Here is a 144,179-nt window from a genome sequence, read left to right on the forward strand (position 1 = left end):
TACTGTGGGATACTGTCGTTGACAGCCTGATACGACGCCTCAATGATCTTGGCTACCACACAATTGGATACGCAGACGATCTAGTCATTCTGCTAACAGGAAAAAACGCGGATACATTATGGGAAATAATGCAAGCTGCAGTAAAAATAGTAGAGGAATGGTGCAGCAGGCATACCCTCTCCGTTAATGGAGAGAAGACGAAACTAATCCTGTTTACTAGGAAAAGGAAAATTGGCACACTATAGATGCCAAAAATATTTAACACAACGCTTCAACTTTCGGACGAAGTCAAATACCTGGGAGTTGTATTGGACTGGCGACTGAATTGGAAGAAGCATGTAGATGATAAAGTGGAAAAAGCACGCTCGGCTCTTTGGCAATGTCGTAGGGTGGTGGGAAGGTCGTGGGGTTTAAATCCCAAAATCGCCCTCTGGATCTACATGGCAATAGTCAGACCGAGCTTTAGTTTGGTGGCCCAGAGCCAGACAAAAAACAACAGCCCTGCAACTTGAACACGTTCAGAGAATGGCGTGTCTCAGTGTTACAGGAGCAATGAGGACCACTCCCACAGCGGCTCTGGAGACTCTTCTTTGCTTAGCACCTCTTAACCTTTACATAGAGGAAGCGGCAATGAGGAGGTCTCTAAGACTTCACTCTCTGGGAGTATGGAACAAGCAAGGCCGCACAACGAAGCACACTCGAATCTTAACGGAGGCGTTCAACAGAATACCCTTGTTAAGAATGGGTTGTGATCGTATGGGCACAAAACTAATATATGAGAAGACATATAGAATATCAATGAATGATAATTCAGAAGGAAGAGCTGACATTGATATCTATGTCGATGGTGCCAAAACAGATAGTGGTTCAGAAGCCGGCATCTACTCCGAACAACTGAACGCACAAATCAGTGTACCTCTCGGCACCCACACGTCTGTCTTACAAACAGAACTGATGGGAATAATGCTGGGAGCTAGAATCGTTGCTGAAATAGGCAACAAATCAATACGCATACTTACTGACAGCAAGTCTGCACTACTAGCCCTGGACAGCTGTATGGTTCGATCCGGGCTGGTTTCGGAGTGCAGACAAACGCTAAAATATGTAACGCAGAGGAATAGTGTGGAACTTGGTTGGATCAAAGGATACAGTGGCAACGAAGGAAACGAGAGGGCAGATGAGATGGCGAAGCGAGCCGCGCGCATGCCCTTCTGGGGACCCGAACCGGCAATCACGCCTTCGGTCGTCCTCTCGAACGAACTCGTACAGCAATATACCCAGAGACACCATGAGCAGATATGGGCGACGTTGAGCAGCTGCCGGCATAGTAGAGCTTGTATGGCGACACCAGACCGTAAGTTGACGAAATTTTCTCTCACTATCAAGGGACAAACTGCGTAAACTGGTAGGATTCCTTACGGGACATTACCAGTTTAACAAACATCTACATACGATAGGGGTGGTAACAGACCCAATCTGTCGTGAATGCAATGAAGAAGAGGAAACAGCTGAGCACATTCTACGTGAGTGTCCAGCCCTGGCCTCCTACAGGGAATCCATACTAGGGGACATCTGGCCTAGTATGGCAAATATCAGGGAGTTTCCACCCTCTGCATTACTCAAGTACATTCAAGCAGATGGGTGGCTTGAGTAGAGGAGCGGGAAAACCCCCTGATATGAACTTGGGGAAGGTACAATGGGCCCAAAGGCGAGGCCTAAGTGCCGGCTGGCTACCGTCAGCCCCATAAATTAAGAATCCAGAATCCAGAATCCAGAATCCAGTACTTAGGATATACATTAAAGAGCAATAACTCAGACAGAGCGCATATTCAAGAAATGGTGCGAAAAACGAACAAAGTGATAGTAATAGTATGGGGAATAGGAGAGAGATGGACATGATTATAAGAGAAGAATGATGATGTTTGATAATTTGATCAAAAGTGTATTTATGTACAGAGCTGAGATTTGGGGATGAAGGGAATATAAAGAAATAGAGAGAGTGCAAGAAAAATACTTAAAGTGGACATTGGGATTGGAAAAGTATACGCCGGGGTATATAGTGAGAGAGGAAACAAAAATGGAGAAAATGAGAGTGGAAGCGGGTAAAAGGGCGGTTGGATTTGAAGAGAAGTTTAGTGAGAGAGGTTATTGTAAAATACTGCAAGATTGTTGGAAAGAAATAAGAAAGAAAGGGGGAAAACATGTTTGGAGCGAAAGAGACAAGTATTATGAAGGAAAGGGATATGCATGTGAAGAAATAGAGAGAATGAGAGAAATAGGAAGGAGTAAGGAAGAAGAACTGAGTGTAAGAGATAAGGATATAGACAAGCAAGAACGCAGATCGAGAATATCGGAGTCTAGATATAATGCAGAATATAGAAAAATAGTAGAGAATGAAGTACCAAAGTACACACACAGAGAGAATATAAAGGAGAAAAGAATGATGGCAAGCTTTAGGTGTGGAAATGAAGAGAAAGAGAAACAATAAAGCATATGCTGGAAGAATGTAAAGTATTGAGAGAATAGGAGGAAAGTAGGGAAGAAGTGCTAAACGAGGATGGAAGGGAAGAGAACTGGACTGGATGAAAGGAGTACGGAAGATAAAGGAACTAAGGCAAGGGGTGAGCAAGCAGAAAGAATAGAACAATTACTATAATATAAAACTCGAATATTTATTTTATTGATTTATTTATATTATGTGGATTAAGTTAATTTGTACCCCTATTGGAATCTTATTAAGCCTGTAAGGCAAATAATAAATTAATAAACTGTCTCCATTTATTAATACAATAAATTCATACAATATTGTATGAAATTAATGGAGTACAATAAAAACGAGAAAGTTAATGTACAATTATTATTATTCACTTGTAAAATACAAAATCGCGTCATTATACTTATCAAATAATCATGAACCCCGATTTTAATCAATACAAGCCAAAACAGCCCCAAATACCACAAGAAGTTGACAATTTTTGCCAACACCCACATCCTCCAAAAATGCTTCTTCGCCTTGTTGACATCATCACTTTCTTTGAGGAGGTACTTTTTAGTACCTACAGCACAATCAAACATGTATGTATAAAGAAATTAATGGACACGACACGCTGATTTTTAAAAACTTAATAACCAAAAACCTGGATGAAGAACAAACATAGCTGACATTTTTAGTTTATCCAGTTGACACCAGTTTACCAAATCACGTCATTATAGTTATCAAATACTAAGGAAACAACCTCAATTTTAATAAATATAAACCAAAACAGCCCCAAATACCACAAGAAATTGAAAATTTGGGCCAATACCCACATTCTCAAAAAATGTTTCTTCGCTTTGTTGCTATCATTTTCCTTTAAAAGATACTTTTTAGTACCTGAAATACAGTCAAACATATATGTATAAATCACAGCGTTCTCGTATTTGTAGGAAAAACTGTCAACATCCGCAGGCAACAACTCGCCCTGTAAACTATAAAATTTGTCGTTAACAAACTTCCAGTTGTTGTGTGTGAAGTAAGCTAGAGATATATTCGCAGTGTGAATCTTCCTCTGAAGTTTAGTCAACCTGCAATTAAAAAAAAATCCGTTTTGAAGTATACCCATGTAAAATTTAATGTTGGTATAGAAGTAATTACTTACATCGGTTGTTCGCCCATTACTTTAAGCATGCCGTCGATGAGTAAAGCCGGTATAAGTTGATACATCAACATTTGAAAAACATAATTGTAGTAGCACTTGGTGATTTTTGGGTTGGGGTACCATAAAACATTATCGTAGGGGCGTTCTTTCCATATTTTGGTGCCTAAATCGACGACGGTTTTTATAGTTATGTTGTTCACATCGTTATTACTACCGTTGTAGAATGATGGGTTGAGTCTGTGGCTTGCGTCTCTGGAAACTGATTTATAACTTCTACGGAGGAAAAGAGAAAAAATATACTTGTATGTAGCTTGTTTCCACGATGATATGATGATAGCCTTCACTGTAACGTCAACTGCCATAAAGTCCGTAATGTTGTTAGGGTTAGAGTAAATGATGCGCACTATTCCTTTTCCGCAACCTACCGTGAGGCCTATGGGACCGTTGAAATTGTCGATCCAACCGGGGATGGGCTCGATATTTGTACCGATAACTGTTAACAAACAGTTGAGATAATTTAATCTGAGATATTTTTAATTTTCAAGCAAAACTAGGAATAATTTCATTTTAAAGTCGAATAGGGCAAAACCCCTATAGTTTTGCCCCATTCGACTTTAATTTGTTTTTTCTATATTTCCACCACTACGTTACGTGATGCCATGATTACAATTATTTCGAAATCAGCCTGTATGTCTATAGTGACAGTTTATTCTAAAATGTAAGTCACGTTAGTACTATATATGATATATTTTTCAATTTACGCACGTGCCTATATTTTGAGAGTGATTATTAGTTATTGCAAAACTGATTTATACTCACTAACAGAAGGTCGATAAACAACAATAGGTATTCTTCCATTACACATATCGTAGACCACGTGCTCGCTCAAGGACTTCGAAAATGTATAAGTATTTGGTTGCGGATGTATATACTTTTCGGTCAATACGTTCAAAGTATGTCTATCTATGTTTTCCGCTATTTCTATAGTCTTCTCCCATTCGGCAACAGCAGGATACAATCTTTCTTCGACCACCTTTCGATCGCTGTTGCAATAAGTCGTCGAAATGTGAACAAAAACATCCAAATTCTTCATCTCTAGTGCCAATTTAGCAACCTCCCTAGTCCCCCTAGTGTTCATGATGACAGCGTCAGTTAAGCTATCGTCGAAACGCACAGACGCCGCTACATGAAAAACGACATTCACTTCATCGATCAAGATTTGACGTTCCTGAAGATTTAGCCCTAAATCCAGCTCCCGCACATCGCCAACGACGATCTTAATTTTGTTCAGAGAATCGGGGTTTTTCGATTTGAGTACGTCGAAGAGCTACAAACGTATTAAAAAGGGAAAACTGATGAAAAAACGACTTACTGGTAAATCGGTGATAGTTTTGATTCTTTCTTCAGGAGATCGACCCTTTTTCTCTCTCAAGAGTAAGTAGATGGTTTTCAGATCTGGACACGATCGAAGGAGCTTCTCGACAAGGACTTTTCCGATGAAACCACTTCCACCGGTTATGAAGATCGTTTTATTCCGGTAGAATTCAGGAATTGTGGGTATTTCAGCCATCGTTTTGAACTTTTCAGGAAATTTATCAGTTCTTTTTCTGTGTATTCACAAATAAGGGTAATGATGGACCAATATGTTATCACCGTCGAAGTTTAACTGTGAACAAAGTAAAATCCGGTTTACCTACTAAATTTAAAAAGTTCTTACGACAAGGTTAAGGTCAAAACTTGACCTGCATGAAATCAAAATTACACACTAGTCATTGTGTACACCTGATTAACTCTCGTCTCTTTTACACACTCTGCGTACTACTTTTGGTGGTTCCTACCTGTAAACTCCCCTAAAATCTTTTTGCTTACCCGTAGCGTCAACCCCATCCTGCTGACTTATTACCCGGTACCGCGTCAATTGGTCGCAGCGACAACTGATCGCAACGACAACTGGTCGCAGTCACAATTCATCGCAACACAATTCGTCGCAAGTACAACTGGTCGCATGCGACAATTGATCGCAGACGAAAAATGATAGCGTTTAGAGAAATATAGTAATTGTTATGAATGAGGAAAATAAAATACAGTGCTATATTCTCAAAAATATCATTATTTCTAAAAAAGTGTCAAAATAAATACATACCAGTTCCATAAAAACAGTAACAATTAGGCTCATTTCTGACTAAACCAAAGTGCAAAAAAGTGAAAATATTGTAAAATAATTTTTTTAATGCTGACACATATTTCGTCGGTATGCTACTGTAATGTTCATTTGGATTATTCGTCTTATTAATTAGACACTCAAGTAAGTGATTCATGCTTTTTTTCTCACAAGTTTAAAGTTTGTCAATTAAACGAGTGAAAAAAATAGCTTTCAAAGCGTGTTACACACGTCATTTTTTTTAAATAAAAAATGGCTTTAAAATTATTACAACTGTCAAATTAAAAATTTATAGATTTATCATAATCAATGAAATCGTTACAGTTTTAAGTGAAAAAGTATTATTTTCATTACGTTTGATAGCTTAAAAAATTAAATATATATATTTTTTAATAAATTTGGTGCAAAGAAATTTGAATTTATATATAAACAATTAATCTTGGAGTTTACTGCATTCTTTGCAGAAAATTTTTTGATCACTACAAATTAGTTCTAGATTATCTTTAATCCATGATAAAACAAAAGATGTTTTTTCATTCAGAACTTTTTTGAACGCTCACACTGTTAATGGGGCGCTTGTAGATACGAAAGAATGAATAATTTATCTCATTCCCTTTGCGAAGTACCTACGTACCAATCTCCACTTTTACGCCATTTGTGTAAACAAGATCGTAAAAAGATTAGTTTGAACCATGGAGCAAAGAATATACTCATACTGGAGGAAGTGCCAGACTTAAAATGATGGTTTCCAGCCAAACCGATAAAGTGTGTCATAAACAGTAACCCTCATTACCCAGATAAGACTGCCGCTGACAGTGACGTACAGTTTTTTTTTTTTTTTGAAGATGCTCATGGAATAAAAATTGTTGAATAAAACAAAGCACATAACAGATTTATATTATCTATTATTTAAAATATTTAAATCAATCAATACATTACGAGTAACAAGTAATACAAACAGTAAATACCGTTAAAAACTAGAAACAACCAGAATGACGACGCCACTGAGTAGTGGTTATTCGCAATGGCGTGACTAATTTTTAGCTTGGGAAGATTGCAAAGTTTATTGAGGGGCATTTCACTCGGAAGGCCGACTATTCACTCAGAATTATTTGCCTAATCTGCCGGATGTAAGTGGGCAGATGTAAATTGTGGCTTTAATTTTTTCCAACCCTTGTTGTAAATTTTTGTAGGATGCAAAGTGCCGAGAATAATAAAATCAGGTAGCAGCAGGGTCATTCATGGAAAACTGCGAACCAATTATTTTTTCCTTTTTTTAGATCTAAGAGCTGTTTTACACGTCACAGAAATATTTATCGTAAAATGAATTTTTAGAAATAATTTTCTCGTGATTAATAGGTTGCAAAAGATCAAGAGGCACTCGAAGCAAGCCCTGACAAATTTATTAGCGGCGCCAGTGGAGATCTCCAACTGGTTGCGATACCACCATGGACACTCGCGTAACCTCCTTTACCAGAATTGTCAAAATGACATTGTCAAACTCAAAGCAATCATGGATTAACCATTTCATTTTAAATTCAGTTAGCATCAAGTGGCACACGGTATTCGTATTTTGGGTTGCGTAAAAATAATTTTCAGAAGTAATTTTCTCGTGACTAACCCTGTATATGTATTTTTTACACCCACATATGGCACAACTGAATTTTTCTTCAGTACAATACTAGTGACATAATAATAATTAAAAAGTAAGTTTTTAGTTGCATAAGTACCTACATTTCTTAGATTTCCCGGTAACACAAAATTATTCTTGACGCTCTAACAAAAGTTTTGGCAATATATATTTACAATACACGTAAACCTTTCTCAAACCCTGTAAAAGATCCGCTGCACTTTACAAGGGATTAAAATAAGTATTATATCCGTCCAGTGGAATTTACATTCGCTGCATATGGATACTCTAGATGTACTATTAGTTCATAAATTTTATTGTTTGGTGATATGTATAAAGGCAAGAATAGACAATAGAGGCAATTCTGTATCAAAATGTGTTAAAATTTAATGGTTGTTAAAAATATGATTTTTTATATAATTGTATAATAAATCTAGTAAAGAACAATAAACACTTTTTTTATGTTGAGTACTTATTATAATGAAGCTAGTTCCTATAATGTAATAGGTAAAATAAGCAACGACATAAATAGTAACAGTCTCTTAAAAAAATAACCGAAATGACAATTTATTAATAAAAAATCTTATGTAACAAGGCGTTTACGCTCGTATTTTTTAGTTTTTAAAGTGCAACTACAAACTTCGTCACTTATCTATATTCAAATTGTTTTTAATTCGATATTTACACCTTACCTGATTGCTAAATTTATTGCAACTTAAAATTCAGAATACAAAATATTTAGTTTTAATAAAAGAAAATACTTCCTGATGAATTTTACCTTGCGATCAATTGACGCTGCGATAAATTTACGTGCGACCAATTGTCCTGCGACGAGTTGTTTGCGACCAGTTGTCGTAGAATCGACTTACCCAGATCCTACCAGAAATATATCTGTCCAACCTTCAACTCCTTCTTTACTTTCCGAGGTTAAGCTATAAGGAAGTATTGTAACCGAGTCCATCAGGCGACTGGTTTACGTTAGATAAAAAGAATAATATAATAATCCCACTCTATTTTTTTTATTAAACTAACAAAGAAACAAAATAACAACCCAACAAATTCATGATAACCCATAACTATAATTTAAAAATATAATTTGTAACATTACAATAAATTAAATACAAAGTCAAATATTTGTTAATAACAACTAAAATTTAAGAAATTAATGGACACGACACGCTGATTTTTAAAAACTTAATAACCAAAAACCTGGATGAAGAACAAACATAGCTGGCATTTTTAGTTTATCCAGTTGACACCAGTTTGCCAAATCATGTCATTATAGTTATCAAATACTAAGGAAACAACCTCAATTTTAATAAATATAAGCCAAAACAGCCCCAAATACCACAAGAAATTGAAAATTTTAGCCAATACCCACATTCTCAAAAAATGTTTCTTCGCTTTGTTAATATCATTTTCCTTTAAAAGGTACTTTTTAGTACCTGAAATACAGTCAAATATATATGTATAAATCACAGTGTTCTCGTATTTGTAGGAAAAACTGTCAAAATCCGCAGGTAACAACTCTTCCACCAAATTAAAAAAATTGCTGTTAACAAACTTCCAGTTGTTGTGTGTGAAGTAAGCCAGGGCTACATTAGCAGTGTGAATTTTTCTCTGAAGTTTAGTAAGCCTGCGATGAATAGAAAATTCCCATTTTGAGATACACCCTTCTAAAATTTTATGTTGCTACAAGTAATTCTTGCGATACTTACATCGGTCGTTCGCCCATTAATTTAAGCATGCCGTCGATGAGTAAAGCCGGTATAAGTTGATACATCAACATTTGAAAAACATAATTGTAGTAGCACTTGGTGATTTTTGGGTTGGGGTACCATAAAACATTATCGTAGGGGCATTCTTTCCATATTTCGGTGCCCAAATCGACGACGGTTTGTATAGTTGTGTTGTTCACGTCGTTATTACTACCGTTGTAGAATGATGGGTTGAGTCTGTGGCTTGCGTCTCTGGAAACCGATTTATAACTTCTACGGAAGAAAAGAGAAAAAATATACTTGTATGTAGCTTGTTTCCACGAAGATATGATGAGAGCCTTCGCCGTAACGTCAACTGGCATATAGTCCGTAATGTTGTTAGGGTCAGAGTAAATGATGCGCACTAAGCCTTTTCCGGAACCTACCGTGAGACCTATGGGACCGTTAAAATTGTCGATCCAACCTGGGATGGGTTCGATGTTTGTACTGATAACTGTTAACAAACAGTTAAGATAATTTACGAATAATTTACTTATTCCTCTAGAAAATTGATAACGTTGATAAATGATCAACAATGGTGTTATAAATACTGTGTTTCTACTCTCGCGAAACTTCTTTTTTTTTTTTTGTTGCAGTACTATAATCTGAAAACTTTTCGAGTTCCACTAGGAAATGAAGGGTGAAAATTGTTGAAATTTCATTATGTAACGTACATAATAACGTTGTACACTTGTCAATTTAAGAAGCAGAAATGGCATAGGTACAACCATTTTGTTATCTATAGGGATGACTGTTATATGTATAACTAATTTATACTCACTAACAGAAGGTCGATAAACAACAAGAGGTATTCTTCCATTACACATATCGTAGACTACGTGCTCGCCCAAAGACTTCGCAAAAGTATAAGTATTTGGTTGCGGATGTATATACTTTTCGGTCAATACGTTCAAAGTATGTCTATCTATGTTTTCCGCTATTTCTATAGTCTTCTCCCATTCGGCAACAGCAGGATACAATCTTTCTTCGACCACCTTTCGATCGCTGTTGCAATAAGTCGTCGAAATGTGAACAAAAACATCCAAATTCTTCATCTCTAGTACCAATTTAGCAACCTCCCTAGTCCCCCTCGTGTTCAAGATGACAGCATCAGTTAAGCTATCGTCGAAACGCACTGACGCGGCTCCATGAAAAACGACATTCACTTCATCGATCAAGATTTGACGTTCCTGAAGATTTAACCCCAAATCCAGCTCCCGTACATCGCCAACAACGATCTTAATTTTGTTTAGGGAGTCGGGATTTTTCGATTTGAGAACGTCGAAGAGCTAAACATGGATTAAAAACGGGAAACGAATGAACAAAGCGACTTACTGGTAAATCGGTGATGGTTTTGATTCTTTCTTCAGGAGATAGGCCCTTTTTCTCTCTCAAGAGTAAATAGATGGTTTTCAGGTCTGGACACGATCGAAGGAGCTTCTCGACGAGGACTTTTCCGATGAAACCACTTCCACCGGTTATGAAGATGGTTTTGTTGCGGTAGAATTCAGGAATTGTAGGTATGTCAACCATCGTCCCGAAGTTTTCAGAAAATTTAATAGTGCTTGTTCTATGCGGTCACAAATAAGTATATTAAAGGTAGAATATGTTTTCACCGTTGAAATTCACTTGTCGAATAATTGCAAGGATGATTTGTCAATTTTAAAAAGTGCAAACGTGAAGGTTAATGCAAAAACTTGACCTGCATTAAATAAATCAAAGTTGTTGCAATTGAAATTAAAATGGATCTGGTGGAAATATTTTCGCTTTAGTTGTCTGCACACTGTGTGGTACGCAAGGTGTTTTCTTCCCATATGTTAATTTTTTGCCCATTCGGTTCCAACCCATCCTTAAGAAGGGTATTCTGTTGAACTCCTCCGTCAAGATAAGAGTGTGCTTAGTTATGCGACCTTCCTTGTTCCATATTCCCAGAGAGTGAAGTCTTGAAGACGTCCTTATTGCCCCTTCCTCTATGTAAAGGTGAAGAGGTGCTAAGCAAAGAAGTGTCTCCAGAGCCGCTGCGGGTATGGTTCTCATTGCTCCTGTAACACTGAGACACCCCATTCTCTGAACGTGTTCAAGTTGCAGATCTGTTGTTTTTTGTCTAGCTCTGGGCGACCAAACTAAAGCTCCCTAGCACAACATCGGTCTGACTATTGCCGTGTACATCCAGAGGGCGATCTTGGGGTTTAAACTTCAAGGCCTTCCCACCACCCTACGACATTGCCAAAGAGCCGAGCGTGCTTTTTCCCGCTTTATAAGCCACGCGCTTCTTCTAGTTCACTTGCCAGTTCAATACAACCCCCATTTACGGAGACGGTATGCCTGCTGCACCATTCCTCAACTGTTAATATTGCAGCTTGCATTATTTCACATAATGTACCTGCGTATTTTCCTGTCAGCAAAATGACTAGATCATCTGTGTATCCAATTCTGTGGTAGTCAAGATCGTTGAGGCGTCGTATCAGGCTGTCAACTACACTATCCCACAGTGCAGGTAGGAGAGAGTATTCCTCCCTAGGGACATACCCTGTCTGCAACAGCCTCGATCTCAGTGCCACCTACATTAATCAGTACTTCCCTATTCCTCAGCATACCGGTCACCCACCTACTCAGGGTGGGGTTCACGTCGTGCTCTTATAGGACTAGTCCTATGCTTTTGAAGGTCGTTTTATTGAACGCTCCTTCAATATCCAAGAACATTCCTAAGGTGAAGAGTTTGTTCTCCATCGCCCACTCTATACGGTTGACAACTATGTGGAAGACCGTATCCGTGGATCTTGTTTTCAACAAAAATGATGTTAAGCTAATTGGTCTATAGGATTTAGCCAAGGTGTAATCTTGTCGTCCTGGCTTAAGTATAAAGATAACCTGTGCTTTTCGCCATGCATTCGGTATGTAGCTGCAGGAGGGCGGGATACATGCCGTCCACTCCCGGAGATTTATATGGGGAAAATCTGTCAACTGCCCACTCCAGTCTTACCTCCGTGACTATCTTTGCCGCCAGCGCCCAGTCCTTCGGGGAAGATTGACTACCGGCCACATTGAGTTTGGAATGGGAGGTAGTCCTTGTGCCGCCTGGAAACATAGTCTGCAGCAAAAGTTCTGCAAACTCTTCTAAGGTGGCTGTCAATGTGCCATCTTCTTTCTTTAGGAAACCTAGTTGATGTGTGTGGTCCTTCGAGAGAACTCTCTTCAGCGTTGCGGCCGAAGCAGTCGACGTTATGTTACTGCAGAAGGATCTCCACGTTTCCCGTTTCCTCTTTCTTAATTCTTCCTTAAACTCTTTTCTGTGCTCTTTGTAGGCTTCCCTCAGCTTTCTTAGTGTTTTTTGCTCTATTGAAAAGTTTTCTTAGTCCAGATTGAAGCAGGCTGAGCCCTCGGTTCCACCATAGTGTACCTTTGCCTCGGCCTTCCTTCTTAATAGGCAATTCTTCTCATAAGCTGACATTAGAGAGTCGTTGATAATGGTAAAGGTTTTCTCTATGTCTTCTGCTTATTAGGGTCAGAGTAAACGATGCGCACTAAGCCTTTCCCGTATACTACCGTGAGACCTATGGGACCATTGAAATTGTCGATCCAACCTGGGATGGGTTCGATGTTTGTATTGATAACTGTTAACAAACAGTTAAAATAAATAATGCAGAGATTTATTTTTTCATCCCCTCTAGAAAATTGATAACACTGGTTTAGGAATCAACTTAGTGTGAAGTGTTAAAAGATATCTAGATTCTGCGTCAGAATGTTGTACATTTTTTAAGAAGCAGAAATGGCATAGGTGACAGCCATTTTGTTATCTATCGTGATGATTATTATATGTATAACTAATTTATACTCACTAATCGATATACGCAATGATACTAGATGAGAGGTTACGAAAGGAGATGGAAGCAAGGGGTATGTTGCCAGATGGTCAGGCAGGGTTTAGGAAAGGAAGAGGTACTATGGACAATGTGCACATCCTGCGACATTTAGTGGGAAGAAAAATAAGGAGAGAGGGTGGACGAATGTACGCATTGTTCATAGATCAAAGCAGCGTTTGATAGCGTGAATAGATAGAAAATGTCGAAGTATTTGAGGAGAAGGGGAGTAGATGCGTACCTGGTAACGAAAATGCAAGAAATACATATATGAAAAAACAGTAAGTGAGGTGAGAGTGAATATGGAATAGAAATCGAGAGTTTTTATACAACTAGAGGAGCGAGACAGGGATGCCCACTCAGTCCCGCATTGTTTGCAGCTTATTTAGGAGATATAGATGAAATGTTCAGAAATGCACAGACCGGAGGGGTGGTAGTGGGCCAAGGGAAAGTGTGGTCGTTGACGTACGCAGATGATTTGGTGATTGTGGCAAAAAAAAAAGAAGAAGAAAATGTGTGTAAAAAAAAAAATGGTGGTGTTTGGGAAGAAAGTACGAAAGGAGAGCGCATATTCAAGAAATGGTCGGAAAAGTGAACAAAGTGATAGGAATAGGAGTGAGAAAATTTGGACATGATTGTAAGAGAAGAATGATGATGTTTGATAGTTTGATCAAAGTGAATTTATGTACGGAGCTGAGATTTGGTGATGGAGGGAATATGAAGAAATAGAGAGAGTGCAAGAAAAATACGTAAAATGGACATTGGGATTGGAAAAGTATACACTGGGGTATATAGCGAGAGAAGAAACAAAGAGGGAGAAAATGAGAGTGGAAGCAGGTAAAAGGGCAGTTGGATTTGAAGAGAAGTTTAATGAGAGAGGTGATTGTAAAATATTGCAAGAATGTTGGAAAGTAATAAGAAAGGAAGGGGGAAAACATGTTTGGAGCGAAAGAGACAAGTCTTATGAAGGAAAAGGATATGCATGTGACGAAATAGAGAGAATGAGAGAAATGGGAAGGAGTGTAACTGAGTGTAAGAGATAAGGCTATAGACAAGCAAGAACGCAGATCGAGAATATCGGAGTCTAGATATAATGCAGAATATAGAAAAATAGTAAAGAATGAAGTACCAAAGTACACACAGAGAGAGAGAGTAAAAAGGAGAAAACATGATGGCGAGATTTAGGTGTTAAAATGAAGAGAAAGAGAATAATTTTTGGATGGATGAAACTGACAGAAGGTGTAGGATATGCTGGAGAGAGGGAGAAGCAATAGAGTATATGCTGGAAGGATGTGAAGAATTGAGAGAATCGGAGGAAAGTAGGGAAGAAGTGCTAAACTAGTATGCAAGAGGACTGGACTGGAAGGGAACTAAGGCAAGGGGTGAGCAAGCAGAAAGAGTAGAACAATTACAATTATATAAAACTGGGAATCTTATTAAGCCTATAAGGCAAAAAATAAATTAATAAACTGTCTTCATTTACTAATACAATAAATTCATATAATATAATTAAGAAGATAATAAATGATTAATGTGTACTTATGATATTTGTAGTTTATCCAATTTAAAAACGCTTTGCCAATTGCTTGAAATTAATGGAGTACAAGAAAAACAAGAAAGTTATTATACAATTATTATTCACTTAATACAAAATCGCGTCATTATACTTATCAAATACGCATGAAACAACCCCTATTTTAATAAATACAACCCAAAACAGCCCCAAATACCACAAGAAGTTAACAATTTTTGCCAACACCCACATCCTCCAAAAATGCTTTTTCGCCTTGTTGATATCATCACTTTCTTTGAGAAGGTACTTTTTAGTACCTACAGCACAGTCAAACATGTACATATAAATCACAGCGTTCTCGTATTTGTAGGAAAAACTGTCAACATCAGCAGGCAACAACTCTCCCTGTAAACTATAAAATTTGTAGTTAACAAACTTCCAGTTGTTGTGTGTGAAGTAAGCTAGAGATATATTCGCAGTGTGAATCTTCCTCTGAAGTTTAGTCAACCTGCGATTAAAAAAAATCCGTTTTGGAGTATTCCCATGTAAAATTTAATGTTGGTACAAGTAATTACTTACATCGGTCGTTCGCCCATTAATTTAAGCATGCCGTCGATGAGTAAAGCCGGTATAAGTTAATAAATAAATATTTGAAAAACATAATTGTAGTAGCACTTGGTGATTTTTGGGTTGGGGTACCATAAAACATTATCGTAGGGGCATTCTTTCCATATTTTGGTGCCTAAATCGACGACGGTTTTTATAGTTATGTTGTTCACATCGTTATTACTACCGTTGTAGAATGATGGGTTGAGTCTGTGGCTTGCGTCTCTGGAAACTGATTTATAACTTTTACGGAAGAAAAGAGAAAAAATATACTTGTATGTTGCTTGTTTCCACGATGATATGATGATAGCCTTCACTGTAACGTCAACTGCCATAAAGTCCGTAGTGTTGTTAGGGTCAGAGTAAATGATGCGCACTATGCCTTTTCCGCAACCTACCGTGAGACCTATGGGACCGTTGAAATTGTCGATCCAACCGGGGATGGGCTCGATGTTTGTACCGATAACTGTTAACAAACAGTTGAGATAATTTAGTCTGAGATTTCTAATTTTCGAGCAAAACCAGGAATAATTTCATAGCTTCTAGTTTTAACGGTGAATGAGTTTACATCGTTTGTATTCCAACGTTTTTCCACCTACTGTTTAAAAGGTTTATTCCAAAATGTAAGTCACGTTAGTACTACATACGATATATTTTTTTAATTTACGCACGTGTCGCTTATAAGTGCCTATATTTTGAGAATGATTATTAGTTATTGCAAAACTGATTTATACTCACTAACGGAAGGTCGATAAACAACAATAGGTATTCTTCCATTACACATATCATAGACCACGTGCTCGCTCAAGGACTTCGAAAATGTATAAGTATTTGGTTGCGGATATATATACTTTTCGGTCAATACGTTCAAAGTATGTCTATCTATGTTTTCCGCTATTTCTATAGTCTTCTCCCATTCGGCAACAGCAGGATACAATCTTTCTTCGACCACCTTTCTATCGCTGTTGCAATAAGTCGTCGAAATGTGAACAAAAACATCCAAATGCTTCATCTCTAGTACCAATTTAGCAACCTCCCTCGTCCCCCTAGTGTTCATGATGACAGCGTCAGTTAAGCTATCGTCGAAACGCACAGACGCCGCTACATGAAAAACGAAATTCACTTCATCGATCAAGATTTGACGTTCCTGAAGATTTAACCCCAAATCCAGCTCCCGTACATCGCCAACAACGATCTTAATTTTGTTTAGGGAGTCGGGATTTTTCGATTTGAGAACGTCGAAGAGCTAAACACGGATTAAAAACGGGAAACGAATGAACAAAGCGACTTACTGGTAAATCGGTGATGGTTTTGATTCTTTCTTCAGTAGATAGGCCCTTTTTCTGTCTCAAGAGTAAATAGATGGTCTTCAGGTCTGGACACGATCGAAGAAGCTTCTCGACCAAGACTTTTCCGATAAAACCACTTCCACCGGTTATGAAGATGGTTTTGTTGCGGTAGAATTCAGGAATTGTGGGTATTTCAGCCATCGTTTTGAACTTTTCGGGAAATTTATCAGTTTTTTTTCTGTGTATTCACAAATAAGGGTAATAACGGACGAATATTTTGTCACCGTCGAAGTTCAACTGTGATGAAAGTAAAATCCGGTTTACTAAATTTAAAAAGTTCTTACGACAAGGTTAAGGTCAAAACTTGACCTGCTGAAATCAAAATTCTATTTGACGAATTACACACTAGTCATTGTGTACACCTGATTAACTCTTGTCTCTTTTACACACTCTGTGAACTACTTTTGGTGGTTCCTACCTGTAAACTCCGCTAAAATCTCTTTGCTCATCCGTAGCGTCAACTCCACCCTGCTGACTTACCCAGATCCTACTTCCCTTTACTTCCCGAGGTTAAGCTAAGGATGAATTGTAACCGAGTCCATCAGGCGACTGATTTACGTTAGATAAAAAAAAATATATAATAATCACACTCTATTCTTTTATTAAACTAACAAAGAAACAAAACAACAACCCAACAAATTCATGATAACACATTACTAATTGAAAAATATAGTTTGTAACATTAGAATAAATTAAATACAAACTCAAATATTTGATAATAATAACTAAAATTTAAGAAATGAATGAACACGACACACTGATTTTTAAAAACTTAATAACCAAAAACCTGGAGGAAGAACAAACATAAGCTGACATTTTTAATTTATTCAGTTAACACCAGTTTGCCAAATCACGTCATTATAGTTATCAAATACTAAGGAAACAACCTCAATTTTAATAAATATAAGCCAAAACAGCCCCAAATACCACAAGAAATTGAAAATTTTGGCCAATACCCACAATCTAAAAAAATGTTTCTTCGCTTTGTTGCTATCATTTTCCTTTAAAAGGTACTTTTTAGTACCTGAAATACAGTCAATCATATATGTATAAATCACAGTGTTCTCGTATTTGTAGGAAAAACTGTCAACATCCGCAGGTAACAACTCTTCCACCAAATTAAAAAAATTGCTGTTAACAAACTTCCAGTTGTTGTGTGTGAAGTAAGCCAGGGCTACATTAGCAGTGTGAATTTTTCTCTGAAGTTTAGTAAGCCTGCCATGAATAGAAAATTCCCATTTTGAGATACGCCCTTCTAAAATTTTATGTTGCTACAAGTAATTCTTGCGATACTTACATCGGTCGTTCGCCCATTAATTTAAGCATGCCGTCGATGAGTAAAGCCGGTATAAGTTGATACATCAACATTTGAAAAACATAAATGTAGTAGCACTTGGTGATTTTTGGGTTGGGGTACCATAAAACATTATCGTAGGGGCTATCTTTCCATATTTTGGTGCCCAAATCGACGAGGGTTTGTATAGTTGTGTTGTTCACGTCGTTATTACTACCGTTGTAGAATGATGGGTTGAGTCTGTGGCTTGCGTCTCTGGAAACTGATTTATAACTTCTACGGAAGGAAAGAGAAAAAATATACTTGTATGTAGCTTGTTTCCACGATGATATGATGAGAGCCTTCACCGTAACGTCAACTGGCATAAAGTCCGTAATGTTGTTAGGGTCAGAGTAAATGATGCGCACTAAGCCTTTTCCGCAACCTACCGTGAGACCTATGGGGCCGTTGAAATTGTCGATCCAACCTGGGATGGGTTCGATGTTTGTATTGATAACTGTTAACAAACAGTTAAGATAATTTACGAATAATTTATTTATTCCTCTAGAAAATTGACAACGTCTGAAAACTTTTCGAGTTCCACTAGGAGATGACATACGTCCTGTGATTAGCAACACTGGTTTAATAATGAACCTAGTGTTAAGGGTGAAAATTGTTGAAATTTCATTATGTAACGTACATAATAACGTTGTACACTTGTCAATTTGAGAAGCAGAAATGGCATAGGTACAACCATTTTGTTATCTATAGGGATGACTGTTATATGTATAACTACTAATTTATACTCACTAACAGAAGGTCGATAAACAACAAGAGGTATTCTTCCATTACACATATCGTAGACTACGTGCTCCCCTAAAGACTTCGCAAAAGTATAAGTATTTGGTTGCGGATGTATATACTTTTCGGCCAATACGTTCAAAGTATGTCTATCTATGTTTTCCGCTATTTCTATAGTCTTCTCCCAATCGGCAACAGCAGGATACAATCTTTCTTCGACTACCTTTCGATCGCTGTTGCAATAAGTCGTCGAAATGTGAACAAAAACATCCAAATTCTTCATCTCTAGTACCAATTTAGCAACCTCCCTAGTCCCCCTAGTGTTCATGATAACAGCATCAGTTAAGCTATCGTCGAAACGCACTGACGCCGCTCCATGAAAAACGACATTCACTTCATCGATCAAGATTTGACGTTCCTGAAGATTTAACCCCAAATCCAGCTCCCGTACATCGCCAACAACGATCTTAATTTTGTTTAGGGAGTCGGGATTTTTCGATTTGAGAACGTCGAAGAGCTAAACACGGATTAAAAACGGGAAACGAATGAACAAAGCGACTTACTGGTAAATCGGTGATGGTTTTGATTCTTTCTTCAGGAGATAGGCCCTTTTTCTGTCTCAAGAGTAAATAGATGGTCTTCAGGTCTGGACACGATCGAAGGAGCTTCTCGACGAGGACTTTTCCGATGAAACCACTTCCACCGGTTATGAAGATGGTTTTGTTGCGGTAGAATTCAGGAATTGTAGGTAAGTCAACCATCGTCCCGAAGTTTTCAGAAAATTTAACAGTGCTTGTTCTATGTGGTCACAAATAAGTATATTAAAGGAAGAATATGTTTTCACCTTTGAAATTCACTTGTCGAATAGTTGCAAGGATGAGTTGTCAATTTTAAAAAGTGCAAAGGTAAAGGTTAAGACAAAAACTTGACCCGCATTAAATACATCAAAGTTGTTGCAATTTAAATTAAAATAGATTGGGTGGAAATATTTTCGCTTTAGTTGACTACACACTGTGTGGTACGCAAGGTGTTTTCTTCTCATTTGTTAATTTTGTGTCCATTCGGTCACTATCCATCCTTAACAAGGGTATTCTGTTGAACTCCTCCGTCATGATAAAAGTGTGCTTCGTTATGCGACCTTGCTTGTTCCATGCTCCCAGAGAGTGAAGTCTTGGAGACGTCCTTATTGCCGCTTCCTCTATGTAATGGCTAAGAGGTGCTAAGCAAAAGGTGTCGTCTTCACAGGTTATCCTTAGGATTTCCCTGAAAGTGGCTGCTTGTCTTCCCGATGCTAGGCACTGTTCAAGTTGTCTGTCCAGTGCTCCCATCAGGCCATTTTATACCATCTCCACCTGGCCAACAGTCAGCTTACCAATTGGATGCTGTACGTCAATCACGGCTACACGGAGGTGACTTGCAGCTACCTACCTGTAGCTATGTCCTTTAGAGCTTTTGTGCTACCGGAGGTGTGGAGGTTGAAGTCCACACTCTCTTTTTTGACCCTGAGGTCTTTTTTCCCCCGGGTTGTTTAGGGCTGGCTATTGTAGCCTGCATTTTGCCCTTGGGGTTTATCCCTGAGGAGGATGGGCCCGGTTTTGGCGGGTCGGCATTCGCTACCTCCGCCTTTTTACCTCAGCCCCAGAGATTCGCTTCCTCTTAGGAGGCTACAACCCCACAGTGGCTGGGTTTTCTGTTTGAGGTGCACCCGAAGGCACATCCTTAGTGGGTTAATTATATCATACATAATTATAATAAAATCAAATCTTATCATTTTTCGGAACAGCTGGATTTGATGTATTTATCTACTGTACTTTATGAGCGAGGGAACTTCAGTCGAAATAATCTTCGACCAATTTTTTGATAATAATAAACTGCCTTTATTTCATAACATACACACTAAAATTACATAATATAATTAACAATTAAGTAAATAATAAATGATTTATGGATATGGATGTATTATATTATTACGTTTGACGGGCGAATACTAACTATTGCTACGATTATGTACAGAACTTATTCCGGCGAATTTCACTGGACGCTCTTGACTGTCTCCACTGGCTGAATAATCCATTCCCGACGGTCGTCTCTATTTAAACCCATACTTCTCCGATCGAGATCTTTCACGAACATCCATCTCGACTCCGCTTCCAGACTTCCCTGGACGCCGCTTCGAGACTTCCGGTAACCGGCTCCAGACTTGTCTTTATGCGCCCGCCGCTCGGTCGTCGATGAGTCACTCATAGCCGTCGCACCGGGGGGGTTATGGGTTTATTTCGTAACAATATTGTGAGACGGATTAGTCTAACTGCAAGTTATTCACACTTAATCCTTCTAATAACAAAACAAACCAACAACCCAACAAATCCATGATAACACATAATTAATTTAAAAATAGATGTTGTAAATTATAAATTTGTAACAGTAGAATAAATTAAATACAAACTCAAGTATTTGATAACAATAACTAAAATTTAAGAAATTAATGAACACGAAACGTGATTTTCAAAAAATCACTGTACGAATATTATTCACTTGTAAACAACAAAATCACGTCATTGTACATCGTTTCGAACTTTTCAGGGAATTTAACAGTTCTTGTTCTATATAGTCACAAATACGTGTACTAAAGGAACGTCAATTTTAAAAAGTGCAAACGTAAAGGTGAAGACAAAAATTTGACTTGCATTAAGTAAATCAAAGTTGTTGCAATTGAAATTAGACTAGTTTTGGTGAAAATATTTTTGCTTTAGTTGACTACACACTGTATGGTACGTAAGTACGTTATCAGCTAAAGTAGTGGTGCCAGACTGGTCAAAGCCAGCTCTGAATCAAAATATTTTCGATCGCCACCAGTCCCGTTTCAACGGAATAAATTTTTGAACATTTGGAAATATTGTCAACATTTGAGTATTAAAGGCAACATTGACGAGATAATTTGATTACTAACTATAGCCTCAGCTGCCTTTCTTATTTTCTCCAGACCGATACTGGAAGCACGAGAGCGAAGATAAAATTTTAAGTAAACTGAGCAGAAACTCAGGTAGCGATTCAAGTTGGAAGATTTTGGCGATTTACTAATTTTGCAGTGAAACTATGCTATGTAGAATTTCTTAATGTTTGATTTTTTTACTGGAAAAATCACGAAGTAAAATATTAAAAAAAAAATTAATGACTGAATGAATTTGAAGGTCACATTATTTTGGACATCCTGTTAGATCCGATTGTTTCGCTATCTTTGCATATGTTAAATAATGGGCTCTTTCTATGCAAATATGTGTTTTGTGTTTTTGGGAACCAAAACTGATGAAACAGATTTACAATTAAAAAAAGTCAGTCGAATTTGCATCAAAAATATAAGTGGGAAAATAGCTGCAGTGATAAATTTTAGTAACTAGTTATATATCTATTTTTTTTACAAGAGTAGTGTTTATTGAATTACCTTGTGTATTAATTATAATTTAGTAGGGGCAAATATGGCAAAGTGTATATATTTAATACGTCTAAGCAAAACGCACAAGAAAAATTCTGTCAGGTGTGGGATTCTAATCCACGCTCTCTTTGGAGAGTCGGCGCTTGAGCGCCTTTGACCGCTCGACCAACCTGACTACACGTAGTTGTTTTATTTGGTATTTAATTTATAAATCGATGAAAAAGAAACCTGTCAGGTGTGGGATTCGAACCCACGCAATTAATTATTAATGTTTTTCTAACCTGAAATGCGAAGTTTCGCCCATGTCAACACCTGGTATCAATTTTGTTTATTGTTTGTAAAGTTCTAACACAATTTTTGTTCATGTAAACCACGTGTTAGTAAATTCACTTATTTAGGCTTCGCTCTTTTTTTTATCAAGTTATAACTAAAGCCTGGATATTTTTATTTAAGTAATACATTGTAACAGACCTTATAACTTAACCTACGTATGATTTAAGAGAACACGTGTCACTTAAACCAGTGGCGTATCATTTGCATACTAAAACGGGGGCATTGCAAAAAATATGTTTTTCTACAGCGAAATTTTGAAAAGAACACGTTACAATCAATATCAATTTTATGAATTTTCAATGTCAGTGAGAAAACAACTTAACAACATTTCAAAAATATATTTCAATATTTAGTAAAACTTATTTATTTATATTATAAACGTGAAAAAACCTAATATTATATACCAAACAAACCAAATATCGACAATACCAAAAATAACAGCTATAGTTCAATTAGTTCAATCCGTCGTAAAGTACAAAATCACATCGTTGTATTTGTTAACCAAAAAAGAAACAATATCTAATTTGAAAAATACAAGCCACACCAAGGCAGAATACCACAAGAAACTAGCAATATACGCCACAATCAACATCTTCCTCAAGTGTTGCCTGTCCTTCTCCAGATCTGAATTCTCCTTCAAAAGATACTTTTTAGCCCCTATAGCCCCGTTTCTAAAAAAATCATAAACGCCAATTTCGTCTTCTCTATAGGAAAAATCGGCAACGTCGCCCGGGACCAATTCGTTCTTCAGATTTAAACACTTGTCGTTAACGAACTTCCACTCGTGCAAAGAAAAGTACGAAATGGCCATATTGGCAAGGAAAATCCGCCTCTGGATTTTCGTCAGCCTAGAAACCATCGATCAAACAAATCCCCCACCGTGGAAATACCTACTCACATGGGTTTTTTTCCAGCCAGTTTGAGCAAGCCATCGATCAATACAGCCGGCAGGAAATGGAAGACTATTACTTTGAAGATAAAGTTGTAGTAGCACTTGGTCACTGAGGTGTTGGGGTACCATAAGGCTTGACTAACAGGGACTTCATCGCATATTTCCCTGCCTAGATCAACCACTTGGGCTAGAGTGACGTTCTGGACGTTGCAGTTGCTACCGTTGTAGAAAGATGGTGTGAGACGTTGGGTTGGGTCTCTGGAAAGAATCATGGTGAGTGAAATTTGGGTTTTGTGGTTTTATAAACTGAAGTTTGTGTGTAGTGCAGCGTTGTCACATTTACAAACGTCAGCGTATTGAATTAAATCAGGTATACTTATATGTTGCTTGTTTCCATGAGGATATGATCATGGCTTTGATTGTTAAATCGACAGGGACGTAGTCGGATGTGATGGAAGGGTCACTGTACACTGTTCGAACTATTCCTTTGCCGCAGGCTGCAAGGAGACCTATGGGGCCGTTGAAATTGTCGATCCAGCCTTGCATAGGTTCAAAGGCTGTAGAAACCACTGAAATAAAATTATAATTTTTAAAATTAAAATTGTTGTCGATTATTTCGAAGCTAGAATGAGCCGCTCTCTTAACATGTTAACTGTACTACAGTGTGAAGGTGACGTTAGAACTAACACACAGCGAAAGTTTTTGGTGTTGAAGTAGGTACTATAAATAAAAAATACTTACTTTAGGTCTTTTTGGTGGACATTTGATCGACGTGATCAAAAAAGACTGAGTTATTTTAATTTAAAATAAATGTCACTGTCAACCACAAAAAACTCATAGGGGTGATTATACAGGGTGTCTCAGAAATAAGTACATTAATTTTAATCAGTTATAGAGCTCATTGAACTCAACAACTTTTTTTAGTAGAATTTTGTCAAGAACTTTTTAATTATCAAGTTAAAAATTGTTAAAGTTATACCCCAATCAAGGTTACCCGCCCATGGATCCTCAGTCAGATCATTATAATTAATAATTTATGGTCAAAAACAGTTACTAGGATACGTATTTTCCTAATCTTGTCAATGTGACAAACATTTAGAGAGACATTGAAAATCCTGCTCCCTAATGGCGTACGGAATTTCATCGGCCCAAATGTGGGTGTTGAACACCTTCCCTCGTGTAACCGACCTCATCAGTTGATGGTATAAGAGATACAAAATTTGCTTGTTCGTTTATTTTTCTATTAACCCACTCACAAAAGTTTTGCCTACGTGGTAAGTCTGTTAGTTTCAATAACTGAACTTTCTGGTCCTGAACGGGGTACATTTGTTCTCTGAGTATCCTCCAAATACTACCCTCCGATACATCACACTAGGCGGTGATACGTGCTAGTGCCCGTCGAGCTTCGACACTCTTCAAAACAGCCTCTTCAATATTAGTAATTCTATTAGTACGTAACTTACCCCGATTCTGAGGTGTCGGTTTAAAAGATCCGTACTCTCGAAAATACTGCAACGTTCTTAAAACTGCGCACATTTGGCAGACGATTTGGGAGGTTTTCTGAAAAAATTCGTTGGGCGCGAGTGCCGTTTCCCGCAGCTTCACCGTACGTTAAAACGATATCGGTGCATTCCAGATTTGAAAACAAAGCCATTTCAACACATTTCGTCTATAAATTAGAAATCTGTGCCAAACAAACTTTAAAGAGACATAACGTTTAATAAAAACATTGACATAAAAATGATTGTCAGTGTCAAAACGGTTGCTACGGTACCTTCTTCATTGTTGTAGTGTTGCTTTTATTTAAGTTATTATTTAAGGTGAACATAGACGGCTCGTGAATATATGGGTGGGAAAATTCGAAATTCGACTTGAGTTTTCGAAAAAATGCTAGATAAAAAAGTTGTTCCGTTTCACGAGTTCTGTTACTGGTTAAAATTAATGTACTTATTTCTGAGACACCCTGTATAGTTTAATTATTCTAAGATTGGTACTACAAAGTTGTCACGGATTGTCAATTTGAAGTTTAAAAATGAAAAGAAACTGTCAAAGAAAATGAAATTACTTCACACTAGAATAAATGACTCTAACAACGTTGCCAATCGTGTTTTCGAAGATGAATTTTTTACTTTGGAATAACATATAATTTGATCATTGAATTTCAAGTATTTACTATTTAAGTCATTGATTTCAACTTAAAAGTGATTACAGATTGAACTTTTTTTTAATTATCTTTGCAATCCTTTTATGGAAATTTATGCCAAGTAACTATTAATGTTCGTGTTTTTTTGTCAGCTTGGCAACATATTTAAACTTTGATGATGGTATACCTAATGTCAAATTGAAATTTTGGGCACCAATTTAATAGTTGCCATCTCGTCATTCGTTTTTAGGTGCGCTCATGTCAAAATTGACAACTGACATGTTAACAGTGCTGCTAATAATTCAGAATTGCCAACCCAAAAATTTGCTTCAGTCATTAATAGTCACCCGGTACAATTCAGGTGTGTCTTCTTTTACCGTTTCTTTTTAAAAAAATTATACAAGGTGTACAATTGCAAGTAGTTTTTAGAATCTGTCACTATATTTTTATTTTAATAAGAAGGTGACGCTTCCTTGAGACTAATCTACCACGTGACCAAAAATTACAGAGTCTGTTGACACTACTTTTTAATTAAAAATTGGTCTAAAGAGTTTAGACAGTACTTCCCTCGCTGTCGGAAACTTGACGACTGCATGCCTATTGTGTTTTTTTTTCTCATTACATTTTTGTAGTGGGAATTTAAAAAAAAATTGCGATGACGTCATCAACATTTTTGCAAGGACACGTATATCAGTTGGGATAGATGTAGTGTAATACTAAGAATAAAATTATTGTGTTCACAAATTTTCGGGAAAATGAATTGGGTCGTTTTGAATATTGATTTGTTATAATCAATAAAATAACGAAACAATTTACTCAGGTATACGGCGCCGGTGTGTAATATGAGAGGCAACTGAAAATCGTTTATGTATAAACATTCTTAATTTAAGATGACAAGCGTAACAGCATACGTGAGAGTCAAAACAGAGAAACTGTAAACAAAACAGATGGTCATCTAGAAATTTTTATTGCTTCGACTTCCTCTTATTATATAAAACATTGCGTTTTATTTTAATTTTTGACGGTGGAATTCACAATTGGTTGATTATAAACATGTCTATTCCACATTCGCGGAACCTAATCAGCGCATAAAACAAATGCACGTCTGTAATGTTAAAGTCGATGTAAATAAAAGATTGTTTAGGGAAATATGAAAATTCATCACGATTGAGATCGAGACGGATGGGTGGGGCTTCCCTTTTGGTTTTCTTTTTTTAATTAGTACATTCGTTTTCTTTGTATAACACGATTACTTGAAAACATATTTGATAAGGTAATTTCTCGTAGAAAAATAAGGATTTTACAATTAAGCTCCACCCCGCGGTTTACGACGAATAAAAAAAAATCATCAGAATTGAGATAGGGTGGGTGGGCGGGGCTTATATTTTGCCTTTTTGTCTTAATTATGTGTAGTCATCATTTCACAACCGGAAACTTAAAACATTTAGGGCCGGTTTATAGAACAGCGAGTTAAATATTTAATCCTCGATTAGTTTAACAGAGAATTAAAATGTGGAATATGAGCCCATGATTGGTTAAAATATGCGCGTTGCCTCGCAACGGACCTCAATTAAAAGTTAATCGCGAATTAACTTTAACTTCGCTTTCTATAAATCGGGTCTTAAAATGGCAAATTTGTATAGAGAAATATCGATTTTACAATTAAGCTCCACCCTTCGGCTTACGATGAATAAAAAAAATTCATCAGAATTGAGATAGAGTGGGTGGGCGGGGCTTCTATTTTGGCTTTTTTCTTAATATCATAGCCATCTTTTCACAAGAAGAAACTTAAAACATGGTCCAAATAAGTAGTACATTTTTGCAAGGAAATATGGATTTCGCAATTATGAGGCGGAGCCTAATTGCAAAATCGATATTTCCTTATACAAATTTTCCATTTTAAACATGTTTTAAGTTTCACGTTGTGAAAAGAAGTCTACAAATATTAAAAGAAAAATGCATAATGTAGGCCCGCCCACCCGCCCTATCTCAATTGTGATGATTTTTTTTATTCGTCGTAAACCAAGGGGGCGGAGCTTATCTGCAAAATTCTTATTTCTTTACAAGAAATTAAAAACATGTTTTTGAGTATCGTGTTGTTCAAAGAATACTAAATATATTAAAAAAAGGCAAAATATAAACCCCGCCCACCCACCCACCCCGTCTCATCTGTGGCGATTTTTTTATTCTTACAAACTTAAAACATGTTTAAAATGGTAACTTTTTGTAGGGAAATATGGATTTTGCAATTAGGCTCCGCCTCTAGGTCTGCCAACGAATGAAAACTTCATCACTATTTAGATCGGGGCAGTTATGGGTGGGGCTTAATATTTGGCTTTAAGTTTTTCTTAATATACATAGTATTCTTTGAACAACACGACACTCAAAAACATGATCATCACAATTGAGATAGGGCGGGTGGGCGGGGCTACATTATGCCTTTTTTTCTTAATACGTGTAGACTTATTTCGACAACAAGAAACTTAAAACATGTCTAAAATGGTAAATTTGTATATGGAAATATCAATTTTGCCAATCGATCTAATAACGAATGAAAGATTCATCGCAACTGAGATCGGGATGGATGGGCGGGGCTTCTCTTTTGGTTTTCTTTTTTAATTAATACATGAAATTTTCTTTGTATAACACGATTATTTAAGAACATATTTCACATGGTAATTTCTAGTAAAAAAATAAGATTAATAAAAAAAATCATCAGAACTGAGATAGGGTGGGTGGGCGGGGCTTATATTTTGCCTTTTTTCCTTAATATCATAGCCATCTTTTCACAACAAGAAACAGAAAGCATAGAAAATATGGATTTTGCAATTATGAGGCGGAACCTTAAGTTAAACGAGGCGTAAACAAGTCATTTTAAAATATAGACACAGCTTCATTTAAGGTAATCTACTGGAAGTAATGTCGAAAGTGGAACATTCGCGATTTTAGTCTTGATAAAAAACCACTAAGTATCGATGCCTGACGTATTTTAAGCCCAAATTACTATCCACGATATTGGTAAAAATGTCATATCTGCTTATCCCTATAAAAATGATATTTGAAATCAGAAGTACTCAAATAAATTCTAAGACACCGATTTAAACTTATTAGTCAGTCCAAACTCTTTTCAATCCGTGAATTAAATTCATAAAAAATGAAATAAATTTTTTTAAGAAATGTCATAAAGAACTTTTACAATGAGTAAACTTAGAATTGCCTGTCGACATTAGCACTGAATATTAAAAGACGAAGACAATGCATAAAATATGATTTACATAAAACCCAGTACAACCTTTGAACTACACGTATTTATATCCTCATTAGTGACCCCATAACCGGTTCCCCCAATTTTATCAATACTCCACAATAAAGACCAAAAATGCAAACTCTACTCACCAATAGACGGTCTGTAGATAACAGTCGGAATTTTCCCACTGGACATATCATGCACAACGTGCTCAGCTAGAGACTTAGTAAAAGTATAGGTGTTTGGCAGAGGATCTATATACTTCTGAGTCAACACATTCATGACATGTTTATCCATACTCTCAGCTATCTCAATAGTCTTCTCCCAGTCAGCATGCGCCGGATACAACTTCTCCTCAACCACCTGATGATTAGTATTACAATACGTCGTCGACGTATGAAGCAAAACATCCAAGTTCTTCATTTCCAGCGCTAATTTTACAACCTCCCTAGTTCCCCTCGTGTTCATAATCACAGCATCCGTTAAACTGTCGTCGAAGCGCACAGACGCAGCAATATGGAAGATAACATTGACTTCATCAATCAATAGTTGCTGTTCTTGAAGACTCAACCCTAAACCCAACTCGCGAACATCCCCAACGACGCTCTTGATTTTGGCTATAGAGTCCGGGTTTTGCGACTTGAGCACGTCGAAAAGCTAGACAAACGTTAGACGAAGAAGTGCACAAGGCAAACACTTACCGGTAGATCGGTGAAGGTTTTGATTCTTTCTTCAGGAGATCGGCCCTTTTTTTCTCGCATGAGCAAGTAGATGGTCTTTAGGTCCGGACACGAGCGAAGCAGCTTTTCGATGAGGACTTTTCCAATGAAACCGCTTCCGCCGGTTATGAAGACGGTTTTGTTGCGGTAGAATTCGGGGATCGACGGCAGGTCGGTCATCGTGGAGTTGTTGGTGGTTCAGGTAGACGGTGTTTGAGTTGCTGTGTGTGACTGATGTGGTTTGAATATATTGGAGTGGTCATTTTCATACAATGAGGATATGGCAACGGACTTAAGAAAGGGCACTTATTAGGAGCGGATATGTTAATTATATTGTCATTATTGTTCGTCAAGTCGTACATAATGAGGCGTTAAGTTCAAGTGGCTTTGTACTTGTTGTATAACATGAAATACATTTTCGCTGTCGCGAACTTTAAATACGTTCATATTTTTTGCTTGAATTTATGTAAAAATTTTCCCGTTAGATATAATTTTTTGCTTGAATTTTTGTAAAATTTTTCCCGTTAGATTTAATGTCTACTGACACTTCATTTTTGTCTAACCCAACGGGAGTATTCTAAAATCGTAATGAAATTTGACTGTTTAATTTCATTCTTAACTTCCGGTGTTTGCCCAAACAATAAAAATCTTTGGTCTTTCTTCAGTTAAAATTTCGCGTTGAAGGTCTGGTTTTTCCCATTTCCAAATCCATTTCTTAGAACATTGTTGAATCCACGTGAGCATTTGCTTTCTTCAACCTTGATCCAGCAATCAAATCAAAATTTCTCTGTTTCCTCTCGTTCCCAAGTATAATCCTTGTTGAACTTCAGTTTTCCCAAGCAGTAAAAATCTTTTGGTTCTTCTTATTTAAGAGTATTGCTCTTCCAAAAGCTTCTGGAATACAAATCATCTAACTTCCTTTTTCAGTTCTAATTTCGCGTTAAGTTGAAATTTCTGTGTTCTTTCCTATTTCCGAATGTTTTTACAACATTTTTTAATTCACGTGAGCATTTACTTTCTTCAACTTTAATGATATCAAAATTCCTGTATTTCTTCGTCTTCCCAAGTTTGATCCTTCTAGAAACCCTTCTTCTGTTCATTCTTCTCCAGTATTTTAAACCCACGGTCATACGGATTTACTTCTTCTAAAATTGTGTCTTGTCTTATTCTTCCTTAAGCGTCGTCGCAAATCGTCTAGACTTAATCTTCAATAATTAAATCTTGGTTGAGGCAATACTGTTTTAATCTTATATGATTTTCTCGTTCAGGTAGTAAAGATCTTTTGGTTCTTCTTATTTAAGAGTGTTGCTCTTCCAAAAGCTTCTCGAATACAAATCATCTAACTTCTTTCTTCATTTCTAATTTCGTGTTAAGTTGAAATTTCTGTGTTCTTTCCCATTTCCGAATGTTTTTTGCAATATTTTTTAATTCACGTGAGCATTTACTTTCTTCACCCTTAATGATATCAAAATTCCTGTATTTCGTCGTCTTCTCAAGTTTGGTATTTCTAGAAACCCTTCTTCTGTTGATTCTTCTCCAGTATTTTAAACCCACGGTCATACGGATTTACTTCTTCGAAAATTGTGTCTTATCTTATTCTTCCTAAAGGTCGTTACAAATCGTCTAGACTTAATCTTCAATAGTTAAATCTTATATGAAGCACTTGTCTTATCTTATTCTTCCTAAAGCGTCGTTACAAATCGTCTAGACTTAATCTTCAATAATTAAATTTTATATGAAGCACTACTGTTTTAATCTCAGATGATTTTCTTGTTCAGATAGTAAAGATCTTTTGGTTCTTCTTATTTAAAAGTATTGCTCTTCCAAAAGCTTCTCGAAAACAAATCATCTAACTTCTTTCTTCATTTCTAATTTCGTGTTAAGTTGAAATTTCTGTGTTCTTTCCCATTTCCGAATGTTTTTTACAACATTTTTTAATTCACGTGAGCATTTACTTTCTTCAACCTTAGTGATATCAAAATTCTTGTATTTTTTCATTTTCCCAAGTTTGATCCTTCTAGAAACCCTTCTTCTGTTGATTCTTCTTCAGTATTTTAAACCCACGGTCATACGGATTTACTTCTTCTAAAATTGTGTCTTGTCTTATTCTTCCTTAAGCGTCGTCGCAAATCGTCTAGACTTAAAATCTTCAATAGTTAAATCTTGTATGAAGCGCTACTGTTTTAATCTTAGATGATTTTCTTGTTCAGGTAGTAAAGATCTTTTGGTTCTTCTTATTTAAAAGTATTGCTCTTCCAAAAGCTTCTCGAATACAAATCATCTAACTTCTTTCTTCATTTCTAATTTGGTGTTAAGTTAAAATTTCTGTGTTCTTTCCCATTTCCGAATGTTTTTTACAACATTTTTTAATTCACGTGAGCATTTACTTTCTTCGCCCTTAATGATATCAAAATTCCTGTATTTCGTCATCTTCTCAAGTTTGGTCCTTCTAGAAACCCTTGTTCTGTTGATTCTTCTCCAGTATTTTAAACCCACGGTCATACGGATTTACTTCTTCTAAAATTGTGTCTTGTCTTATTCTTCCTTAAGCGTCGTCGCAAATCGTCTAGACTTAATCTTCAATAGTTAAATCTTGTATGAGGCACTACTGTTTTAATCTTAGATGATTTTCTTGTTCAGGTAGTAAAGATCTTTTGGTTCTTCTTATTTAAGAGTCTTGCTCTTCCAAAAGCTTCTCGAATACAAATCATCTAACTTCCTTCTTCAGTTCTAATTTCGCGTTAAGTTGAAATTTCTGTGTTCTTTCCCATTTCCGAATGTTTTTTATAACATTTTTTAATTCACGTGAGCATTTACTTTCTGCACCCTTAATGACATCAAAATTCCTGTATTTCTTCGTCTTCCCAAGTTTGATCCTTCTAGAAACCCTTCTTCTGTTGATTCTTCTCCAGTATTTTAAACCCATTGTCATATGGATTTACTTCTTCTAGAATTGTATCGTGTCTTATTCTTCCTTAAGTATCGTCCCAAATCTTCTAGACTCAATCTTCAGTAGTTACATCTTGTAGGAAGCGCTACAGTTTTGGTCTTAGATGATTACCTAGCTTCTGCAGTAAAAATCTTTTTTAAAATTCACGTAACATTGGCTTTCTTCACCTTGAACTGGTAATGAAATCAAAATTCCTCCATTTTTTCTCATTCCTCGATATAGTCCTTCTAAAACCCCTTCTTTTGTTGTTTATTGTGTACTCTTTTAAATCTACGGTCTTCAACTTTCTTCTTTGAAACTACTCACCTGTTCTACATAACAACCATAGAAACACTACTTTCACGAAATGCTTTGACAGCTAAAATTTGACAGCAAAATTGTTGGTCATTTTGTTTCGTAAATTCTTGTACAAAAAACTTAAGCATGGTTGAGGAGGGTAATGAGTCGCCTGGGAAAGATGAAAATCCAGAATCTAAAGAAGAGCCGAACAAAGGAACCGAAGAACCAAAAGAACAGCCTCCAGAAGGACCAGCTACAGAAGAGGAGAAATCAGTCCGTAAGAAAAAAAAAGGATCTCGGTCTGGTTCTAGGTTAACGCTCGAAGCCAGTGAAACCCAAGTCAAAAAAGAAGAAGCAAAAGAGGAAAAAGACACAGAGGAAATCCAACCAGAAGCAGCCGAAACTGTGAAACCCGTTCCGGACGACGCACCCAAGCCAGACAAAAAGGGAAAAAAGAAGAAAGGGGATAAAAAAGAAGAAAAAGCAAGCAAGAAGAAAGATAAAGCAAGCGAGGAAATTCAACCAGAAGCGGGTGGAGCTGGTGAAGAGAATGCAAATGATGCAGAAGAAGCAGACAAAAAGGAAATGGAGACAAAAGAGGATAAAAAAGGCGATAAAGCAAGCAAAAAGAAAGATAAAGGGAAGAAGGAACCCGCTTCTGAGCCTGGCGAGAAAGATAAAAAGAAGGACAAAAAGAAGAAATCGGCAGAGGCTGAAAAAGAAGAAGGCCCACTACCGTCTCAAGAAAAAACTCTCGAAGACGCGTCTGGCAGTTTTCTCAAGGCAAAGTCTGTTTCTTCTAAATCAATAGACAAAGATGCTTCGTCTTCTGCGGTAAAACTTGCTTTTTCTAAATCCGTAGATATCGTTGGTTCATCTTCTGCAGTAAAAACAGTTCCTTCTAAGTCTGTCGAAGTGACGAAAAGTGAAGATTTGAAAGAAGAGCTGGCGAAAAGAGAGAGCAAGAAAAGTGTTACTATATCAGAAATGAAGATAGGCGTTGAGGGATTGAAAACGGGAATAAAGAAAAAAGGTAAGAAGAAGAAAGAAAAGAAAGTGAAAAAGACGTCTTCTTCAACCGAAGACGTAGGAAAAGTAGCAGAAAGTGATCAAGGTATTGCGGGAAAGCAAAAAAAGAAGAAAGGAAAACAAAAGAAAGGAGAAACGGTAAAGGAAGGCGCTGAGAAGGAAGTAAAAATCAAAACACTTAAAAAAGAATCGTCGATTAAGTTAAAAAAGGGAGTATCTAAATCAGATAGCATTATAAAGAAACTCAAGAGATCTCAATCAAACTTGGACCAGTTGATGAGTCGGTTGTCTATGCATGCTGCAGAAATGGATGAACTCAGAAGGATGTCCTCGATGGGAAGACAATCAGTAAATTATCTGTAGCTGATTAACTCGTTCTTAATTAGATTTTTATTAGTCAACGTGGACGCTCGCTGAGTCAAGTAGTACTGAGTCCTCAGAGGAATCTGAAACATCTGCAGTCGACAAAAGGATCAGCTCGACCGGAGCGGTCAAAACAAAAAAGGGTAAAGGCAAAAAAGGTAAGAAAGGACAAAAGAAAAAAGAACCCGCTGAAGCGGAAGGCGAAGAAGGTGAACCCAAGAAGGAAAAGAAGAAAGGAAAAGGAAAAAAAGGAAAAGAAAAAGAGGAAAAAGAACCAGAACCAGAAGACGACGTCTTGGCAGAAATAAACCGAATGAAATACTTAGCCACCCTAGCGGCTAGCGGACAAGGTCACCACACCATTGTAACCTTTCCCACAATTAACTCTCTCTTGCAGATCTTGCAGAAACTGCCGAAAGCATCAAAGCTGCCTCCATCAAACAGAAGAAGAAAAAAAAGAAGAAGAAGAAGATAGTGGAACCCGAGGTGACTTGCCCGCTTTTAATTTCTGAATTGTGACATTTCAGGGTCCGAAAAAAAAGCTGTCGAAGAAGGAGAAGCTCCGACTGGCGGCGGAACAAGCCGAGAAGGCCAAAATCAGCGCTGAGGAGGCGGCGGCGAAGGCCGCCGAACTCGAGCGCATCCGATTGGCGGAGGAGCGCAAAGCGGCGATTGAGAAGCAGAAAAAGGAGGGGTTCGAGCAGCAACTGCGAATGGAGCAGCTGGAGAGCGCGTTCGAGCAGTTCGAGGACCTGGTGGCCTACGTCAACAATATGCGGGAGGCCGCGAAGATACAAGCGGATTGGGAGTTCTATGTGAACTGTGGGCGGTTACCCAATCCCAGCAAGTGCGACCAGATGAACACTTTCTTGCACCTATGGGAGAACGCGATTCAGGAGACGTCCATGGAGGAGGCGGCGCGAAAAACGGAGGACGTGCTAGAGCTTTTGGAAGAATTGGATGACTTGATTGATACGGCGAAGGCGAACGATAGCGACAAGGTCGAGAACTGGAAATGGGTACTAGTTTTAATTTTGCGCATTTTGATTGTCTAGTTTTTGAATTAAAGGTTAGGTTACTATTTCGAGTACAACAAGCCAAAAGTCTAGATGTCGCCACTTACCGATTGTTGAGAAACATCGAGAAGAATCTACACAGAATTGACATTCCCACTGCCGATTATAAGTATCAGGATGACAATATCGCTCTTTGTTTGTGGCTGCGGATTCAACTCCCCACTCCTCTTCCGAACCCGAGGCGACCACCCAAGTACCCTCCCTCCAGCAGCCATTTGCCTATACATATGTACATTTTCTGCTTGTAGGCCGCGTATTGAAGTCCAGTTTCCCGAAATGAAAATGGAGGTTCAGTATCCCCCATCTATTGACGGGGAAAAGATGGCAGTTAGAGCACTGTATGTCAAGTACGACCATCTAAGTGATCTCAGTGAAACGTATGACAAGCCTCCAATTCCAGAACATTATGATATGGGTAAAATAAAACTTTTGCGTTAAATTGAGTCTTAAACGTGTTTTTAGATTTGCACGATGCGGTGAGAAGAGAATGGAGGGAGAAAATGCTTTATAAATACAAAAATAGGATCCGACCGCCCCCCCCAACAGTCGAGGAAGGGGCCGAAGGGGAAGGGACAGAGGAAGTAAAAGACGAAGTATTTCCTGATGATCAAGAAATTCCTACTGTTCCGTATAGGAAGTTGGAACCAACAGCTAGCGAATTTGTCATCAACAACGAAGGTATTTTTAAGTCAAATTTAACATTTTTACAAAGATTATGTGTAACAGACAAAGAACATTGCAATGACGATTTCAAACAGTCTTTTTCGATAAGACTACATCTGTCAAAAATACATATGCTATAAATTTTAAAAAAACTCCACGGGCAACATTTTGAAAATCTTCCACATCTATAGATCCATAGAAGTCCTTGCTACTCTTTCAAATTCTTTTAAAAACAGGATACTAGGAGTCCTCAAGATTCCTTCAAATACTTTCAAAAACAAGATTCCAAGGGTACTAAAGATTCTCTTAAATTTTTTCAAAAATTAGACACCAGAGGCCTCAGAGACTATTTCAAATTGTCTCAAAAAGAAGACACCAGGAGTCCCAGAAATTCCTTCAATTTCTTTAAAAAATAAGACTGCAAGGATACCCCAGATTCTTTCAAATCTTTTCAAAAAACAAACACAAAAGGTTCTTGAGGCTCTTTCAAAAACAAAACTCCAAGGATCTTTGAGATCAAAAAACACAGAGGTCAGTGACATTCGTGATTCTTCCAAATTCTTAAAAAAAACACCAGAGTTCAGAGGCATTCAAGATTCTTTCAAATTCTTTTAAAAATAAAACACAAGGAGTACCAAAAATTCCATCAAATTCTTTCAAAAACAAGATACCAGAAAGCCTCGAAATTTCTTCAAACAATTTAAAAAATTAGACTTAGTAGTACCCAAAATTCTTTAATTCCTTCAAATTCTGTCAAAAAGAAGACACCGGGAGTCCCTGATGCTCCTTCAAATCCTTTCAAAAATCAAACACAAGGCTTTTCAAGAACAAGATACCAAGGATCTTTGAGATTCTTTCAAATTCTTAAAAAAACACCAGAAATCAGAGACATTTTCAACTTCTTTCAACTTCTTTTAAAAACACAAGGAGTCCCCGAAATTCCATTTAAATCTCTCTAAAACAAGACACCAGGAGTCCTCGAGATTCCTTCAAACCATTTCAAAAATAAGACTCCAGGAGTACCCTAAATTCTTTCAATTTTTTTTGGTAATAACAAGAGTCCTTCAAGATTCTTTTAAATGTTTTCAAAAATAAAACACAAGACGCCCTTGAGATTCTTTCCAATTTATTCAAAAATAAGGCAAAAAAGGTTGTTGAGATTCCTTTAAATTTTTTTCAAAAATAAGACACAAAGAGTCCTCCAGATTTTCTCAAAACAAGACACCAAGGATCCTTGAAATTCTTTCAAATTTAAAAACAAAAAACACACTGAAGGCATCCGAGATTCTTTCAAATTCTGTCAAAAAAAGGGCAACAGGAGTCCTTGAGATTCCTTCAAATCTTTTCAAAAATAAGGCTGCAGGGATACCTCAGATTCTTTCAAATTTTTTCAAAAATTAGACACAAATGGTTCTTGCGGCTTTTCAAAAAACAAGATACCAAGGATCTTTGAGATTCTTTCAAATTCTTAAAAAAAACTAGAGATCAGAGGCATTCGAGATTCTTTCAAATTCTTTTAATAACAAGACACCAGGAGTCCTTGAGATTCGTTCAAACTATTTCAAAAATGAGATTCTAGTAGTGTCCGAAATTCTTTCATTTTTTTTCAAAAATAACACAAAAAGAATCTCCAAGATTCCTTCAAATTCTGTCAAAAAGAAGAAAAAGAAAACATCAGAAATCCTTGAGATTCCTTCAAATTCTTTCAAAAATAATACTGCGGTAGTACCGGAGATCTTAAAAAATAAAACTCAAGAAACCATCAAATTTCTTTTCAATTTTTTCAAAAATAGGAGGCAAAGGCTCCTCAAGATTCTTTCACAAAAACAAGACACCAGAAACCCTCGAGAGAGTTCCGGAAATTCCTTTAAAAAATAAGATTTCAGGGGTACCCGAGATTCTTTTAAATTTTTTCAAAAATAAAACACAAATAGTCGTCGAGATTCTTTCAAAACCAAGACACCAAGGATCTTGAGATTCTTTTAAGTTCTTTAAAAACATCGGAGGCACCTGAGATTCTTTTAAATTATCTTAAAACAAGACATCAGAACTCCCCGAGATTCTTTCAAGTCTTTTCAAAAATAAGACTCCAGTAGTACCCGAGATTCCTTCAAGCTTTTGCAATAATAAAACACAAAAGGCTCTTGAGTTTCTTGCAATTTTTCTTTTTTTAATCAGCAGAAATGGTCCTCGAGAATCTCTCAAAAACACAACACCAAGTATCTTCTAGATTCTTTCAAAATCTCTCTAAAATTAAACACCAGGAATCCCAGACATTCTTTCAAATTCTTTCAGGAATAAGAATCCAGGATTCCTGGAGATTCATTCAAATTCTTTTAATCCAGAGTTACCTATTTTTTTTTGAAATTCTTTAAAAAAGACACCAAAAGTCCCTGAGAGTTCTTCAAATTTTTCACAAAATGAGACTCTAGGGGTAGCTGAGATTCTTTCAAATGTTTTCAAAAATAAGGCAAAAAATCCTCGAGATTCTTTCAAATTTTGCAAAAACTAAGACACAAGAGGTTCCTGAAATTCTTTCAAAGTACAAAAATAAGACACAAAGGGTCCCTGATATACTTTCAAAAAAACAAAATACTTGGGATCCTCGAGATTCTTTCATTTTCTGTCAAAAACAAGCCAATAGGAGTCCCCAAATTCCTTCAATTCCTTTCAAAAATAAGACTTTAGGGGTAACCTAGATTCTTTCAAATCTTTTAAAAAATAAAGTACAAAAGGCCTTCGAGTTTTTTTCCAATTCTTTCAAAAATAAGACAGAAAGGATTCTCAAGATTTTTTCACAAAAACAAGATATTAGGGATCACCGAGATTCTTTTATTTTTTCTCAAAAAGAAGATACCAGGAGTCCCCAAAATTCCTTCAATTTCTTTCAAAAATAGGACTTCAAGGGTTTTCTAAATTCTTCCAAAAATAAGCTACAAAGTGTGTTCGAGATTTTTTCAAACACAAGACACCGAGGATCTTTGACATTTTTTCGATTTTTTTTTTAAACACGACACCTGGAGTCCCCGAGATTCCTTCAAATCCTTTCAAAAATGAAACTCCCCAGAGTCACAAGAGACACTTGAGACACAAAATATCCTCGAGACGATAAACAACACCTTGAGTTCCAGAGATTCTTTCAAATTTTTCCAAAAATAAAACACGAAGGTCCTTGAGATTTCTTCAATCTCCGGTAGCACGCGAGATTCATTCGAAATTTTTGAAAAATAATAGAGACACAAAAACACAGAGATTCTTTAAAAAACAACACCAAGGGTAGCAGAGATTCTTTCAAAATTTTTCAAAAATAAACAGGACAAAAGAGGCCCTCGAGATTTTTTTTTAAATAACTACGGGGATCCTCAACTTCTCTCAAAAACAAAACACAAGGAACCCCGGAAATTCCTTCAAATTCTTCAAAAAATAAAATACTAGGGGCCCGTAAGGTTCTTTCAAATTATTTCCAAAATAAAACACCAAGATTCCTTCAAATGCTTTCAAAAATAAAACACCAGGGATCCTTGAATTACTTTGAAATTCTTTCAACATTCAAATGTTTTCAAAAATAGAACAAAGGGTCAAATCACATCAAGAGATTTTTTTAAAACTGTCTTAAAAACCGGATACCAAGAGTCCTCTGTATTTCTTCAAATTCTTTCAAAAACAACACTCCAAAGTTACCTGAAATACTTTCAAATTCTCTCAAAAACAGGACACCATGAGTTCCTAAGATTCTTTCAAATTCTTTCCAAATAATACGCAACAATCCCACAAGATTCTTTTAAAACCAAGACACTAGGATTCTTCGAGATTCTTTCAAATTCATTAAAAAATATGACACTAGAGATTTTTTCAAAATTTTCAAAACTAAAACACCAAGAGTCCTCGAGATTCTTTCAGAAACAAAACACCATTGATCCTCGAGATTCTTTTAAATTTTGTTTAAAACAAGGTGCCAGAAATCCTCTGATTTCCTTCAAGTTCTTTCACAAACAAGACAAGTGTACTTACCTGAGATTCTTTCAAATTCTTGAAAATAATAAGTTACAAACAAGCACCAGGGACCCTGGAGATCTTTCAAATTCTTAAATAAATAAATAAAACACAAGGGGACCGGAGATTCCTACAAATTCTTTCCAAAATAAGGCTCCAGGGGCATTCGAGATTCTTCCAGATTTTGTAAAAAATGAGACACAAAGGTTATCAAGATTCTTTCAAATTTTCTCAAAATCAAAAAACAAGGAACACCGGAAATTCTTTCAAACTCTTCAAAAAATAAAATAGTAGTGGCCCCTGAGGTTCTTTCAAACTATTTCAAAAATAAAACACCAAGACCCTTGAAATTCCTTCAAATGCTTTCAAAAATAAGACACCAGGGATCCTTGAAATGGCTTGAAATCCTTTAACAAATAAAATAGTAATGGCCCCTAAAATTCTATCAAATTCCTTCAAAAATAAAACTCCAGGAATTCTCGAAATTCCTTCAAATGCTTTCAAAATTAAGACACCAGGGATCCCTACAGTTCTTTCAAATTCTTTGAAAAATAAAACACCAGACACCTCCGACATTCTTTCAAATTCTCTTCAAAACAATATACTAGAAATCCTCCAATTCTTTCAAATTCTTTCAAAAATGCTACCCAACATTCAAATTTTTTCAAAAATAAAACAAAGGCTTCCGAGATTTTTTCGAATTGTCTTAAAAACAAGATACCAGACATCCTCTGGATTCCTTCAAATTCTTTCAAAAACAAAACTTCAAGTGTAAGTACCTGAAATTCTTTCAAACTCTTCAAAATAATAGGAACCCTGGATATCTTTTAAATTCTTAAATAAATAAGTAAAAGACAAGAGGATCCAAGAATCCTACATATTCTTTTCAAAATAAGACTCCAGGGATACCCGAGATTCTTTCAGATTTTGCAAAAATAACACACAAAAGGTTTTCGAGATTCTTTTTCAAATTCTCTCAAAAGCAAGACACCAGGGTTCTTGGAAGTTCTTTCAAATTCATTAAAAAACACGACACAATAGATTCTTCCAAATTTTTCAAGAATAAAACACCAGGCCTCCCGAATTATTTCAAATTCTTTCAAAAACCAAACATAAGGGGAACCCAATTTCTTCTTTCAAATTTGTTCTAAAACAATACACCTTTTTCCAATTTTCATAATTATCGAAGTTCTCATTCTTTTTTATTTAAAAAAAATACATCTACTCATTTTTGAAGAACAAAAAGTCTTTTACAGAGAAACTCTACAAAGAAACTCGCTCCGCTCTAATCAAAACCGTCCCGGATGACGTCATCAACCTCCGCAAATACAGCATCATAGGCGGCGTCTACTACCTAAATCTCGTCCACCAACCCCCGCAACCCCAGGACTTCGTCACCCTAGAAATGAACTTAACACCACGTACGTACCACGAACCCCCCAAATTCATTTTTCCCAGTATATCTCCCCAAGGAACTCGAACTCGTCGACTTGTACCTCGACTACAGCCTCCCCGCGGTGCACGAGCCCAACGTACGCCGCCCCCCCGAAGAAATCGAGGAAGAAATGAAGAAACACGAGGAGGAACTCGAGAAACTAGTTCTAGTAACTTTGACGTGAGTATGTGCAACGATTGGTAACACTGACGGAAATTTAGGTGGCCTGAGCACGTCATTTTCTTGGAACTACCAATGGTGTGCTTCTGGGACGCCGAGCAACGGGTTTGGTCGAAGCAGGAAGTCCACGATTTGAAGCACAACGAAGAGAAAGGGCAACTGAGTTTCAGGACGAGGAAGGGCGCCATTTTTGGGTTGGCGGTGTACAGGTATGCCAACCTGCCGTACCAAGCATGGGAGATGCGGCCTGAGGCGAAGTAAGTCGGTGGATGTTTGGGGGATTTTAATTTGTTTGTAGTGGTACGGTTTCGCTGCAGATAACCGCGGCGATTTTGATGGTGGAGTTTAATGTTAAAGATGGGCTTATAGCGTTGTCGCAGTTGCAAAATAGCCCGAATAACGCACTACAAGATATTATAGGGACGTACTACGAGCTGCCTAAGTTGATTAGGGTAATGGGTCGTTAGGTTGGTAGTGGGTTACCTACGTTTTAAGTTGCAGGTACTGCAAAGTGCTGGCGTTGATGTTTTTCCCGCGTTTGACGCTTTCTGCTATATTGAAACCACGTGCGAAAAGCACTGGCCAATGGAAAAAAATCTCTATTTCAATATGGCGCAGTTAGGTGTTTGTTTCAACTTTGCGTGGTCGCGCTGGAATATGCCTGTAGGTCGTCGCAGTGTGGTTTTCCAAATGCGCGAATACAACCCTGAAAAAACGAAACAAAAGAACCACCTCATGTTACACGTGACTCCGCTCAACGCCATCTATGTGGACTGTACGGAAGTGAGTCAAAGCTTCAACGAAGAAGGCATCGAGGGCATGAAGGTGTGTCTTGTCACTCTCGAAACGTTGTAACTCTTTTTTCCAGTTCTATCCAGACTTGTTTCATTTGATGAAGGGCACATGCAGCATGGCGCTGAAGGACAAAGTCTCCAAAGCCCCCAAAAAGCTGGTTTTTGCGTGCTACGAATTGCTGGTGGCAACGAGAGTGGTCAGTTTTTCGTAACAACTGCGAAGATTTTTGACATTTGACCTGCTTAAGTGATTTTATCGAATTTTTCACATGAGAGTCATGCAATGTACGTATGATCTGTGTTTATGCGACTAAAATAAATTGTTATCGGTGTTCTGGTGGTGCGTTCTGGTTTAGTTGTTGATATTTTGTTCCACAATCAAGTAGGTGCTGTTGTGGCTTGACAATAGTTTATATTTTATTTTGTGACAAATTTTAGGATGGGTGTGAATTGGGCTACAGTTGGAACAATTTTAGTACTGGTGGTGGCAACCCTGTGCGACGATTTTTGTAAATTTAGCGTCACTCACAAGCTGCCACAAGTGACGTGCTCAAACCATCACGTGACCTCGGGATGGGAAACCCATATACCTGCACACAACGTAGAAAAGCTTATTTTTAAGAATATCACAGGCCCATTGGACCTCTCGAACCTTACTTTAGACAGCTTAAAGTACCTGGTGGTCTCCCACAGCCGCATTGACACATTCACTCTAGGCCACTTCCCCCAACTGGTATTTCTGACAATTACCAAAAACAAAAAATTCCCTAATTTGACAGCAGAAACTCTCGCCCCCTCTACACACATCAACTGGCTGTCCCTCATCTCCAACAACCACGCACTCACACCAAACGCGTTCCAAATTTTGGAAAACTTAACCTGGTTGCACATACAGAACCAAAAATTTGAACACCTCACCGGCGAGTTTTTCAAAAATAGCACAAAACTGCACGAACTGTCCATCAGGAGCTGTCATTTGGAGCGAATCGACGCCGATGCTTTTGATAACACAACCGACCTTGAGATTTTAAGCGTCAATTTTAATAAGTTGCGGCATTTTGAACTTGGTACTTTTAAACATCTGCACAAACTCAAAATTTTGGAATTGCATCATAATAAATTTGTCGATTTTAATTTGGCGCAGTTTCAAGGGTTGGTATCTTTGGAGGTTTTAGGGCTTCCGTCGAATTTTCTGATGAATGTGTGTGCGCATGAGTTGGTGGAAGTTTTTCCGAAGTTGCGGAAGATGGAGGTGAAGAAGAAGGACGCGAGGCATGGGGATGTGAAAAATTTGATTATGGAATTGAGAGGGGAGGGGGTGGATATTATCGGGACGCCGCACGACTGTCATTCGAAAATTAATGGTTGTAATCATCCATTTTAAACTAGTAGGGGATGTTTATTTATGTTGTTATTTATATTTTGTGATAAAACTCTAGTAGGTTTTAAAATATTCGTTACGGTCCTGTAGTTTCATAAGATTAAGTCATTGTCTGCTTTGTTTGACAATTTTCTGCAATAAAACTAGCACAGATATAGTATTTGATTCGTTTGATTATTAAGTTCTAAATACAATGCTATTGTAGTTGACAAAATTTCAGTTTTAAGTATATTCAAGGGAAAATGGAAATACGGTCCTGTTATTAATGTAGTGCGCACGCGCAACTGTCCAGTGTCAATAAAAATTTTATAAATTAATTAATTTTAAACAATAATATCGCATAAATTACAATTAAATAACTCTCTTTGAATGTGCACGTACCCTTTTTTCGTAATTTGCGTTATTTCAGGGTGTTAAAACCTCTTTCCCTTAACCTTAACCTGTTGACCAATATTTGACAGATGATACCCCAGTAAGGACAACTGGCTGATAAAATATGACTTGTTATCTCACGAAAGTCAGCATCACCGTAATCAGCATTGATCTAAACATATTTAGACAGAATGTATAATATAATGATATTAATACAAATAAAAATGATTCTCATCTAAAACAAAACATTTGTGGCTGGGGGATTTTTTTTTTAAATCTTTCAAATTCAAGACAAGGAAATTCTTTCAAAAATAAAATCTAAGGGGACCTCGAGATTCTTCTAAATTCTTTTAAAGACAAGACACCAGCGGCACCCAAGATTCTTTTAAAAATGAGACACCAGGGATCTGACTAGACACGCTTTCAAATTTTGTCAAAAATAAGATGCGCCCTAGATTCTTTCAAATTCTTTCAAAAACAAGACATTAGAGGTCGGTACCCAAGATTCACACAGGTCTTCGAGATCCTTCTACATTTTTCAAAATCAAAACACCAGGGGTGTTGAAGATTTTCCAAATTCTGTCTAAAATAAGACACAAGGAGCCCTCAAGATTCTTTTAAATTCTTTCAAAGACAAGACCTCAGCAGTACCCGAGATTCTTTCAAATTTTTTCAAAATGAAACCACTAGGGGTCCTCCCGATTCTTGTAAATTATTTCAAGAGTAAGACTGACACCAGAGATCCCCAAGATTCTTTCAAATTCTCTCAAGATTCAAGAACATCAAATTCTGTCAAATACAAGTCATAAGGTGTCCTCGAGATTCTTTTAAATTGTTTCAAGAGTAAGACTGACACCAGAAATCCTCAAGATTCTTCCAAATTCTCTCAAAAACAACAAATTGTGTCAAATACTAGTCATAAGGGGTCGTCTAGATTCTTTCAAATTGTTTCAAGGACAAGACTCCAGCGGCACCCAAGATTCTTTCAAAAATAAAACACCAGGGATCTGAGTCGACACGCTTTCAAAACTTGTCAACGATAAGATACTCCCGAGATTTTTTCAAATTCTATCAAAAACAAGACATTAGAGGTAGGTAGCCGAGATTCTTTCAAATTCTCTCAAAATTTAGACACCACAGGTCTTCGAGATCCTTTCACATTTTTCAAACAGAAAACACCAGGGGTCTTGAAGATTTTTTCAAATTCTGTCAAAAATAAGACACAAGCTAACAAGGAGTCTTCACGATTCTTTTAAATTCTTTCAAAGACAAGACTCCATCGGTACCTGAGATTCTTTCAAATTTTTTCAAAGACAAGACTCCAGCGCCACCCAAGATTCTTTCAAAAATAAGACACCAGGGATCTGAGTAGACACGCTTTCAAATTTTGTCAAAAATAAGATGGACCCAAGATTCTTTCAAATTCTATTAAAAACATTATTCCTGACATCTCCGAGATTCTTTCAAATTCTCTCAAAATTTAGACACTACAGGTCTTCGAGACTCTTACACATTTTTCAAAAAGAAAACACCAGGGGTCTTGAAAATTTTCTCAAATTCTGTCAAAAATAAGACACAGGCAGTCCTCAAGATTCTTTTAAATTCTTTCAAAGACAAGACCCCAGCGGTACCCGAGATTCTTTCATATTTTTTGGAAATGAAACCACAAGGAGCCCTAGAGATTCTTTTAAAATTCCAGCCGCATCGAAGATTATTTCAAACATAAGACACCAGGGGTGTGAGTAGACAGGCTTTCAAATTTTGTCAAGAATAAGATGCTCCCGAGCTTCTTTCAAATTCTATCAAAATTTAGATACCACGGGTCTTCGAGATCCTTCCTCATTTTTCAAAAACAAAAGACCAGGGGTCTTGAAGATTTTTTCAAATTCTGTCAAAAATAAGACACAAGGAGTCCTCAAGATTCTTTCAAATTCTTTCAAAGAGAAGACCCCAGAAATCCCTAAAATTCTTTAAATTTTTTTCAAAATGAAACCACTAAGGGGTCCTCCTATTCTTTTAAATGATTTCAAGAGCAAGATTGACACCAGAGATCCCCAAAATTCTTTTAAATTCTCTCAAAAACATAAAATTTTATCAAATACATGTCACAAGGAGCCCTCGAGATTTATTTAAAAAATTTTCAAGGATAAAATTCCAGCGGCATCGAAGATTCTTTCAAACATAAGACACCAGGGGTGTGAGTAGACACGCTTTTAAATTTTGTCAAGAATAAAATGTTCCCCAGATTCTTTCAAATTCTTTCAAAAACAAGACATTAGAGATAGGTAACAAGATTTTTTCAAATTTTCTCAAAATTTAGACATCACAGGTCTTCGAAATTTTTCTACATTTTTCAAAAACAAAACACATGGGGTCTTGAAGATTTTTTCAAATTCTCTCAAAAACATCAAATTCTATCAAATACAAGCCATAATGAGGCTCCCGAGATTCTTTCAAAATTTTTTCAAGGACAAGACTCCAGGGGGCACTCAAGATTCTTTCAAAAATAAGACACCAAAGATCTGAGTAAACTCTCTTTCAAATTTTGTCAAAAATAAGATGCACCCGAGATTCTTTCAAATTCTATCAAAACATTATTCCTGGCATCTCCGAGATTCTTTCAAATTCTCTCAAAATTTAGACACTACAGGTCTTCGAGATCCTTCCACGTTTTTCAAAAAAAAAACACCAGGAGTCTTGAAGATTTTCTCAAATTCTGTCAACAATAAGACACAAAGGGTCCTCAAGATTCTTTTAAATTCTTTCAAAGACAAGACCCCAGCGGTACCCGAGATACCTTCAAATTTTTTAAAATTGAACCCACTAGGGGTCCTCCCGATTCTTTTAAATTGTTTCAAGAGTAAGGCTGACACCAGAGATCCCCAAGACTCTTTCAAACTCTCTCAAAAACATCAAATTCTGTTAAATATAAGTCATAAGGGATCTTCGCGATTCTTTCAAATTTTTTCAACGACAAGACTCCAACAAAAGATTCTTTCAAAAATGAGCCACCAAGGGTCTGACTAGACACACTTTCAAATTTTGTCAAAAATAAGATTCTCTGAAATTCTTTCAAATTCTGTCAAAAACATTATTTCTGGCGTTTTCAAGATTCTTTCAAATTCTCTCAAGACACCACAAGTCTTCGAGATCCTTCTATATTTTTCAAAAACAAAACACCAGGGGTCTTGAAGATTTTTTCAAATTCTGTCAAAAATAAGACACAAGGAGTCCTCAAGATTCTTTTAAATTTTTTCAAGACAAGACCCCAGCGGGACCCGAGATTCTTTCAAATTTTATGAAAATGAAACCACTAGGGGTCTTCCCGATTCTTATAAATTACTCCTATTTCAAGAGTAAGACTGACACCAGAGATCCCCAAGACTCTTTCAAATTCTCTCAAAAACATCAAATTCTGTTAAATATAAGTCATAAGGGATGTTGGAGATTCTTTCAAATTTTTTCAACAAGACTCCAACAGCACAAAAATTCTTTCAAAAATGAGCCACCAAGGATCTGCCTAGACACCTTTTCAAATTTTGACAAAAATAAGATTCTCTGAGATTCTTTCAAATTCTGTCAAAAACATTATTTCTGGCGTCTTCAAGATTGTTTCAAATTCTCTCAAGACACCACAAGTCTTCGAGATCCTTCTACATTTTTCAAAATCAAAACACCAGGGGTCTTGAAGATTCTTTCAAATTCTGTCAAAAATAAGATACAAGGAATCCTCAAGATTCTTTTAAATTTTTTCATAGACAAGACCCCAGCGGGACCCGAGATTCTTTCAAATTTTATGAAAATGAAACCACTAGGGGTCCTCCCGATTCTTATAAATTACTCCTATTTCAAGAGTAAGACTGACACCAGAGATCCTCAAGACTCTTTCAAATTCTCTCAAAAACATCAAATTCTGTTAAATATAAGTCATAAGGGATGTTCGAGATTCTTTCAAATTTTTTCAACAAGACTCCAACAGCACAAAAATTCTTTCAAAAATGAGCCACCAAGGATCTGCCTAGACACCTTTTCAAATTTTGACAAAAATAAGATTCTCTGAGATTCTTTCAAATTCTGTCAAAAACATTATTTCTGGCGTCTTCAAGATTGTTTCAAATTCTCTCAAGACACCACAAGTCTTCGAGATCCTTCTACATTTTTCAAAATCAAAACACCAGGGGTCTTGAAGATTCTTTCAAATTCTGTCAAAAATAAGATACAAGGAATCCTCAAGATTCTTTTAAATTTTTTCATAGACAAGACCCCAGCGGGACCCGAGATTCTTTCAAATTTTATGAAAATGAAACCACTAGGGGTCCTCCCGATTCTTATAAATTACTCCTATTTCAAGAGTAAGACTGACACCAGAGATCCCCAAGACTCTTTCAAATTCTCTCAAAAACATCAAATTCTGTTAAATATAAGTCATAAAGGATCTTCGAGATTCTTTCAAATGTTTTCAACGACAAGACTCCAACGGCACAAAACATTCTTTCAAAAATGAGCCACCAAGGGCTTGACTAGACACAGTTTCAAATTTTGTCAAAAATAAGATTCTCTGAAATTCTTTCAAATTCTGTCAAAAACATTATTTCTGGCGTTTTCAAGATTCTTTCAAATTCTCTCAAGACACCACAAGTCTTTGAGATCCTTCTATATTTTTCAAAAACAAAACACCAGGGGTCTTGAAGATTTTTTCAAATTCTGTCAAAAATAAGACACAAGGAGTCCTCAAGATTCTTTTAAATTTTTTCAAAGACAAGACCCCAGCGTGACCCGAGATTCTTTCAAATTTTATGAAAATGAAACCACTAGGGGTCCTCCCGATTCTTATAAATTACTCCTATTTCAAGAGTAAGACTGACACCAGAGATCCCCAAGACTCTTTCAAATTCTCTCAAAAACATCAAATTTTGTTAAATATAAGTCATAAAGGATCTTCGAGATTCTTTCAAATGTTTTCAACGACAAGACTCCAACGGCACAAAAGATTCTTTCAAAAATGAGCCACCAAGGGGCTGACTAGACACACTTTCAAATTTTGTCAAAAATAAGATTCTCTGAAATTCTTTCAAATTCTGTCAAAAACATTATTTCTGGCGTTTTCAAGATTCTTTCAAATTCTCTCAAGACACCACAAGTCTTCGAGATCCTTCTATATTTTTCAAAAACAAAACACCAGGGGTCTTGAAGATTTTTTCAAATTCTGTCAAAAATAAGACACAAGGAGTCCTCAAGATTCTTTTAAATTTTTTCAAGACAAGACCCCAACGGGACCCGAGATTCTTTCAAATTTTATGAAAATGAAACCACTAGGGGTCTGCCCGATTCTTATAAATTACTCCTATTTCAAGAGTAAGACTGACACCAGAGATCCCCCAGACTCTTTCAAATTCTCTCAAAAACATCAAATTCTGTTAAATATAAGTCATAAAGGATCTTCGAGATTCTTTCAAATGTTTTCAACGACAAGACTCCAACGGCACAAAAGATTCTTTCAAAAATGAGCCACCAAGGGGCTGACTAGACACACTTTCAAATTTTGTCAAAAATAAGATTCTCTGAAATTCTTTCAAATTCTGTCAAAAACATTATTTCTGGCGTTTTCAAGATTCTTTCAAATTCTCTCAAGACACCACAAGTCTTCGAGATCCTTCTATATTTTTCAAAAACAAAACACCAGGGGTCTTGAAGATTTTTTCAAATTCTGTCAAAAATAAGACACAAGGAGTCCTCAAGATTCTTTTAAATTTTTTCAAAGACAAGACCCCAGCGTGACCCGAGATTCTTTCAAATTTTATGAAAATGAAACCACTAGGGGTCCTCCCGATTCTTATAAATTACTCCTATTTCAAGAGTAAGACTGACACCAGAGATCCCCAAGACTCTTTCAAATTCTCTCAAAAACATCAAATTCTGTTAAATATAAGTCATAAGGGATCTTCGAGATTCTTTCAAATTTTTTCAACGACAAGACTCCAACAGCACAAAAATTCTTTCAAAAATGAGCCACCAAGGATCTGCCTAGACACTTTCAAATTTTGACAAAAGTAAGATTCTCTGAGATTCTTTCAAATTCTGTCAAAATCATTATTTCTGGCGTCTTCAACATTCTTTCAAATTCTCTCAAGACACCATAAGTCTTCGAGATCCTTCTACATTTTTCAAAATCAAAACACCAGGGGTCTTGAAAATTCTTTCAAATTCTGTCAAAAATAAGATACAAGGAATCCTCAAGATTCTTTTAAATTCTTACAAAGACAAGACCCCAGCGGGACCCGAGATTCTTTCAAATTTTTTGAAAATGAAACCATTAGGGGTCCTTCCAATCCTTGTAAATTATTTCAAGAGATTCCCTAGATTCTTTCAAATTCTCTCAAAAACATCAAATTCTATCAAATACAAGCCATAATGAGGCTCCCGAGATTCTTTCAAATATTTTCAATGACAAGACTCCAGCGGCACCCAAGATTCTTTTAAAAATAAGACACCAGATTTGAGTAGACACAATTTTGTCAAAAATAAAATGCTTCCGAGATTCTTTCAAATTCTCTCAAAATGTAGACACCACAGGTTTTCGAGATCCCTTCAAGGCCCCAGCGAACAACCGAGATCTTTCAAATTTTTTGAAAATGAAACCACTAGGGGTGCTCCAGATTCTTTTAAATCATTTCAAGAGTAAGACTGACATCAGAAATCCCCAAAATTCTTCAAAATTTTCTCAAAAACATAAAATTCTGTCAAATACAAGTCATAAGGGGTACCCGAGATTCTTTCAAACTTTTTGAAAATGAAACCATTACGGGTCCTCCCGATCCGTTCAAAAACAGATGTCCCGAGATAGTTTTAAATTAATTTAAGAGTAAGACACCAGAGTCCTATTAATTAAATTTATATATTTTTTAAATGTGAGTCAATGATTATATTGTATTGTACAGAGTCATCAAAATTGATTGAGAGAGTTGGTAAACCTGAACTTGAATAATTTGGTTTATTAAGTTGTATAAAAATATTAGCTGTCAGATTTGAAGTTTCAAGTTTCAAATTTCAAAACTCAGTGGTGTCTTTTTTCGATTTTTTTTTTTTTTGGTAAAAATATTAGTTCTCAGATTTGAAGTTTAGAATTTTTGTCACGCCACTGAATTCATTGCCATATAACCTTAAACAAATCTGTCATAAGGTTGACAAACTTCACGACAAAAACAGGGGGTACCAACTCTCTCAATCAATTTTGATGACTCTGTATTATGTATTCTGTCGCCGCAGGACTCGCAGGAGTGCGTTGCACTTTACACGTCTTGGTCGGACACATTTTGAGGTTATATGTGGTTATGTTGTTAACCCAAAGCAAGGAGATTTAAATGTATATGTGCTTATATTCAATATATCTGACCCGAAGTGTCAAAATTCTAGTTTTTCTACTTAGTGCCCATTCACAATGAACGTAATTCGTAAAACATTCGTAAACTATACGTAATTCGTGAAGTTGAGCCAATGAAATGATACGGACTGTCTAAAATAGATGACGTAAAAATTACGTTTGCGTGCAAATTACGGATGACCGTAAATCTAACGTAAAGTTGAGAGTTGTTCAACATTATGTACATTTTACGTGTGTATGTAAATAGAACCTGTGGTGTTTTTGGTGCTCTAGAAATTGAAGCAATGCGTTGGTACCACTGAGAATACATATCTACGTGATCAGACCTAACCTCTTAACCACAACATGCCGAAATAGTTAGTCAAATCACGTGAAAAATCGACGAAAGTTTTGTAATAATAGTGGTTAGCTTCACATTTTTAGACATCAGCCATAGCTGTCATTTCAGCTGTCACTTGTCACTTTGTGAACATAACGTTGTCAGACGCATGGGCATTAGTGAAACTATTTTACGATCATTGTAGACAGTAGCTTAAAAATTGCGTTTATGTACTTATTACGTATTACGTCAATTTTACGATTTACGTTAATTGTGAATTGGCAGTTACATTCTGCCAAAAGTTTTCACTAAACAGGGTAGCCACTACAGTATTTTGCTAATTTTTAAACGAAATCAAAGTCATTCCTACCTCAACCACAGCATATCATTCAGTAAAGACAGCTCGTCAAATATTGGAACACAGTATTGGAACAACGTGTCCTTACCCAACCGTTTTGATTAGGCGGGATTTTTGAAACGAAGTGGAATATTGGTTGCCTAAATTACAAATACAGCTCGTCCGTAAAACAATGTAAAAGGAACTGATATAAACATCGAATCAACTGAAACCAATTTTTGGAGTGTGGTATGAAGACTACGAAAAAAATACCACTTTGAACAATAAAAAAGAATTGTGCTTATATTTATTTTATTCATTAATAAAAGTCTATCACTTTACCAAGTTAATTTCAACATAAATATATCAACTACCTATTTTGTCAATGCCTTCAATTTTCGCCAAGTGTGAACCGTTTGAAGAGTCAGAAAGTGAACGCTGTTGTTTTCATCTTCCCTGGGAAAAGTACTTTGATGTTTTTGGTTGAATTTTTGTTGTTAGTTAAATTAGTGAAGTAATTCTGAGAACTTTTTCATAGTAACATGGATTATAGTGGTAGACCACCTCGTGATTCCAGGCACAATAAAAAAACCTGCTTCAGAGGCTTCTTTAAATTTCCCTCGGAATCTGTAAGATAAGAAATATAAAGAAGTATATTATTCTATAATCAATACAAACATTATTTGGTATAGTATTTCCAGTGATAGATTCAACTATTTTAAATATCCATAGATCACAAAAGTCCCCAGAATTAAGCGCGCGAATTGTAGTTTGGTGAATTCCAGCCTTGAATTTTTTGACAAATGTCATTGAGGTTAGACGCGCATGCGTTGGTTTCAATCGTTTAAATTAAAAATTACATTTTTTCGGGTTTTTAGAATTTATGTTGTGCTTTAGATTTTTGTATTGGGTTACATTAATCGTATAGTGATGTGTTTATTATAATATTTGTAAGTTAAGTTAAAATTGTGTTATCTGTGAACTAGTGTTGTGGGTAAATACAAACCTACCTAGACAAAAATATAAACTTCATAAACAATAACGATCTAATAATGAGTAATATTGCCCAGGTAAGTGTATGATAGCTTATTTAAAAGGCTTCATGTGTATATTTTTTAGGAAAACCAAATGAAGCGAAATTACTTAACAGTAATAGACAATACTGTGGCGCAAAAGATGATTGCAAATGCTTACGCTTTCTTCAAAAATAAAAATCTATGCTTGGGATCGCCAGCTGAGGTCAACAAATTATGCAGTTGTATGCATGGTTTCTTATGGGTATTTGAATGTTTATAGATCACAGCTAAATGTCTCGGAATTAGTAGGAACCAAGTAATAAAGTATACAAATTTTACTGATGCAACTGCAAGAAAAATAAAACGAAAACGTCCAAAAAAAGCATCATCATCTGAACTGGATCCAAACATCAAACGAGAAGTTCGTCTTGTATTATACGATATGGTGCAAAACAGTAAGACTTACATCAAATTTAACTTTTCTGATGCAATTTTCTTCCAACTAGAATTTGAACTTAACTATTCTATAGATTCCCAGAGATTCAATTCAAATAGATACAATAAATTTTAATTACATTAAATTTGTTCTAGGAATTCATGTAAATTTGGATACCTTGGGAGCAGAATTATCAGCTAAATTTATCTACACATATAAAAGATCTAGTTTAGCACTTCTATTATAGAATTTGGGATTTTCATACAAAAAAGATGATAGCAGACGTGCTTTAATGGAAAAACCACATGTTGTAGCGCTGAGGAAAGTATTTCTATCAAAATATATGGAGAATGTTAATTCTGCAGAGAAAAAAACCTTTCATATATTTGCATGAAACTTGGGTATTTTCAGATGGAACCGTTAGGAGATCATGGCAGGATGAGGATCTACGTTCTGTCAAAAGAACTTCTGGAGACGGCGGTAGAGTATCTACTACACTGAGTTTAATTTAGGCTAATACAGGATCAATGCATTTATGTCTAATACTGAAGTTACCTCAAAACAATTTTAGGTAGATACATTATAGTCAATGCTGGTAACGAAGAAGGATTTGTAGAAAATGCTTCTCTTATATTTAAAAGTAAAAACAACACTCTGGATTATCATCACGAAATGAACGCCGAAAATTTTGAAAAGTGGCTGCAAAACGATTTGTTACCAAAACTGGAAGAACCTAGTATAATAGTCTTAGACAACGCCAGTCGACTTGAAGAAAAGCGACCTACAACGGCGTGGAAAAAAGTTGATCTTCAATTGTGGCTGCAAAAGAACTGTAAAGCTATGTAAAGCTCATTATAAAAATCCAGTGTATGTAGTAGACAATATTATTACTGCAGCTGGTCATGATGTTTTACGTTTTCCTCCATACCATTGTATATTTAATCCCATAGAGATGGTATGGAGTCAAACAAAACGTTTCTACGACAAAGACGTTTTAAAATCTAAAAACCCACTTGATGCCTGGAACCGAGCCCTACAAAATGTAACACCGGAACAATGGAAAAGCTATGTTAAACATACAGAAAATATTATTAAAACCTATTGGGACACAGTAAAGATTGTAAAAGTAAATAATATTATAATAAATTTAAACGTAGAGACAGATGAGAGTGATAGCGATTTTAATTTTGCTGAAAATGATATATGAAGAAATAAAGTTCTATTAACAAAGTTCTTGTATAGCAATTTAAATTAAAAATTAAGACCTTAATAATAAGATATCTCGAATTATAAGAGATTAAACATACTTTATTTAGAATGCTGTAAAGTTTCTTCAAAATTCATTGCTTTATTAAAATATAGTAGTGCGCAAAATTTTAAATAAAAAAATTAAATTTTTAAATTTTCGCGCGCTCCTTAATTTCTAGTAACTTTTCTGTCAGTCAATCTATCAGCATACAGACTATATGCAATTTTTACAGCACAGTGAAAATTCCAATAGTTGTAATGATTTAGGATCTATTTTACTAGCAACTGAATCTAAAGAAAGTAACCAGTGTCAAATTATTAATAGAGTTTTAAGTTGAACAACTTTTGCACATAAATCTGTGGAAGTAAATATGACAGACTACAGACATCTGGACATGGAGGAACAAAATTCTTTAAGTTATGTCTGTGGATACTTACTGAAGAAATGCTTGATGAAATATACCTGTGAAACATGTAGTTATTTTGCCGTTGCACGTAATGTCATCATATATGATAAACTTCTCTGTCACTTCAACGTCTTTGATGATGATCCACCATTTTGGCAATCCTAAAGCTGGCCATTCACACTCCAACGTCCCATTGGATGCAACTGTTGTACAATTCTGTTAAAAAACAGCAGTACACACACACGTTACGACCTTGCAGTTAAAAATTTGCGATCGTGATGACAACATGTCCGACAAAATGACGAAAATATACTTTTATAGCTGCTCTCACGATTTGAATAACATACACTGTCGAGTCATGTCCACACATCATCAAATTTCCATCCAATACAACACGATTGTACTGCTGCAGACAGACTTGTTCACCGACCGTCCACATCCAACCGATTTGCATACACAGACGTTCAAAAACACTTCAATTTGGTCATATCAAACACAATTGTTCTGCGGCGTTGAAACGTGAGTGGCGCGCTTAAGATGCTACATGAAGCATTCACCTTTTATGTTGCAGCCCTAGAAAAACGATTTGTTTCACTATTTTCTACCAACTCAATTTTACCTTCATGTGGCCGATATATAAAAGCTGCCCTCGTAACTGTGTCCATACCAGCATACCGCACCCCTGTGCCCTGTGTACAGTTTCCACAATATTATTTATTTTATTTATTTGTTCGAACGCGCATTTTCTATTCAGTAAAAATAATAAATCACCGTTACAATATTAAATACAAAACATCTAAAATGTCAAATTTGACGCACAATGTTGACATGGTGGTAAATTTTATTTAGTAACAAGGTTTGCCACTACAGTTTCTAGCCAAAATTCAAGGTCATGTCCTTACCCAACGGTCGATTATTGTTGTTCTAGTCCGTTACGTGTATTTCTTATGGGCCTTTCAAAAGCTGTCCTTACTGAATGATATGCTGTGCCTCAACCGTCATTTTCCTGTGTTCAAGGGCAAAATGAAATCGACTGTTTGGATTCTTGAATTGAAGACTATCTTCGTTTGTTAGTGGTGGGACAGTGTCTTGTCTGTGTAGTCTGTGCTGGAGTCCTCAACCGCCAAAGGCAAGCGCCAAATTTAAATCGTCGATGCCAATAAAATCCTTGTTTCACTATAATCGTAACAGTAAGCAGTTTGTAATATTCTGGTAACTCTAGTGTCAATTTGTCGAAAATAAAACGCGTGGTTAAAAATATTATGACATTTTTCTAGTTACTTTTATTCCTAGTTAGAAACAAACAATGCTACCAACATAAATTGAGGAGTCCTCAACCGTCATTTGATTTAAACTATGACGCTCTGTTAAAACTAACTTGCATGCGGTACGTTAGTATGTTTCGACAACGTTGCAAGCAAAGTTGATAAAACAAATTTTCTTGGCCTTTGAATTTATAATTTAGTGTCTAGCATACTTGTTTTAGTTATTAATAAAGAATAGTGCTATTTTCACGTGTAGTGGCCAATCAGTTATCAACAATATGGAAAGAAAAAAAGCAATCTACTGTAGTGCATTCTACTGCAGAAATACTTCAAGCAACTGTCAGTACAGCTTTTTTAGATTTCCAAAAGAACCTGAGAGGTAAGTAAGCAGTGGATACATAAATTATACAATACACATATAAGTATCTTAGATCATATAATAAATAGATACCAATACTCAAACTGAAAGCTGTGACTAGACATGAAGCTATCTGTTGTCGTTTTCTACGTCCAGGGGAGTAGTATAATGCTATCCTTGTGTGATCACCACATCTTCATCTTTGTTATATGCATTTCACCTGTATATGTCTATTTCACTTCCATCCTTGTACCGCACCAGCGCAACAAATCGCTTTTAACAGATGTTTCTTCTAACCTCTCTTTCGAGTTGTTGTACAAAAAACAATTTTAGAATTTAGAACCAAGATCCTATTTTAAGTGACGTAATCACAAAGGATCACAATTTCTGCCCAATAATTTACTATTCCTTTCGTTATCTACTGTGAATTATTTATAAAATCAAGCTGTCAACATCTTTCGTACGAAGTTAGTTCAGACATCCTAAAATTTAGGCGCGCAAAATTCAAATAGTGATCAGGCAAGGATAGCTTCATTGTAATTCCTCCATGCACGAGAGAGATGTGTGACAGGAGGATGTCGTCACAGGCTCGCCTAGGGAAAGAACACGGCATGGTGGTATCTATTTATTATATGATCTAAGATAAGTATATGAAATTATTATTACCAACAACATTTTAATGTAATAAAGAACTGTATTTTGACAACCAATATAAAATTTTAAAATATACATTTTAATAATACGCACTACAAAAAGTATTTATTTACCTGATATTTTTTGAGTAGTTACTAAAGTGCATTACACAGGTCTTAATTTTACACATCACACTGTAAGTTTTATACTTTCCAGATTTAAAATGTGGGCTCTACTGTGTACTAGGGGAGATATAATCAACAAACCTAGCAAGAGTTATACAAATTACAGAATTTGTGCCGCTCATTTCGAAGAGAAAATGTTTTCAAATCCGCAAAAAAATAGACTACAATTTGACGCCAAACCTACAAAATTCTCTACAGGTAAATAGTACTAAGTAGATAAAGTATCACTATAATACCATTTTTTTCTATTACAAAAATTGAAAACAGATACAAAAATTTAAAATATGATTTTTATATTTAACGACAATAAAAATTGTTATATTTCCATCCAAAAGTAACAGTAATTGTTACAATCCCACGCCAATACAATTCAAAAGAGCTTTCAAAAAACTATTTGCAATGAAATATATGCAGCATAGCTCTGCAGCAAATTGTGAAGATGATTTAGCCACTATGTTAACAAAAATTGAAGACATGCCAAGCATGTCCCAAATCGATACTGTTGACACATTCCAACAATCTGAATCAAGGTCATTTCTACCTCAACCGTCATTTTCCTGTGTTCAAGGGCAAAATAATTGAAATCGACTATTTGGACTCTTGAATTAAAGACTATATTCGTTTGTTAGTGGTGAGACACTGTCTTATCTGTGTAGTATGTGGTAAGACACCAAAAATCCCCGTGATTTTAAATTCTCTCAAACACATCAAATTCTGTCAAATACAAGTCATAAGGGGTCCTCGAGATTCTTTCAAATTTTTTCAAGTGGCACCCAAGATTCTTTCAAAAATAAGCCACCAGGTATCCGAGTAGACACGCTTTCAAATTTTGTCAAAAATAAAATGCCCTCGAGATTCTTTCAAATTCTGTCAAAAACAAAATTCCATCTCCAAGATTCTTTCAAATTCTCTCAAAATTTAGACACCACAGGTCTTCGAGATCCTTCCAAATTTTTCACAAACATAACACCAGGGGTGTTGAAGATTTCTTCAAATTCTGTCAAAAATAAGACACAAAGAGTCCTCAAAATTCTTTTAAATTCTTTGAAAGACAAGACCCCAGCGGTACCCGAGATTCTATCAAATTTTTTGAAAATGAAAAGAGTGACACCAAAGATCCCCAAGATTCTTTCAAATTCTATCAAAAATATAATTCCTGGCGTCTTCGAGATTCTTTCAAATTTATGCAACAACAAAACATTAGAGGTAGGTTCCCGAGGTTCGTTCAAATTCTCTCAAAATTTAGACACCAGTGATCTTCGAGATCCTTTCAAAAACAAAACACCAGGGGTCCTCGAGAGTCTTTCAAACTATGTGAAAAATAACGTACAAAGAATCCTCAAAATTCTTTGTAATTTTTTTCAAAAACAAAACTCGAGCGGTACTCTCTGAGATACATTCAAATCCTTTGAAAAATAAGACACAAGATATCCTCGAAGTTCTTTCAAATCAAATTTTTCACAAATAACACCCCAGAGGTGTTCGAGATACTTTCAAATTCTTTGAAAAATGACACACAAGGATTCTTTAAACAATAATTCGTCGAGATCCCTTCAAATTCTGTCAAAGAAAAGATATCAGAAGCCCCAAGATTCTTTCAAATTAAAAAAACAACGAGATTCCCAGGGTCTCAAATTATTTCAAATTCTCTCAAAAGTAACAGGTCCTTGAGAGTCTTTTATATTTTTTCAAAAAACAAGACTCCAGCGGTGCACGAGATTCTTTCAAATTCTTTAAATAATAACACACTAGAAGTCCTCAACTTCCTTTTGAATTATGTCAATGGTAAGACGCTAGAAACTCCCGAGATTCTTTCAAATTCTATTAAAAACATTATTTCTGACGTCTCCGCAATTCTCACAAATTCTTTCAAAAGCAAGACACTAGAGGGAGCTGAGATTCTTTCAAATTCTTTCAAAATAAAACAAAAAGTCCTTGAGATTCTTTCAAATCAAATTCTATAAAAATATCATCCCAGGGGTGCTCGAGATACTTTCAAATACTTTCAAAAACAACACACAAGGATCTGTCGAGATTTTTTCAAAAACACAAGGCCAGGAGTTCTCGAAATCCTTTCTAATTCTATCAAAGATGATACACCAGAGGCCCCCGCGATTCTTCCAAATGTCCTAAACGCCCAAAGCCTCCGAAACTCCTCCAAATTCTTTCCAAAAAAAACACACCAATTGTATCCGAAATTCTTTCCAATTCTTTCAAAAATAAGGTACAAGAAATTGTCGGAATTTTTTCAAATCAAGTTCTTTCAAAAACACACCAGGAATGCTAAAGATACTCTTAAATTCTTTAAAAAATAAGACAAAAGGAGCCTCCGAGTTTCTTCAAAATTCTTTCAAATACAAGACAGAGTGCCCAAGATTCTATCAAAAATAAAGCACAAGTTCTCGCGATTCTTTTCATTTTTCTTTTTTTCAAAAACAAGACTCAGGTGGTATCTGAAATTTTTTCAGATTCTTTCAAAAATAACATACAAGAACTTCTCAAGATTTTTACAAATCAAGTTCTTTCAAAAACACAACACCAGGGATTCTACAGATGTTTTCAAATTTATTCAAAAATAAGGCACAAAGACCCCTTCAGATTCTTCAAAATTCTTTCAAATATAAGACACAAAGAGTGCCCGAGATTCTTTCAAATTCTTTCAAAAATAAGACACCAAGAGTCCTCGTGATTCTTTCAAACTGTATTAAAAATAAGACGTCTGAAGCTTCCGAGATTCTTTCAAACTCTACCAGAAACATGATTCCTGACATTTCCGAGATTCTTTCAGATTCTTTCAAAAACAGGATACTAAAGGTACCCGCGATTCTTTCCCATTCTTGGAAAAATAAGGCAAAAGAGGCATTCGAGATTCTTTTAAATTATTTCAAAATTAAGATCCCAGAGGTCCTCGAGATTCTTTCAAATTGTATAAAAAATAAGACATAAATGCTCTCTGAAATTGTTTCAAATTCTGGCAAAAATAAAGCACAAGTTCTCGGGATTCTTTTCAATTTTTTTCAAAAACAAGACTCCGATGGTATCTGAAATTCTTTCAGATTCTTTCAAAAATAACATACAAGAACTTCTCAAGATTTTTACAAATCAAGTTCTTTCAAAAACACAACACCAGGGATTCTACAGATGCTTTCAAATTTATTCAAAAACAAGGTACAAAGGGCCCTTCAGATTCTTCCAAATTCTTTCAAATATAAGACACAAAGAGTGCCCGAGATTCTTTCAAATTCTTTCAAAAATAAGACACCATGAGTCCTCGTGATTCTTTCAAACTGTATCAAAAATAAGACGTCTGAAGCTTCCGAGATTCTTTCAAACTCTACCAGAAACATGATTCCTGACATTTCCGAGATTCTTTCAGATTCTTTCAAAAACAGGACACTAGAGGTACCCGCGATTCTTTCCCATTCTTGTAAAAATAAGGCAAAAGAGGCATTCGAGATTCTTTCAAATTATTTCAAACTTAAAACTCTAGATGTCCTCGAGTCTTTTCAAATTTTTCAAAAACAAGACACCAGGGATTCTCGTGTCTTTCAGATTCTGTAAAAATTAAAACACAAGAGGCTCTAGAGATTCTTTCAAATTATTTTAATTAAGAGTATGACACCAGAGATGCCCGAGATTCCAAAATCTGTAAAAATCAAGACACCAAGAGGCCCCAAGATTCTTTCAAATTCTTTCAAAAATTAAACATCACAGGCCCGAAAGATTCAAAATTCCAAAATATTTATATCGAGTATTTCAATAACTACTAACACGGCCCCTTCAGAACACAACACATTTTTAATGATTTCAGCCTGGTTTTCAAGATAACTTTTGAAAAGTTAAAATTTTTAAAGAATTTGAAAGGTTTTTCCAAACGTACCCTTTTCAAAAAAGTCACCATTTCAAGGAAAATACACCGTTTTTTCAAACAAGAATACGGTTTGGTCCAAACAAATTTCCCTTTTAAAAACATTTAAAATTAGGAATTTTACCTTGATTTCAAAGATTTTACACTGTTTAGAATTTTGTACTAATAAGGCCCCTTGAGAACACAGCTACTTTTTAAGGAAAACACCCCGATTTTCAAGGGTTAACAGAAAAGCAGAAAAATCGTGAAGACTCCCGTTTTTAAGATATATTTTAAAATTAACATTTTTTAAAGAATTTGCTCGGTTTTTCTATTGGGGGCTATTTCAGCGCACATATGAATACTGTTTCGTCCAATCGTCAGAATGTTATTACAGCATGTAAAAATAAATAAAATAAGATAATAATGATACATTAAGATGTAATTAGTTAAGATCCCATTAGAAGAGTAAAAACATCTCCATGTTTATAAATTCCTTCAATCGATAAAGTTTTCCAATCATGTGCATAAATACCATATGGACCATTTGTTTCAGGTCTAAGATAAGGACTAGGAAAAGGTTTTACTTCTGTAGCTTTTTCCTCTTCTTCCTTATATATTCTCATATATCCTTTACGGATAAAGTAAAATAGATCGAGATATCTAATAGGATCTTTGAAACAATTTTTAAATTTAAAAATAACTCCTTCTTTCATTGGATAATTAAATTTAATTTCTATTTCATCATTGTGACTAACTTTTTGATTAAATATTTTTTCATATCTCTTTAAATTATAAAGTGTACCTAAAGTAATAAAACCTGAAAATATTTGTTGTTTGCCTTCGCTCGAAATAAGTTGGTCTAGATCTTTTTGTAATTCTTGTATAAAATGTTGTGATAATTTTTGATAGCATAATATAATGAATAAATTTAGTTTGTGTTTGTTTTCTCTGATAAAATCTTCAGATAATTTTTGATATTGTGATATTGCACTCCAATCAACTTTATTGGCAAAATCTTTTATAAAATCTTCAGATAATTTTTGATATTGTGATATTGCACTCCAATCGAGTACATGGTGAAACTCTCTAATAAATTCTTCAGATAATTTTTGACGGAATGATACACATTCCCAATCAACTTTTAATCTAAATTCTCTAATCAAATCTTCAGATAATTCTTTATTAGCAGAAACATAAAACCAATCATCGATTTCATGACCGTTGTTTCTCATATCATCTTCCGTCATTAAGTCAAGTTTTCCCAATTTTTTTTCTTTATTAAAATCACATAAATTACCGAATATACCTTCGACATCGGCTTCACTTGAATAACTTGAGTCAGAGTCAGTCATTTATTTAAAAAAAAATCATATGAAAATGATCACAAACGATTAATTAGTTTTATTATTTGATCGATAAGTCCACATTTAAATCCGAAAACTGTCAAGTCAAATTTATCAGATTTAACTAATGTATTCGAAATATCATCAAATTCATAATACATTTTATCTTTAAAGAAATATAAATTTCTATATCTGAATGATCCGCTTATATTTGGAGGTATTCCAGCAAATAATTCTGAAATAAGGCCATTTTTTTTTTATCTAAACAGACACTCATCAAACTCAATGTACAAGACTTTATCATAAAATATATATGTTTTTCCAGAATAAGTTCTAAATATTGCATCAATTCTTTTTCCTTTTGGTATTCCTAAATTTTCAATAGATCGAGCATTATATCCACTTTTAAAACATTAAAACTTGGAAAATCAATTAAATAATATAAATTTTCAACAACTATTAAAACATCACCTGAAGGTCTTTGATAAATATGTAAAATTTCTTTAAAATCATCTGGCAAAAAATATAAATAATCTTTAATTAATTTCGGTTCTTTATCATAAGTCATGTCTTTTAAATTGACTAACCAAACATATTTCTTATAAAAAATATACATATGATGATTTGCAATTAAGAATGTATCAATTTCTTTATTAAAATCACATAAATTATCGAATATACCTTCGACATCGGCTTCACCTCTAGGTGATTGTTTCGGAAATAATTGTTTTCTATGAACGACAAGTACCATTTATTCTACAAGAAAGACCAGCAAGGCGTCCCCAAAGGGGACTACTGAATGTCTAGAACAAAATTTAAGCACTCTCCATTAAAATTTATCAATCGATTTAACTGATTTGTAACAGAAATGCGAATATGAAATATATAATCCGTACGATTAATTGGTAAATATTTTGGATGCGTTGGCTCAATATTAATTAAAGATCTAGGTGAAATATTTGGAGTAAAAGCGTATAAGTATAACATCACTTTTAAGATTGTTTTGATAACTAGATGAAATTAAGGAACAGTGAATCAAAATTTGATCAATATCTTTGGTGATATTACCAATTTTTGTTGCATAGTTTATTCCTTGTTTGTATATTTTTTTATCAAATCCTAAAAGCTCATGTATCTTTCCGTGGGAAAAGTCAATTTCATAATCTATGTCGCGTATAATTAGCATAAAACGATTAGTTGCATAATTTACATCAAAATAAAAAGGGGGTGTTTCAAACGTTCCAAAATATTCTTGGATATAATTATTTAATTCATTTTCATCGTACAGACCGTTTGGTAATTTTAATATTTTCCACTCAGATTCATTTCTAACATCTTCTTTCTTGATTTCGTTATTTTTGGCAGACATACGGGGCACTAGTCCCTTTAGGGACGACCTGTATTTTATTTCATTATTTTTATACTCTTCAGTAATGTTATCCCAACTATACCAGAGACTTGCTGTTTTTAAAGCAATTTCGCCTTTTAATCCGGATAAATTAATAGGATTTTCAGAATAACTTATTTCCAAATCATTTTCTTTAGATCTGATGTGTATAAGGCTCATTTATTAATTTAAAAAATAACTTGAAAACATTCTTTTGTGATCTGACTTTTTTATAAGTTTCATTTTAAGCAATTTATCAAGTATTTCTACGCATTATATACTTCAATTGAATCATTTCCAGCATTTTTTGACGCAATTAATAGACCAAGACGTTCTACCATTTCATTCGGATCTGAAAAAATACTGCTTCCTGTTTGCTGTCTTTCATAGAAAGGAATTTTTCGAAGATCTTCTAAAGCACGTTTATATTTTTTCAACTGTGAATACACATATTGTAAATTATCAATTTTTTCCTGTTCTTGTGATTTCTTTGCGTTTGTAATGTATGCATTTAATGATTTTAATTTAGTTGATATTTCGGGTATCGTTGTATCAATTTTTGCATTTCGATTTCTAATGTCTAACGATAATAAATGTGAAGGCTTTTCAAATTTAAATTGTTTTTCAATAATATCAAAATTTAAGTCTTTATTCGGATCTAAACTCAGAATCTTTGATTCTTCGTGAGGCTTCGCTGAACTTATTGAGGAAGTGGGTGAATTCGCTTCGCTCATGAGGGCTTCGCCTGCATTCGGTAATGATAATATATGATCCGATTCGCCTGCGGAGCCCCTTTCTGCATTCTTTGAAACATTTTTTGAATCCGCTTCGCTCATAAGAATTTGTTGCGTAAATTCGGGTGAAGCCCTCATGAGCGAAGCGAATTCAGTAATATTATCAAGTTTGTCACTTATAGGCTTCTGTAGTTTTTTAATTTCTTCCTTTGTTAAATGTTCTTTAAATTGCTTTAAATGGATCCTGTTTTTTATTATTTTACGATTTTTTAAAATAGCGTCAATTATTTCAGCATGCGAAGCGTCCATTTTATGGACTAGTGCTTCGCGCGCACTAGTCCGCTTTGGGGACGCTTTGCCAGGCTTTGTAGACGTTTTACTATCAGTGCTAGTCATTTATACATATATAGTGAAAAAAAATATTCCCGATGTTGTTTTTTATGCTCCCAAAAAAGTGCAAAACATTCCCCGTTTTCATTTCGACTACAATCCGATCTATTCTTACAGCATCTCCTCTTTCACGACAGCTTATACCGTTTATAGGTATGTGTCTATCGAGGAGAATCATCGGCACGACCATGAATCCATTAACAGGTCATTCTTGTTCGATATTACTGTAAGTCATGAATAGATGGAAGAGTCCCAAAACCAAGAAATGTTTTGAGAATATTTGGCAGCACTCAGTTGCCCGTCAATCTTCGTGGGTCTTCAATCTCTATGGCCACTCGAGATCTCGCCAGTTCAGATTTAAGAACAACTGCATTCTCAATAAAAAAAAGGCGTCGATGGGGATCGAACCAAAACCTTGTAATTCTCTGTCTAACCCTTTACTAACTGAGCTATTTGGATCTCGTGCATTCTAATATCTAATCAGCTATATAATCTTATCAAATTACACAATATTATAAAATAAAAAAATTCGCACTGGTGCGCGACGCTTTAACTTTAGCGCTAACGCGGTTTAGCGATGAGCGTCCACAAAGCGGACTAGTTATTTGTCTTAAATAAATAAATGGATTCTTTACCTATTCATTTTATTAAAGCAGATGAAAAAGAATATTATAACATTAATGAATTAGCGCCAAAATGGCCTTTTATATTAATAATTATAGGACGAAGTGGTTCTGGTAAAACAAATACTGTTGTCAATCTTTTAAAATATTTATTTTTTGATACTTTTTACTTGTATGCAAAAGATTTAGAAGAACCGTATTATCAACTATTACAAAATGTATTTGATGATGAAAAAATTCGTGGACAATCGTACTTTTCATCAGATATAGAAGACATTGTCGATGTAGACGAACTAGATAGAGATAAACAAAATTTGATTGTTGTTGATGATTTCGTAACGGAAAAAGATCAAAAGAAACTGATAGATTTAGCTATACGCGGAAGAAAAATGAATGTTTCAATGATTTATATAACGCAGGATTGGTATAGAGTACCAAAATCAATTCGTTTACAATGTAATTATATTTCAATATTTCCATCCTGTGATGGAAATGATATAAGTTTAATATTTAGAGAAAAGGGATTGGATAAGAAACTTAGGGAATATTATGAAAATAACATCAAAAGTTTTGATTGCTTAACTGTTGATTTTAAAACTCCTGAAATGAAATATAGGAAGAATTTTACGCCCATAAATGACTGGTAAAACCAATCTAGAGTCGAAGACTGGCAGTGCCAGCCCAGAGGCCAAGCCGAAGACGATGACATCTGAATACGCTCCGATCATGAGGGCTTCGCCTGAATACGTTCTTAGAAAAAATAGAAAAAAAGGAGGTAAATCAACAAGAGGGCCACCTGGTATAGGATTTAATTTAACAGAAAATGGTGATTATGATATTGCAGGACACAAATTAGTTAATGTAAAGCAACCAGAAAATCCTGGCGATGCTGTTAATTTACAATATTTAACGTCAGCGTCCACAAAGTGGAATAGTGCGTGCGAAGCACTAGTCCATGAAATGGACGCTTTGCATACTGCTGTGGATAAAGTCAACGATGATATGATTAAAAAAGATGATTCTCAAAGTATTCTAAAAATTGTTAAACCTGAACTCAGTAATATGATTAAAAAAGATGATGCGGAAAGCGTTTTAAAAATTGTTAAACCAGAGATGGATAATATGATAAAAAAAGATGATTCAGAAAGCGTTTTAAAAATTGTTAAACCTGTCGTGCCCAAATAGTTTTGACCGCGGCCGAGCTTTTGGACACTAACAAAATTATTTATTTGGGTGTAGGCCCATTTCCTTGGAAATGGAAGAGCTAAACTGCATGTGGGGGAAGAAGTAATAATTAAACATTTATAACATTTTTATACGTATATTAAAAGAAAGCATTATAAGCATGTCAAAAGAATAATCGAGTAAATGTGTAAATAATTACCAGAAAATAATACATAAAATAAATTCACACACATAACACGAAAAAACAAAACAACATGTAAAACTATCTTCTAAAGCGCTACGCAATTATTTTCCACTAATAAAACTCTTAAATTCTATGAACATAACCCACACTTTTAATTAATAAACTTAATCCTAGAAAAATCAGCATGCAAAAACACTAAAAATTAATTCGGTAAATCCTTAATTAAATGCGATACCTTCTAAACAACATTAATATTACGAGCATGATAAATAACCAAAAAAAAAACAATAAACTACTAACTACTAAATGGAATCATTACTTAATTATTTGAATAAATTACGATTGGGCATTTATATATATATATATATATATATATATAGACATGTAATCGTCCATTACGAAGCCCACAATGCTATATTCCACAGCTTATACTAAACCCGACACCGACTTACGAAGCCCGAAACCGGGCTTCGTAAAAATCATGTGTATTAAAATTTATTTCTTGCGGTTGGGTTGGTATTGATAAAATATAATATGCTGGAAAGATCCTAGTTGAAGTGGGCTTCGTAAAAATCACGCGTATATCGTCGTAGTTTTTACCGTTAAGTTGGTATTAACAAAAATGTAGAATTAATGCGGGCTCAGTAATGATGCCTTGTATCTGCAAATACACGGGGTATAGTTCACACCATCTTTCTGTAGGGGGCGTCCCAGTTTTATTCTGTATATAAAATATACAGAGTGCAGGGACATGGCGGATTATAAGAACCAACTATTTGCTGCGAATTATGCAAAGCCCTAAATTTGTCAACACTGTTTATGTCTGATTGGGAGCGCTTAGGGAAGAATTACTTTAGTTGCGCTAGGTACCCAATATTGAACTTTGTACATATACCTAACTAAATACCTATGAAGTGAAGTTATTTACCTACATTGATTAAAAACAAAATTCCTATTGAATTAGTTATATTTTCTTTAATAAATAAATTATTTATGGTCTTTTCGGTACTGCACCATTTTTTTTAACTGCCAGTTCTTTGCCGAATTTTATCAGTTGTAAAACTGTGGCAATTCCTTTTTGTTAATTCTTTTAGAAACTTTAGCAGTACATTTTAAAACTACCAATTCTTTTAAGAACCTTTTTCACAAATACGTCAGTATTTTATACTACTGAAACAATTCTTTTATCAATAGGGCAGCTGTTTTTAAAACTGAAATATTTCTTTTCTTTGCTTCAAAACAACATTTTCAGAGTTGTGTACAAACATTTTTTTTTCTCAATTGCAGCAGCTGTTTTCAGCACAAGTTTATGTCCTTCACCACATTTTCCAAAACCAAAGTAAAAACAAATTTTACTATTTTAAAGTGGTTGTAAGTAATTAAACCATTTTTTTTTAGAATTTTAAAGTTAGTCTTTCCAAAACGTTAGCATTTACTTTGATAAATACAAAAAAAATCCATATCCATTTGTTTTTTATTGCAAAAAAGAGTTATGTCAATTTATTCTGTATTAGAATAGCTTTGTCAAATGCAGTATGTTTTTTTGTATTGTCTTTTCTTTGTAAAAAGACACTAGCTTTTTTAGAACTATGGGAGCTATAGGTACACATTATTTCATTTTTGGAATTAAAATGGTTGCTCTGGAGTTGTAAAAATAAACGCTTAAATGATTCAGACCAACTGATTGTAGTTTTTTATTTTACTGTTTCTCAATAAAAAAACATAGACCGAATAATAATTGCTGTTTTCTCTGAGTAACAAATAGTATATTATTTTATGAGGAGCTAAAACATTATTTTTTCTGGCGAGTTTGTAGGTTTGCCAGACGAACGTAGTGAGTTCAGAAATAACAGACGAGCAAAAAAAAATGTTTAGCTCCGAATAAAATATGCTATTTTTTGTCCAAACGAGCTCCAAATTTGCTTTAAGACCGAATTTGCCCCTGAAAATTACGTTTACGCTTGCGATTTGTTAGTTTGCTGTGGCCATTTGCTGTAACATCATTGTCAATATAAAAAAGATTCCAATTTTTCGCAATTTCTTACGTGTTTTTACGAATATTGGTAAGTATTTCTCTATAATTATAATCATTTTAGATATTACAGCATTATTTTTGTAGCAGGTAGAGGCTAGAAAATGGCAGAAGAAGTAAACAGACCTTTTGAAATTGTTCAGGCTGCAGCAAAAGCTGTAAACAATTTACTCCCAACAAAATCAAGTGCATTATATGAAGCCACATACAGCAAATTTATTAAATGGTGCAAGAAAAAAAACGCTGAAAATTATTCGGAAATTGTTTTATTGCCGTATTTTCGTGAACTCTCCACAAAAAGTGTAAGTTTATTTAAGTTAGTTTAGTTTAGTTATTTTGTATTATTCTTATATTTTTGTTTTTCTGTAATATCATGAGGGTTCTCGTAAATAAACTATTATTATTATTATTATAAAAATTAAATGTTCGTCGTTATGGTCTCAATACTCAATGATACGATCTTTGTTGAACATTAAAGAAGGAGTATACATCAGCAAGTACCTACTTAAAACTGCGTGCGTACCTGAAAAAACAGAGTGAAGGCTATGTTCCGAAAAAGTCGAAGGTGTTCACCAATTTGAAAAGTTCTTGAATGAAGCTTCGGATGACGAATATTTGGCAATAAAGTTTAGTTTTCAGTATTTCGAAATTTCGATATAAGTAAACTAGATAATATTCATGTTTAGGTAATTTTGATGATTGGAAAAGCGGCTGGTTGCCGTTGTGATGAAATGATAAAAATGGGAACCAGCGATGTCCAGGATCTAGGATCTCTACTTTTGATCAACATTCCTGATTCAAAAACGCATAAGAAACGATCGTTTACAGTAATTGGAGAACCTTACACAAGCATCTGTAGAAAATATGTTTCGCTGAGACTAGAAAATATTCCGGAACGACGTTTTTTCTTAAAATATTGCAAAGGAAAATGTCATCGTGCTGTAATGGGTATTCATAGTACCCAAGAATGCTGCATCTTATCTGAGATTACCGCATTACAGAGTACACAGGACACTGTCTTCGGCGCACTTCAGCTACACTGCTTGTGGATAGTGGAGCCAATCTTACATGCTTAAAAAGACATGGAGGTTGGAAGCCCAGCAGTGTAGCTGACGGCTATATTGAAGACTCTTTAGCCAACAAGAAAGAAATAGCAACTAAAATTTGATCAACAAAGAGCATTGCAAGTACGTCTGCTATAAAAACCTTCCGAGGAACCTTCCCAGGGATTTTCAATGAATTGTGTCAATACTGTTTGACTATAAGTATAGCTGATGATGTATAGGACTCGGCTTTTTCTAGTGCTTGTAATTTTCAAAATGCAAATATTAGTAACTGTACTTTCAATTTACATTTCAATAAATAATAATTATAATTTGCCAGTTTTTTATTTTAACTCCAGTCATGAGCGGCATTAAAGTATTTTAAAGCCGCTGACCCGTTGCAAAAATCAAATTAGAAACAAAAATCATGAAAATAGGTTTTATTAAAGAACTTTTTGTCTAAACACATTGTACACAAAAGTTTTAATGCGCACCCAATCCTTGTTTAATATACGGATTACTTCAAACTGCATATTCAAAAGAAAATCACACCAAAAAAATATGAATGTGATGAACTGCTAGCTAAGCATGCTGATGTTTTTTTTATAACAATTGTCTTTTCAGTTTCTGTCCAACGAACGCGGCCACATGGTTTTATTTTCTTCCCTCCTAAAATTAATACTCCGTAACAACTTATTATGGATCTTAACTGAACAATTAGGCACCTTTTTTAACTGCAGCTTCCATGCTTGAAGGACCTGGTTCAGCATTAAGTTGAGAAGTGCTCTCCGTGCATTCTGCATTTTCCGGCCCAAACTGTGAAATTTCTTCACTTTCAACATTTTCAAAACTAGCTGTATTACGAAAAGAGTCTTCGTCATCAGAATTTAAATACATATCCTTGTCTATTTTTATTTCATCGAGGCTTTTTCCTATAAATTGTCTTCCTCTGCCTTTTTCTAACAACATTAATACTTTGGCCACCTTTGCAGTTTGAAAAATATCTTGGGGTAACCTGTTAAAAAATTGTATTTAGAGTAACTTTTTTAAGCATAAGTTTAAAAAATTGGTCGAAAGTTGTTCCGATAGAGCATTTTCGAGTCGTTTTACACAATTTTGTGATGACGTCATCAACATTTTTACAAGGACACGTGTATGTATAAACTTGGACTGGTGTAGGGTAATACTATCACAAGTAAAAACTCATCATATTTCGCACATTTTAGGTAGAATTTTTTTGGGGAGAACAAATAGATATACTTGGATTAACAATTTACTATGCTTACAATAACTTCAAAATGTCTGCAAGATTTCAAAGCATTTGGTTTTGCAGTCCCTGAATTAATCAATAAAATAAATTGACTCAGTGTCATTAAATTTTTTGAAACATCCCGTATATGGAAATTTAAAAAGTATTAATGGAATAGTACATCACATGTACAGACTCATCATATTTTATACATTTTAGATAGGACTTATTCAGCTAAATTTTGGGGTGACGTCAGCAATTTTTTAGGGGGATGACCAAATAGATTTTGATAAAAAATTTACCATGCTTATCATAACTTTAATACATCTGCAAGATTTCAAAACATTCGGTTTTGCAGATTCCAAATTAAATTGCAAAATGTTGTTTCATAATTTTGATTTTTTTTCTAAAAAATTTAAATTTTTTATTTTCTCTCAAAAAAACACATTAACATGTGATGCAGATTGCTTTTATTATCCCAACTACTTAAATATTGCAAGATACTTACCAATTTCGTTTTGAGTAGCCAAACTAACCAAAAACTTAAAGTGGTCCATGCTAGCACCTCGTACGTGCACTTCGATCACAAGAATTAAAATGATCTCATCAGAAGGCTGAGAAACAATAGCAAAATGGCAACGCAGCATGGTTGCATTTCACATGTGAAATATCTGCATTTTATACAGCCGGGCTTCGCATTTCATGTTGTATATCAATGGCTTCGTTAAAACAGCAAAGTAAGGCTTTTGGTGTATGTAAATAATTTCTACCCCTCTCAAGTTGCCCCCACTAAACATTTTACAATAAAGCGATATATTCGACTTATAGATCGGTATTGCATGTAGAAAGCCCGGGCTTCGTATCATCCGTCATACATGTATATATATATATATTAATTAAATCATGAGAACAACTAAAATAACGGGTAAAATCATGCACTTAAATCTACGACAACTTATGAATATAAACATGTAAAAAGAGAGATAAATGAGTTTTTACATACATCGATTAGCTAAATATGTCGAGCACAACAATTGTTCACGAGAAAAATTGATGGTTACAGGACAGTTAGATACATGTAAAAATAAACAGTCATAATTTATACATGCAGTTAAACATTGGGACATTAGTATCATAAATGCGCTAAAATACAATGAGACGATTAAAATAAAATATAATGTGAGGTTTCCAAATACTATAGCAAAATAATCAGAGAACGGAGTCATATTTAAACGGCAAAAATTCAATATAAAATAATCGACAGCAAGAAAATTAGATTAAAAGGTTTCAATTCGGGAACTTCCCAAAAACGCACATAAAATATTCATGTCGCAAGCAAAGAATTAAATCGGCAAATTTAAAGAGATATTGGAATAATTATTATAAAAGCAAATGGTAAAAATCAGAAAAATCCTCTCCAAAAAACGCATATAAAATATTTATGTCGCAAGCAAAAGAGTTAAATCGGCAATTTACAGAAATTTGGAATAATTATCATAAAAGCGAACGGTAAATTATCGAAAAATCCTCCCCAATAATCAAGAACCGACGCAAGGCTAAACGTGCCACCTGCAAACGGGAACATATGGAAGCACTAAAGATTACTTTCGGTGCCGGCGCTAACTGTTCACACCCAACGAAACGGAGAAAACGCATAAATTAAACGCTACACATGTACGATTCGAACTAGAGAACACATGACGAAAAAAACGGAAAGCAAGATAAATTAAGAATGACTAAAAGGTAGACTTACACAGCTGTAGCATTGAGAATTTTTCTATCTTCCTCTCGGGCTCAGCAAATTCTTCTAAGTTCGGATTTCTTCAAAATTCAGCAAAATTAATAAAAAATCTCGACACCGGTTTGGACAGAGCCTTCGGCGGCAACTGGAAACTTCTACCTAAACCGTTTTCGGCGCTACTGCTTATATAGGGATTTTTACTCATTATTCTTGTCTCCCGTGACTTTAGTGGACTATATTTCTTCATGATTAGTGTATTACTCGGTACGGGATTTTAGGTTTTATTTCGTTGTTATATAGGGTTTAGCTTTTAATTATGGTTCCGCGGCTGACGTTTTTTATTGGTTAGTGTGTCGTATATTTTCGGGTTTTTTCAACTTGCGTCATGCTTTTCATGTCGTCATCGCTACATGTGGTTAGCTTGTTGTAGCTATTTTTAAAGAGGGCGGTTTTTTCTGAGGTTGTTTATGTGTCTGGGTTTCGTTTGCAGCTGTTTTAGTTTGGATACAATTTTATATGAAAGTAATTGCGATTGGCGATGTTTCTGGCGTATCATTTTGTACAAGTTATTTGCAATGTCTGGCAAGCGCAATGTTATTCGCAATTTGCGAATACGCGAATTTTGTTCCTACATTTGGGGATTGATAGTTGATTTTGTTTATCTATTTGAATGGTACTATATGCCGATTATAACATGCGTGTTAATTAATTAAGATTTGCAAATTTTCGCGTTATGTTTTGAGGGTTTGTTATTAGTCTTTTTAGTTACAATTTTCTCGTGAACGAATTTAGTGACGGCTCGTCACAAACCGGAACTCAGTAATATGATTACAAAAGATTCATTGAATCTAACCGCTACAAGAAGATATATTGATATTGGTAATAGAAGATTAGTTAAAACAGCTAATGCAATTGATAAGTATGATGTTGTCAATAAAGGGCAACTAGATGATACCTTAATCAATTATGGACATTATTCTTTTTTACAGTTTGTAGGAAAAATTATTTTTATTAAGGAAGTTCATGGACAAAAGGCTGTTAATGTGCTTGACTTTTCTTTTGATGGCGAACGATTTCTTAGATTACCAATGAATGTAGAAGTTATAAAATTCTATTCAACAGCTCTCTTGAAAGATTTGAATATCAGTAATAATAAAGGAACAATAGATGTCTCTAAACCATTTATTGTTAGAGAATCTGATCTTCTATCTTTTTTTATAAAAAAAGAAAAAGTAAACACGGATGAAAATCTCGGTGGTTATAACCATAATAAACCTTATCAATTAAGTACTCCAATTTTCTTTTATATGCTAGTCAAGTTTTCTGTATAACGTCTTTGACCTACGCACCATCGCTTCGCATGCTACGCACTAGTCCACTGTGTGGACGCTCATGAGGGCTTCACCTGAATTATTTACAAAATAAAACATATATAAATGGAAAACAATATAGTAATCAACTTAAATGAAAATGGTATCTCTACTGTCTGTTGTACAGTAAATGGTAAACAAATTGAACTTAATCTGACAGAAGATGAAGAAGTTGAAATTTTACGAAAAATTAGTATTATTTTATTAACAAAGTCTGATGAAATCAGTCCAAAGCCAAAGGCGAAGTCCTTATAAGGAAATGAATAATTAAGGATGTTTATTAATTCTTTTATTAATGTCTCCATTTAATTACAAAAAACAAATATAACTGGAGACATATTATCAATAATAATAAATACACTCCCCTAACTGGAAAAATTACAGATATTATCTAAATATGTTTTCTGTATAATAAATGAATACTTATTGTGTTAAATGTAAAAAAAAAACACAGCTAACAAAAATATAATTGTTAAAGAACATAAAAAGGGCAAAAATTATTTCTCATCACTATGTCCTGCATGTGGTAAAAAGAAAAGTACATATAAAAAGATCAAATAAATGGATTATTGTAAAATATGCAAAACGAAAACTAAATCCACTGGAGAACCAGAATTCGCGCGAAGCGCTCATGACCGAAGGGAATTTATTGTAAAATATAAACGCTGGAGAAGAATATCAACTTGCAGAAATTGTCAATCTGTAAAAAATAATTTTTCTAAATCACCTAAAGATATTTTAATTATTGAATTATTTAAACCTGCTAGGAAAAACTATGAAACACGGTATTTTCAACACAGAGGTATTGATGATACTTGGCAAATAGATATTTATGTTTTCTATAGACCAAAAGGAAAATCGGAAGATCCAAGCTATACTTTAAGAACAAAAAGCCTGAAATCAAAAACAAATGATTTTAATAAATTTAAAAAGATCAACAAGGGATTTATTTATATCCTAGTTGCTGAGGATACATTTTCTAAATTTGTATGGGTAGAACCTTTAAAAACTAAATCAGGGTTAGAAGTAGCTAATGCATTTTTAAAAATTATAAAACAAGCAATTAAAGACAAACACAATCCACCTAAAAATTTACATGCAGATAAAGGAAAAGAGTTTTATAATAAAGATATGAGAGTTGTTTTAAATAAATACAAAAAATAAGGCTTTCTTTGTTGAAAGATTCAACCGCACTTTAGGAAATAATTTCAAGCCAATATTATACGACAGTTTTGATTGGATTTCGCCACTTCCAAAAATTATAAAATCTTATAACAATTCTTATCATACTACTATTAAAATGAAACCAGAAGATGTAAATAAAGAAAATGAAAGGCACTTATTAGAAACCGTATATATGATTACATTAACAAATAAAAAACGAAAATTTGAAGTTGGCGATAGAGTTAGATTATCAAATATGGTTGACGTATATCGTAACAAATTAAAAACAAATTGGACAGAAGAAATATTTACAGTTGTAGAAAAACGTGTATATAATGTTTGGATTTATTTTGTTTCTGATCTTAATGATGAAAAAATTAAAGAGGGTATATACGAAGCAGAAATGCAACTAACATTATTATAAGAATTATTGAAATAATACAAATAAAAATAAATATAATTTTTTTCTTTTCTTTTGTTAATTCAACAATCTTTAAGTTTGCCTTGATTAATAAATTCGCTGTATTCATTTATTAACTAGAGAAAGAGTGTTTGCTAAACGTCTTTTTGCTCGTTCTTTATTGTTATACCTAATAACAGGATTTTTATTCAGTAATGAGTTTATTTTTTCTTCATCATAACTATTTACATCTTTTAATTCTTGTTCCAATACATTAATTTTGTTCTCTTTATGCTCGATTTCTTCGTCCATCTTTTCTATTGTTTCAACTGCAGCATTTCCTAATTCTTTTAAAATTCTGTTTTCCATATACAGTTGATTAGATGCTTTAACTTTATTGCCAACAGATAAATTATTAAACTCAATGCAGTCTTTTTTTATTCTATTTTGAATAATTTTTACCTGATTTTTGTCTGCAACATCAATTAGTGCCATTATTTATTAGATAGGGAATTTATAGTCTTATTAAAATTTTTATCAAATTCTTCTTCAGCCTCTTTTGTACTGCCAGCTTTCAGGGACGCTTTGTAATCTGATTGGGATGTGTTTGATTTGTGTTTAGATTTAATTTGTTTCTGTTTTTTGTTATATTGTTCTATATTGTTTGATTTTTTGTTATGTTTAATTAATGTTTCACCAGTGAGAAATTTTATTTGATTCCTAATTGTATTTTCACCAATTTTATTCTGTTTAGCAAACTCTTTTAAGGTAATATTTTTAGAAGTAGGGTCTCCTTTTTGTGCTAAAAAATTTAATGCTAATTGTCTTGATCGCATATTATTTAAATTCTTCACTGACGGAATACTAGACTCTGTTAATGTGTAATCTTTTTTAATTATTATGTTTATCTTTTGTTTAGCTGACTGTTCCCTTTTGGTATTATGAGTCATTTATTATGAAATAATATCTTTCTAATAAATGGATAAAAAAGTTTGTAAAAACTGCAATACTGAAAAAGATTTGGACAATTTTTATCCAAATAAAAAAAGCAAAGGTGGTTATTCAACTTTGTGTAACATATGTTGGAATAAACAATATAGAGGTAAAAAAATATTATGTAAGTGCGGTAAATTAGTAGGAAAGCAATACTATCCAAAACATATCTTACTAACATATTATAATCATTGATAAAGTTTAAGAGTTTTGAAAAAAATATTTTGCAAAAACTTTTTTCTTATAAATGGAAATGCAGAAAGATCAACTTCTTAAAATGAGTCTTGAGGAAATTGTAAAACATACTAAAGGGGATTTAAAAAAAGTGGGTGAAATAATTGAACAAATTAATAAAGATGTCGAACCAGAATCGTCTTCTATAGTTCATCTTCAACTCATAAATCGTCTTGGATGGATAAATAGTTTTTACCACTACCGTCAAATAATGAATCTGTACTAAATAAGCTAAGCTTAAAAAAATTAAAATCTATTGCAAAAAAACAGGGCTTAAAGAACTATTCAAAATATAACTCAAAGACTAAATCAGTTCTTATACGGCTAATTCTAAAAGAAGAGTCGGATGCTGGAGATTGGCATAGAAAATTAAGCAGGGTTAGTATTAAAAAATTAAAATCAATTGCTAGCAAACTAAACTTAAACATAAAGAGAAATAGTAAAAAAATAGATCTATTGAAACAAATTTCAGATAATGTAAACAATGATAATTTAAACACACTTCTTAATGAAATTGAATGGCCAAGTTTAGAAGAAATATTGAAGGAAATATTAGAGAAATCGACTCAAAATAAAACGTTGAAAGAACTAAGAAAACTTGCCAAAGAAAAGAATATCAAAGGTTACTCAAAAATGAAGAAAGCAGAATTATTACAAAAAATTGGTGAGGAACCTTTTGCAATCGAAGATGATTATTTTACAGAGTTTTCAAAAAAACCTAAAATTAAAATAATAGAAACAAAAGCTGAATACAGCAAAAAATGGAATACACATAAAGTTTACTATAAAATTATATTATTGAAAGATGAAGAAGAATCGTTAGAGTCCGATGTTTCTGACATAATTATGAAAAAAATTACTGTCATTAGAGAGGGTTTAAATGAAATGATTGAAATAGTAAAAGAGAAAACAAAATTCAAAGAAGGAGACTTATTAAATATAGTAGTTAACCACACCCATCTTTGGACACCTATTGCCACCGGATTATCAAGAACTTCTGAAATTGATAATTTATTAAACAAAATTCAAAGTATCTTAACTTCAAATCAAGATTTAGATATATACACTTGTACATTTAATGTAGAAGTAGTTAATATGCCTAGAGGTGCCACTAATGCGAAAAGATTGTTAAATATAGCAGAAGACTCAAGAACAAAGAAAAGTATAACACAAATAAAAAATATAGATAGATTATGTTGTCCAAGAGCCGTTATTGTTGGATTAACTTATCATACAAACATTATACTCGGTAAGGAATATAATGATAATGAATTAAAATATATAAGAATGGGAAGAAATTTACAAACAACTTTAGCTCAAGAGCTATGTAATCAGCTTGGAGAATATAATGAAGAGTATTTTACCTTACATGATATTGCAAGTATAGAAAAAGTATTAAATATTCAAATAAAAGTCGTAGCAGCGGAATGCTTTAATTCCATAATATATTCGGGGCCTGAAAAAGATATAAAAATATATTTATATAAAAATGGAAATCATTTTGATACAATTGGTAGTATGACAGCTTTCTATGGTCAATCTTATTATTGTAAAAAATGTGATAAACCATATCAAAACAAAGATAAACATAAATGCAAAACAAAGGATAAAATATGCATAATGTGTTTCAAATCTAATCACAAAGAAGACTCCGAATCTTTGATTCATCGTGAAGCTTTGCTGAACTGTGCTAAAAGAATATATTGCGAAAAATGCAATAGATACTGTTTTAATCAAGAATGTTTAGAAAATCATTCTGAAGTTTGTGAAAGATTTCATAAATGCTTAAAGTGTAATAAAATACTCAAAAGAGGTGATAAAATGGTTGACGAAGGTAAAAAAATGATTGAAGAAGGAAATAGATTAATTCGTGGACTCTATCCACTCATGAAGGCGAAGCCGATTTGTACAAAACCGAAAATGGTCCAAAAATGTAATAAATTTATTGAAAGAGGTAATAAAATGATAGAAGAGGGTAGTAAAGAACACAAATGTGACTGGGAAAAATGTAGAAATTGTTATAAAGAAGTTGAAATACGTAAACATAAATGTTACATGCAATGGAAGCGGCAAAAAGGTGGAATCTGTCAAACTAAAATAAAAGACTGGCAGGGCCAGCCCAGAGGCAAAGCCGAAGACGGTAGTAAAGAATACAAAGTAAAAGGTTGTAAAAATTGTGATAGAGAAGGTTGTACAGTAACTTTTCCTGATAAAACGAACAAAAGAGTAAAATATCACATTTATCAATGTAAAGAATGTAAAAATTGTGTTAAAATACCAAGAAAGACCGGCAGGGCCAGCCCAGAGTTCACCAAAGGGTGCGGAGCACAAGTCAAAGACGATTCACGAGGGGATTTAAAGATCCCGGAGTCGAAGACAAAGAACGAAAACGGTTATCAATGTCTTAATTGCGGATGTTCATTTAATACAACTAAATGCTCTTACACACAAAAATATTTATTCTTTGATTACGAAGCGATGCAAGAAACGGGCAAACACGTACCTAATTTAGTTATAGCTCACGATTTTTACGGTAATGTTGATTCTTTTAAGACTAACAAAGATTTCTGTAAATGGTTAGTTTCTAGAGATCATAAAGGATACACAGCTATTGCACATTATGGCAAAGGTTATGATTCTTACTTTATTCTAAAATATTGCGTTGAAAACGGTATTAAACCTTTCTGCATATATAATGGATCTAAAATAATGTTAATGGAAATAAAATCAATTAATTTAAGAATTATTGATAGTAGTAATTTTGTTCAAGGACCTTTAAAAAACTTCCCCAAAACATTCGGCCTAAACGAACTTAAAAAAGGTTATTTTCCACATTTTTTCAATACAACAGAAAATCAGAACTATATTGGAAAAATACCAAATACAAAATACTATGGTGTTAATTCTATGAAAATAAAAGATAGGCAAGAGTTTTTAGAATGGCATAAACAAAAAAGAAAAGAAAATTATTTATTTGATTTTAAAAATGAACTTTATGATTATTGTAATTCTGATGTGGATATATTAAGAAGAGGATGTCTTGAATTAAGAAAACAATTTCTAGAAATAGCTAACATAGATCCTTTTAGATACATTACAATTGCTGGTGTTTGTATGGCTATATATAGATCAAAATATATTAAGAAAGATACAATTGCAGTTGTTGATAATCTAAAAAAAGATCAATATTCTCAACAATCAATTTCTTGGTTGAATAGTTTTCATAATCCAAATATAAAACATGCATTAAACGATGGTGAAGTGAGAATATGTGGATCAAAAGTTGATGGCTTTGATGAAAAATCTAATACAGTCTATCAATATCACGGTTGTTTTTGGCATGGTTGTACAAAATGTTATAGTTCAAATTTTATTAATAATAAGAATAAAACAACTATGGAAGATCTTTATGAACAAACAATAGAAAGAAGCGAGCAAATGAAAAAAGCTGGCTATAATTTAATAGAAATGTGGGAATGCAATTGGATTAAATCTAAAGAATATAAAGAAGAAATGAAACAAATTAAAAGCAATTATAAAGAAATTGAAGAACTTAATCCTAGAAATGCGTTCTTCGGAGGAAGAACTAATGCTACAAAACTAAAAGTTAATGGAAAGAAAATGAAATATATAGATATTTGTAGTTTATATCCAACAGTACAATGTTATGATGATTATCCAGTTGGACATCCTACTAAAATATTCAAACCTCCTACATATAATTCAAAATGGTATGGTTTAATAAAATGTGCAATTTTACCACCAAGAGGTTTGTATCACCCTATTTTACCTGTTAAAAATAAAAGGAAATCTGGCGATGAAAAACTAACATTCCCATTATGTCAATTGTGTGCAAAATTAAATAATCAAAAAGATAAGTGTACTCATACGGAATCTCAAAGAATTATCAGAGGAACCTGGTGTACAAACGAAGTAAGAAAAGCAATTGAAAAAGGATACAAAATAATAACTATTGATGAAGTTTGGCATTTTGAACAAAAATCGAGTTATTTGTTTAAAGGATATGTAAAAGCATTTATGAAAATAAAGTTAGAGACAAGTGAATGGAGAAATGATTTTGAATCTGAAGAAGAATATAGAAAAACCGTAAAAGAAAATCTAGGTATTGAATTGGGTAAAATAGAAAATAATCCTGGAAAGAGAGCTGTTGCAAAAATCTGTTTAAATTCCTTATGGGGTAAATTTGGTCAAAGACAAAATATGGGGGCAACAGAGTATGTTACAGATATTAAGAGATTTTATGAGATCTTATTAGACGACAGACTTGATAATATACATATCAGTGAATTAAACGAAAATATGTTACAAATTGATTACAAGTATAAAGGTTGCTATGTAGAAAATGATTTCAATACCAATATATTCATAGCGGCTTTTACAACCGCAAATGCTAGACTAAGATTGTACGAAATGTTAGACATATTAGGAGAAAGTGTAATATATTATGATACAGATAGCATTGTATATATAGATAATGGTAAAAACACTGTTAAAACAGGTTGTCTATTGGGAGATTGGACCGATGAATTAGGTAAGGACGTATGGATTGCTGATTGGGTATCAACAGGTTCAAAAAGTTATTGTTATAAAACTAATACAGGTAAAGTTGTTTGCAAAATTAAAGGATTTACATTAAAATATGAAACGTCCGAAAAGATTAATTCCGATAGCATGAATAATATTTTAGAACACAAAGACAGTAAAATCAGTACACAATATAATCGAATTACCAGAGATACTAAAACTAAAGAACTTTTAAATAAAATAGAAACAAAGGAATTTGGTTTTGTTTATGACAAGAGAGATATTCTGGAAAATTTTGATACAATACCGTTTGGATATTAATTCTTTTAGTTGGCATTTGTGTTATGTACTAATTTATAATTAATTACCCCATTAATAGAATAATTCCATCATTCTCATTTTACTATCATCATCAAACACATAATTATATTATTTCATCTTTCAAAGAAGTATAGTTAAGTTAGATTAAAAAACTCATTATTTCATTTTCTTTGAGTCAGCATTTCTTATCATTTACAAATACAATTTAGTTATTCAGTTTGCTTTGTATGACAACCATGTTTAAATGCTTAAAATTGATAGGCAATAGACGAAAAGTAGTCATTGAAGACCGACGTCCATAACAGAAATCGTTGAATTTCAGGCCAACAGTTATATCTATCAATTTTTTGTTTGTAAGTGAAACTATTAGATAAAATATCCCAAATTATTGAAATTATCGTTTATTAGCCTTTTTTCAAATCGACCCTGTCTTGTATTTGCTTATCATTTACTATGGAGCAAAAACGTTTTGGAGTAAAAAGTTCACTTGTAGAAGAACTGAGATTATTTCAGTTAGCTCTTAAACAGAAGCGCATGAAAATGCCGTTTGAAACTAAAACCCTCGTTCAGTGTAATTCCGAAGAGGTGGAAAAAACTGTAAAAGCCTCTATTAGAACAATAACAATAACCCCTTGGAATCCACCCATCGCGAATTTTAAGCTGCCTCGGCAGCAACTGATTGTAATGGGGGAAACTGACATCCTACTTCGGATCAATGATTGTATTAATCTTAACATTACATTCGCAACATTGGAAGAAAGGCTGCGTTTTACGCAGGCCTTGGGGGACTTGGATCCGCAGTAAGATTGGTTTAACTGTTGTTTCTATTTCATACATCTTGTAATTTTAGGTCCAGTTCCAGTGACTCCGACGAGAGTGATTAACAGTGGGAAATCGATTTTTAAATGGTGTATTTTTAGGACAATGCTGTGCAAATGGTATTACTTTCCAGTAAATGATTGCTATTATTATTATTATTATTATTATTATTATTATTGGTTATGTTGGCCAACAGGTGTGAACCCAATTACAGACCAACAATAAAATTGCAAACATAATCAACAGCTAATTAATTACTGCTTTACTCAGATAAGAATAGTTAAGCAATTCAAACGCAGGTATAATATTAAATTTATCTATTGTATGCAGAAAAACAAAGGGACAGGTAGAAAGAGAAATGGGAGAGCCAGAAAGAGGAGAAATATTATTATTTTTATCTAAATATATCAAAGGAATTCTGAAGTAGGTTATATTGATTACACATCTCATAAATAGGAGAGTATTTTTCTATATTAAGACGAGGTGTTCGCAGATAAAAACAGGGGTGAGAACGAGCAGACGATCTAGGAACGAAGAACGATAATTTGCTGAGAAGATCAGAACAGTCAATATCAAAATTTATTAACTTTTTAAGAAAGATTAACAAAGCCTTTATTCGTCTTGTATTCAGATCCTCCAACTCAAATCTTGAAAGAAGTGCCGAATGAGGAGATCCTCTGGCTGGGTAAACACCATCCTCCCTATATGCCAAGTATTTTAGAAAACGACGCTGAACTTTTTCCACTGCCTGGATATGACATTGTGTAAACGGTGACCATACTATACTAGCATACTCCAGCTTCGATCGAACATAAGCAAAATATAAAACTCGCATGCAACCAATGTCCTTAAAATTCCTGCTGCATCTAATAATAAAGCCTAGTGACTTTAGGGCTTTTGAACACATGTTGCTAATATGATTCTCAAATGTCAATTTGGAATTAAAGAAGACTCCTAAATCATAATGTGTCTCCACTCTGGTTATAAGTGAATTGCTTAAGCTATAATTAAACATTATTTGCATGCTTTTATTAGTGATGGACAAGATTTTGCATTTACTGTAATTTACAGGAAGGAAATGGGAAGAACTATAGCTTAGAAAAATATCAAGATCACTCTGCAAAATAATACAATCTTCAACTGATGTAATTTGTCTGTAAATTTTTAAGTCATCAGCATAAATTAAAACATTTGACTTAATGTTCTTAACTATATCATTGATGTATATGACAAACAACAGAGGTCCCAATACTGAGCCTTGAGGCACACCAGAGGGTACAACAGTAATTATCGACTCATGACCTTGATATTTGACACGCTGTAATCTACTACACAAATAAGAACCAATTAGCTTAATGAGAGAATCAGAAAAGCCAAAGTTACACAATTTTGCTAACAGGATATTATGATTAAGTTTGTCAAAAGCTTTAGAATAATCGGTGTAAACTACATCAACCTGAAGTTTTGCATCAAGTTGGTCAGCTGCAAACTGCGTAAAAGCACACAAATTTGTAACAGTAGACCGGCCAATGACAAATCCATGCTGAGAATCACTAATTAAACTGCGAATATTGAAAAAGAAAGATTTATGCAACACCGTTTCAAAGATCTTGGCGAAGTTACATATCAAAGATATAGGTCTGTAATTTTCCACAGCAGTTCGTTCGCCACATTTAAATACGGGAGAAATTATGGGCAATTTCCATACATCAGGGAAAGTGCACGTCTTTAAGATTAGATTAAATAATATGGAAAGAGGATAAGCCAACACAGCTGCACAATCTGACAATAAGAAAGCAGGAATATTGTCATGACCCGATGTATTATTCGCTTTTATTTGCTTAAGAGCACAAAGGACCTCGTATTCAGAAATAGATGTTAAGTTGAAACTTGTGTTTGAAGCTCCGTCAAGAAAATTATCAATATTATCAATATTACAAGCATTATAGTTGCTAGAAAAATGTTCTGCAAAGGCATTAACGATGTCAACAGGTTTTGTTAATAACTTATCAGAGTACATCATCTGCGAAGGAATGGCATTAGAACTATTTAAATTATTAACGTAAGACCAAAACCTGCGAGGTTCAAACTTGATTTTAGCTTCAAGATTAGATGTGTAGTTGACAAAAGCAGCTTTTATATCCCCTTTAAGTTCAGATCTAACTCTTTTAAAACGACTATATGTTCCCACACTTTTCCTTAATCTGAAATTACGAAGCAGCCTCCATTTAAGTTTTAAATTGCTGATGATTGCAGCCGTGAACCAAGGAGGAAAAGATGATTTCCGTAAGCGATGGGTTTTCGGAACATGCAATTCAAGTGCCATGTTAATCTGATCATAAAAAAGAGAGCAAGCCTGATTGACATCATTAATGTTATTAAGGAACTCCCAATTGGAATCTGTCAAATATTTATATAAACCAGGATAATCAGCTCTTCGAAAATTCCACTGTTTATGAGCAGATCTATTATTATTTATGGATTTCTGTCTTGGTTTCTGCCGCTTTATAGTGATCAAAAGGGATGGGTGATGAAGATCCTCATTAACCAGAGAATCAGAAGCCTTTTCAACTAAACAGTGGAATCCTGAAATCACTAAATCGAGACACCGGCCATTAGCATTGATGATATTGTTAAACTGTCGGTAATCACAAAAATACAAAAAGTTATATAAAGATGACAGAGGACTATTACCCGTAACAAAACCAGATGAACTGTATTGATAATTAGAAATATTAAAATCCCCAATTAGGAGAACTCGCTGATTATATAATTCAGTTGTGGCAGAGATTAAATGAAATAACAATTCATATTCCTCGACATTGGCTTTAGGTTGTATGTAAATTACGAAAATATAGATAGTGAAACTGGCTGCAGAACATTTGACACAAACTAAATCCGTGAATTGCAACGATCCAAATCCTCGAGACTGTAAATCTATCTGAGATACGTATATTCACAAGTAGCAGCTAACAGGACGCCTCCCCCTTTTGAAACATTCATTTTTTCAAAGTTCCTATCAGATCTAATAACTTGGAAATGATCCGGAGAAAATTCAGAGTCAAAAATCGAAGAGCTAAGCCAAGTCTCCGTAATGCAGACAAAATCAAAATCACAACAAATCATTGAATTACGTAAGTCAGCCAGTTTGGAATTTAAACCTCTAGCATTTTGATAGTAAACTAGAATATTAGGAGAGCGAGTATGAGAAGAAGAATATACAGATACTGATCGTGTAGAAGAAGTCAGGGAAGCGTTGATGTTAATGTGTGAAGCTAAGCTTTCCCAGGAAGAACTTAAATCCTGATTTGTTGTGAAGAAGAAAGGTACATCCTCGGATAATATGGAAGTTGATTGCTATGCCGATAGTCGAAAGAGATCTTGTTTTATTTTGTTGATGGCCGTGTTACATGCATGACAACTATCGCGGTCCCATGCAGCATGATCGGTATTAATAAGCTCAGAAGTACCAGTACCTTTTATGTTTTTACAATTAATACAGCAAAGAGTCTCTGCTTTACACTCACTTAACTCATGCTTATCAGTACAACGAGGACAACATAAATTATTTTTGCAGTATTTAGACGAATGATTGAAACCATTGCACTTAAAACAGCGGGAAATATCGATACCACAAAAAATTGAACAGCTATTTAAACCAATTAAGCAATGACCAATGCTACCCGCTTTTTTATAAGTGGGAATATCTACTTCGATAACTGCTTGGAAGCGATCAGACTTATTTTTTACAGGAGAGTATTTTAATAACTTGTATTCGTTACTGTTATCAAAGATAAATTCATTCTGTTTAGTCAAATAATTTATAACACTGTCTTTATCAACATCATCAGATAAACCAGCTATTCTAATTCGAGGACGCAGCGTTTTAATTTCGCGAATATCATAGGCAGAAGAAAGTTTATTTTTCGCTAATTGTGTAAATCGCTTAACATCATCACAACCTAGTAGCACACAGCCATCTTTAAGGTTCTTCACTTTACCAATGTTAACCGAAGATTCAACAGGGTCCACGCTAGTCATAATATCAGACTTAGTTTTGTTAACTGTTTGAGTCTTATCCTTTGGTTTGATAATAACAGTTTGCTGAGAATTTTTAGCGATAGCCTCAGCATAAGACGTTTTAGTGGTCACATCAATAGGTGTTAAATTATTTTCAGTAACTGGACGAGAATGTGAATCTTTGGTTAATTTTACGACTTCATTGCGTAGTTGAGAATTCTCCAAGCATAGATTACGAATTTCTGTTTGTAAAATATCAATTTTATCCACGAAAGGCTGCAATTCACTTTTAACAATGCCTGCCACTAATTCTCTAAACTGGTCAGTGGAGAGGTACCAACCTTGCCTATCCAAAGAAACTGTATTACCAGATTTAATGCAAACTCCAGAGATCACACCAGGTTTCGATTTACAAGATGTACAACAAAAGCTAGTAAGGAGTCCTGCATCCTGCATATTATCAAATTCAGTATCTGATACACCAGCGCATGAAACGTGATAATTATGGGAACAATCTTTACAGGAGATGTAATTATCCGTACGTCCAATTGTACGCAAACATTTATGACACTTGACCGCCATTAGGTGATAATTTGCAAATAGCCAAATATAAAGCAACAACTAGAAAAATAAAGAAAACACCGCCTCCACAAGGGAGGCAGTGAAAAACACAAATCAGCGCCTATCTACTATGCAGAATGTAAAAACAAGTGATTAAAATATACTACTAGGTCACTGCAGATAATAAGCCTGACAATTTTCGCTAATTTACCACAAACCCTTTAACTTATGGATGCACTAATCCCCCAAGAGGATCAGACCTTTCATTCTTGTACAATGAACCAAAAATTCAGAATAGTTTCACTGAAAAACCACTATAAAACCAATCAATTACGACGAGCTCACAGCACACACCACAGCACCGTCACTTGTGATCACACTTGCTATGGGACATAACATCCGCTTCAGTTAATTATGGCTTTCCAACTACTTGATTTTCCAATACTCATTCATTTGCAATTTGTTCCAAACTACCCTCTGTGTTGTATCAAAATGTCGTAATTTGTTTAAAAGGCAGTTTCATGTACGTACATTAGTTAAGTATTGCTACATTATTACTGTGTAGATCGTTTCTCAATATTTTCCACATAACTACTGTTTTTTAATTTGTTTCTAAATGAAGTCTAAAAAAATGTTTTGGTGTTTTATTGAATAGACCCATAAACAGGATTGCTAGAGAAAAACCTTAACACACTAGCTCTACATTGTCTCTGGGCTTACTTGACCAGATTTTACATACTTAAAACCAGTTGGAAAGGGTAAGATTGACATTTTAACTCTTTTTAAAATACCTTAAAAGACAGGGCTGTACAAACTTCAAAACAAGGTAAATTCCTTGAAAAATGTTAATTTTACAATATACTTCAAAAACACGGGTGAAATGCTTAAAAAAACACAAAGTATTCTGAAGGGGCTGTTGGAATTTTATTATTGTTATAGAGGAATCACAATAACAAACGTATCGCTGACTTGACCCAATAAAAAAAAACAAGGCAAAAAGTCAATTTTAAGTGTTTTTAAATGGTAACTTTCCTAACCGTATTCACGTTTGATAAAATAGGATATATTTCTTAAAATTCGCTTCGCTCATGAGGACTTTGTCCGAATTTTGACTTATTTAAAAAAGGGTACGTTTGGAAAAACCGAGCAAATTCTTTAAAAAATGTTAATTTTAAAATATATCTTAAAAACGGGAGTCTTCACGATTTTTCTGTTTTTCTGTTAACCCTTGAAAATCGGGGTGTTTTCCTTAAAAAGTAGCTGTGTTCTCAAGGGGCCTTATTAGTACAAAATTCTAAACAGTGTAAAATCTTTGAAATCAAGGTAAAATTCCTAATTTTAAATGTTTTTAAAAGGGAAATTTGTTTGGACCAAACCGTATTCTTGTTTGAAAAAACGGTGTATTTTCCTTGAAATGGTGACTTTTTTGAAAAGGGTACGTTTGGAAAAACCTTTCAAATTCTTTAAAAATTTTAACTTTTCAAAAGTTATCTTGAAAACCAGGCTGAAATCATTAAAAATGTGTTGTGTTCTGAAGGGGCCGTGTTAAAAATGTGTTGTGTTCTGAAGGGGCCGTGTTAGTAGTTCAATATTTCAAAACACTTTAGATTTTCAAAATTATCATTGGCAAGTTTAAAACATATATTTATATCAAATACAGTTGAGATTTGAACATCATTGTAAATTTACAAGTTCTCAAAATGTCTGAAAATTTTCTGTGTGAAACATTGAGGTTTTTTTCAAAATTTCAAAATTATAATAAGTTTTTTTTAGTTAGAAAATCTTCACTAAATATACATCAAATTGATCATAATTTCTTAATTCAAGTTTCGCAATTCCATAGTATTCATTTACAGTGTTGTCTTCCACCTATTGAAATTTAATCTTAAATAACTGTCAAATAATAAGTCAAATGGCTACATCGTTATTAAAACAATTTCCATAGCCTACTAGACGACTTTTTCTTCTCAATTTTATCAAAAGTCTTTAAACTTTCCATCGTGATCAATTATTATTATTATTATTATTATTAGTACTAAAAGCCAGTCTACAGGTGGTGGAACCCAATTACAGACTAACCGAATGATATGTAAAGATTATGTATTTACATGTGTTACGAAAAATTGTTGACTATTCAGGCAGCTATTATTACTACCTTATCCTATAGGAAAGTTAAACAATTTTAATTGGCTGATTCTATTATGTTGTATATCAAGTTAGGATAGCTGCTCTTAACACACAATCGTTTACTATGAATATGTCTATGTTGTCATTAACATCATGATAGTTCAGAATCATCTGATATATTGGAGACATCAGCAGTGCATTTGTTCTGGGCGTTGGAATTTCGAACGTGTTCAATTTCCTGCTGTTGAATGATGGGGTTTTGAATAAGATTTTTGACAATAAATAAGGACTATCGATTTTATTCGTTAATATTTGTGTTAAAAATTTTAACGAAAAATATTTTCTTCTTTTAATTAGCTGAGGCAGTTGAACTTCTTGTAGTAAAATATCATGTGGATAATCTCTCTCAGGATATTGGTTGTTAGAAACGAAGAAGATGAATTTAGCAAACCGTCGCTGAACTTTTTCAAGACTAGAGATATGTATTTGATGGATAGGCGACCACACAACACTGGCATACTCCAGGCGAGATCGAACCAATGTTTTGTATAATAGAATAAGAGTATCGACGCTGTTCAAATATTTACCGTTGCGTAATATAAAACCAAGAGCTTTACAAGCTGAAGAAACTGTATTTTCTATGTGATACCTAAATGTGAGCTTGTTGTCATAAATTACGCCCAAATCTTTAAAAGTGTCGGAACGATTAATTATTGTACCATCTACAGAATAATCGAAAAGTAGAACATCAGTTTTCTTAGTAAAGCTTATAGTAAAACATTTTTCTCCATTTAAAAGCAAATTGTTTTCAGTACACCACCGTTGAAGTATATCGATGTTACCCTGCAGTTTAATGCAGTCTTCCAGCGTATCAACTTGACAATATATTTTCAAATCATCCGCATAAAGTAAATGAGGAATGTTTAGTCTAGAAGATAAGTCGTCTATATACACAATGAAAAACAAAGGTCCCAAAACAGATCCTTGAGGAACGCCCGAAATTTGTTTAAATAATTTAGATTTATAACCCCGGTACTGTACATATGAAGATCTATCATACAGATATGATGATATCAGATTCAATAAATCCTGTGACAACCCGAAGTGTTCCAATTTAGCTATAAGCAAATTGTGATCGACTCGATCGAAAGCCTTCGACAAATCGGCATACAATACATCAACCTGTTTTCCCTGATCGATATGTTCACAAAGAAATTGCGTGATAGATATTAAATTTGTGACCGTTGATCTTTTTGCCACAAAACCATGCTGACATAAAGAAACCTGATTGAAAATGTGACGGGACATCCTTTCATGCATTATAAGTTCAAAGACTTTACTAAAGTTATTAATTATAGATATAGGTCTGTAATTTTTTACTTGGGACCTATTACCTTTTTTGAAAATTGGACAAACACGAGCAATTTTCCAGTCAAAAGGAAAGGTACTTGTTTTGAGTATTTGATTAAAAATTATTTTTAGAGGATAAGCTAAAGCCGATTTACAGTCTGAGACAATAAATGCTGGAATTAAATCTGGTCCAGTTATTAAATTAGGTTTTATTTTAGAAATAGACCTCAAAATTTCTTCTTCTGTTATATTATTTTTGAAATGTAAGGTTTTTGAATATAGCGCAATATTATTATCAGAGATAACGGAAGAGTTATCCACCGAGAACGAATCAGAAAAACAATCCGCAAATGCGTCAACGATTTGTTGTGGCTGAGTAATTATTTCATCACCAGACTTCATAACAGAGGGGATGGATGTACTATTGTTAATCGAATTTATGTAGCTCCAGAAACGTTTCGGATTAAATTTGATATCGTTGTTCAATTTTTTAATATAAGCTGAGTAGGCAGTCTTAATATCAGCTTTTATTTTACTCCTTAATCGTTTAAACTCATTGTAATCGTCATTTTTGTTATATTTTTTAAACTTTCGCCAGACTGCATGTTTTTGTTTTATAAGCAAAATAATATTTTTGTCAAACCAGGCTGGATAGGCTCCAAGTGACGGCGATTTTTTAGGAACACTTTTGTTAAATAAATTATACAACATGTTGTTAAAGGAAGAAACCAAAATGTTAGGGTCAGAAATATTTAGAAGAAACGACCAATTAACCAGTGCCAATTCATTGTACAAGTCATGTAGTCTAGCTTTTCTAAAATTGTACTCAAGAACACCAGTAGATGAAATATTTAGTTGTTTTTGACTTGAGCGATTCTACTACAATTTCGAGAGCTGAATGATAATCATTTTCAGCGAGAATTAAATCGTTTGCCTTCGAGACTTTACATTGCTTGCTACACAACACAAGGTCTAGCAATCTATTCATTTTATTTATAACACGATTTTGTTGACTTAAATTGAAGAAAGATATAAATGATGAATAGGATGCATGGATAGAAGAGCTCGGTTGGTGATGTGACCAGTCAATAAATTCCGGGATATTGAAGTCACCTAAGATGAGCAGGTCGGAATCATATAGTTCGTGCATTGACATAAGCGAGTCGAATAAGATGGAGTAACTGTTGGTAGGACACGATGGCGGAATATATAAAACACATATATATGTGCAACGACAGTTATTAAATATCTTTACCAGTAATACATCGATAGTCGGAACTTTATGGATATCATTACAAATACTATAGACATCTAAATTAATTGCTTTAATATTATGTCATATTCCCAATAATACCCCACCTCCTCTCCTGTAGTTTAAAACAGTAAATTTACGATCGGATCTAAATATCTGGTAAGAATTTAAATCAATGATTTCACCATCTTTTACACTATCGTGTAACCACGTTTCAGTCAGTACGATGATATCGTAAGGTACCTGAGTTGTTGCATGAAATAAGTCTTTTAATTTTGTATTAACACCTCCTACATTCTGGTAGTAACAAATAAGATTAGAATTATAGATATAAGGTTGCGGGAGTTGTAGTCCAGGTGACGTATTTAAGACCATCGAGGAAGTAGGAGGTATTGGTGTTTGAGGAGAAGCAGTTGAAGAGACTGGTTGCTACAAGTCGCTTAAGCCGAAAACTTCTGATTTTAATTTCCGAATTAAATTTTTGTAAAAACAACAATTCTCGTAGTCCCAGCTAGCATGAGAGATCTGTTCTGTATTTAAGTTATCCCTAGCCTGAATACTAGAGCAGTTGATACATTTCCATTGATCATTTTGAACTTTACACTCTTTTAACTCATGTTCTTTAGAGCATTTTGGACAAGAAAGAGTTTTCTTACAAGTTTTTACAGAGTGATTAAAACCATTGCACTTGTAACAACGCAAAACATCTACAGCATCGTAAATATTGCAGCCGTCCAAACCAATTAGGCAGTGGCCTAGGTTCAGTGCTTTTTTATATGAGGAAATGTCAACTTGCAGTATTATTTGATGTAGGTTTCGTCGTCTTTTTATAGGCAAATATTTTAAGAGAGTACACTGCGAATTATCTGAAAATATATGTTTATTTTGTTTCAATAGGTAAGGTACTATCATTTCTTCACTTATATCCTCTGATATACCTGAAATACGAATTCTTGGTAAGGGTGTCTTGACATCACGAATGTCATAATTTTCGTTTAAATTATTATCATGTGCAAGTTTTTTAAATTCACCAGGGTTTTGGCATTTTAAAAATACACCACCATTTTTTATGGGTTTGACTTTCGCAATTCCGATTTCATCAGAAATTCCAGGGCTGATTGATGTTAGAATGTCAGATTTAGTTTGAGCAATACTTTGAGCTCCATTTTTTGGTTTGACTACAATGGCAGACGCGTTTTTGAGGGTAGCAGCATACGATGCAACTGATTCTGTGGGAATTTGTAATTCACGATTATGATAGTGTTGATTCATCATTTTAATTTCTTCGCGTAATAGTGTGTTTTCGTGTTTTAAATCCTCGATTTGCTGACTGAAGAAAGTAAAGTTTTTATTAACTGTGCGTGTAAAATCAACAAAAATATCTCTTAGACAATCTGGAAGCTTCCCTATTGCGGCACTATCAAAAAGTGACATGGATGGTACAGAAGTTAGAATATTTTCCGTGTTTGTTACAGAGGTCGAAGTTGAACTGCAGTAATCACAACTCCAAGATTTTATTAAGCCTGTCTCTTTCATAGAAATAACATCATTTTTGTTTAAGTTGGCACAAGACAGGTGGTAATTAGCGCTACATCCCTTACGACATGCTATATAATCGTCATTTCTATTTATATACTTGTTGCACATTTTACATTTAACCGCCATTGCAAGGTATAATTCCCCCAAAAGGGGGAATTCGCAAAAACTGTACCAGAAAATACGTTTATAAGAACTTTATAAGAAAATGGTGTATTCAATAAACGATCTTAAGTACTAGGGTATACGAGCCATATTCAAAAGAGGCCCATACCGAAACACCCTTTTGGAACGAACTCACCACCACAGGAATGCAGAAATTAGACCAGGGATGACACCTAATAGTTAAAAATTTAAGTGAACAAATAACCTCAAAAAATCGCCGAGATTACTGGAGCACCAAAACACAACACACGCACCGGTGATGCCGACTCTCGAAGTTGATTAATTGATCAATGTACGAGTAAAGATCAAATTTAAAAAAAGGGGATGAAAGTTTGTACCCCAAGAACATAGAGAGACAAAACGTGAAGTTAGTGAACACCGTGTTTCATGATCATGATCTAACCACAACTGCTTTAAAAGAAGAAACTGACTTTTCCAAACCCCTCATCAAGAAAAATCACCTAGTAAGCGGTATTATTGACAACAGACAACAGTCAAAGTCGTAAAACCAGTATATCTCTTGTGGTAGTATACGTATTCGAAGGTGACTAAGCAGTGTCGCCAAATGTAATCGCACAGGTTGTAACCCCTATTGTAACTGTTGCAATGTAACCTAATTGTAACTGCATAACTAGACCGGCTTTGGTTGATTTATTAGTCAGATTTTGTGATAGTTAAAAAATGGTATGTTTTTTACAAAAAGTGGGATAAAACTAGAATTCATCCCAAATTTTTTTGACAGCTAAAATAGGGGTTTTTGCTTCAGAATTTGTCATTGGCCCTCAGCGGCAGCAGTTACTGTCAATAATTTTTCATAACTTAATAACTAATTATCGGTGAAATGTAGTGATAAAATTAAGAAAAACCATGAATAAGCAGCTGTAGTCACCACATAGCGTGCATCCACACCACTATCAGTGTAAATCCACCCAAATTCCATTCTTCCTAATAACTCACTTTTGAGGTTATGTTTGTAGCGAAAGCGTCCCAGCCACCAACAATGGACAAACAAGACAAAATGGAAGAAGACGACCCAATGGAAATCGACGACACCACTCCCAATGCACAAATAATAGTCCGCGAATCGTCCGGCGTCCACATAATCGGGGGCCCCACCAACGTCAGCGACCCCAACAAAATGGACACGTCTTCATCCTCCATCGAGCCGCCCCCAACCCCGAAGCCCCCCGAACCCGCCCCCAAAAAACTCGACGTAGTGGTACTGGATGACGACGAAGACGAACCCGTCCCGACAAAAAAATCAAAAAAGAAGGCCGACGACGACGGCGTCGAGATCATCGATTTGGTGCAGAAGTCCGTGAATAGCAAGTGCATCAACTACGCGTGCATGAGTGGCAAGGAGCTGATGGTCGCCCCGAATTTGTGTCTGTCGTACTATCGGGTGAAGAACGCGGGAAACGGGAAGAAGGAGGTGTGCACGGACTGCTACGATATAGCGATCAGGGAGTACGATATGTTGGCGACGGAGTTGAAGAGCGGGAATGTATTGTGTAATGTGGAGGTTCCGATCAGGAATGATACGGTGGAGATTGATGATTCCGACGAGGAGGACCAGGAATTGCGGATTCCTCCGATCGATGATGAGAATTTTAGTTTTATTGAGGAGAATTTTGAGAGGGTGTTGAGCGAGACGTTGGCGAAGTTGAATTTCGAGGGGCAGACGGAGAAGGAGGTCGCGTTTTTGAAGTCGAAGAAGGATAAGATTAGTGAGACGATTAATGAGATTCAGGGGATGATTAAGGGGACGAGGAACTCGCTGGATACGATACAGATTAATTTGTATAACCAGTTTCGGACTGATACGTTGGAGACGAGCGTCATTTCGATTATTGATGATCATTATACGTCAGGAGTGCCGATAGTCAGAACAGGTATGTGCGTTTATTACAGTCAAACTTCCATTAATGGAATTTTTACGTAAGTCATAATTTACCATTTCAATTAAATGTAAAAATCTAAACAAGGTATAGAAAGTGTGTGAATTTGTTGTACCTATAATTGTTTTGAAATTTTACGTGATAATGATTTAAATATACGACATTCACCTTTTTTTTAATGACACTATTTTTTATAATCTATATATTAATTGTAATCGAGTCTACTTTACGTTTTCTCGACATTTCATGACCCCTAGAATACAAAGAAATAGGTCCGGACAGACACCTGCACTTGTGGTTTATAAATTCGTGTTGAATTCTTACCCTAGACGTCTAGTTTTTTGAAAAAAAAAAACTTAAAATTGTATAACAATATCTATAAGTTCGTGTTCTGTTTCTACCCTTGACATGCAGATTTTTTGAAAAAAAAATCCAAAAGTGGGCTTTATAAACTTGCTGTTAACGTTGCTTTTAGAGTTCAAAATTGTCATTTATAAACTCTGTTGCCGTTGATAGTAACTTTGAAGTTCAACCTTTGCCATATTTAAAGGGGTTGTAGAAGAAAAGTGGAGGGTTTAAGTCGATTAGCACAAAAATTTACCATTTTATACATGTTTTAAATTTCTTGTTGCCGAAATAAGTCTACACGTATTAAGAAAAAAAGCCAAAATGGAACCCCGCCCACTCGCCCTATCTCATTTATGATGATTTTTAATATTTTAAAATGTTAATATTAGTATTTGATAAGATAAGATTGATTTTGGCACTTTTATCAGTTTCCACTCCTAATCGAAACAAAAGCATAGCTAGCCCCGCCCACCCACCCTGTGTCCTTTTCAGTGATTGATTTTATGCGATTTAAATGAAATGAATGATCTTAACCTGAACAGAAAATTTTATGCGCTTTGAATGAAATGAATGATCTTATACTGAACAGAAATAAAAATAGTCATTATAATGAGAAGAGGGAGGTGGGCGGAGCTAGTGCATGCTAAGAAAAGATTGATTGTGGCAAATGATATACCTTCCAAGAAAATAGAGGGTGGGTGGGCGGGGCTAGTACCTGCTAAAATAAGATGATTTTGGCACTTTTCACATTTTCGAACATAATTTTCTAGCAAATAGTATACCAAAAAAAGGCACGATTAGCGTTTTTTTTATTTATTTTTTTTACATGCTAGATTCTATTAATAGTTCTTACTTTCACTCGGCAGAAGAAGATAATTAGCCCCGCCCACCCACCCTGTGTCCTTTTCAGTGATTGATTTTATGCGATTTAAATGAAATGAATGATCTTAACCTGAACAGAAGATTTTATGCGCTTTGAATGAAATGAATGATCTTATACTGGACAGAAATTAAAATAGTCATTAGAATGAGAAGAGTGAGGTGGGCGGAGCTAGTACATGCTAAGAAAAGATTGATTGTGGCAAATGATATACCTTCTAAGAAAATAGAGGGTGGGTGGGCGGGGATAAGACTGATTTTGGCACTTTTAACATTTTCGACCACAATTTTCTAGCAAATAGTATAACAAAAAAAAGGTACGCTTAGCGCTTTTTTATTTTTTTTACATTCTAGATTCTATTTTTAGTTCTTACTCGACAGAAGAAGATAATTAGCCCCGCCCACCCACCCTATTTCTTTTTCAGTGATTGATTTTCTTCAATTTTAATGAAATAAATGATCTTATGTTGAACAGAAACAAAATTAGTCGTTAAAATGAGAAGAGGCGGGGTGGGCGGGGCTAGTACTTGTTAAGATAAGACCGATTTTGGCAAATGACATACCTTTCAAGAAAATAGAAAGCGGGTGGGCGGGGCTAGTACTAAAATAACATTATTTTGGCACTTTTGACATTTTTTTAGTTTCTAGATTCTATTATTAGTTTCCATTCCTACTACAAACAAAAACATTACTAACATTTTTCCTTTTTTGTAAATATGTGTAGACTTCTTTTCACAACATAAATTTAAAATGGACAATTTGTATTAGAAAATATCGATTTTGCAATTAGGCCCCGATCCATAATTGCTAAATCCATATTTCCTTGCAAAAATGTAGTATTTTAACCAGGTTTTAAGTTTCTTGTGAAAATATGACTATGTATATCAAGAAAAAAAAGGCAAAATACAAGCCCCGCCCACCCACCCTATCTCGATTCTGATGATTTTTTTTTATTCGTCGTAAGTCGAGGGGCGGAGCTTAATTGTAAAATCCTTATTTTTCTACGAGAAATTGCCATTTGAAATATGGTCTTAAGTAATCGTGTTATACAAAGAAAACTAAATAAGTATATTAATTAAAAAAGAAAACCAAAAGAAAAGTCCCACCCATCTGTCTCGATCTCAACCGTAATGAATTTTTCATTCATTGTCAGACCAAGGGGCGGAGCCTAATTGCAAAATCCTTTACCATTTTGAACATGTTTTATCTTTCTTGTTGTGAAAAGAAGACTACACATATTAATGAAAGTAGTGGGGCTTAATTTTTTTTTAATATATAGTTTTCTTTTAATAACAGATTAAACATATTGTCAGTTTCTTGTTGGGAAAAGAAGACTTCGTATATTTAAAAAAATGGACCAAATATAAGCCCCGCCCCTTTTCAATTGTGATGAATGCTTTATTCATCATGAGCTGAAGGGCGGAGTTTCTCATTTCTGTACAAGAAATTACCATATGACCTGTGTTGTTAAAAGGGTAGAATTTTCTAGAAAAATAATATGTTAACAATTGAACTCCGCCCCTCGTCTGATTAGGAATGAAAAATTCATCACAATTGAGATCGGGGTGGGTGGGTGGGGCTTAATCTTTGTTTTTTTCTTTATGTACATAGTTTTCTTTCAACAATTTTTTGACGCAAAGAACAAGAGATACTATAATAAAAAACATGAAGTCAATCTATTATTCAATCATTTGCAACTGGAAAATTTAAAATGAAAACTCGAAAAGATATCGTAAAATTAAAGAAACAAAAACGAAAAATTGAAAAAACAAATAATTATAAAATCGGAACATTGAAATATTTTAAAAATAAAGAAAACAAAAAACTGAATCGAAAAAATGCAAAATCTAGAAATTGAATTGAAAAGTTGAAAAATTGAAGAAAAAAATCAAGTCAAATAAGCTTCGGGAACGGATTTATGTCACTGGTTTTTAGTTCATAGAGGTTATCAGAAATAAAAACCGCAAACAAATTATAATTGTTCAGAGAAGTGGGATTTATTTGGCTGCACTTGAGAGGCGAAGGAAGTTCTGTTGAAGTAACCTTCGACCAATTTTTTTTTTTTTTTCTATTTTTGTTCGATTGTGATTTAATAATTTTAGTCCTATTTTGAGAACACAAACTCATTCAAATCAAACTAATTTCTACGTGACATTATTTCGATGTATAAACATAAATATACACTTGAGCTTCAGATTGCTTTTACCTAGTGTGGAAGGACAAGGGGTGTTATTTATGCCTCTGACTTTGACTTTACGGCGGTTATTACAAACCGAAAATCGTAAAATCAAATTCTATAATTTTTTTAAAGAGTTGGATTTGTCGGATTGTCCTTAACCTTCGACCAATTCTTTACTGGTCAATATTAACACAAAATCCACACCTGATGCTGTATAAACATAAACAGTCAAAGTTAAGCATGTAGTCAAATTGAGAACACATTTTCCCATTCCCCAGAGTCCGTCACTGTGCCGCCGCAACGCAAGAGCCAAAGAACCGCCTCGAAACGCATATCTTACGCAGAAGTGGACAGCCCCAATAGTAACAGCCCTAAACCGAAAGATCCCGAAAGCGGCGAAGTCCCCACAGACGTACCCATCGTGGGAAAAATGGAGCCCCCTTCAGTCAACATAGGTAACTTTCTACCTCTCCCTCTTAGTCAAACCAAAAATTAATTTCTTGTAGACGACGTCTACTACATCTCCCGTGAAAACTCGGCCGGTTGTTGGATCAAAGCGCGCCTCAGGTCAGTCGTGCTCCCCGGAATCATCCACAACGGCCACGCCTCCACTAACACCCTCTACAAAATGCTCGAACTCAAACAACACAAGGAAAGAGTGGTCGACGGCAAAAATATCGCCTCGATGAAACACTCCCGAATTCGCCTGGAAACGGGAACTCGAGTGATCGCGGCTTTCAGAGAAATAAGTCCCACGGGAGAGGTGCGCAAAACCCGCCACGACTACTACTATTCGGGGATCGTGGCGGAGCCCCCCGTCGCTCAAAACAAGTACAGATATTTGATATTCTTCGACATCGGGTACTCACAGTACGTGAATTACACCAACGTCCATGTTGTCTTTGAGTGGAGCAAGAACGTGTGGGAGGACATGCACGTGAACTCGCGCGCGTTCATCAAGAAGTATCTGGAGAGTCCCGACAGACCCATGGTGAAGTTGTCCAAAGGACAGACCGTCAGAGTGGAGTATAACGGTAAATGGGTCCTCTGCACCATCTTGAACGTGGATTGTTCGCTGGTTTTGGTGTTTTTCGACTCGTTGAATCGCACTGAGTGGATTTACAGAGGGTCGACAAGGTTGAGCCCGATGTTTAAAGAGGAACAGAACGCGGCGAAAAGACACACCGGAGGTCGTACGTCCATCAGGAAAGGCGATCCGGTAGGTCGATTCACTACAGTCGGGCGCCAGTTTTCAACTTTGTTTTTTTTTTCAGAGCGAATCCGCCACCATCGTCCAGTACACCAAAAACAGCGACTTCGAGAAACCCACCGACAACACCCGAAGCGTCCGCGCCGTGGCTAGAAAAAGCACCGCGAGACCCGAAACTACCGCCCCGGGTCAGTTCGTCCCCTTCTTGCCCCCCGTCAACAACAACGTCATGGCGATGGAGCCCACCAGCAAGATCATGGTATAGTCGAACGGTTGACTTCGTCGTCTGTGGTCTAAACTTTGACATTGCAGTATTTCACCCCACGTGACCAAGTCATCACGCAGCGCCTCTACCGCCCGCACGTGTGCTCTCCGTCTTGTAAAGACTACGTGAGACACAATTTGAGCAAATTGAGGGGTCACAACCCTCTGTCTAAACCCTTATTGTGCGGGTGGGCCCGTATCACCCAAAGGGTGAAAGGGAGAAAGGAGATCGTCTATAAGGCGCCGTGCAGTCGCATTTTGCGGAATATGGCGGAAATTCACCAGTATTTGAGGATGACGAAGAGCGAAATGACGGTGGATTTGTTCGATTTTAACCACATGGTGAGGTGTTTGGCGGAGTTCAATGTGGAGTGTACGCCGGATCCGAAGGATCTGTCGAAGGGTAAGTGAATAATAATATTGTAGGTAAAAACGCCGGACAGGTGCCCTTACCACTAGACCACGGAGCGGCTTAAGGGGGAACGCTAGACGAGAGACAAGTTTGAATTGGGCGCCATTTGTTGGCTTAAACGCAACCAGCAATGCTTCTTTTAATCCACCTGACGCGCTGGGATAGACGACTACCGGACGTGAGTCATAAAAGTATCGTAAGCCGATAATGCAGAATAATGATAATTTATGACAGGCGGCCCACAACATACCTTCAGCACAGAATAATCATTTCTCGTATTCTTTTGACATATTAATTTTAATATTCGAGATAGTTATTATATTATTCAAACACAATTTAGACACTGTAGAGTAAACAAGGCTTATCAAGCCCGTCTATTAGTTTATTCGCCTAAATGTATTATTAATACCGTTTTCAAATTACACCAAAATTGAAAAATCGAAAACTTAATAATTGAAAAATTGAAACATTTTAAATGAAAAAAATCGGTAAACCGAAAAATTGAAAAATTTATAAATCGAGAAATTGAACAATCTAAAAATTAAACAATTTAAAAATCGAAACATCAAGGAAAACAAAAAATTAACGGAACATCTAGAACTTAAAAATTGAAAAATTAAAATACCTATCGAAAAATTGAAAAACCGAGAAATCGAAACATCAAAAAATGGAAAAATTGAAGAACCGAAACATTGCAAAATCTCAGAACTGAAATACTGAAAAACTGAAAAATGGAAGGAAAATTGAAAAATCGAAAAAGTGAAAAAATTCAGAACTGATATCTTGAAAAACTGAAAAATGGAAACAAAATTGAAGAATCGGAAAAATGAAAAAATCCAAAACTGAAACATTGAAAAATCCAGAAATCGTAAAATTGAAAAATCACAATTGTAGAAAGAATTGAAAAATCAAGAAATACAGAAATGGGAAAATCAAAAAATCAGTTAATCGAAAAATTGAAAAGTCGAAAAATTTAGAAACGTCAAAAATTAAAAACTGAAAAATAAAAAAAATTTAAAATCGTAAAACTGAAATATCGTGAAGTTAATAAATTGAAAAACTGAAAATTTTTGAAAAAAAAAATCGTATCAAAAACTAAAAATTCAAAAAATCGAGAAATTGAACAATCAAAAAATCAAAACATTGAAATCCCAGTAAGTTGATAAATAGGAAAATTTAAAACACAAAAATTTTAAAAATCCAAGAATTGAACAACAAAAAAAATCTAAGCCTGAAAACTCAGAAAATTGAATGATCGAGAACAAAAAATCTAAAATTTAAAAATTCGACAAATTGAAAAATCATGGAACTGAAAAATCGAAAAGTCGAGATAGTGAGAAATCTAAAAGCCTAAAACTTTAAAAACTGAAAAATTAAAATATCGAAAAATTTAAAAACCGAGAAAACACAATATCAAAAATTTGAAAAATTGAAGAAACGAAATATTGCAAAATTCCAAAGCTGAAATATTGAAAAACCTAAAAATGGAAGGAAAATTAAAGAATCGAAACAGTGAAAAAATCCCAAACTGAAACATTGAAAAATTGAGAAATGGAAAAATGGGAAAATCAAAAAAATTTGTCTAAAGAGTTTAGACAGTACTTCCCTCGCTATCGGAAACGTGACGACTGCATGCCTATTATGTTTTTTTTTTCACATTAGATTTCAAAGCATTCGGTTTTGTAGTTCCTGATTAAATCAATCAAATAAATTTGCGTATTCATAAAAATTTTTGAGTCACCCTGTATATCCGAATCCAAAAAATATGAATGGAATGATAAATTACAAGAAGAGACTCATCATATTTTGTAAATTTTAAATAGGATTATACGGCAAACTTTTGAGCTGACATCATCAATTTTTTGGAGGGGATAAGCAAATATATTTGGACTAAAAATTTATTATGCTCTTTATAACCTTAAAACATTTGCAAGATTTCAAAGCATTGGGTTCTGTAGTTCCTGATTAAATCAATAAAATAAATTTACGCATTCATTAATTTTTGGGGTCATCCTGTATATGCAAATCCAAAAAACATGAATGGAATGATAAATCACAACAAGAGACTCATCATATTTTACACAATTTAGATAGGATTTATTCATCAATTTTTTAGAGGGGATAAGTAAATATATTGTGATTAAAACGGTCCTGGTTTAATAACAAAAAAATATTGTTCGTCTATAAAACAAGCTCGTCTTAGACAAAGTATTCGTAAAAAAAATATGTCGTAAAAAAATTTACGTATGCTGGTCCCGACTGCGATTATAGTTTAAATATTTTTTAGAAAATCCTGTCATGGATGTAGAAACATTTGTGACAGCCAAAGAGGTTTTTTTGAGAAAATTATCTTTGAATTTAGACCAAATTTAAATAGACACTAGGCAACAGGCACATTTGGGCAAAAGAAAGAGAAATTAGAGTTACGGTTCAAATTTTGGACGTATTTACAAACTTAGACCAACTACAGCAATAGCTAAAACTGTGGAGTCTCTGTTGTATAGTACATTTAGAGGTAACAGTTATACATACTATGGACAGCAAAGTGAGGAAAAAGCTGTCAAGTGTTTTGAAATAAATAAAAATATAAAAACTGAACGGTGTGGCTTGTTTATTTCAAAACAATTTCCTTACTTGGCTGCTAGTCCGGACAGGGTTCTACAGGATAGGAGTGCATTAGTCGAAATTAAATGCCCTTCAAAATCGCAAGATTTGTCTCCCGAAGAAGCGGTTAGAAAAAAAATAATCAAATTTTGTACATTGACAGACAGAGAATTGAAACTAAAAAAAAATCATGATTACTACTTTCAAGTCCAGGGACAAATGCTTGTTACGGGTATTTCACAAGTTTATTTTGTTGTATGGACACCCAATGGAATAAATATAGAAAAAATTTATAAAGACGAAGAAGTATATGTAAAAAGATGGCAGATAAACTTGGCAGATTTTGCTTTGGCGCATTATTGCCCGAAATAATTGATTTAAGAAGAAAGAGGAACCTGCCTTTGCGAGAGATTTTTTAAAATAAATAAAATTTGTTTCTATTTTTTTATGTACTTTAATAATTTATTAGGAGTACATTTTTCATTACCACGACTTGCATATTTTTATTATAAATATATTTTGAAAATGATCTCTCGGCAAATGAAAACATATACGAGCACTTTTTTCGAGTAAACAATGAAGGGAGAAGTTACTGGGCGTAGGGCTTTTTTAAAACACCTCCTTTCTGGGATAACACTTAGCTACTTATACGTGTTAAACAAAAGCTGAATTTTACATATTTTTTATTAAGACCCACCACTGACCCGGAAATGACCGGCATTCAGGCAAGACTTCTATCATTACGGGTACTAAGACCAAGTAATGATATGCTTTGATTATATTAACAGAACAACTTTCGAGATTCTAGAATTACAGCATACAAATTAGTCTGCTATTATTCTCTAATCTCACCCCATCCCCAAGAGTCAAGCGTAACTACCGATCATTTATCCGCGCATCACATGAAAAGTGACCTACACTACTCTGACCTACTGGTGCTAATCTAATCTGACTGACATGATCAGACTGTTCAAGAAACTTACGAACAATATGACATGTTCCTAACAAAACAGCTTTTTGAATTTTGACAATTATTGAATCATTCAAGTGTAAAGACTTTAAATTCTCAACTAAGCTATTTGGAACTACACCTACATTAGAGATAACTAGGGGTAGAATTGAAATTTTTTTAAGATTTAACATGGATTTCATTTCTATCGATAATTGTAGATATTTTTTTTTATAGATATATTTTTTTATTATTATTATAAATATGTTTATTAGTTTTATTAATTAAGAAAGCAATATATATTAACAATAATATTACAATGAATTTTTAGTAATCATGTGTATTGAATTCAGCATCCTGAGTGGAGTAAAAATATTATAGTTCCCCAGTTTTAATTCGGTTTTATGATAGTACCTCATTGCGTAAAAGTTAATTTTCTTAACAATAGATTACTACGGCCGGTCCTGGCGGCTTGTTATAAAGCTGAGTTCCTTGCCATAAATTAGAAAAATCAGCCGAGAACTCTAACAATCAGCTTATGGTAAAGCAGGCGATAAGGGTTTTACCTGAAAGTCGCTTCCGTAAATTTTAGTGGCGCTCCTATCGGCAAAGTACTGAACTAACTCAACGAACTCAAATTCCGTCGAATTGATACCCATTTTTTTCAATAACTGTTAGTTTTGGTTAAAAACTCTGCTAACCAATAGATCATTAATTTTCCTCTGATATTCCTGTTAAAATTATTCGACGTATTTTGCATTAATTTGTGGTATATTTTGATTTTAATAAACACATTATTATTTAAACAAATTGTACCACTAACAAACATTTAATGATTCTGCGCCCTGTAAAAAGTGATGTTTTATCCATGTGCGAATTTTCAAGCGATTTTATGATGGTTATAACTCAAAAACCTTGAAAAGAAAACATAAAATGGTGCTTTTTTACGATATTTCTCAGCCATGTTTTTTTAGTTGATTGAACTGGTCTCTGCGCCCTAGAATATGAAAAAAACTGCAGTTTGATGTATGACACATCTATATTAATATCATTTTTTCATGCAAAAAACCAAAAAAATGTTATACCTCGTCTAGCGAGTCCCCTTAAAACTAGTAATTGTGTCGCCACAATATCATTAATAAGAGTATAATAGGTCCAATGAGCTCTACTCTATAACAAATCAATAATAATAATAATAATACTAAATTTAAAATAAAGGTCTGGAGCAAGTCCCAGTTCCCGTCATCAACGGCATCAACAACGAAATGCTCGACTTCTGCAACTACGCCACCAAGCGCGTGCCCATGGAGGACGTCCCCTTGAACACCAATCCCGAGTTTTTGATTGGCTGCGACTGTACAGACGACTGCGCGGTAACTCCGCCCCCGTTTACGTCCCAACCACACTAACTTCGTCGTTTCAGGATAAGTCGAAGTGCGCTTGTTGGCAGCTGACCCTCGAAGGGTCCAAATACATGGGTAAAAACGTGGACCCTAACAGCATAGGTTATGTTTATCGCCGCCTCCACGAACAAGTCCTAACCGGAATATACGAGTGCAATACCAGATGTAAATGTGGCCCGACTTGTTTGAACAGGGTGGTCCAAAATCCCATGTCGATCAAACTTCAGGTGTTTAGAACGCATAATCGCGGCTGGGGGATCAGGTGCGTCAACGATGTACCCCAAGGGACGTTCATTTGTATTTATGCCGGGACTATACATACCGAGCAGATGGCCAATGAGGTATAAATCAAATTTCCACACCGTTTACCGAACAGATGGACTTGGTTTTTCACTATATATTTATTTGTTTGTAGGACGGGGTGACCTACGGGGATGAGTACTTCGCCGAGTTGGACTACATCGAAAACTGCGAGAAGCACAAGGAGGACTACGAGAGCGACGTGAACGAGCCCGATAGTCCGCGGAGTCGGTCGGTGACGCCCGACGACGACGAGGACGAAGAAGAGAAGAAGAAGTTCGATGGGAGGCGACGAAGGTGGAATAAGGTACCGGAGGATAATGATTTCACGCCGGCGTATCCGCTGATACGGGGCGACTTTGAGAATTCGATGAAGCTGCGGAGGAGGAAGGAGGAGGAGCCGAAGACTGAGCCTCCGGAGACGAAGGAGAAGATCAAAGAGGAGAGGAAGGTGTCGACGGATACTATAACGAACGAAATTGAGACTGTTACCATTTCGGATGACGAGGATGGTGGGTGGTTTTTTTTGTGGGGAGGGGGTGGTGATTTTTTTGTTTATTTTGTTGTAGATCCGAAAGAGGTGTTGAGTTTTAATCCGAAGTCAGGGTCGGAGTTGGACGAGAGTAAGCCCCGGCACGTGTCCGTTCGGAGTTTCTTCGCAGAGGAGGAGCCGTATATTATGGATACGAAAAATGCTGGCAATATTGGGAGGTTTTTGAATGTAAGTTTATTATTTTCAAAAAACTTGGTGAGTTAGTTGTTACAGATATTTTGAGTATTTACGGTACCAATGGAGGTCAGTGGGTTTTAATCGAGACATTTTTAATAGGGACAGTTTTTATAACCTCATGAAATTTGACGTGAACTTGTATTTAGGGGAATGTAGTTGTACCAACCAAAAAAAAGGTTACCTAATATATATTTTCAAAGACGGTGGTAATAATAATTGTACATACTAGGTTTCTCAAGGATCCTTTGTCAGTCAAACTCTATTTTTTATTTATAATAACGACATATTTACTGCTTTTTACACTTTCAATTTGTATTTCAAACCAAATATTCTCCCGGGGCCCTAAAAACGCTGTATTTTTGGAATCAGCACCTCGAAATCTATATTCTAACATTTTTGGAGAATCTATTGACATCTTTTTCAAAGTCAAAATTTTTCAAAACCCCTTAATTTGAATTTTTCAACATTTGTTATTGTCCAGGGACATAAAAACGATATATTTTTGGAATCAGCACGTCGAAAACTATATTCCAGATTTCTTTAGGCCTTTTGTAAATTTGATTAAACTCAGAATCAAAATTCCCTTGTTATGAAAATTTCGTAATTTTCCGACCCCTTTCGAAGCTTTATTCCAAAGGTGAAATCAATCAATTTATATAATTGAAAAAAAGAAAAATTGTATGACCGAAAAATTACAAATTAACACTGAAAAATGACAAATCGGAAAATTGAAAATTTTTAAATTGAAAACTCGAAAAACTGTAAATCGAAAACTTGTAAAAACTTAAAAGTCACAGAAACGAAACTGAAAAATCTAAAACCAAAAATAGATAAAATTATAAAATGAAACATTTCTTTTCTTTAATTTTTTGATTTGTGATTTGATTGTGATCATTAGCGGAAGAATTAAAAATTGAAAAATTAAAAAATTGCAGACCGAAAAACTGTAGACACGAAAAATTGAAAAATTTATAACAGAAAAACTTTTAAATCGAAAAATTAAATACATAATCGAAAAATTGAAGAAACAAAAACTGATTAATTGACAAATTCAAAAATTAAATAGTTTTAAAACTGAAAACGCACAAAATTCCAAATCGAAAAAGCGAAACAGAAAATCGAATAAAACAATGTAGAAATCGAAAAATCTGAAAGTTGAAAAATCCAAAAATTATAAAAACGAAAAACTGTAAAAGCGAAAAATCGTAAAATTAAACAGTTTTAAGATAGAAAAATTACGAATAGAAAACTTGAAAAATAGCAACATTATAAAGTAACAATAATCCAAAATTTCCGGAATCGAAAAATCACATATTAAAAAATTAAAGGAACGAAACAATAACCGAAAAATTAAAAATTGAAAAATGCAAACAACTGCAAACCAAAAAATTGTAAAAATGAAAAATTGAAATTTCTAATAAATAAAAAATTCAAAAGTTGAAATCAATCAGTTAAAAAAATTGAAAAAACGAAAAACTGTAAAATCGGAAAATTTTATGATCGAAAAATTACAAATTTTACGACAAATGGTGTAAATAATCTTAAAATTAAAAAAACGGGAAAATGGAAAAAAACTGTAAAATCGGAAAATTGTAAAATCGAAAAATTCTAAGATTGAAAAATGACAATCGAAAAGTTGAAAAATTTAAAATTGAAAACTCCAAAAAGTGCAAATCTAAAACTAAAAGTAGATTAAATTATTAAATCAAAAAATTGCAAATCGAAAAATCGTAAAATCGAAAATTTCGAGTATCGAAAAATCACATCATGCATACAAAAATCATATGATTGAAAAATTATTATAAATTTAAAATTTGTAAATAATCTAAAAATTAAAGTAACAAAAAGTCGAAAAATTCAGAAATCAGTAAAGACTTTTTCTTGTAGATTTCGACTTCATTTGTTCGATAATTCCTACCATTTTTCCACAAGCACCCATTGAAATGAGTTTTCTGACTTTTTTTTAAACTTGCTTTTCAAACCGAAGATTTCCAAATTCTTGTCCTGGGACCATAAAACTGCTATATTTTTTAAATCAGCACATCAAATTTATATTTCAAAGTTGCTTAAGTATTTTTGCAAACCAAAATTTTCAAAAGCCCTTTTATGAAAATTTCGGAATTTTTATTTAACAAAAGATTTTTTTCTTGTATATTTCGACCTCCAGAAGTCACTGTCGGTCTCATTTCTGCGATAACTCCTGTCATTTTTCCAGAATCACCTATTGAAATATGACAGCTTTTTGGATTTTTTTTAATTTGCCATTTCAAGGCGAATATTTCTAAAATCATGCCCCGGGAACATAAAAGTGCTATATTTTTGGGACCAGTACATCGAAATCTATAGTCCAGAATTTTTTGACAATTTTTAGACAACTTTTAAAACCAAAATTTTTCAGTGATGACGATTTTGGAATTTTTCTACCATATTCGACACTTAAAAAAAGACTTTTTTTGTACGTTTCGACCTCCAAAAGTCACTTTCGGCCTCATTTCTTCGATAACTCCTGTCATTTTTCCAAAATCGCCTATTGAAATATAACAGCTTTTTGGATTTTTTTTATTTTGCCATTTCAAGCCGAATATTTCTAAAATCTTGCCCCGGGAGCATAAAAGTGCTATATTTTTGGAACCAGTACTTCGAAATCTATATTGCAGAATTTTTTGAGAATTTTTAAACAACTTTTTCAAAATCAAAATTTTTCAGTTATGACAATTTTAGAATTTTTTTACCATATTCGACACTCAACAAAAGACATTCTCTTGTACGTTTCGACTTCCAGAAGTTCCTTTCAGCGTTATTTCTTTGATAAGTTGTACCATTTTCCCTTCGCCCATTAAAATATGAGTTTTTGAATTTTTGAAAGTTTGAATTTCAAACTGAATGTGTATTTTAAGACGGGACGATAAAAACGCTATATTTTTGGAATCAGCACATCGAAATCCATGTTCCAGATTTTTTTAAGAGTCTTTTCTAAAGTTTTTCAAAACTTAAATTTTTGAAAATCTCCCTCCCATGAAAATTTTGGAATTTTTCGATCACCTTCGAAGCTTAACGAAAGATTTTTTCTTGTAGATTTCGACCTCATTTCTTTGATAATTCCTACCATTTTTCCAGAATCACTAACTGAAATGAGTTTTCAGATTTTTTAAAACTTGCATTTCAAACCGAAAATTTCTAAAAAAAAAAAAATGGGGCCGTAAAAATGCTATATTTTTGGAATCAGCACATTGAAATCTATATCTCAGAATTTTTTGAGGATTTTTAGACAACTTTTGCAAAACCAAAATTTTTCAAAACTTCTTTTATGAAAATTTCGGAATTTTTCGACCACCTTTGAAACTTGACTAAACCAGATGTTACTTTCGGTCTCATTTCTTTCATAACTAATGGAGTTTTTTTTAAAGTTTTAATTCGTGTTTCAAGCCAAATATTTCTAAAATCTTGCTCTCAGACCATAAAAACACTATATTTTTGGAATCAGCACGTCGAAATCTGCATCTCCCAATTTTTTTGAGGATTTTCGGGCAGCTTTTTCAAGACCAAAATTTTCAGTGTAAAAATTTTGGAATTTTTCGACCACCTTTGAAACTTGAAGAAATACATTTTCTTGTACATTTCGACCTCCAGAAGTTCTTTCGGCCTCATTTTTTCAATAACTCCTACCATTTTTCCATACCGCGAAATAAAACATTTTTTGAATTTTTGAAAATTGCATTTCAAACTTGAGTATTACTAAAATATTGCCCAGAGTCATAAAAACAATATATTTTTGGAATCAGCACGTCGAAAATTATATTTCAGATTTTTTTTAGGCTCTTGTAAATTTTTCCAAATTTCTCCCTTATGAAAATTTAGGAATTTTCCGACCACTTTCGAGGTTTAATTAAAGACTTCTTCTTGTAGATTTCGACCTCATTTCTTCAATAATTCCTACCATTTTTCTAGAATCACCCATTGAACTGAGTTTTCTGATTTTTTTTTAAACTTGCATTTCAAACAGAAAATTTCTAAAATCTTGCCTTGGGACCATAAAAATGCTATATTTTTGTAATCAGCACATTGAAATCTATATCTCAGAATTTTTTGAGTATTGTTATACGACTTTTGCAAAACCAAAATTTTTCAAAACTTTTATGAAAATTTTGGAATTTTTCGACCACCTTTGAAACTTGACTAGACCAGATGTTACTTTCGGTCTCATTTCTTCCATAACTAATGAAGTTTTTTTTAAGTTTTAATTCGTGTTTCAAGTCAAATATTTCTAAAATCTAGCTCTCAGACCATAAAAACACTATATTTTTGGAATCAGCACGTCGAAATCTGTATCTCCCAATTTTTTGAGGATTTTCGGGCAACTTTTTAAAAACCAAAATTTTCAGTGTAAAAATTTTGGAATTTTTCGACCACCTTTGAAACCTGACGAAATACATTTTCTTCTACATTTCGACCTCCAGAAGTTCTTTCGGCTTCATTTTTTCAATAACTCCTACCATTTTCCATAACGCGAAATAAGACATTTTTTTGAATTTTTGAAAATTGCGATTCAAACTGAGTATTTCTAAAATATTGCCCAGAGGCATAAAAACGATATATTTTTAGAATCAGCACGTCGAAAATTATATTTAAGATTTTTTTTTAGGCTCTTGTAAAGTTTTTCAAACCCTAAATTTTTCAAAATTTCTCCCTTATGAAAATTTCGGAATTTTCCGACCACTTTCGAGGCTTAACTAAAGATTTCTTCTCGTAGATTTCGACCTCATTTCTTCAATAATTCCTACCATTTTTCTAGAATCACCCATTGAACTGTGTTTTCTGATTTTTTTTTAAACTTGCATTTCAAACCGAAAATTTCTAAAATCTTGCCCTGGGACCATAAAAATGCTATATTTTTGGAATCAGCACATTAAAATCTATATCTCAGAATTTTTTGAGTATTTTTAGACAACTTTTGCAAAACCAAAATTTTTCAAAACTTCTTTTATGAAAATTTCGGAATTTCAAACCCAATATTTCTAAAGTCTTGTCCGAGATGCTATATTTTTGTAACCAGTACGTCGAAATCTATATTCGAAAATTTTTTAAAAATTTTGGACGTTTTCAAAACCAAACTTTTTGAGTTATGACGATTTTGGAATTTTCATATTCGACACTTAACAAAAGACATTTTCTTGTACGTTTCGACTTCTAGAAGTTCCTTTCGGTGTCATTTCTTCGATAACTTCTACCACTTTCCCATCGCCTATTGAAATATGAGTTTTTCAAATTTTTGAAAATTTTATTTTCAAACTGAATATTTTAAGATGTTGCCCCGGGGCGATAAAAACGCTATATTTTTGGATCAGCACGTTGAAATCTTACAAATCCAAAATTTTTCAAAATCCCTTTTATGAAAATTTCGGAATTTTTCTTGTTGTAGATTTCGACATTATTTCTTCTATAATTCCTATCATTTTTTCAAAATCGCTTATTGAAATATGACAGTTTTTTGGATTTTTTTTTAATTTAAGATTCCAAACCGAAAATTTCTAAGTTTGCCATATTTTTCGAATCAGCCCGTCGAAATTTTTGTCTTCGATAACTTGTACCATTTTTCCCGAATCGATCATTGAAATATGACATTTTTTTTATTTGCGATTTCAAACCGAATATTTTTAAAATTTTGCCATATTTTTGGAATCAGCCCTTCGAAATCTGTATTCCAGAATTTTTTGAGGATTTTTAGACAATTTTTTCAAAACCAAAATTTTTCAGTTATGAAAATTTCGGAATTTTTCGACTAACTTAGCTAAAGACATTTTTTCGTACATTTCGACCTCAAGAAGTTAATTTTGGCGTCATTAATTCGATAACTCGGACCATTTTTCCAGAATCGCTCATTGAAATATTGTGAGTTTTTTTGATTTTTTTAAATTTGCATTTCAAACCAAATATTTCTAAAGTCTTGCCCCGGGATCATAAAAACGCTATATTTTTTAAATTAACACGTCGAAATCTATGTTTTAGGATTTTTGAGATTTTGGCCAACTTCATTAAAACCGAAATTTTTCAATTAAATTTTAACCATATGCGATACTTCGCAAAAAAGATTTTCTTGTAAATTTCGACCTCTAAAAGTTAACTTCGGCTTCATTTCTTCGACAACTTCGAACATTTTCTTCAGAATTGAATTGCCCGTTGAAATAAGACCATGTTGTTTTTTTTTTTTTTTTTTGAAATATATATTTTGCCCCGAGGCCATCAAAATACTATATTTTTGGGAACAGTACGTAGAAATCTGTCCCATTTTTTTTTTTTTGAGAATTTTTAGACAGTATTTTTCAAAATCAAAATTTTTCTTTACTCTTTATGAACTTTTTTTTTTCCTTCGAAATTTGACTAAACATATTTTCGTGTACATTTCGGCCTCATTTCTTTGATAACTCGTACCATTTTTCCAGAATCGAGCATTGAAATATGACATTTTTTTGGATTTTTTTTTTAATTTGGCATTTCAAACCCAACATTTCTAAAATTTTGCCATATTTTTGGAATCAGCCCTTCGAAATCTGTATTCCAGAATTTTTTGAGGATTTTTATACAACTTTTTCAAGACAAAAATTATGACAATTTCGGAATTTTTCGACCAACTTTGAAACTTAACTAAAGACATTATCTTTTGTAGTCATTTTCGGATTTGTTCGACAACTCTTAGTGCTTTTCCGGAATTACCTATTGAAATGAGCTTTTGATTTTTTATTTTTTTTTTTTTTTGAAACTTACATTTTAAACCGAAAATTTCGAAATTCTTGCCCTGAGACCATATTATTTTTGGAATCAGCACATCGAAATTTACATTCAAAAATTTGTTGAGTATTTTTAGACAAATTTGGCAAACCAAAATTTTTCAAAATCCCTTTTATGAAAATCTCTGAATTTTTCGACCACCATAGAAACTTAACCAAAGATATTTTCTTGTACATTTCGACTTCCAAAATTGAACATTGAAATATGACAGTTCTTTTTTTTAAGATTCCAAACCGATCATTTGTAAAATCTTGCCATATTTTTGGAATCAGCCCCTCCAAATTTATATTCCAGATTTTTTTCAGGATTTTTAAACAACTTTTTCAAAACCAAACATTTTTTTTAATTATGAAAATTTTGGAATTTTTCGACCAACTTCGAAACTTAGCGAGAGACATTTTGTTGTACGTTTCGACTTCCAGAAGTTCCTTTCGGCCTCAGTTTTTTGATAACTCCTGCCGTTTTTGCAGAACGCGAAATATGGCAGTTTTTTGAATTTTTGAAAATTTGCATTTCATACTGAATATTTATAAAATATTGCCCCGGGACCCTGAAAACGCTATATTTTTGAAATCAGCACCTCGTAAACTATATTCCAGATTTTTTTTAGGCTCTTGTAAATGTTTTCAAGCCCGAAATTTTTCAAAATTCCACTCTTATGAAAATTTCTGAATTTTCTGACCACTTTCGAAGCTTAACTAAAGACTTTCTTGTAGATTTCGACCCCATTTCTTCCATGATTCCTAGCATAAATCTATATTCCAGATTTTTTTTGTAAACTTTTTCAAAATCCCCTTCGTATAAAAATTTTGGGATTTTTCCACCATCTTCGAAGTTTAACTAAAGAGATTGTCTTGTAGATTTCGACCTTCAGAAATTACAGACGGCCTTATTTCTTGATTTTTTTTTTAATTTGCGATTTCAAAACGAACATTTCTAAAATTTTGCCTTTTAAGGATTTTCAGACAACTTTTTCAAAACTAAAATTTTTCAATCAAAATTTCAACCATCTTGGAAACTTAACTAAAGACATTTTCATCTACATTTCGACCTCTAAAAGTTACTTTCTCCTTTATTTCTTCGATAACTCTGAGTACTTTTTCAGAATCGCCAACTGAAATATGATTTTTTTGGATTTTTTTTTAAATTTGCAGTTGAAAATGAATTTTTCTAAAAACTTGCTCCGAGTTCATAAAAACACTATATTTTTGGAATTAGGTCGAAGAAATCTATATCACAGAATTTTTTGAGGATCTTTAGGCAACTTTATCAAAACCAAAATTTTTCAGTCATTTTGTAGAATCGCCCATTGAAATATCGATGAGTTGTTTTTTTTTTTGGATTTTTTTTAAATACATATTTCAAACCCAATATTTCTAAAAATCTTGCCCCGGAACCACAAACACACACTATTTTTGGAAACAAAGCATCGAAAACCATGTCCCAGAATTTCTAGAGAATTTTTGGCCAACTTTTTCAAAACCAGATTTTTTCGATTATGAAAATTTTGGATTTTTTCCGTCATCTTCCACACTTAACTAAAGGCATTTTCTTGTACCTTCCGACCTCATCTAGTTTCTGCCTCATGTTTTGAGTAACTCCGGCTGTTTTTCCAAAATCACTCATTAAAATACGAGTTTTTTGGAATCAGCACGTCGAAATGTATATGCCAGGATTTTAAAAAAAAGTTTTTGAAAATCAACATTTTTCAATAATAAGTCGTAAGCAACTTCAAAGTTTGCTGTTAACAGTGTAGTTTAGCAATTTCTTAAATTTAATCACCCTCTCTCACTGACAGGCATGTCTTGCCCTTTCTGAAAACTTTCAGGTTAGAGTAGGCTACGGAAATGCTTTTTCATGTCTTTGATTAGATCTTACGCGTCAAAATTTGAACTTGTTAAATTAAATTTCGAATAAAGTTGTTTGTTTGTCAACTCATGAATGATGGGTTGCCTAGAGTAAAGGGTCGATTCCATGGCGCCATACATTAATTTTAAATTCGACCTTCCAATAGTAAATCCCTTGAATCGTGGCTTTCCAGTTTGAACTACACTGGAAAGTTGGAATCATTGAAATTTGCTTGCATTTTGTCAAGTCATAAACAAAACTTAGTAATAAAGAAACGTCAGCTTCAACCATCTTACGTCATATAATAATAATATATGATCTAAGTCAACCACAATTCTATGTGGTAATAGTTTAAGTTAACGGTGTCACTTATATGTTAAGTTGTGTTAAGTGAATGTATAAACTTGTTTTTTTTTAATGTGTCACTTGTGTTATTCTACTCAGAAAACAATAAAAACCACGATCAAAGGTAGCCATGAAACTGACGACGAAAATTCTATCCAAAACAAATCTTCAAATGGCTGCCTTGATCGTGTTTTTTATCGGTCTCACTGGATATTTTGATACTCGAATGAAGCGACTAAAATTTCGTCTGCGACTTCAGTGGTTGTTTACATAACCTCACTAATTTTGTTAGTGATAAAAATGTCAAATCTAGTAACTTTATTTTTTTAGCATTCTTGTTCGCCGAATGTGTTCGTCCAGAACGTCTTCGTCGATACTCACGACCTGAGGTTCCCCTGGGTGGCCTTCTTCTGCTCTCAGTTCATAAGGGCCGGTACGGAGCTGACTTGGAACTACAACTACGACATCGGCAGCGTGCCAGGAAGAGTGTTATATTGTCATTGTGGTTCCTTAGAATGTAAAGGGAGGTTGTTGTAAAACCAGTGTGTGTTTAATGTAAAAGTAAATAAACAAGTCGTGTTTTTAAATAATTTTATAATAATACATCAATTTCTTTAAATCAATCTACACAGCATGTTTTTTACATTCATACGCACGTTAAAAATGCAGTTAAAAAAACATTAACAGCCAAAAAATTTGTCATAATCTTTGAAAAAACTGGTAAAATCCTGCACCAACCCAACTCTATAATTTCGTTATTTCAAAATTCCCTCCACGAGATTCTCTGGCAGTGGTGACAACAATGATTAAGTACAGCGAACTGAAACTTCAATTTCACCAGTTTTCCGACAAATAAGTGATGCAACGACTTTAAAAAAATAAGAATTCTTTAGAGATAACCTGGATGTCAACACAACGTGAAAAAAATCCAAATAACTTATTGCTCGCGCGGATTTTGACATGCAGATCACCATCACATAAAATCTACCATTAAGTACTCGAAACAAAAGTAGCAAGAAATTATACGGAATGCCATTTGTACGGAACTATGCGTGTTTTCAACGAAATACTGTCGCCAACCTTTAGTATACCGACTTAATACTAGAACCAACGTGAATTTCCGAAGATCCTTGAAACTGCTGCCTGACAATTTTGCTATTAAATTATAAATACTTAAAGCAAAAACGAGAAATCTATCCAGCCGATCTCATCCACACCACCACACTACTCTCATTGGAGACACCATGCATGATCGAAACCAACGGAAACAAAACGGGGGAGGGGACGACGGGAGGGGCAAAGCGATTACTATACCGAGAGTACGTTGATTTTCTCTGTTTGATAGAAAAAGATTAACATTGCGCGTGCCGAGGACTAGGTGAGGAGGAGGAAGAGGAGAGAGAAAATGAAGAGAACAGTCGCTCGTAGAGAGGCTCTCTCATTCATACAAATTGAGACAAACAGATACAATATAGAGTTACGGCTAAGATAATTATAATAATACAGTATGTACTGGGATCGAGACGGTTACCGTCCCTGTTCGAATGTCTGGGCCTGGCCCGCACTACACAGCACTGTTTAGTTCGTATGGTGATGACCGGCAGTCAAGTTACGACACGTCTTGGTCCTCTACGTCTTGGAGCTGCTCTTTAGGCTCCGCCTCTCCTGAAAACCACAACACGTTACATACATTTGCGTCGTTTACCCCATCGCAAAATTTTCCCCTCCAAACCTAATCAATCCCACCTAACGCTACGCATTCAAGGCTCCGTCGCAGTTACTTGCGTAAGTGCAACAATAAATTACTCCGAGCAATAAAAGTCCGATAAAGACGATTTTATTTCCAATTTCATCTGCGTACCAACACCTTGGATATTCTTGACCTCTGCTTGCTTATCTTCAGACAACGACTTAAGTCGCTATCGAATCTTTCAACTTTAGAATTTGCTCGGTTAGTCATCGATAAATACCAATATTTGCCTGATAAGGCGCAATTTGTGACCATCATATTTAATTTTACAGGTTAATTTATTGCCCGATTTACGCCACTGTTTCGCATCGTCGGCTCTGAATTTATTTTAACAATTTTGTTTTAAAGTAAAAAGTCTTTCGCAAATAAACACTCGGTCTGAAAACAGCGGCAGCTGGTGATATCTGGCGATATTTATTCACGTTGTGGTAACTTTAGCGCTTACTAATTTTGACTACGAATTTAAACAACGTCAATTTCACCAGTCACGTAAACTTCGTTCCTGGTGAAGCCGCTTTCGTACGTTAGTCACATCCGCATCGCATAATCTCATCGCCAAGAATAATGCGACTTTTTGTCGGTGGTCTTTCGACGAAATTCAGAACAGTTAAAAAGCGATTTACTTTTAATAATATTATTTAGTCAAATTTTGGTTGTGTTTTTGTTACATAAATCAAATTTTAAGAATCTCAATTCCACGTAAAACAACACCACAAAATTTGCCGCTTATTGCTATTAACATCACTTTAAATGGAACTTTCCGGTTGAAACGCAATTACTTGATATGTATAACTGTAAAATTACACGATTAAGCGCAGCAAGTGGTAGTTGTAAGAAATAGTAGCTGCCGCAATTATTTCAGAAACAATTCCTTTAGCTGTGACAGTATCTCGAAAAATTAAAAAACTCGACTCGTCTCGTTTTTGTAAATTTCATTTTAAAAGTCTCATTAGTTTTAGTCAGAAATCAACTGATAACAAAAAACCAGCGATTATTACTCTATTAAAAAAAAAAAAACTCCTTTAGTCCGATAAGGTGACGTCAAAACTTAAAATCCGAAAAATAAACTAATCATACTCATGAAATTAAATACCTTTAGATGATCCAATCGGCAAATTTAATTAAGCTTATCGCAATACTGCACCTGGAAACGCTTTCCGGTCCTTATCGAAATTCACGGATCATCGTTAAGTAGTGCCTTCAAAAAAAGTTGATAAGCTATTTTATCTTTTATTTTAATTGTTTTTTTTTTTTATCTTAATCACATTCAAAACGATAAGTTTTACTCTATATTATATTTTCATTACAACTGTGGAAACTAACATTTAAAAAAGTAATTAATAATTTTAGGTCTATGAAGCAAACGTTTAATTAAGAACTTAAAAATTTTATTATTGCTAGATATGAATTCACAGACTTCTTACTCTCACTCTGTGTATTTAGGAAAAGAAAAGTATATTACTAAATTCAATTCGTTAGACAAAAAAAAAACTGACGAGGATGCACAATTTTTGAAAAGTAATTGTGATAAAAATCAAGGCAAATTCATAAACCAGAAGTACTGGAGTATGTCATTTTATAAAAAACATGACAGCAATCGGTCCGGTAGTTTCGAAGATTTGTCTAATTAAAATCTGGACAGACACGTCCAGAAAACATAGAGCTTGGCATTCGTCAGATAGACAAATTCCATTCCAACAATGCTCGCAGTTATGTTGCCAAATAATTAGACTATTTTTAGACGAATAAATGATCACTCCAAAACTTTTTCTATATTTACAACTGTTACAAAATCCAATGAAGTAATATCAACCTTTTGAGAGATTCTAAAGCTAGTGAAAATTTTAGAAATTCTAAAGATTCCAGAGATTCCATAGGATGTAGAGATTTCAAAGATTCTAGTTATTCTGGGAATTGTAGAGAATTTAGATATTCTAGAAATTGTTGAGAATTTAGAGATTCTGAAGATTCTAGTAATTATAGAGACTGTAGAGTATTTGAAGATTCTAGGGATTGTGCAAGTTTTTAGAGTTTGGCGGTTTCAGCAATTCTAGAGATTCTGGATTTTCCAAAGGTTCCAAGAAATCCAAAGTTTTAGAATCTAGAGGTTCCGATTCTAGAGATTGGAGATTCTAAAGATGCGAGAAATTTTATAAATTCCAAAAATTCCAAAGATTATAGAAATTCCAGAGGTTTTAGAGATTGTAAAGATTCCAAGAAATTCAACGTTTTAGAATTCTAGAGATTCTAAAAATTCCAGAGTTTTTAAAGATTCCAGAAGTTCTGCAAATGCTAAAGGTTCTGGAGATTCTAAAGATTATAAAAATTCCAAAGATTCCAAAACTTTTAGGATCTGGCGATTTCAAGAGTTTCCAGAGTCCAAACATTCTAGTAATTCTAGCCATTCTAGAGATCCTAAAGATACTGATGATTCTAGAGACTTCAAATATTCCAGTAATTCGAGAGATCGTAAAGATTCTAGAGGTTTTAGAGACCCCAAAAAATCCAAAGTTTTAGAATTTAACGGTTCCAGTAATTCTTGAGATTAGAGATTCCAAAGATTCGAGAAATTTTATGAATTCCAAAAATTCTGAAGATTCTAGAAATTATAGAGGTTTTAGAGTCTAGCGATTCGAGCAACTCTAGAGACTCTAAAAGTTCCAAAGGTTTTAGAGATTCTAGAAGTTCTGCAGATGCTAAAGATACTGGAGATTCTAAAGATTCTACAAATTCCAAAGATTGCAAGTTTTAGGATTCTAGAGAATAGAGATTCAAAAGATTCGAGTAATTTTATATATTCCAAAAATTCTGAAGATTCTAAAAATTCTAGTGATTTTAGACATTGTAAAGATTCCAAGAAATTCAACGTTTTAGAGTCCAACGGTACCACCAATTCTTGATATTCTAAAAATTCCATAGGTTTTAGAGATTACTGAAGCTTTGCAGATGCTGAAGATTCTAAAGATTCCAAACGTTTTAGGATCCAACGATTTCAAGGGTTTGCAGAGATTCCAAAGATTCTAGTAAATCTAGCCATTCTAGAGATTCTAAAAATTCTGATGATTCTAGAGATTTCAAAGATTCCAAAGATGCCGAAAATTTTAAAGATTCCGGTAATTCGACATTTTAAAGATTTTGAAGATTATAAAGATTCTAGAGGTTTTAGAGGTTCTAGAGGTTAAAAATTCTGGATTTTCTAAAGATTCCAAGAAATCCAAAGTTCTAGAATCTAGGGGTACCAGTAATTCAATTCTAGAGATTCGAGACATTTTATAAATTCCAAAAATTCTAGAGGAGAGATTGTAGAGATTCCAAAAATTCAACGTTTTTAGAGCCTGACGGTTCCAGCAATTTTACAGATTCTAAAAATTCCAGAGGTTTTAGAGATTCCAAGAGTTCTGCAGATGTTACAGATTCTGGAGATTCTAAAGATTATAAAAATTCCAAAAGTTTTAGGATCTAGCGATTTCAAGAGTTTCCAGGGATTCCGAAGATTCTAGTTAACTCCAACCGTTCTAGAGCTTCCAAAAATTCCAGGAATTCGAGAAATTGTAGAAAATTTAAAGAATTAAACTAAATTTGGTACAAGTTTTCGAGTCTAGAGGTTCCAGCTATCCTAGAGATTTTAAAAATTATAGAGATTCTAGTAATTCTAGAAATTGTAGAGAATTTCGAGATCCTAGACATTGTCCTAGGAATTCTGAAGATCATAAAGATTCTAGATTTTCTAAAGATTCCAATAAATTCAAAGTTTTAGAATTTAACGGTTCCAGTAATTCTAGAGAATAGAGATTCCAAAGATTGGAAAAATTTTATAAATTCTAGAGGTTTTAGAGATTGTAGATTCCAAGAAATTCAACGTTTTAGAGTCTAACGGTTCCAGCAATTCTGCAGATGCTAAAGATTCTGGAGATTCAAAAGATTATAAACATTCCAAAGATTCCAAGTTTTACGATCTAGCGATTAGAGATTCTAAAGATTCTGATGATTCTAGACATTTCAAAGATTCGGAAGATTCTAGAAATTTCAAAGATCCAGTAATTCGGGAAATTGTAGAAAATTTAGACTCTAAATATGGTACAAGTTTTCGAGTCTAGCGCTTCCAGCCATGCTAGAAACTTGAAAGATTCTGAAGATTCTAGTATTTCTAGAGACTATAGACAAGAAGAGATTCTAAACATTGTGCAAGTTTTAGAGTTTTGAAATGTCAGAATTCTAGGGATTCTGAAGATCATAAAGAATCTAAAGGTTTTAGAGATTCTGGATATTCAAGAAATCGAAAGTTTTAGAATCTAGCGGTTGGAGTGCTTCTAGAGATTAAGATTTTCTAAAGATTCCAGAAATTTTATAAATTCCAAAAATTCTAAGGATTCTAGAAATTCGAGAGGTTTCAGAGATTGTAAAGATTCCCAGAAATTCAACGTTTTAGAGCCTACGGTTCCAGCAATTCTAGAGATTTTAAAAATTCTAGAGACTTTAGAGATTCTAGAATTTCTGCAGATGCCAAAGATTCTGGAGATTCGAAAGATCATAAAAATTCCAAACATTCCAAAAGTTTTAGGGTCTAGCGAATTCAGCTTTTCTAGAGATTCTAAAGATTCCAGATATTCCAAAGATTCTATAAGATTTAGAAATTCAGAATTTCCAGAGATTCCAAATATTCTAGTAAATCTGGAAGTTGTAGAAAATTTAGCGATTCTAGAGATTGTACAAATTTTAGAATCCAGCGATTCCAGAGATTCCAAAGATTCTGAAAATTCTAGAAATTTCAGATATTTCGAAGATTCCAAAGTTTTCAAAGGTTTCAGTAATTCGAGAGATTGTAGAAAATTTAGAGATACTAAATATGGTACAAGTTTTCGAGTCTAGGGATTCTAGCCATCCAAGACATTTGAAAGATTCTAGAGATTTCAAAGATTCCAGAGATTGTGGCGAATTTCGAAATTCAAGAGTCTGTACAAGTTTTAGAGTTTTGCAATTTCAGAATTCTAGGGATTCTGAAGATTATAAAGATTCTAGAGGTCTTAGAGATTCTGGAGAAGTGAAAGATTTTGGATTTTCTAAAAATTCCAATAAATTCAAAATTTTTGAATCTAACGGTTCCAGTAATTCTAGAGAATAGAGATTCCAAAGATCGGAGAAATTTTATTGATTCCAAAAGTTTTAAAGATTCTATAGATTCTAGAGGTTTTAAAGATTGTAAAGACTCCAAGAAATTCAACCTTTTAGAGTCTAACGGTTCCAGTAATTCCAGAGATTCTAAAAATTCCAGAGGTTTTATAGATTCCAGAAGTTCTGCAGATGCTAAAGATTCTGGAGATTCTAAAGATTACACTATGCAACAAATTAAAAAAAAATAAAATTCACAGAATGCACAGTATGTAGTTAAAATTTCTTACCTCAAACTCAATTGAGGATTGTGCTTGAAAGAGTCGTATCACATCAGGTTTCAAAGTGAAAAGTGTTTATTGAATTTTTTGAAATCATACAAAATTAATAAAACAAAACTTCATTTTTCATTGAAAAAGGTCTTTTTTCTCGAACGATTGGCATTCTTATTGTAGCCAGATCTCGCAGTATCCCTCTGAAGACACCAACAGAAGTCTACAAGCATGGGTGGATACATAAAAGCGATATTTTTACGATTAAATGCAATCAAGTGTCCCAAAAAGTAAGAAAAACAAAACACCCGTTATCTATGTTTTGTGATGTGATATGAGTATAAAACATTTTTTTCTTTAGTATATGGAGTATAGGTACCCAACCTATCACATCAGGTATCACAATGAAAAGTGTTTATTGAATTTTTTGAAATCATACAAAATTAATAAAACAATACTTCATTTTTCATTGAAAAACGTCTTTTTTTTTTCTAACGATTGGCATTCCTATTGTAGCCAGATCTCGCAGTATCCCTCTGAAGACGCCAACAGAAGTCTGCAAGCATGGGTGGATACATAAAAGCGATATTTTTACGATTAACTGCAATCAAGTGTCCCAAAAAGTAAGAAAAACAAAACACCCGTTAACTATGTTTTATGATGTGATATGGGTATAAACATTTTTTTCTTTAGTATATGGAGTATAGGTACGTACCTATCACATCAGGTATCACAATGAAAAGTGTTTATTGAATTTTTTGAAATCATACAAAATTAATAAAACAATACTTCATTTTTCATTAGAAAAGGTCTTTTTTTTCGAACGATTGGCATTCCTATTGTAGCCAGATCTCGCGGTATCCCTCTGAAGACACCAACAGAAGTCTGCAAGCATGGGTGGATACATAAAAGCGATATTTTTACGATTAAATGCAATCAAGTGTCCCAAAAAGTAAGAAAAACAAAACACCCATTATCTATGTTTTGTGATGTGATATGAGTATAAAACATTTTTTTCTTTAGTATATGGAGTATACCCAACCTCAAACACTATCTGAACTTTCTGTGAATTTTTTAGTGTTGCATAGTGTTATAAACAATCCAAAGATTCCAAGTTTTAGGATCTAGCGATTAGATTGCACAAGTTTTAAAATTTAGCGATTCTAGCCACTCTAGAGATTCTAAAGATTCCGATGATTCTAGATATTTCAAAGATTCCGAAGATACTAGAAATTTGAAAGATCCAGTAATTCGGGAAATTGTATAAAATTTAGACTCTAAATATGGTACAAATTTTCGAGTCTAGCGCTTCCAGCCATGCTAGAAACTTGAAAGATTCTGAAGATTCTAGTATTTCTAGAGACTATAGAGAAAAAGAGATTCTAAACATTGTGCAAGTTTTAGAGTTTTGAAATATCAGAATTCTAGGGATTCTGAAGATCATAAAGAATCTAAAGGTTTTAGAGATTCTGGATATTCAAGAAATCGAAAGTTTCAGAATCTAGCGGTTACAGTGCTTCTAGAGATTAAGAGATTCTAAAGATTCGAGAAATTTTATAAATTCCAAAAATTCTAAAGATTCTAGAAATTCTGGAGGTTTCAGAGATTGTAAAGATTTCCAGAAATTCAACGTTTTAGAGCCTACGGTTCCAGCAATTCTAGAGATTTTAAAAATTCTAGAGATTTTAAAAATTCTAGAGGCTTTAGAGAATCTAGAATTTCTGCAGATGCCAAAGATTCTGGAGATTCGAAAGATCATAAAAATTCCAAACATTCTAAAAGTTTTAGGCGCTAGCGATTTCAGCTTTTCTAGAGATTCTAAAGATTCTAGATATTCCAAAGATTCTATAAGATTTAGAAGTTCAGAATTTCCAGAGATTCCAAAGATTCTAGGAAATCTGGAAGTTGTAGAAAATTTAGCGATCCTAGAGATTGTACAAGTTTTAGAATCCAACGATTATAGCCATTCTAGAGATTCCAAAGATTCTGAAAATTCTAGAAATTTCAAAGATTTCGAATATTTCAAAATTTTCGAAGGTTTCAGTAATTCGAGAGATTGCATAAAATTTAGAGATTCTGAGAGAGTATGGTGCAAGTTTTTGAGTCTAGGGATTCTAGCCATCCTAGAGATTTGAAAGATTCTAGAGATTTCGGAGAATCCAGAGATTGTGGCGAATTTAGAAATTCTAGAGTCTGTACAAGTTTTAGAGTTTAGGAGTTTCAATAATTCTAGGAATTCTGAATATTGTAAGATTCTACAGGTTTTGGAGATTCTGGAGGCGTCAAAGATTCCAAGAAATGCAAAATTTTAGGGTCTAGTGGCAACAGAAGCTTCACAGATTAAGATTAGCGATTCTAAAGATTCGAAACATTTTAGAAATTCCAAAAATCCTAGAGGTTCTAGAAATTTGAGACCTTTTGGGGATTCTAGAGGTTTAGAAGTTAAAAGATTCTGGAAATTCGAAAAATTCCAAGATTTGGAGTCTAGCGGTTCCAGCAATTCTACAATTCTAGAGATTCTGAAGATTCCAGACATTCTAAAGATTGTAGAGGATTTAGAGATTCAGAATTTCCAAAGATTCTAGTAATTCTGGAAGTTGTAGGAAAGTTAGAGATTCTAGAGACTGTATAAGTTTTATAAAGTATAGCGAATCGAACCATTCTAGAGATTCCAAAGATTATAAAAATTCTAGAAATTTCAAAGATTCAGAAGATTCCAAAAATTTCGAAGGTTTTAGTGATTCGAGAGATTGTAGAAAATTTAGAGGTTCTAAATATGGTATTAAGTTTTTTAGTCTAGGGATTCCAGCCATCCTAGAGATTTGAAAGATTCTAGAGATTGTGGAGGATTTAGAGATTCTAGAGACTGTATCAGTTTTAGAGTTTAGCAGTTTCAGTAATTCTAGGGATTCCGAAGATTATAAAGATTCTAGAGGTTTTTGGAGAATCTGGACATGTCAAATATTCTACATTTTCAGAAGATTCCAAGAAATCCAAAGTTTTAGAGTCTAGCGGTTTCGCAATTGTAGAGATTCTAAAGATTGTATAATTTTTAGAGTCTAGCGATTTCAACCTTTCTAGGGATTCTAAAGAGTATAAAAATTCTAGAGATTTTGGAGATTCTGGAGACGTCAAAAATTCTAAACTTTCCAAAGATTCCAAGAAATCCAAAGTTTTAGAGTCTAGCGGTAACAGATTAGCGACCCTAAAAGAGTCTGGAAATTCGAAAGATTCCAAGATTTAGAGTCTACCGGTTGCAACAATTGTAGAGATTCCAAAGCTTCTAGAGATTGTAGAATTTTTGGAGTCTAGCGATTTCAATCTTTCTGGTGTTCTGAAGATTGTAAAGGGTCTAGAGATTCTAGAAATTTTGGAGATTCTGGAGGCGTTAAAGATTCTAGATTTTCCAAAGGTTCCAAGAATTCCAAAGGTTTAGAGTCTAGCGGTTACAGAAACTTTAGAGATTAAACACTCTAAAGATACGAAAAATTTTAGAAACGCCAAAAATTCTAGAAATTCTAGAAATTCGAGACGTTTTGGCGATTCTAGAGATTCTGGAGATGTTAAAGATTCTGGAAATTCTCGAAAGATTCAAAGATAGAGTCTAGCGGTTCCAGCAATTGTAGATTCTAAATTTTGCTTTTGATGGAGACATTCTAAAGATTCTAGAGATTCCATGGGATTTAGAGACTCAAGAGTTTTCGGAGATCCAAAGATTCTAGTAATTATGTAAATTGTAGAGAATGTCAACATTCTAAGAATTGTACAAGTTTTAGAGTCTAGCGATTCTAATCATTCTAGAGATTCTGAAGATTCTAATAATTCTAAACATTTCAGAGATTATAAAAAGATTCCTGAAATTGGTTGTAAAAATTTCAAAAATTTCAAAGACTCCAACAATTCTAGAGTTCCTAGAGAATTTAGAGATTCTAAATATAGTACAAGGTTTTGAGTCTAAATCAAAAACCGCCAAAAATTTCACTGGAAAATATTCATATCGCAAACGATGAGATTATGCTTCGGGCATGTGACACAAATGACCACTTCAAACTTATTCGTACGCTTACAACTTGCAGTAATTTTCGGTCAGTTACCATAAACGATATAAAGCGCTATACCGTTTCGACTATTTCTTTTTCGACTTCAGTATTTTTGAACCTAAATCATAAAAGAGAAAAATACAAACCATCTCCTTGCATATCACTGGTCCACAGCGTCAGGTTATCCCGCAGCAACTGCATTATCAACGTGCTGTCTTTATAGCTCTCCTCCGATAACGTATCCAACTCGGCGATGGCGTCGTCGAATGCCGCCTTCGCGAGGCGGCAGGCCCTGTCCGGACTATTCAGGATTTCGTAATAGAATACGGAGAAGTTCAACGCGAGGCCGAGCCTGATCGGATGCGTAGGCGGCAGTTCTGTCATGGCGATGTCGCTCGCCGATTTGTAAGCCACCAACGAGTGTTCGGCGGCGTCTTTGCGGTCGTTGCCCGTTGCGAATTCGGCCAGGTATCGGTGGTAATCGCCCTGAAAACGAACAGACGCAGACGGTTAGCAGAGAGAGCGGAGAAAAATATATAGATATATAGAAAATATGCGAAAAGAATAGCGGCGCCGATTACGTTGCGGCGCCTGGGGGCGCTCGGGAGCGGCGTAGTGCGGATCGATACCGGCAGATGGCCGTGAAAAAAAGGGGTCGTAGAGGAGTGCAGTGCTGGCGTGCGGCGGAGAGGGATGAATGGGGGAGGATGCGCCCGGGACTAATATTAGATATTTGAGACTAAGCTGCAAATTTTCTCCAACTTTTAAAATTAGAACGTAATGGGCTAATATTAGACATTTGAGTTTTCGGTTTATTTTTTTTGGAAAGTTATTAAAATTAGATCGTGGTAAAATAACCACTTAGTTTATTATTTTGGTACTTTTAAAACGATAATTAATTACTTAATCATAATTTGACAATTTTAAGATGCAGACCAACGAAAATTTAGCAAAAAATTACTTTTTACTCGATGAGATACCACATAAGATTTAAATTTTGAATCTTAAAACTAACGCCATCTTCTAAGAATTTTTCAATAGTCCAAATATTACACTATGAGTTTGGTAACTGCCTTATAACAAAAGGAAACAGAAAAATTTGAAAACCTCGACACAGTCGACAAATCAATGTGTTAGAAACCGAATAAACAAATTAAATTTTTATAAAGATAATTTTAACCAAGTAAAGAGTCAAAATCTAAAACGAGTTTAGCACAGAATTTCTTAGGAAACCATGATACATAAGTTCTTCAAATATTATTTTAACGACTTTGAGATGTATTTTTCTGTGAATTGCATTTTGCATTTCTCTGAATAATAAGACTGGGATTGGGTTGATATTCGTGGTACTCCGTTATTAGTTAAACTGAAATCTATGAATATCACTTCATGGTTTTGAAATTTGCTTTAAATTTTACTTAACAAGAAGAAAAAGAACTTTGGCAAAAGTTTTGTGTAATATGTAAAACCCAATTTTTTCCAGTGGTGCTGTTGTGAACTTTTTTACAAAATTTGTGATTAATATAAAAGCTGGAATTTGCAAAATTTGCAGCCACTTTTTAAACAGCCCTTGAAGAGCAATTGTCGATCTTGTAATTGTGAGTTATATTGTGATTGTGATTATTATAATTACAATGACCACCAAAAACGGTGATCTTCATTTACCTTGGCTTAGCTATGAAAATGTTTTTGAATGCACTGAGAAGTCGTCTAAAAATTTAAAAGCGCAATGTAAGCTTTGTTTACCTGTAACAAAAATTTTATCGTGCAGTTTAGCAGCATCCTCAAATCTGCGGAAAGATATTTTGGTAAGTGTGAAATAATTTATTTACAATTAAATCTACTGAATTAAAGTGCTCCATGTTTTAGAGACATGTTTACAAAATGTAATACAATTCCATTTATTTTATTTGATTTTATTGATGTGAATACGTAACAAATGCGTTAATAATGCGATGATGACTCATTTTCTATGACGGCGGCCGGAGAAAAGCTTGGAAGCGGAAATCGCTTTGGGCAGTTCAGAAAGATCTCGACTGCGGAACTTCTAAAAGGGGAGTATGGATTTAAATAGAGGCCACCTTCGGGAACGATTATTATTCAGTCAGTTCAGTCCACGAGAGTACAGTCAAGTTGCGCCGGATTTATATTGTACATAATTGCTGTGTAGTCAGTTTCATACACGCCGATTTTATTCACCCATCGACGTAACAATAAAATTAATTACTCACTGACTTTTTCCTTCTAACACGTTTTTTCTTGCCCCGTTAGATGATAGAAAAATAATGTAAAAAAGTAATTGTTAAAATAATGAATTACTTAAAAAAAATAATTTGTGATTGTTAAGAAAAACGATGAAGCAAAACTTTGTGAAATAAGGTTTTATTACTTGTATGTTTTTCAGTGTTTGTAATGGCATTATTTTTAAGTTATTACGACATATGTACTACTTTTAAATAGAGTGGAGAATTTTTACCACATATTTGAACAGCATTTTACGACATTTCTAGTAAATCTTCATTACATTTAATGGTCTCTATTTAACAACAGAAACAAATGCTGTTAGACTCCTTTATTATCCTTTATTATTCTTAGTAACGAGAAACTTATACTTTGTGTGTGGCGTTTATTTAAACATTTCATGTTAACTACTTTAAGTTACTGACCTGTAAATACATTATCATATAAAATGTTGTAAAACTTGGCCGGTTATAACAAAAAAAAAAAACTTATTGTCAATTTTGCTCTCTAAAAAAAGAAAGGGTGGGTGGGTGGGGTCAACACTTGCCAAGATAAGACTGATTTTGCCAAATGATATACGCTCTACCCTTCATTTTCTTAGAGGGTAAGTCATTTGGCAAAATCTGTGTTATCTTGGCAAGTACCAGCCCCGTCCACTCGCCGTTCATTTTTTTTAGAGAGTAGGCCATTTGCCAATCTCAGTCTTATTTTGGCAGGCACTAACCCCACCCACCCGTCCTCTATTTTATTAAACGAATCTCATTTGCCAAAATCAGGCTTTCTTAACAGGTACTAGCCCCACCCACTCACCCTCTCTTTTCTTAGAGGATATGCATTTGCCAAAAATCAGTCTTATCTTAACAGCTACTAGCCCCGCCCACCCACCCTCTCTTCTCTTAGAGGAAATCTCATTTGCCAAAATCAGTCTTATCTTGACAGCCCCGCCCAGAAGTTAAACATTCTGGATTTTCTAAAGTTTTAGAATTTAGCGGTTCCAGTAATTCCAGAGATTCGATAGATTCCAAAGATTCTAGAAATTTTTAAGGTTTTAGAGATTGTAAAGATTCCAAGAAATTCAACGTTGTACAGTCTAGCGGTTCCAGCAATTCTAGATTCTAGAAATTCTAAAGGTTTTAGTAGAGATTCTAGAAGTTCTGCAGATGCCAAGGATTCTGGAGATTCTAAAGATTCCAGACATTCCGAAGAATCAATAGGATTTAGAGATTCAGAGTTTCCAGATTCCAAAGATTCTCAAAATTCTAGAAATTTCAAAGACTCCGAAGATTCTAAAAATTTAGAAGGTTTCAGTAATTCGAAAGAATTTAGAGATTCTAAATATGGTATTCAGTTTTTGAGTCTAAGAATTCCAGCCATCCTAGAGATTTGAAAGATTCTAGAGATTTTGAAGATTCTAGAGATTGTGGAGAATTTAGAGATTCTAGAGATTGCACAAATTTTAGAGCTTAGCAGTTTCACCAATTCTCGAGATTCTGAAGATTGTAAAGATTCTAGAGGTTTGTTTAGATTCTAGAGACGTTAAAGATTTTAGATTTTCCAAAGAATCTAAGAAATCGTGGGGTTTAGAGTCTAGCGGTTACAGAGGCTTCAGAGATTAGCGACTCTAAAGATTCGAAGAACATTAGAAATTCCAAAAATTCAAGAGGTTCTAGAAATTCGAGACGTTTTGGCGATTCTAGAGGTTCTGGAGATGTTCAAGATTCTGGAAACTCGGAAATATCCAAGATTTAGAGTCTAGCGGTTCCAGCAATTGTAGAGATTCTAATGCTAAAGATTCCGGAAATTCGAAAGTATCCAAGACTCTGGGTCTAGCGGTTCCAGCAATTATAGATTCTAAAAATTCTAGAGATTGTAGAATTTTTAGAATCCAGCGATTTTAACTTTTCTAGGGATTCTGAAGATTATCAAGATTGTAGAGGTTTTGCAGATCCTGGACACGTCAAAGATTCTAGATTTTCCAAAGATTCCAAGAAAACCCAAAGTTTTAGAATTTAGCGGTTCCAGTAGTTCCAGATATTAGAGTTTCTAAGATTCTAGAAATTCTTGAGGTTTTAGGGAATCTTTAGAATCTTCCAAGAAATTCACCGTTTTAGAGTCTAGCGGTTCCAGCAATTCTGGATTCTAGAAATTTCTAAATGTTTTAGAGATTCTAGACGTTCTGTAGATGCTAAAGATTCTAGAGATTCTGAAGATTATAAAAATTCCAAAGATTCCAAAAGTTTTAGGGTCTAGCGATTTCAACTTTTCAAGATATTCTAAAGATGACAGACATTCCGAAGATTCTATAGGATTTCGAGATTCAGAATTTCCAGAGATTCCAAAGATTCTAAAAATTTTAGAAATTTCAAAGACTCCGAAAATTCTAAAAATTTAGAAGGTTCCAGTAATTCGAGAGATTGCAGAAAATTTATATTCTAAATATGATATTAAGCTTTTGAGTCTAGGGATTCCAGCTATCCTAGAGATTTGAAAAATTCTAGAGACTGGAGAAATTAGAGATTCAAGAGATTGTAAAGATTTAGAGTTAGCAGTTTCAGCAATTCTAGGAATTGTAGAGGTTTTTGGAGATTCTGGACACGTTAAACATTCTAGATTTCCCAAAGAATCCAAGAAATCATAGGTTTTAGAGTCTAGCGGTTACAGAAGCTTCAGAGATTAGCGACTCTTAAAGATTCGAAACATTTTAGAAATTCCAAAAACTCTAGAGGTTCTAGAAATTCGAGACGTTTTGGCAATTCTAGAGATTCTGGAGATGTTAAAGATTCTGGAAATTCGGAAGTATCCAAGATTTAGAGTCTAGCGTTTCAAACAATTGTAGAAATTCTAAAGATTCTAGAGATTGTAGAATTTTTAGAATCTGGCGATTTTAACCTTTCTAGGGATTCTGAAGATTATAAATATTCTAGAGGTTTTAGAGATTTTGGAGACGTCAAAGATTCTAAATTTTCTAGAGATTCCAAGAAAACCAAAGTTTTAGAATCTAGCGGTTCCAGTAATTCCAGAGATTAGAGATTCTAAAAATTCTACAAATTCATGAGGTTTTAGAGATTCCAGAAGTTCTGCAGATGCTAAAGATTCTAGAGATTCTAAAGATTATAAAAATTCCAAAGATTCCAAAAGTTTTAGGGTCTACCAATTTCAACTTTTCTAGAGATTCTAAAGATTCCAGACATTCCGAAGATTCTGTAGGATTTAGAGATTCAGACTTTCCAGAGATTCCAAAGATTCTGAAAATTCTAGAAATTTTAAAGACTCCGAAGATTTTAAAAATTTAGAAGGTTTCAGTAATTCGAAAGAATTTAGAGATTCTAAATATGGTATTAAGTTTTTGAGTCTAGGAATTCCAGCCATCCTCGAGATTTGAAAGATTCTAGAGATTTTGAAGATTCTAGAGATTGTGAAGATTTAGAAATTCTAGAGAGATTGTACAAGTTTTAGAGTTTAGCAGTTTCAGCAATTCTAGGGATTCAGAAGATTATAAAGATTCTACAGATTCTTGAGGATCTAGAAATTCGAGACGTTTTGGCGATTCAAATGATTCTCGAGATGTTAAAGACTCCGGAAATTCGGAAGTATCCAAAATTTAGAGTCAAGCGGTTCTAGCAATTGTAGAGATTCAAAAGATTCTAGAGATTGTAGAATTTTTAGAATTTAGCGATTTTAACCTTTCTAGGGATTTTGAAGATTATAAAGATTCTAGAGGTTTTGGAGATTTTGGAGACGTCAAGGATTCTAGATTTTCCAAAGATTACAAGAAATCCAAAGTTTTAGAGTCTAGCGGTAGCAGAAACTTCAAAGATTAAGATTAGCGACTCCAAAAATTCGAAAAATTTTAGAAATTCCAAAAATTCTACAGGTTCTAAAAATTCGAGACGTTTTGGGGATTGTAGAGATTTTGAAGAAGTTCAAATTTCTGGAAATTCGAAAGATTCCAAAATTTAGAGTGTAGCGGTTCCAGCAATTCTAGCGATTCTAAAGATTCCAGACATTCTAAAGATTGTCGAGGATTTAGAGATTCAGAATTTCTAGAGATTCCAAAGATTCTAGTAATTCTGGAAGATTAGCGACTTAGAAATTACAAAAATTCTAGAGGTTAGAGAAATTCGAGACGTTTTGGAGATTCCAGAGATTTAGGAGAAGTTAAAGATTCTGGAAATTCGAAAGATTACAAGATTTGGAGTCTAGCGGTTCCAGCAATTCTAAAGATTCTATAGGATTTAGAGATTCAGCATTTCCAGAGATTCCAAAGATTCTAGGAATTCTGGAAGTTGTAGCAAATTTAGAGATTTTAAAGATTCTAGAGATTGTAGAATTTTTAGGATCTAGCGATTTTAACCTTTCTACGGATTCTGACAATTATAAGGATTCTAGAGGTTTTGGAGATTCTGGAGACGTCAAAGATTCTAGATTTTTTCCAAAGATTCCAAGAAATCCAAAGTTTAAGAGTCTAGCGGTAGCAGAAACTGCAAAGATTAAGATTAGCGACTCTAAAAATTCGAAAAATTTTAGAAATTCGAGACGTTTTGGGGATTCCAGAGGTTTAGAAGAAATTAGAGATTCCGGAAATTCGAAAGATTCCAAGATTTGGAGTCTAGCAGTTCCAGCAATTCTAGAGATTTCAAAAATTCTGAACATTCTATAAATTTCAAAGATTCAGAAGATTCCAAAAATTTCAGGTTTCAATAACTTTAGTGATTGCAGAAAATTTAGCCTACTCTTTTTTTAGAGGGTATATGATTGCCAAAATCAGTTTTATCTGAAGTAGCAAGTAGTGATGACTAATTTTTTACAAAAAATGATCAAAATTTGGAAACATTACGAGCTTAAATATATGAACGTAATCAACTTTTTGAATCAAATGAACGAATATTCACCCAACACCCTTCAAAAATGTTTCAATTAATTAAACTAAGGAAAAAAATCCTCTTTCTGCCACTTTTTCCGTTTTCTACTCGAAAAGCGCACTCCAACTTTACCAACAAAAATTCTGCACTCATATCTACAATTTATTTCTATAAACATTATCATTATCATTATCGCCCGTTATCTGCAAAAAAGCTCTAAATGCCACAGCTTAATTCATATCTACTTATCATCAACACAAACGCATCGAGTGGTGACAAAACCCAGCCTGGAAACCGCATGATTAAACCGCATTTAGACTTTCAATAAATGCGAGATAACACAACTCGTCCGCCGGTTAATCCCCCTCGAAATTATCCCTTCTGTCACACCTATCGACAAATCAAATTACACCGCGCTGCACTCAATAAGAAAATTCCTCAATTTTGTTTTTTTCAATTTTCTCTTTATAATTACATCGAACGACAGCTCTCAACTCGCTCATTATTCATTAACTTAATAACAGCACCGAGCCGCGACCGTTTTAATACCGCCTTTTACTACGACTGACCTTCATTTTGTAGTAGAACACTTTGGATTCTCCCGTAGACGCGGCCGGAATCAGGTGCTTATCCAAGACGGCGAGAATGTCCGAGCAGATATCCCTCAGTTCCTTTTCGACTTGTGATCTGTACTGCCTGATCATCTCGAGTTTATCGTCGGTGCCTTTGCTCTCCTCCTTCTGTTCGATCGACGATATTATACGCCACGAGGCCCTCCTTGCCCCGATTACGTTCTTGTAGGCCACCGAGAGGAGGTTCCGCTCTTCCACGGTCAGTTCCAGGTCCAGTTTGGCTACCTTCTTCATGGCGTCGACCATTTCTGCGGGAAAAAAATCGGTTTCATAAACCACAAGTACTAATAAATTATAGGACAGTTTCCCACAAAATAATAGATCACTGTCGAATTACCATTGCAAATTTAATCCGGTAGTTCAGCTCGCAACAATTAACATTCTATTCGTACCTCCGCGATGACCACTAGAATAAAAATTTCCGACTTTCACAACCTACGTTGAATTTCTCACTCACGTAACGCTAAATCAACAAGTTAGCAACGGCAAATTTTCGCTTGATTCATCATTTCGACATCTCGTGTTAACGAGTTGACGCGACTCATCGCAAAAATACTTCCACAAAACACGAAATCGCAAATTTTTCAGCGCCATGTTCCGGTGAAAACAAATAAAACTCAATTAAAAGAACACAAATAAAACATTGTTTCCGTTTCGCAGAATTAGACTCTATGAATGGGAACAAAACACAATCAGTCACACCAATTGAAGATATTACCCAAGCAAAGCGTAAAAATGATTGAAACGAATGGCTCAATAAAAAAAACCCCGGTGACAAACCGATTTTTTGTTTGTTCACGTTTTCGGGGATTATCAAGTTGGAAAATTTATATCTGGAGCAGGAATCATTCTTCTGGCGCTGGTATCGATTAGCATTCGCCGCCGCCGCCAGTACAACCCACCACCCCACGCTGTCGCCCTCGGAATCTATGAGCTTTACGACAAAAAAAAAACTGATTTAAAGAGAACTTTGCTCGTCGTTCCAGTACTAAAAGGGAATGGCTACCAAGACGAAGTTTATTGCTGGCATATATTAAGCTCGTTCGACGCTGGAACAATCTTAAAATCCAATTTGACTGGGAAGCCCAAGAAAATCAACTTTTCAATAACGATTCTCCCGTTTCTACGGTGAAACTCGTTTTAATGTGTTAAGGCGCCAGTTTAAAAAGCACTCTGTAAATTACCTCCGCTGAAAACCATTTGTTTTTGTCACATCACAATTCTCAAAATAAAATATTCAATACGAGAAAACAATTTTTTTAATGGCACCTTACAAGCTGTAAAATTCCTATTTTGTACAATGTTGTGTTTGATTATGCTTTGCTCATACGATACTTATGTACTTCAGTTTTTTAAACACCAATATTGATTTAATTACTGTGACACAGCCTAAAATTATTCGCCCCCTCCAGAAGTTAATGACGTCATCTCAAACAAATATGACAGAGCGCCACATTTGAAATACCATCCAGACAGCTTGATCGATCACCGTACAACAGTTATCGCAAATTTGATTCCGACTAGTACTCCAAACAACTAAATTCCATTCATATTTATCCAAACAAAACGGTTAAAGTTTGAAATTCTGCAGCAGCTGCAACGAAATTAACTGCAAAAATAAAATCCACCGGTTATTCTCGCACCGATAATTAATTCGCAGAACATAAAACATGTTTGGCTTTACGAAATTAGTTTCTATAATCTCAAACAAAACCAGTCACTCCAACTGAGGAAATTACTCAACCAAAATACCCAAAATCTCGACCGGTCATGTGTAAACTAGACATCACTCTTCTGGAGCTATTATTGATTAGCATTCGCCGCCGCCGCGACCCCAACCTACCCTCGCTTCGTCGCCTTCAAAAAACAATCCCCTTTCTGAAAAAAAAAAACCTCCCTCCTCGTCTTTTTTTAATCACAGTGAGTCAATTTCGAAAATCACGTGCACCAGCAATTTTTCCATTAATGACGCACATGTTAAAACAAACAATCGACGTAGATCAAACAGCGAATTTCCGGAAAAAACCGGGCGGTTGAAAGGATCGAGCAACAGGGTGGAAAAAATTAAACGTTGTTTAACGTCAATTTGTTGCATTGCAATCTTAATATGCAAGTTTTCGTTTAACAAACATACATAATTCAGTAAACAGTCTGCAGTGTTGTAGTGTGCAAAGTAACCACAGTTGAAAAATGTGACCTTAAAAAAAACCTAGAAAACTGGATTTTGTCTAGTGCGAAAACTGTGCCCTGTTTATAACGCCTGTGGAAATAATCGTTTCGATTGTATCCGCAATTCCCTCTTTAATGTTTATCCTCAACGTAACGACGTTCAGATCTAAGGTGTTGTATGTAGTTATAAAATGATTTCCAAAGGCTATTTATATGTTATAGTTCTCTCGTTCTATAAAAGCATTCCCAATTTAACGATGCTATTAAATGAGCATGCCATCAATCAATAAATTAAATCATCGATATGGAGGTTCAACGTGTAATTAAACAGGAGTATTTCAGAAAACATTAATTTTTAATCTACTTTTTAAAAATTGGCACTCAACATTAATCGTGTTAGTAAATACGATCTAATAGGTCAACTTAACACGTACACTAAAATAGACGAGATTAACACTCACTGCCAAAAAACACGTCAGCGCAAAACAATAAGTCTAAATTTCATGGCTTTCTAGACCACTTTTTTTTTCAATCATATGGTATCTTGGTGAAATGTCGAACTTAATTTTTTTAGGACAACCGCTATGTACACATTTGAAGAGTCGAACGCACTATTAAACACACATAAACAAACACGTCACGCTGCATTTTTTAAAGCGACATTCATTTAACAATGCTGAGATGACGTCATCGATTTTTTGAATAGGATGAACAAAGTTTCATTAACGTCGTCGATAAAGTCCTCCGTGGGCTTTAATTCTCTCAATTACAACCCCTATATTTCTTCCAACCTCTCTTACTCACGCCATAACATTTCGGTGGTTAATAACTTCTAGGAACGCACAGGTGATTCACCTAATGTGGTGTCGTTACAACGACCTCAGACGCTTTTTAGATCTCCTTTTTTAAATCCCGTGTGCGTCATTTGAGTGAATGTCTATAATCGAACTACAAAAAAAATATGTAAAAAAAAAATAAACACGTCATATACGTCGCGTACTATCTAGACCAATAAATAACTGGTTCGTTAAAATAATTCATTAGTGGTAAAAGTGACAATTTTCTTGTTTTAAACATGAATGCTTTATTGTGCGCAAATGACACATAACGACAGCAGATAATTTATCACTCATAAGTTTAACTGTTTTGTGTATCGCTACCAAAAAAATGTGTATGTTGATTTGAACAATGATCTAAGTAAAAATGCATTAAATTAAGTGAATGCGCAGAAAATCGAGCAAATGCAACTTAGCTGAGACAGTTTCTTCGCACCTCGCATGCGCAGTTTTCATTTTCACTTTACAAAAGAACATATAATTTACCCCGCCCACCCACCCCGCCTCCATTTCAATGATTCATTTTATTAAATCCGAATGACGGATGAATCTCAATTGAAGGGAGATAAAATCGTTAGAATGAGAATAGCAAGCGTGTGTGGGTGGGGCTAGTATCTCTAAGATAAGACTGTTTTTGGTAAATGACATATCTTCTAAGAAAAAAAAGGGTGGGTGGGCGGGGCTACTCTTCTCATAAAACTAGAAAAACGCTAAATTTAGCCCGGCTCCCAAAATTTTCTGCGAAAATGGAAAAATTTTCCTGATTTCATCAATAAATAAATTGACTCATTCATTAATTTTTTTATCCACCTGTTTGAGCAAATCTAAATAAGTATTAATGCAATGATAAATCTCAAGTAAAAACTTATTATTTGCGGTTTATTTATAATAGAGTAATTATTTTCGAAGACTAGCCAAAGGAATATAGTTTACGTTAGAGCATGAACGGTTTACATTTTAAATGCAGTCGGGTTGACGGATGATTGGCATTTGATTTGACAGCATTTCCTACACTTACGCATCAATTTTTCATCATAGTTTATTATTTCATCTTTTGCTTTGTTTGAGTGATAAAAATCAGTTCTTTTCAGACATTTTTATCAAGACTGTTTTTTTTTTAATAATACAAAATTTGATGGCAATCTCTAGTTTCTAAATACTTAGATTACACGAATATAACATTTCTAAACTCTGACAGAAATATCAAAAGATTATATGCATAGTATTATCTAGTGGCTGGCAACGACGATTCCGACATAGATCTAGAAATAGAGGAAGCATATGGAGTTGTCTTTAATTCCACGAAAATCGAAGAGAGCTTTCACAATTATTGATAAACAAAATGAAAAAGTTTCTTTTCTGAATATTTTTCGAAAAAATCTACAGAAAAAAAAAATTGCCGAATATTTAAAACTGCAAAATCCAAAATCTTACACACGGCATGCTTTCAGAAGGACGTCAATATGCAATAATTAATTATTTATTAATTTTATTTCAATAATCTGGGTTAGGCAGATTTGCACTAAAATGAGAAAATGTCTTCTAACCTAACATTATTTTGTTATCAAAAGTTAGTATTTACTAGGAAAATGGGGTGAGCCGTTCCTGATTTAATCAATAACATAAATTGACACATTCATTAATTTTTTTGAGCCACCTGTATAAGCAAATCTAAAAAATATGAATGCAATGATAAATCACAAGTAAAAACTCGTCACATTTTGCACATTTCGTGTAGACTTAGGAACACCTTAAATTTCACAAGTTTTTACAAGATTAATAGGGGCAAAACCAGTTTTATGTTAACAAATACTAGGCCCGCCCACCCGCCCCCTGTTTTCCCAGAGGATATGTCATTTGGCGAAATAAGTCTTATCTTACAAGTACTAGCCCTGCCCACCCACCCTTTACTTTCTTAAAGGGTATATCATTTGCCAAAATCAGTCTTATCTTAGCAAGTACTAGCCCCGCCCACCCACCCTTTATTTTCTCCGAAGGTAGTATTTGCTCAGATAAAACTGATTTTGGCAAACGCCGTAACCTCTGAGAAAATAGAGGGCGGGTGGGCGGGGCTAGTACTTGCTAAGATAAGACTGATTTTGGCAAATCACATAAGCTATAAAAAAAGAGAGGGCGGGTGGGCGGGGCTAGTACTTGCTAGGATAAGACTGATTTTGGCAAATGCCACTCCTGAGAAAGAAACTTATTTTGGCAAATGACAAACTCTAAGAAAGTAGGGGGGTATTTTGAGGTGACGTCATCAATTTTTTAGGGGGGATGAGCACATACATTTTGACTAAAAATTTACCATGCTTATGATAACTTTAAAACATCTCCAAGATCTCAAAGAATTCGGTTTTGCAGTTCCTGATTAAATCAATAAAATAAATTCACGCATTCATTAATCATTATTTTTTTGAGTCACCCTGTTTATGCAAATTTAAAAAATGTGAATGCAATGATAAATCACAAGTAAAAACTCATCACATTTTGCACATTTCGGATAGACTTTGGAATTTAACTCGTTGCTATGGAAATTTGCAATTTAACACCTTTAAATTTCACAAGTTTTTACAAGATTAATAGGAGCAAAATCATTTTTATGTTAACAAATACTAGGCCCGCCCACCCGCCCCCTGTTTTCCCAGAGGATGTCATTTGCCGAAATAAGTCTTATCTTACAAGTACTAGCCCTACCCACCCACCCTTTACTTTCTTAGAGGGTATATCATTTGCCAAAATCAGTCTTATCTTAGCAAGTACTAGCCCCGCCCACCCACCCTTTATTTTCTCCGAAGGTAGTACTTGCTCAGATAAAACTGATTTTGCCAGACGCCGTAACCTCTGAAAAAATAGAGAGCGGGTGGGCGGGACTAGTACTTGCAAAGATAAGACTGATTTTGGCAAATCACATAAGCTATAAAAAAAGAGAGGGCGGGTGGGCGGGGCTAGTACTTGCTAGGATAAGACTGATTTTGGCAAATGCCACTCCTTCTGAGAAAGAAACTTATTTTGACAAATGACAAACTCTAAGAAAGTAGGGGGGTATTTTGAGGTGACGTCATCAATTTTTTAGGGAGGATGAGCAAACACATTTTGATTAAAAATTTACCATGCTTATGATAACTTTAAAACATCTCCAAGATTTCAAAGAATTCGGTTTTGCAATTCCTGATTAAATCAATAAAATAAATTCACGCATTCATTATTAATTTTTTGAGTCACCCTGATTACGCAAATTTAAAAAATATAAATGCAATGATAAATCACAAGTAAAAACTCATCACATTTTGCACATTTGGGATAGACTTTGGAGTTTAACTCGTTGCTATGGAAATTTGCAATTTAACACCTTTAAATTTCACAAGTTTTTACAAGATTAATAGGGGCAAAACCAGTTTTATGTTAACAAATACTAGGCCCGCCCACCCGCCCCCTGTTTTCCCAGAAGATATGTCATTTGCCAAAATAAGTATTATCTTAGCAAATACTAGCCCCGCTCACCCACCCTCTGTTTTCTCAGAACGTGTTATTTTCCAAAATAAGTCTTATCTTAGCAAGGACTAGCCCCGCCCACCCGGCCTTTATTTTCTCAGAAGGTAATACTTGCGAGTACTTGCTAAGATAAGACTGATTTTGGCAAACGCCATACCCTCTGAGAAAATCGAGGACGGGTGGGCGGGGCTAGTACTTGCTAAGATAAGACTGATTTTGGCCCTTTTAAACTTGTAAAAACTTGATAACTTTAAAAGGCTTTAAATTGTATAATTCCATAGTAACGAGTTAAATTCGTAAATCTGATTGGATATTTATTTTTCAACAACTCAGTCATTAATTTTCCTGAGATACCCTGTATCAGCAAGTTTAAAAAACATTAATTATGTATTAAAAATAAATCATAAGTACAGACTCATCATATTTTGCACATTTAAGATAGGATATATTCAGAAATATTTTGAGGTGACGTCATCAATTTTTAGGGGGGATGAGCAAATACAGTTTAATTAGACTTAATAAGAATTCGGTTTTGCAGTTCCTGATTAAATCAATAATATAAATTCACGCATTCATTAATTATTAATTTTTTATCACCCTGTTTAAGCAAATTTAAAATATATGAATGCAGTGATAAATCACAAGCATAGACTGATCATATTTTGCACATTTTAGACAGGATTTATCCGGTAAAATTTTGAGACGACGTCATCATTTTTTTGGAGGAGATAAGCAAATATACTTTGTTTAAAAATATGTTATGCTTACCATAAATTTAAAACATCTGCAAGATTTCAAAGCAATGAGTTTGGAAGATTCAAAATTAAATTGCAAAATGTTTTATAATTTCGATTTTTTTCTGGACGGTTTGGGTAAAAACTCAACACGGAGTCATAAACTACATGTGTAGAAGTATGTTATTTATACAATTTACAACCCATTTACTACGTACAATTTTGAAGTGACGTCATCACATTATTGGTGGCGATGATTAGACAAATTTTGGTTACCATTTTACCATCTACATGATATTCCTAATATAAATACAAAATTTGGCAACAATCGGCCCAGTATTTTTGGAATTATCTGTCTAATCAAAATCAGGACAGCTGACAGATGGACAGACGAACATACAGACGGACAGACAGACAGATGGACAGACAGACAGACAGACGAACAGATGGACAGACAGACGGACAGACAGACAGACAGACGGAAACGTCATGAAAGATCGAGGAAACGTAAAGTAAAGTCGGCCGACGGACTCGATAACAGATCAATTAAATTACCATTGAAAATTCTGTACTCGTGCTCTTGACCATTAAAGAAATAAGAAAAATTCCAGGCCTTCACAATCCACGTTGAACTTCTGAGTCATTATTTAAACACGATGGTAAAAGTAAATTTTCATTTGATTCATCGTTTTAAACCGTTCTTTTACAGCGACATGAAGGCGACTCATCGCTAAACACTTCAAAAATAACATATACGGTAACACACTGGACTCACTGAAGTGGGGCACTTTTGTCCCCAGAATTAATCAAAAAACAACACAAAAGATGTTCAATTTATGGAAGTAGTTTCCATGAATGAGGTCAAGCACAACTGTAATTCCAATTGGAGAAATGATTCAACTTAGGCGTAAAGCCGAAACAAATACAGTCGAACTTCCAGTCACGGGCTTTTTTTTAGAATTTTTCTTTAACGTTCAAAGATTTATTGATGTAAAAACTTCCTCTGTCCTTTCCACATTATTTCATTTCTTCAAGCATTTAGCTGCCTTCACACTATCGACAATGTATTGATCTGTGGGTTGTTCAGTGGCTTCAAGATCATTGTAGATTTTTGTCTGTGATGATGAAATTAATTTTTTGTATCAGTTCTACTAAAGGAATATCATCTCATAATTATAAATACTAGTCAAAATATCTTTAACCCACGTGTTGCACTCTGTTTCATCGACAGTAGAACTTTCATCACAAGCCGTCTTTGCTCCTTCCTATATCATACCTAAACGTCTGATTAAAAACATAACAAGAGTTTCAAAAATTTTGACTTACCTTTTGTTAGATTAACTAAGCCACTTTATACTAGCCTCAAAATTTTTATATCATGAACTTTCTGCAAACTTTTACATTTCAATATTGCAATTCAAATTCCTGGGCAACACTTATGTTTTTTTAAGCTGCCATTTTTATCCAATAAGAAATTTATGTAGTACACAATGAATAAGACACTAAGTATTATTATACGCCTATGGAAGTTCGACTGTATCTAGAACATTAAAAACTGGTTCATTAAAATTAATTCATTAGTTGGTAAATGGAACAACTTTCTTGTTTTAAACCTGAATCTTTTATTATGCGCAAATGACATATGTCACCACGCAATTTATCACGAATCATAGACAAGTTTTACTGTTTTATGTATAGTTATTACCACAAGTTCCTGGTGACAAAACTGTTAAAGAATAATCTCAATACTGTTACTTTAGCAACCAAACATTACAAACATTGTACAATTTGGAAGTTCCACTGTATGCACG

General features: G+C 34.3%; 9 protein-coding genes, 1 long non-coding RNA gene and 1 pseudogene across 12 annotated transcripts in view; 4 read left to right on the forward strand and 7 right to left on the reverse strand.

Annotated features, from left to right (window-relative positions):
- Window positions 1-3,079: 3,079 nt before the first annotated feature.
- Window positions 3,080-5,574, reverse strand: LOC135140066 (fatty acyl-CoA reductase 1-like). The gene is made up of 6 exons (XM_064070465.1): window positions 5,508-5,574; window positions 5,011-5,304; window positions 4,458-4,965; window positions 3,939-4,131; window positions 3,639-3,890; window positions 3,080-3,564 (listed from the first exon to the last, which is right to left on the reverse strand). Exons 2-6 carry the CDS (start codon window positions 5,206-5,208, stop codon window positions 3,192-3,194), a joined length of 1,524 nt encoding a protein of 507 aa, XP_063926535.1. The 5' UTR covers window positions 5,209-5,304; window positions 5,508-5,574; the 3' UTR covers window positions 3,080-3,191.
- A 2,930-nt stretch (window positions 5,575-8,504) lies between these two features.
- On the reverse strand, window positions 8,505-10,818 carry LOC135140070 (fatty acyl-CoA reductase 1-like). The gene is made up of 5 exons (XM_064070470.1): window positions 10,522-10,818; window positions 9,968-10,475; window positions 9,448-9,640; window positions 9,148-9,399; window positions 8,505-9,065 (listed from the first exon to the last, which is right to left on the reverse strand). The coding sequence occupies exons 1-5, from the start codon at window positions 10,717-10,719 to the stop codon at window positions 8,669-8,671; spliced, it is 1,548 nt and encodes a 515-aa protein (XP_063926540.1). The 5' UTR covers window positions 10,720-10,818; the 3' UTR covers window positions 8,505-8,668.
- Window positions 10,819-12,669: 1,851 nt separating this feature from the next.
- LOC135140113 (fatty acyl-CoA reductase 1-like) lies at window positions 12,670-16,698 on the reverse strand (annotated as a pseudogene).
- A 570-nt stretch (window positions 16,699-17,268) lies between these two features.
- Window positions 17,269-19,455, reverse strand: LOC135140086 (fatty acyl-CoA reductase 1-like). The gene is made up of 5 exons (XM_064070495.1): window positions 19,152-19,455; window positions 18,598-19,105; window positions 18,112-18,304; window positions 17,812-18,063; window positions 17,269-17,729 (listed from the first exon to the last, which is right to left on the reverse strand). The coding sequence occupies exons 1-5, from the start codon at window positions 19,347-19,349 to the stop codon at window positions 17,342-17,344; spliced, it is 1,539 nt and encodes a 512-aa protein (XP_063926565.1). The 5' UTR covers window positions 19,350-19,455; the 3' UTR covers window positions 17,269-17,341.
- A 3,239-nt stretch (window positions 19,456-22,694) lies between these two features.
- LOC135139897 (fatty acyl-CoA reductase 1-like) lies at window positions 22,695-32,743 on the reverse strand. Its single transcript, XM_064070262.1, has 5 exons — window positions 29,338-32,743; window positions 28,786-29,293; window positions 23,623-23,815; window positions 23,253-23,504; window positions 22,695-23,202 (listed from the first exon to the last, which is right to left on the reverse strand). Exons 1-5 carry the CDS (start codon window positions 29,533-29,535, stop codon window positions 22,812-22,814), a joined length of 1,542 nt encoding a protein of 513 aa, XP_063926332.1. The 5' UTR covers window positions 29,536-32,743; the 3' UTR covers window positions 22,695-22,811.
- On the forward strand, window positions 32,654-43,658 carry LOC135139896 (dynein axonemal intermediate chain 7-like). Of its 2 annotated transcripts, XM_064070259.1 has the most exons (14): window positions 32,654-33,961; window positions 34,011-34,326; window positions 34,374-34,462; window positions 34,519-34,995; window positions 35,046-35,245; window positions 35,301-35,467; window positions 35,515-35,730; window positions 40,965-41,129; window positions 41,167-41,323; window positions 41,365-41,580; window positions 41,622-41,775; window positions 41,825-42,148; window positions 42,192-42,499; window positions 42,556-43,658. In XM_064070259.1, the coding sequence occupies exons 1-13, from the start codon at window positions 32,729-32,731 to the stop codon at window positions 42,327-42,329; spliced, it is 3,852 nt and encodes a 1,283-aa protein (XP_063926329.1). In that variant the 5' UTR covers window positions 32,654-32,728; the 3' UTR covers window positions 42,330-42,499; window positions 42,556-43,658. The 2 variants fall into 2 exon arrangements, with proteins under 2 accessions (XP_063926329.1, XP_063926331.1); XM_064070261.1 differs by lacking the exons at window positions 41,825-42,148; window positions 42,192-42,499; window positions 42,556-43,658 and having other exon boundaries at window positions 41,641-41,728.
- Window positions 43,659-55,764: 12,106 nt separating this feature from the next.
- Window positions 55,765-82,243, forward strand: LOC135140114 (uncharacterized). Its single transcript, XM_064070528.1, has 4 exons — window positions 55,765-56,204; window positions 56,518-56,658; window positions 57,487-57,653; window positions 81,897-82,243. Exons 2-4 carry the CDS (start codon window positions 56,558-56,560, stop codon window positions 82,241-82,243), a joined length of 615 nt encoding a protein of 204 aa, XP_063926598.1. The 5' UTR covers window positions 55,765-56,204; window positions 56,518-56,557.
- LOC135140183 (uncharacterized) lies at window positions 70,652-72,252 on the reverse strand. Its single transcript, XR_010282242.1, has 3 exons — window positions 71,984-72,252; window positions 70,952-71,241; window positions 70,652-70,895 (listed from the first exon to the last, which is right to left on the reverse strand). It is a non-coding gene; the product is annotated as an uncharacterized LOC135140183 (long non-coding RNA).
- Window positions 82,244-82,532: 289 nt separating the features above from the next.
- LOC135140259 (uncharacterized) lies at window positions 82,533-83,198 on the forward strand. Of its 2 annotated transcripts, XM_064070752.1 has the most exons (3): window positions 82,533-82,596; window positions 82,652-83,043; window positions 83,094-83,198. In XM_064070752.1, exons 2-3 carry the CDS (start codon window positions 82,697-82,699, stop codon window positions 83,125-83,127), a joined length of 381 nt encoding a protein of 126 aa, XP_063926822.1. In that variant the 5' UTR covers window positions 82,533-82,596; window positions 82,652-82,696; the 3' UTR covers window positions 83,128-83,198. The 2 variants fall into 2 exon arrangements, with proteins under 2 accessions (XP_063926822.1, XP_063926821.1); XM_064070751.1 differs by having other exon boundaries at window positions 82,553-83,043.
- Window positions 83,199-94,595: 11,397 nt separating this feature from the next.
- On the forward strand, window positions 94,596-116,818 carry LOC135140184 (histone-lysine N-methyltransferase eggless-like). The gene is made up of 11 exons (XM_064070611.1): window positions 94,596-94,992; window positions 95,051-95,965; window positions 99,656-99,832; window positions 99,884-100,596; window positions 100,652-100,846; window positions 100,900-101,254; window positions 106,035-106,189; window positions 106,240-106,560; window positions 106,635-107,031; window positions 107,089-107,240; window positions 116,559-116,818. The coding sequence occupies exons 2-11, from the start codon at window positions 95,074-95,076 to the stop codon at window positions 116,763-116,765; spliced, it is 3,564 nt and encodes a 1,187-aa protein (XP_063926681.1). The 5' UTR covers window positions 94,596-94,992; window positions 95,051-95,073; the 3' UTR covers window positions 116,766-116,818.
- The window catches only part of LOC135140185 (14-3-3 protein epsilon), a 28,623-nt gene continuing 1,249 nt past the window's right edge, over window positions 116,806-144,179 (reverse strand). Inside the window, exons 2-4 of the mRNA XM_064070612.1 lie at window positions 135,072-135,382; window positions 127,546-127,885; window positions 116,806-117,893 (exon numbers count right to left, since the gene is read on the reverse strand). Of these exons, the coding sequence (XP_063926682.1) occupies window positions 117,838-117,893; window positions 127,546-127,885; window positions 135,072-135,382 (707 nt within the window). The 3' untranslated portion in view covers window positions 116,806-117,837. The remainder of the gene's footprint in view (window positions 117,894-127,545; window positions 127,886-135,071; window positions 135,383-144,179) is intronic.

This window comes from Zophobas morio, unplaced genomic scaffold, assembly GCF_036711695.1.
Source record: "Zophobas morio isolate AGI-343-1 ecotype UQ-CSIRO unplaced genomic scaffold, CSIRO_AGI_Zmor_V1 ptg000038l, whole genome shotgun sequence".
Taxonomy (NCBI): domain Eukaryota; kingdom Metazoa; phylum Arthropoda; class Insecta; order Coleoptera; family Tenebrionidae; genus Zophobas; species Zophobas morio.

Bases quoted from the DNA above. Each gene is read 5' to 3' on its own strand.
- LOC135140066 (XM_064070465.1), bottom strand. From the start codon at position 5,208: ATGGCTGAAATACCCACAATTCCTGAATTCTACCGGAATAAAACGATC. The intron at 4,966-5,010 runs GTAAGTCGTTTT...ATACGTTTGTAG, and splicing joins AAACTATCACCGATTTACCA to CTCTTCGACGTACTCAAATC. The intron at 3,891-3,938 runs GTATATTTTTTC...ATCAGTTTCCAG, and splicing joins TGGAAACAAGCTACATACAA to AGACGCAAGCCACAGACTCA.
- LOC135140070 (XM_064070470.1), bottom strand. From the start codon at position 10,719: ATGGTTGACATACCTACAATTCCTGAATTCTACCGCAACAAAACCATC. The intron at 10,476-10,521 runs GTAAGTCGCTTT...ATCCATGTTTAG, and splicing joins AAACCATCACCGATTTACCA to CTCTTCGACGTTCTCAAATC. The intron at 9,066-9,147 runs GTAAGTATCGCA...TATTCATCGCAG, and splicing joins TTAATGGGCGAACGACCGAT to GCTTACTAAACTTCAGAGAA.
- LOC135140086 (XM_064070495.1), bottom strand. From the start codon at position 19,349: ATGGTTGACTTACCTACAATTCCTGAATTCTACCGCAACAAAACCATC. The intron at 18,064-18,111 runs GTATATTTTTTC...ATCAGTTTCCAG, and splicing joins TGGAAACAAGCTACATACAA to AGACGCAAGCCACAGACTCA. The intron at 17,730-17,811 runs GTAAGTATCGCA...TATTCATGGCAG, and splicing joins TTAATGGGCGAACGACCGAT to GCTTACTAAACTTCAGAGAA.
- LOC135139897 (XM_064070262.1), bottom strand. From the start codon at position 29,535: ATGACCGACCTGCCGTCGATCCCCGAATTCTACCGCAACAAAACCGTC. The intron at 23,816-28,785 runs GTGAGTAGAGTT...ATTTTATTTCAG, and splicing joins TATCTACAGACCGTCTATTG to TGGTTTCTACAGCCTTTGAA. The intron at 23,203-23,252 runs GTGAGTAGGTAT...GATGGTTTCTAG, and splicing joins CTGGCTGGAAAAAAACCCAT to GCTGACGAAAATCCAGAGGC.
- LOC135139896 (XM_064070259.1), top strand. From the start codon at position 32,729: ATGGTTGAGGAGGGTAATGAGTCGCCTGGGAAAGATGAAAATCCAGAA. The intron at 35,246-35,300 runs GTACCCTCCCTC...TTCTGCTTGTAG, and splicing joins AACCCGAGGCGACCACCCAA to GCCGCGTATTGAAGTCCAGT. The intron at 41,776-41,824 runs GTAATGGGTCGT...TTTAAGTTGCAG, and splicing joins AGCTGCCTAAGTTGATTAGG to GTACTGCAAAGTGCTGGCGT.
- LOC135140114 (XM_064070528.1), top strand. From the start codon at position 56,558: ATGGAAAGAAAAAAAGCAATCTACTGTAGTGCATTCTACTGCAGAAAT. The intron at 56,659-57,486 runs GTAAGTAAGCAG...TATACTTTCCAG, and splicing joins TTTCCAAAAGAACCTGAGAG to ATTTAAAATGTGGGCTCTAC. The intron at 57,654-81,896 runs GTAAATAGTACT...CTGTTAAAACAG, and splicing joins ACCTACAAAATTCTCTACAG to GTTGTCTATTGGGAGATTGG.
- LOC135140259 (XM_064070752.1), top strand. From the start codon at position 82,697: ATGGAGCAAAAACGTTTTGGAGTAAAAAGTTCACTTGTAGAAGAACTG. The intron at 83,044-83,093 runs GTAAGATTGGTT...TTGTAATTTTAG, and splicing joins TTGGGGGACTTGGATCCGCA to GTCCAGTTCCAGTGACTCCG.
- LOC135140184 (XM_064070611.1), top strand. From the start codon at position 95,074: ATGGACAAACAAGACAAAATGGAAGAAGACGACCCAATGGAAATCGAC. The intron at 106,561-106,634 runs GTATAAATCAAA...ATTTGTTTGTAG, and splicing joins CCGAGCAGATGGCCAATGAG to GACGGGGTGACCTACGGGGA. The intron at 107,241-116,558 runs GTAAGTTTATTA...TTATTTTTTTAG, and splicing joins ATATTGGGAGGTTTTTGAAT to CATTCTTGTTCGCCGAATGT.